Here is a 121,773-nt window from a genome sequence, read left to right on the forward strand (position 1 = left end):
ATCTGTCTACTAATGAGCATTTTCCATGAATGCCCATTTCCCTCATAAATGTGGGCATCTACTATCTGGAAGAGAGATGCACAAATTTCATTGTTAACCCGTATTACACCCGGCCAGTGTGGAATCTGTGTCTCTCTACCTTCAATTCCATTGGAAACGAATAAAGAAACACAAACCAAAAATACAGACAGGGCAAAGAAACATCCAAGCTTGCACAGTTCTTCCTTTACAATCTTCTGCAAGTGGGCGGAGCTAAAGATGGTACAAGAGTGACTTCTCTCCACTCATCAGTGAAACAGTTAATTTTTTCATATTCTAATGTCTCTATTTTCCTTTTAAGGTTGGTTGGGGTCCTATTGGTATCTTTGATCTACAGAGGAACTCAAAAACACAAAGGCGTGTTCCCATTCTTGAAGCTTGCTGATCAGCCATGTTTTGCTATGTAAAAGTTTGACCTGAAGACTTTGGGGTATGTGTAGCCTTGTGGGCACAAATTTTCACCAGTGTTGCGCACTCTACTGTAGCGGGAGCTGGTACATCGAAGACAGCGAGAGTGGCTGTCTGTATATGCAGAAGTTGCTGCTATTTCTATAGTGACCTCCATTCACAGTTGTAGCAGTGTGCATCCCTGAGTCCTGTATCTCAATCCTGAGCACTGCAGACCTGGCCGAGTCCAGTAAACATGACTGGTCAGAAATAGTATCTGCAAACAGTGTAATTCAGTGCTGGAGATGTTCCCACAGAGGCAGAGATTTGCACCAGATTTATGCTACCCTGGATCACAACACTTCATCGCATAGGCTGAATGGATGTCAATTTTTTAAATACTCTACATGTATGACCAAGAGTGCTACGGGCTAGAGCTAATTGATAAAACAATGCATGTGTAATTAGGCATAAGTAAATACCTCCACTGCCAGAGTAATATCTCTTGTTTTTTTTCCATATCAGGCTAACAAACCAATTCTGATTAGTTTATTGCAATATGCACCGAATGAGATTCATAGCTCACATGAAGCTCAACCAGTGAACAATATACATGGTAATGGTAAATAGAATGATGAGAATATAAACAGTAAAATGGTGCAAATGTTGTTGTGCAATATGAAGTCGTGCAAAAAGAAATGTTAAAGTGACAAGAGCAAAATAACTGAGGGAGTTAGAGTTCAGAGTGCCCCCAGGACGGGGATGTGAAAGAGGTGATGGGTTAAGAACTATGGCCGCAGGTGACGACTGTAGAAGAAGGAACAGAGGGAGATGGACAAAAGTAAAGGGAGCAAAGGAAAGAAAAGAAAGCAATAGGAGGAAAGAGAAAGGGAACGAGTGTGAATGAAGATGAGGGAGGGAGAGAGGATGTAGCATAGGAGTGAAGATGGAAGGATAAAGGGCAGAGGAAAGAGAAAGGAAAGATGAATCGGTTAAGAACAGTCTTAGCTGAACAGGATCTTATTTCCCTTTCCTCCATTACCCAATTTAAATGATAAATGGGCTGCTTTTCAGGCATCATAATGGGTGCACATTTCTAAATAACGTTTCTAACCTGTGCCCCGTGTTATACAATGATCAAACACAATCTGTGTCATAATGGGGGACGTTGGGAACAGACCCAAATGCAAGACACAGATACTGAAGTACTAGGAACAGGACCAGACAAAGCTAAAGAACGGGACAGGTCGCAGACTAGGAGTAGGGACAGGAACACAGACTAGGCTAGGGGAGCAGGACCAGGATGAGGGACTGGGAACAAGGAGCCTGGGCATGGACTCTGAGCCAGAGACTGGACGAGGACCCAGAACCTGGGTCTTGACTCGGGCTCAGACACCAAAACCAGGCGAGGATGTGACGAGGCTTGGGTTCCTGCAGGCTCGCATTCTTGGAGGTTAGACAAGGACATGAGTGTGAAATGTGCGGAGGATGTTGAGATAATGCAGGATGACTTGGACAGGTTGGGTGAGTGGGCAGATGCATAGCAGTTGCAGTTTAATGTGGATAAATATGAGGTTATCCACTTTGGTGGCAAGAACAGGAAGGCAGATGACTATTTGAATGGTGTCAAGTTAGGAAAAGGGGAAGTACAACGAGATCTAGGTGTTCTTGTTCATCAGTCACTGAAAGTAAGCATGTAGGTACAGCAGGCAGTGAAGAAAGCTAATGGCACATTGGCCTTCATAACAAGGGGAGTTGAGTATAGGAGCAAAGAGGTCCTTCTGCAGTTGTACAGGGCCCTGGTGAGACCACACCTGGAGTACAGTGTACAGTTTTGGTCTCCAAATTTGAGGAAGGACATTCTTGCTTTTGAGGGAGTGCAGCAGAGATTCACAAGGTTAATTCCCCAGGATGGCAGAACTGTCATATGTTGAAAGATTGGAGCAACTGGGCTTGTATACACTGGAATTTAGAAGGATGAGAGGGGATCGGATTGAAATGTATAAGATTATTAAGGGATTGGATATGCTAGAGGCAGGAAACATGTTCCCAATGTTGGAGAGTCCAGAACCAGAGGCCACAATTTGAGAATAAGGGGTAGGCCATTTAGAAAGGAGTTGAGGAAAAACTTTTTCACCCAGAGAGTTGTGGATCTGTGAAATGCTCTGCCTGAGAAGGCAGTGGAGGCCAATTCTCTGGATGCATTCAAGAAAGAGTTAGATAGAGCCCTTAATGATAGTGGAGTCAAGGGATATGGGGAGAAGGCAGGAACAGGGTACTGATTATGGATGATCAGCCATGATCACAGTGAATGGCGGTGCTGGCTCAAAGGGCCAAATGGCCTACCCCTGCACCTATTGTCTATGAAGGGGCAAGGGTACTATGAGGCAACTCCTGGGCAGGACACAGGACTACCCCTGCAGAGGCAAGGATGCTGGGGGTGGGGGGGGAGAACAGAACCAATCACAGGGTAATGGCAAATGTCCTAGCTTACCCAACAGAGGCAAGGGACAGAACCAAGCACAGGGTAACAGCAAACAGCTTGGCTTACCCCATGGAGGCAAGGGACAGAACCAACAGCAAGGTAATGATAATTGGCCTGGTTTACCCAACAGAGGCAAGGGACAGGAAGGGAGCTAGGTCCAGGGTGGCTCCAAGATTCAAGGCAGCTAGTAACCTCCACAGTCTATGGAACAGCCAAATCCATATCACAATGACTACAGTAACCTTTCACCAGTGGGTGCTCTAAGGGGAGACTACCAAGCCAACCCAGCAACTACAGTCAATCCTAGGGCCACTTATATTCCCAGCCCCAAGATGAGCAACAGGTGCTTATGGTTAAGTCCAATTGAAACCAGGGACAGCTGGAAGACCCGGAGTCTGGAGTACGGGGACTGGACCGTGAACTGGAATGCAGAGTTAGGACCGGACCATGACATTCTGGGTCCCGAACTGAATGACTTCTTGCTTCTGTTTGTCCTGGGGATGGGCAAGTACCCCTACTGAAGGAGTTTCTGCTGTGGGCACCTCACATCCACAATATTTTGTGTTATTGCAGCCAGCAGTCTTGAAGCATCTGCTTTTATATTCATTCTTTACCAATTCAAATATTGCATTCCAGTGTCATTAGCTGTAGGTCATGTGCCTGATCTTTAACACATTTTTATTGGTTGTGTTCCAAGCCAGCATCCATATATTGCCCATCACAGCAAGTGACAATTGGTAATTTATTGCTCTTTGTTCTCAATCAGCAACCAGCTTCAACCATGCATAATAGATGCAGACTCCAACATCCATGATGGTGAGGACAATATGAGTGAGGTTGGTGTTATGGGGTATGTTGATATTAAGGGAGAGGAGGTATTGGAGTTGTTAAAATACATTAGGACGGTTAAGTCCCCGGGGCCTGACGGAATATTCCCCGGGCTGCTCCATGAGGTGAGAGAAGAGATTGCTGAGCCTCTGGCTAGGATCTTTATGTCCTCATTATCTATGGGAATGGTACCGGAGGATTGGAGGGAGGAAAATATTGTCCCCTTGTTCAAAAAAGGTAGTAGGGATAGTCTGGGTAATTATAGACCAGTGAGTCTTACATCTGCGGTGGGAAAGCTGTTGGAAAAGATTCTTAGAGATAGGATCTCTGGGCATTTAGAGAATCATAGTCTGATCAGGGACAGTCAGCATAGCTTTGTGAAGGGCAGATCATGTCTAACAAGCCTGATAGAGTTCTTTGAAGGGGTGACCAGGCGTATAGATGAGGGTAGTGCCGTGGATGTGACCTACATGGATTTCAGTAAGGCATTTGACAAGGTTCCACATGGTAGGCTTATTCAGAAAGTCAGAAAGCATGGGATCCAGGGAAGTTTGGCCAGGTGGATTCAGAATTGGCTTGCCTGCAGAAAGCAGAGGGTCATGCTTGAGGGAGTACATTTGGACTGGAGGGTTGTGACTAGTGATGTCCCACAAGGATCGGTTCTGGGACCTCTACTTATCGTGATTTATACTAATGAAGTAGATGTCGGGGTAGAAAGGTGGGTTAGCATGTTTGCAGACGACACAAAGGTTGGTGATGTTGTAGATAGCGTAGAGGATTGTTGAAGATTGCAGAGAGACATTGATAGGGTGCAGAAGTGGGCTGAGAAGTGGCAAATGGAGTTCAACCCAGAGAAGTGTGAGGTGGTACACTTGGGAAGGACAAACTCCGAGTCAGAATACAAAGTAAATGGCAAGATACTTGGAAGTGTGGAGGAGCAGAGGGATCTGGGGGTACATGTCCACTGAAAGTTGCTTTACATGTAGATAGGGTAGTTAAGAAAGCTTATGGAGTGTTAGCTTTCATAAGCCGAGGGATAGAGTTTAAGAGTTGCGGGGTAATGAGGCAGCCCTATAAAACTCTGGTTAGGCCACACTTGGAGTACTGTGTCCAGTTCTGGTCACCTCACTATAGGAAGGATAAGGGAGCATTGGAAAGGGTACAGAGGAGATTTACCAGGATGCTGCCTAGTTTAGAGAGTATGCATTATGATCAGAGATTAAGGGAGCTAGGGCTTTACTCTCTGGAGAGAAGGAGGATGAGAGGAGACATGATAGAGGTATTCAAGATATTAAGAGGAATAGATAGAGTGGACAGCCAGTGCCTCTTCCCCAGGGCACCACTGCTCAATACAAGAGGACATGGCTTTAAAGTAAGGAGTGGGAAGTTCAAGGGGGATATTAGAGGAAGGTTTTTTACTCAGAAAGTGGTTAGTGTGTGGAATGCACTGCCTGAGTCAGTGGTGGAGGCAGATACACTAGTGAAATTCAAGAGACTACTAGACAGGTATATGGAGGAATTTAAGGTGGGGGGTTATATGGGAGGCAGGGTTTAAGGGTCAACACAACATTGTGGGCTGAAGGGCCTGTACTGTGCTGTACTATTCTATGTTCTATGTAAGGTATGTCTAACAAGACAACACCTCAGAAATAACTTCTTATTTGGAACTGATCCTTTGTCCAGCAGATTACCTGAGGCATCATTGTGTCTACTTTAAAACACTGATCAAGCCAAGTAAAAGTTCACAGAATGGAGGATATAAAACTGTTCCACAAACTGGCAGCCTCCATTCCCAAGCACATGGCAAGAACAAAGACAATTGGTCTGTCTACTTCCACTGCCCTTGATTCATCTGAATTCACTGACTGTAGTTCTTACTTTCTGGCCAACATCTCCCTCCTCTTGATCCACAGTTATTTATCTAAGGATCACTGTCCTCCTCGACTCTGTTGACTACTCATAGGACTGCTATAAACCCCCGGGTAGGTGTGTGACACTGGCACTGATGGAGATAAAGGTACCATTTACTTATTGAATTCATGCACTCTGTATACAGACAATCGTCTTCTCCGAATTACAAAACCATCTGTTTACCTGATTTCAGCCTTCCACCTTCAAGGAAGATACACATTAACAACACCATTATCAGCATACACAACGTTGATATTACAGCAGCATCTGATACTATCCTCAGATACGGATGTATCTGAACATTTGATCCCCAACTCCAAAACTCTTTGGTGTAACTCATTGTTGCTGATGCATGTCAGTCCCATCAATGCATATTGCATATACGACTCATTTACAGGCAGAATAGACCACAAACAATTCCAATAAGTACTGAAACCACAATCTAGAAGTTTCTGTCTTGTCATCTCTTCTGGGCAAGCCCTGTGTTCTCCTTTTTGATGACATCTTGATAAACCTATCCCATTCCCAGTACCATTCCGAACAATAGCATGTGTTGGTGGGTTACTTAAGAATATCACAAAATTTGCTATCATTATGAACAATTTTCAAAGTGTATGTTATATTTCCAGAATGGGGAATATGAAATACCACACTAACATAAAACTTTCCTTTACCGTAATCACTGTATCCAGTACCCTGTCAGCTAGTGTCAGAGTTCTAGTATGACACAAGGATACTTTTCCCCATCCCACTGTCTTAGTTCTTCATCTGATACCAAATTTTGTACTGGATGTGCATCAAGTTGCAATAAATTCTGACCAATCACAGCAAGCAAGCCTCTAGTATATGTAGCACAGATCTCAGGTTTACACATTTCCTTAGACATGAGGTCAATAATAAGATTTATTTTGTATCTTGAAGGGGCTTCAGAAATTTAAATGAATTGAGAGTTACCTGTCATGCACTCCGAACAATTTGATTAGTCTGTATCTGATCCCGATAATTTACTCCATTAAATTCCACATTTTCTGTTGAAGGGTCTATATCTAGTTTCCTCATTCTGCTATCTAAAGTATTGACCATTGCAATCCTTGATGCATAACATGCTGGCCTTACGAATGAGTTTGTTGATTCTGTTGGTGTCTGCTACCCTCAGCCTGCTGCCCCAGCACACAACAGCAAACATGATAGCACTGGCCACCACAGACTCATAGAATATCCTCAGCGTCGTCTGGCAGATGTTAAGGGACCTCAGTCTCCTCAGGAAATAGAGACGGCTCTGACCCGTCTTGTAGACAGCCTCAGTGTTCTTTGACCAGTCCAATTTATGGTCAATTCGTATCCCCAGGTATTTGTAATCCTCCACCATGTCCGCACTGACTCCCTGGTTGGAAATGGGGTCAACGGTACCTCAGCGCTCCTCAGGTCTACCACCAGCTCCTTAGTCTTTTTCACATTAAGCTGCGGATAATTCTGCTCACACCATGCGACAAAGTTTCCTACCGTAGCCCTGTACTCAGCCTCATCTCCCTTGCTGATGCATCCAACTATGGCAGAGTCATCAGAAAACTTCTGAAGATGACAAGACTCTGTGCAGTAGTTGAAGTCCAAGGTGTAAAGGGTGAAGAGAAAGGGAGACAAGACAGTCCCCTGTGGAGCCCCATCGCTGCTGATCACTCTGTCGGATATACAGTGTAGCAAGCACATGTACTGTGGTCTGCCAGTCAGGTAATCAAGAATCCATGACTCCAGAAAAGCATCCACCTGCATCGCTGTCAGCTTCTCCCCCAGCAGAGCAGGGCGGATGGTGTTGGACGTACTGGAGAAGTCAAAAAACATGACCCTCACAGTGCTCGCTGGCTTGTCCAGGTGGGTGTAGACATGGATCAGCAGGTAGACGATGGCATCCTCAACTCCTAGTCGGGGCTGGTAGGCGAACTGGAGGGGATCTAAGTGTGGCCTGACCATAGGCCAGACCAGCTCCAGAACAAGTCTCTCCAGAGTCTTCATGATGTGGGAGAAAATAAGCAAATAGCTGTCTTAGAACATAGATCATAGAATAGTACAGCATAGTACAGGCCCTTCGGTCCTCAATGTTGTGCCGACCCTCAAACCCTGCCTCCCATATAAGCCTTCACCTTAAATTCCTCCATATACCTGTCTAGTAGAATCTTAAACTTCACGAGTGTATCTGCCTCCACCACTGACTCAGGAAGTGCATTCCATGCACCAACCACTCTCTAAGTAAAAAACCTTCCTCTAATATCCCCCTTAAACTTCCCACCCCTTACCTTAAAGCCATGTCCTCTTGTACTGAGCAGTGGTGCCCTGTGGAAGAGGTGCTGGCTTTCCACTCTATCTATTCCTCTTATTATCTTGTACACCTGTATCATGTCTCCTCTCATCCTCCTTCTCTCCAAAGAGTAAAGCCCTAGCTCTCTTAATCTCTGATCATAATGCATACTCTCTAAACCAAACACATCCTGGTAAATCTCCTCTGTACCCTTTCCAATGCTTCCACATCCTTCCTATAGTGAGGCGACCAGAACTGGGCACAGTACTCCAAGTGTGGCCTAACCAGGCTTTTATAGAGCTGCATCATTACATCGCGACTCTTAAACTCTATCCCTCGACTTATGTAACACCCCATAAGCTTTCTCAATTACCCTATCCACCTGTGAGGCAACTTTCAGGGATCTGTGGACATGTACCCCCAGATCCCTCTGCTCCTCCACACTTCCAAGTATCCTGCCATTTACTTTGTACTCTGCCTTGGAGTTTGTCCTTCCAAAGTGTACCACCTCACACTTCTCCGGGTTGAACTCCATCTGCCATTTCTCAGCCCACTTCTGCATCCTATCAATGTCTCTCTGCAATCTTTGACAATCCCCTACACTATCTACAACACCACCAACCTTTGTGTCGTATGCAAACTTGCCAACCCACCCTTCTACCCCCACATCCAGGTCGTTAATAAAAATCATGAAAAATAGAGGTCCCAGAACAGATCCTTGTGGGACACCACTAGTCACAATCCTCCAATCTGAATGTACTCCCTCCACCATGACCCTCTGCCTTCTGCAGGCAAGCCAATTCTGAATCCACCTGGCCAAACTTCCCTGGATCTCATGCCTTCTGACTTTCTGAATAAGCCTACCATGTGGAACCTTGTCAAATGCCTTACTAAAATCCATATAGATCACATCCACTGCACTACTCTCATCTATATGCCTGCTCACCTCTTCAAAGAACTCTATCAGGCTTGTTAGACACGATTTGCCCTTCACAAAGCCATGCTGACTGTCCCTGATCAGACCATGATTCTCTAAATGCCCATAGATCCTATCTTTAAGAATCTTTTCCAATAGCTTTCCCACCACAGACGTAAGGCTCACTGGTCTATAATTACCCGGACTATCCCTACTACCTTTTTTGAACAAGGGGACAACATTTGCCTCCCTCCAATCCTCCGGTACCATTCCCGTGGACAACGAGGATATAAAGATCCTAGCCAGAGGCTCGGCAATCTCTTCCCTCGCCTCATGGAGCAGCCTGGGGAATATTCTGTCAGGCCCCGGGGACTTATCCGTCCTAATGTATTTTAACAACTCCAACACCTCGTCTTCCTTAATATCAACATGCTTCAGAGCATCAACCTCACTCATATTATCCTCACCATCATCAAGTTCCCTCTCATTGGTGAATACCGAAGAGAAGTATTCATTGAGGACCTCGCTCACTTCCACAGCCTCCAGGCACATCTTCCCACCTTTATCTCTAATCGGTCCTACCTTCACTCCTGTCATCCTGTTTTTCTTCACATAATTGAAGAATGCCTTGGGGTTTTCCTTTACCCTACTTGCCAAGGCCTTCTCATGCCCTCTTCTTGCTCTTCTCAGCCCCTTCTTAAGCTCCTTTCTTGCTTCCCTATATTCCTCAATAGACCCATCTGATCCTTGCTTCCTAAACCTCATGTATGCTGCCTTCTTCCATCAGACTAGATTTTCCACCTCACTTCTCCCCATGGTTCGCCTTGTTGTAGACAAGCACCATTCAAGGACCATTACCTCAGTTTGATTACTAATTACCTGCACTTGCTGGTACCCTGGTATGATAGTGACAGACTCCACACCTGGCCATACAGTATATTCAAATATTAATTCTGCCCCCTTTGAGTTATGCTCAATCTCACTACATTTAAACTCTGCTGTGGCTCCTGCTACTTGAATTTGTGGGCTAGTCAATTTTACTAAATTCTCGTCGTATCGAATTAAATCTGCAACACACAAGTCGAAGTTTTATTCTTATTCCCAGGTTCAGTTGTAAATTATTTGAAGTCCATATTTATTATCTGTTTTTCTAGCTCATCCAGTCCTGGCTCCCAATTTTCTGCGTGGTCCTGTGGACATGAACTCTCACCACTGTTGTGCAGCGTAGCATAGCAGCTGCTGGAACATCAAAGACAGTGAGAGTGGCTGTTGGAGAGCTCTGCACATGATAACTGATTTGCCAATTCTCATGTTGGGAAATGCAAAATTAAAAAGCAACGGTTCAGACTGACTGTAACATTGAAATAGTGACTGTTCTCTCCCTGTCACTCTGGAAGGAGTGATATCTGTCTCTCCCTTGTTCATGAGAGAGAGAGAGAGAGAGAGAGAGAGCCAAAGAGATATTGAAATGTTGGAGCTTTTGACGGATTCTGGTCCATGATCTCTCTTTGGGGCTTTGCTATTGTTTGCATGGTGGTTGCTGGGAATGCTGTTGCTTTATGTTTGAATAATACGGGGGAGGCGAAGAGGGGAGGGTTGATGCTGCTGGCTGCTGCTTGTGCATAGGAGGGGGAAGGGTGTTTCGGGGTTCTTTTTTCTGTCATTCAGCCTTTGGGTTTTCTGCTGTCTTGAGGATGTCTGCAGAGAGTATGGATTTCAAGTTGTATATTGTATACATCCTCAGATATTAATGGAACTACTGAATGTTGAACTATGAACTGCATAACTTAAAATGAACAGTTGATTGTCTCCATGAATAGCTTTCACACATTTTTCAAAGAACCAAGGAAGAAAGGCAAAAAAACTGCTGGGTGGGGACCCTGAAATATTAACAAACTGATGCAACATCTTAAAGGCACAGTTTCTTAAAACAGCTCTCTCTCTCCTCCCTCCCAACTCTCTCTCCCACACAGACAGACAGGTATTCTCCTTCTCAAATGTGGCCAGACTTTACACACTTGAAACATACAAACCATTTACACTTTAAACTGTTTCAGAAAATCACTTCAACACACTCAAAATGCTGGAGGAACTCAGCAGGTGAAGTGTCGCCTCACCTGGAAGGACTGTTTAGAGCCCTGAATAGTAGTGAGGGAGGAGGTGTAGAACTTGTTCTGCTTGCAAGGATAAGTGCCAGGAGGGAGATCAGTGGGAAGGGATGATTTGACAAAGGAATTGCATTGGGAGTGATCCCTGCAGAAAGGTGAAAGTGGGTGGAATGGAAAGATGTGCTTGGTGGTGAGATCCCGTTGGAGATGGTGAAAGTTTTGGAGAATCATATGGGGGATGCGGAAGGAGTGAGGATGGAATAGGAGGTTGAATGTCCCCCACCCTCCCATCTCCTTCACCATTTCTCATCCCTGTTTCCCTCTCTCACCTTATCTCCTTGCCTGCCCATCGCCTCCCTCTGGTGCTCCTCCCCCCTTTTCTTTCTTCCATGGCCTTCTGACCCTTTTACCAATTTACTTCCCAGCTCTTTACTTCATCCCTCCGCATCCAGGTTTCACCTATCACCTTATGTTTCTCTCTCTCCTCCGCCCACCTTTCAAATCTACTCCTCAGCATTTTTTTTCCAGTCTTGCCGAAGAGTTTTGGCCCAAAACATTGAATGTACTCATTTCCGAGATGCTGCCTGGCCTGCTGAGTTCCTCCAGTATTTTGTGTGTGTTTCTTGGATTTCCAGTATCTGCAGATTTTCTCGTTTGTGATCAGAAAATCACTTGTTCCTCAGGATTAAACCCTTATCAAAATATTCAGTTACAACTCGATGACATTGATGAAATGTGCAATTCTAGGCCTTTAAAACAAAGAAATGTTGGAGGTTATTCATCATGCACAAGTAAACAACATTCAACAAGTTTAAAGCATGAAATCCCCACATTATCCAAAATTCCAACATATTCTGACCCTTCTGTAATTCCAATTTCTGTCTTTTGCAAGGATTTAAATTACGTGAACTGTTTGCTGTACAATTCCAGGGATAATGACCCACATTACCACAGCTGAAGCTGCAGATTTGAGCACTGTACTGTCCCCGACAACAGTTTCCGTGACTGGGTGAATGTGCACTCCAGTTCTGTGTTGCTTCCCTTCTAAAATCTCTCTGCCGGCTTTTGCCCCGGCCTGCATTTCCCCACACAATATCCCATCTATTTCCCCGTGTAGCTGCCTCTGGAATATTCCGAAAGTTAAAATTTAATTCTCACACTTCCTCCTCCCATGCTCTAACCATTGTTCCAATTACCCATGCCTCTGTGTGTGTTGGGTCACTGAGATCAAACAGTTCCAACATTTTTCTTTCTCTACATTTGGTGTTATGAGATACTAATGTTCTTAACCATCTATTTGTGGGTTCGAGCTCTAAAGGATCACGATATAATGTTGATCCATACACCCCCCTTGGAACACCATCCACAGACAGGACGCAAATGCAGTGGGGAGTTCTCCTTTCCTCTGGTAACGTTTACGTAACTCATCTATTGGGTGCCCTCTGTTATTACCCATAACAGTTAGTATTGCATCCTTTAACTCCTCATTTGTTCCCCCAGTGTTGTGCTGTGTTTCTGGCAGAGTGTATGTTTGGATGCAAGCACCTTATAATCAATCCTCTTAGTTTGGCTTCATCTAGACCGTGTATTGCTTTCTGTGAACTAATTGTTGGAACAGTTCCATAGGATCATCCCTGGGAATATACAGTATGTTCTGATAGCCTTTGCAATATTACTAAGCCGATGTACCCCGAATGATGCAGTCTATGTTGTATTCTTGTTTTGATTTCTTGCCCCGGCACCTCCCTCTCTGATAGTAACTAGGGAGGTAATTTGTGCTGTCAGTAGCACAGGCTGTTTTTGATTGAACGTGGATGAGGGTGTTCTTGGATGAGTGCTCCTCATCGTGACCGTATCAGGTGGCTTTATCTGCTAAATCATAAGACCATAAGGCATAGGAACAGAATTAAGCCATTTGGCTCAAAGAGAATGCCCATTTGGTCTGCTCCAACATTTCATCATGGCTGATCCGTTTTCCCTCAGCCCCAATCTCCTGCCTTCTCCCCATATTCTTTCATGCCCTGACCAATCAAGAACTATGAACAAAGCGGATAAGCTTATAGCATGGATCAGTACTTGGAGCTATGAAGTTGTGGCTATTACAGAGACTGGGCGGGAATGGTTACTTCAAGTGCCAGGCTTTAGATGTTCTAAAAGGACAGGGAGGGAGGCAAAACAGGTGGGGATGTGGCATTGTTGATCAGAGATAGTGTCATGGCTGCAGAAAAGGAGGAAGTCATGGAGGGATTGTCTACTGAGTCTCTGTGGGTGGAAGTTAGAAACAGGAAGGAGTCAATAACTCTACTGGGTGTTTATTATAGACCACCCAATAGTAACAGGGACATCAAGGAGCAGATAGGGAGACAGATTATGGAAAGATGTAATGATAACAGGGTTGTCATGCTGGGAGATCTTAATTTCCCAAATATCCAATGACATTTCCCTAGAGCAAGGTGTTTAGATGGGGTGGAGTTTGTTAGGTGTGTTCAGGAAGGTTTCTTAACACAATATGTAGATAAGCCTACAAGAGGAGAGGCTGTACTTAATCTGGTATTGGGAAATGAACCTGGTCAGGTGTCAGGTGTCTCAGTGGGAGAGCATTTTGGAGATAGTGATCACAATTCTATCTCCTTTACCACAGCATTGAAGAGGGATAGGAACAAACAAGTTAGGAAAGCATTTAATTGGAGTAGGGGGAAATATGAGGCTATCAGGCAGGAACATGGAAGCATAAATTGGGAACAGATATTCTCAGGGAAATGTATGGAAGAAATGTGGCAAATGTTCAAGGGTTATTTGCATGGGGTTCTGCATAGGTACGTTCCAATAAGACAGGGAAAGGATGGTAGGTACAGGAACCATGGTGTATAAAGACTGTTGAAAATCGAGTCAAGAAGAAAAGAAAAGCTTATGGAAGGGTCAAAATAATTAGGTAATGATAGAGTCAAGAAGATTATAAGGCTAGCAGGAAGAAGCTTAAGAATGAAATTAGGAGAGCCAAGAGGGGCCATGAGAAGGCCTTGGCAGAGAGGATTAAGGAAAACCCCAAGGCATTCAACAAGTATGTGAAGAGCAAGAGGATAAGCTGCAAGAGAATAGGACCAATCAAATATGACAGTGGAAAAGTGCGTCTGGAACTGGAGGAGTTAGCAGAGGTACATAATGAGTACTTTGCTTCAGTATTCACTACGGAAAAGGATCTTGGTGATTGTAGGGATGACTTACAGTGAAATGAAAAGCTTGAACATGTAGATATTAAGAAAGAGGATGTGCTGGAGCTTTTGGAAAGCATCAAGTTGGATAAGTCACCGGGACTGGACGAGATGTACCCTAGGCTACTGTGGGAGTCGAGTGAGGAGATTGCTGAGCTTCTGACAATGATCTTTGCATCATCAATGAGGATGGGAGAGGTTCCAGAGGATTGGAGGGTTGCGGATGTTGTTCCCTTATTCAAGAAAGGGAGTAGAGATAGCCCAGGAAATTATAGACTAGCGAGTCTAACTTCAGTGATTGGTAAGTTGATGAAGAAGATCCTGAGATTCAGGATTTATGAACATTGGAGAAGCATAATATGATTAGGAATAGTCAGCAAGGCTTTGTCAAAGGCAGGTCATGCCTTACGAGCCTGATTGTATTCTTTGAAGATGTGACTAAACACATTGATGAAGATAGAGCAGTAGATGTAGCGTATATGGATTTCAGCAAGGCGTTTGATAAGGTACTCCATGCAAGGCTTATTGAGAAGATAAGAAGACATGGGATCCAAGGGGATATTATTTGTGGATCCAGAACTGGCTTGCCCACAGAAGGCGAAGAGTGGTTATAGACAGGTCATATTCTACATGGAGGCTGGTTATCAGTGGTGTACCTCAGGGATCTGTTCTGGGACCCCTTCTCTTCATGATTTTTATAAATGACTTGGATGAGGAAGTGGAGGGATGGGTTCGTAAATTTGCTGATAACACAAAGGATGGGGGTGTTGTGGATAGTGTGGAAGGCTGTCAGAGGTTTCAGCGGGAAATTGATAGGATACAAAACTGGGCTGAGAAGTGGCAGCTGGAGTTCAACCCAGATAACTGTGAAGTGGTTCATTTTGGTAGGTCGAATATGATGGCAGAATATAGTATTAATGGTGAGACTCATGGCAGTGTGGAGGATCAGAGGGATCTTGGGCTCCGAGTCTATAGGACGCTCAAAGCAGCTGCTGCGCAGGTTGATTCTGTGGTTAAAAGGCATACGGTGTATTGGCCTTCATTAATCGTGGAATTGAATATAGGAGCTGAGAGGTAATGTTACAGCTATATAGGGCCCTGTTCAGACCCCATTTGGAGTACTGTGCTAATTTCTGGTCGCCTCACTATAGGAAGGATGTGGAAACCATAGAAAGGGTGCAGAGGAGATTTACAAGGATGTCGCCTGGATTGAGGAGCATGCCTTATGAGAATAGGTTGAGTGAACTTGACCTTTTCTCCTTGGAGCGACAGAGGAGGAGAGGTGACCTGATAGAGGTGCATATAGGTTGAGTGAATTCAGCCTTTTCTCCTTGGAGCGACAGAGGAAGAGAGGTGACCTGATAGAGGTGCATAAGGTGATGAGAGGCATTGATTTTGTGGATAGTCAGAGGCTTTTTCCCAGGGCTGAAATGGCTAGCATGAGAGGGCACAGTTTTAAGGAGCTTGGAAGTCGGTACAGTGGGGATGTCAGGGGTAAGTTTTTTTTACGCAGAGAGTGGTGAGTGCGTGGAATGGGCCGCTGGCGATGGTGGTGGAGGTGGATATGATAGGATCTTTTAAGAGACTCCTGGATAGGTATATGGAGCTTAGAAAAATAGAGGGCTATGGGTAACCCTTACCGACAAGTACCTCTATAGTCTCAAAGGAAGAACACGTGAAAGTACACAACTAAATACCTGTGTTCATACCTACTAAGTTTCCCTGATCTTCCATGAATAGTCAAAGAATAGAAAATATAATACCAGTTAAAAAGGACTTTCTGCTGCTGGCCTCATCTTTCTTGTAGTCCCATTTCAAATCTCTGTGTCTGTAGGGCACTTCTGTTGGTCCAGAGATAGTGGGTCTCTGGAGAGTTATCACTGCCAGCACACTTGAAGTGCCTGGTTTTCTATTCATTTCTTACCAATTCAGGGATGTACTACTTGAGTCAGGAAAATTTAAAGGATAATGTCAGGAACACATGGATAGGTTGATCCAGCATCTGGGATGAACTTACTTATTGTTAGTCAAAGAGAAGTAGTAGTAATTGAATGCCCCTAAATAAACAGAAGTACATAAAAATTACAGTAATGGTCGAGTAACATTGCCTAATATTTGAACCCTACAGGACGCTGTAGTGGAGAAGGAACCAGTTGCACTGGTTAAGGATTCAACTGTCAATAAATTAAAGGGATTGAAGAAACAGTGCATTGCTATGAATGTGATACAGAAATCAGTACATGAAAAAATGTAACACAGGAGATCATACAAAGTGCTTAAAGCAGATACAAAAGCTGCAGTAGAATGTGACTGGTTAGCATCTTGTATTTGTTTGAAGTGTGGCCATGTGCGGGTTCACTTGAGAGAGGGGGAGGGGGGAGAGAAGGGGAGAGAAGTGGAGAGAGGGAGGGAAAAGGCTCTTCAGTGTTTGCTCAATTTTATATTTTAAAATGTGTTACCGTGTCGGGACCCCATGGAGCTGTTTTTCCTTCCTCCTTGGTTCTTTGTAAAATGTGTGAAAGCTTTTCATGGTGGGAATTAACTGTCTATTTTAAGTTTTGCAGATACTTGAGAAGGTTCTGAAGGAGGAAAAGTATAAGCGTGGATTTTTGTTCTGTCTTGTCTGTAGTTTTTTGGTTTTTCTTTCCTTATTTGTTTTCCATGTAATTAATTTTAGAGAAACCCAAATTCCACACTAGTCATGTGAAATCCAGGTTAAGAAAGCTGGAAATCTGTGGATCTATATTGTGGATAAGAGATGCCCACCTTTCAGAGGGAAATGGGCATTTGGGGAAATTGCTTATTGGTGGTCAGTTAAATTAGAAATCTAAAATTAACAGTTTTGGAGAAATTGGAATATGTTTGAGAGTAATTCTGAGAGTTGCTTTTCTAGCAACACTGCTTTCTTTTATGGAACAGGAAAGTTATTGCTCAGGACTTTTGACATATGATTATGAGTCTGAGATTTCTTGGGAAATAGTTTTGGTGCAATCAGTGTTTTGTCAGGTAAATGAAAAATAGAAGTTAAGGAAATTCCCCGAAACTCTACTCTAATACAGTACATAGATGATCTTTTGTTGACCTCCCCATGCAGTGAAGCTTGTCGGCAGGACCCTCTGTACTTTTTACATAAACTACCTAAGAAAGGTGATAAAGTATCAAAGCAGAAACTACAGTTTGTACAACCAGAAGTTATCTGTCTGGGACGTATCCTACCCCAGGATACAAGGCAATTGATTAAGACTTGGATTGAAGCAATAGTTAAAGTCCCACAGCCAACAACTCATAGAGAAATAAAGCATTTACTGGGAGTGACTGGATTTTGTAGAAACACTCACAAAACGCCGGAGGAACTCAGCAGGTTGGGCAGCATCCCTGGAAACGATCAGTCAACGTTTTGGGCCGGAACCCTTCGTCAGGACTGTAGAGGGAAGGGGCAGAGGCCCTATAAAGAAGGTGGGGGGGAAGGTGGGAAGGAGAAGGCTGGTGGGTTCCAGGTGAAAAACCAGTAAGGGGAAAGATAAAAGGTTGGGGGAGGGGAAGCAGGGAGGTGATAGGCAGGAAAGGAGAAGAAGGAATAGGGGAAAACACAATGGGTAGTAGAAGGAGGTGGAACCATGAGGGAGATGATAGGCAGCTGGGGGAGGGGGCAGATTGACATAGGGATAGAGGAAGGGAGGGGGAGGGAATTACCGGAAGTTGGAGAATTCCATGGCAGACGGTGGAGAGCGCGGCCCGGAGTGGTGGCAGAGAGAGGGACAGGGCCCGTAGGTATCTTCACATGGCAGCGAGCGTGGCGCGGAGAATCCGGCGGGAGCAGCGGTCAATGAAACGGAGGTACCTGGGATCCATGCCCCACATTTACTAGAGTCATTTCTGTCTCACTGCACTATGCAACAGCTGCCACACTGCAGTAAAACTGGTACACAAGAAGTGATGACCTTTCTGACACTCCTATTGCTAATGCCGATTTAATTTTCTTTGTTGGCGGCTTGGCTTTATGTACGCAGGATATGGATGAGGTCTCTAAGGGTAATAACATGGCAGAATGTACTGCAAAAGAAGCAGCAATAAGGCCCACCATTGTTGTGCTGGAAGCAAGTATCCCACGCAGCTGGCCCCAAGACACCTCCCACTTTGGAGGACGTAGGAGTGTACCAGTCCGCTCTTCCATCAGCCGAAAAGGCAAAGTGGGAAAAGCTGGGTTGCAAGCAACCTGATAGTATGTTGCCTCACCCCAATGGATGCATTGTGGACCCAGGTTGTCATGGTCCGGTCCCTGAAGTCTGTATTCCAGTTCACAGTCTGGTCCGTGGACTAAGGACTCCGGGTCTTCCAGCTGTCCCTTGATTAAGTTAATCATAGGCACCTGATTCCCATCTTAGGGCTTGGAATATAAGTAGCTTTGGGGTTGAGTGTGGGCTGCTGGTTTGTCTTGTCAGTCACCCTTAGAGCAACCTGCTGATGGAAGGCTAATAAAGCCCTTCTTGATCTCTAGGCCTGGTTGGAGGACCACCACTTCATGGAGCCTTGTTGCACTTGTTGGAGTAGTCTTTGCGGTATGGATTTGGCTGTTTCCTGGGCCTGCTGAGTGGCCGTCAGCTACTCTGAGCTAGGTAGGGATCTGGCTGTTTCTGTAGCAAGCGGAGGTTGCTGGCTGTAACTGTGACTTGGAGCAACCCGAAGCAGAGATGGAACTGTCTGTTGTTCTTTAGTGTTTGTCTCTTCTTGTCCTTGCCTCTGTGGGGTAAGTCAGGCTGTTTTGCCATTGCCCTGCGGGGGATCTGTCTTGTCTTGTCTTTGCTTCTGTGGGGTAAGTCAGGCTGTTCTGCCATTGCCCTGCGGGGGGTCATGTCTTGTCTTGTCTTGTTTTGTCCTTGCCTCCATGGGGTAAGTCAGGTGGTTCTGCTGTTGCCCTGTGGGGGGGTCATGTCTTGTCCTCGCCTCCGTGGGGTAAGTCAGGCTGTTTTGCTGTTGCCTTGTGGGGACATGTCTGGTCTTGTTTTTGCCTCTGTTGGGTAAGTCCGGCCATCCTGCCATTACCCAACAAGTGGACCTGTCCCATCTTGGTGTGGAGAGATTGAGTCCCGGCTTGTCTAAGTATAAGTCCCAGCTCTATGTCTATGTACTGTCCTGTCTCATGTTGGAGTTGTGTTAACAATGAGTCTCAGCTTTTCAATGGGTAAGTTCCGGCTCTATGTTAATGTTCAGTTCCCAGTCGGTCTCTCAGCTCCAGCCTCCGAGTTATCACCCTCTGCATTTTAAGATGAAGATCCCCCAGCCGAGCTCCCAGAGCCCAAGCCTCGAGGATCCCCCAGCCGAGCTCCCAGAGCCCAAGCCTCGAGGATCCCCCAGCCGAGCTCCCAGAGCCCAAGCCTCGAGGATCCCCCAGCTGAGCTCCCAGAGCCCAAGCCTCGAGGATCCCCCAGCTGAGCTCAAGACCCAAGATCCTGGTATCAAGCCTCAAGAGCAAAGACCCCAGCCTGTCTCCAAGCTCAGGCCTCTAGACCCCAGCCATGTCCTGTCCAGAAGCCATGTCATGTCCTTGCCTGGTTCTGGGGTCCAAGCCCGAGGCAAGACCCAGGTTCTGGGTCCTTGTCCAGTCTCAGGCTCTGAGTCCAAGCCTTGTCTCCTAGTCCGTGGTTTCTAGTCCTGGTCCTGCTTTCCCTAGCCCTAGTCTGCGTTCTTGTCCCTGCTCCTGGTCTGAATACTGTCATGTCCCTACTCTAGTCAAGTCCTATTCCTTGTACTTCAGTGTCTGTGTCTTGCATTTGGGTCTGTTCCCAGCACCCCACTGTGACACAGGTATATTGTACTGTGGATTGCCCAATGCGTTCACAAGTCCACACAAGTGGGCAAGAGTGGAATAATTGATCAAATAAACCAAACTTGGTATGCTCCTGGAATATCTCAAGTTGCAGAACAAATCTGTACACAATGCATGATGTGCCTTACAGAGTCCAGGAAAACTGGTACAGCTAACAGGGTCTCGTACCCTATCGTGAGATAGCGTTTTGTACATTTGCAGATGGATTTTATTAAATTGCTTCAATGTGACAGATATAAGTATGTATTAGTCATTATTGATGTGTTCCCACAATGGGTTGCAGTATTTCCAAGTAGAAAGGATGATGCAGTTACAGTAGTAAAATATTTGATAAAGGAAATAATCCCACAATTTGGGATCTCCTGGAAACTATCTAGTGACAACCATAAGATATGGGATAATAATTAGGCCTTCAGGCTCATGGAGTCTGCTCCATCATTTCATCATGGCCGATCCAATTTTCCTCTCAGCCCTAATCTCCTGCCTTCTCCCTGTATCCCTTTATGCCCTGACCAATCAAGAATCTATCAACTGCTGCCTTAAATATACATAAAGACTTGACCTCCACAGCTGTGCAAAGAATTCCACAGATTCACTACTCTCTAGCTAAAGATATTCCCCCTCATCTCTGTTCTAAAAGGATGCCCCATTTTTCTGAGGCTGTGTCCTTCGGTCTTAGACTCTCCCACCAGAGGAAGCATGCTCTCTGCATCCACTCTGTCAAGGCCTTTCACCATTTGATAGGTTTCAATGAGGAAACTTATTCTTCTGAATTCCAGGGAATGCAGGCCCAGAGCATCAAATGCTTTTCATACGACAAGCTGTTTAAATCCAGAATTATTTTCGTGAATCTCCTTTGAACCCTCTCCAGATTCAACACATACTTTCTAATATAAAGGGGCCTGAAATTGCTCACAATACTCCATAAGGCTTCACTAGTGCTTTATAAAATCTGGACTAATAGAGCTATTGGCCTGACCACACCTAAAAACATAATGGGATGGCCCCTGTGCCAGCCACCTGATACACCACAAGGAATTAAAGAAATGGAGGTACACAACCTGGATGAGAGCATGTTGGAATATTTATTGCCTTGACAAAAAGAATTACTAAATATAACCAACAGGTAAAGGAAGCTCTGCAACTAGTAGCAAACCTTAAATGCCACATTTGAAGTACCATTTCAGTTATTACCGGTCACTAATACAGCCATCAAGGGAAGAGAAAAACCGTTGTGGATTTACATGTTTCAGTATAAGCCAGTGCCTAACTACATTAAAAAAAATTAAAATACAGGTTTCCCCCGCCATCTGCAGGTACAGCGTTCCTATGAAATGGTTTGTAAGCCGAAATGTTGTAAAGCGAAGGAGCAATTACCATTTATTTATATGGGAAAATTTTTGTGAGTGTTCGCGGACCCAAAAATAACCTACCAAATCATGCCAAATAACACATAAAACCTAATATAACAGTAACATATAGTAAAAGCAGGAATGATATGATAAATAGATAGCCTATATAAAGTAGAAATACCTTTCCACAATCATTGCTGGCACAGATCTCTGTAGCGAAAATCTCATGCAAGCGCTATTGGCAAAAACACGGCACAAGCACTCTCCAGTAACCTTTAAACTATGAAGCTGCCAAATCATACCAAATAACATGTAAAAATACACAGCCGATATAAAGTAGAAATAATGTATGCAGGGAGGGGTCCAGCGGTAGCTGGGACGCACCCAGCACATCTTTAAGAAAAAAAGCCAAAATAAACATGCTAATTAATTATGTACTGCCCGACACGTAACTGTCGGCCCAGATCAGTGCTGATTGTCAATTGTGATTTTTAACGCGTGCTGATTTTCTTACCGCGCTGAATTTTTTATCGTGTGCTGAATTTTTTTTGTAACAGTGAAAACACCTTCTGAAAGCGAAAACAGTGTACTAATGTAGGTCTTTCGTAACAGTGAGGTTTCGTAAAGCGAAGTTTCGAAAAGCGGGGGACACCTGTGAAACCAGTGGGAGCCCTCATGATGGCAGTTGGATTAGCTCTTGTCCTTTTCTGGACAGACGTGACTGTCATGAACACTCAAGCTGCTGGGTTTCTATGGCTATTCCAGCACATGTAGAAATGGGTGTGTCCCTTTTACTCAGAAGCATAGACCCCCATCCTCTCTTTATCAGTAAAGCCAGAATGTCATTGGGGGAAGATGGGGATACAGAGTCATGGAAAAGTACATCTCAGAAACAGTCCCATTGGCCTTTCTAGTCCATGCTGTAAGCATTTAAACTGCCTACTCCCATTGACCTGCACCTGGAATATAGCCCACCACACTTGTACTATCCTTGTACCTATCCAAACTTTGCTTAAATGTTGCAATCGAGCTTGCACACACCAGTTGTGCTGGCAACTTATTCTGCACTCTCAGGACCCTCTGAATAATGAAGTTTCTTATGTTTCCCCTCATGAAACGTTTCACCTTTCACCCTTAACCTATGACCTCTGGTTGTAGTCCCACCCAGCCTCAGTGGAAAAAGCCAGCTTGCATTTATCCTATGCATGCTCTTCATAATTTTGTACATGTCTATCAAGTTTCTCAGTCATTACGTTCCAAGGAATAAAGTCCTAACCTTGCAATTCTTGTACTCCAGAAGCTCGATATTTCTTTCTAGCTGCCTATGCTTGCTATACACCTCTTTTTTTGTTTTAACCAGGGCCTCAATATCTCTTGAAAACCAATGTTTCGGACACGTTATCTTTACCTTTTGTTCTGACAGGTACATACACGATTTGTACTCACGAAATTTTACTCTTGAAGGCCTCTCACTTCCCAGGTACACATTTGCAAGAAAACAGCTGTCCCAATCCACACTTGCCAGTTCATTTTTGATACCATCAAAATAGTCCTTTCTCCAATTTAGAATCTCAACTGGTGGACCAGACCCGTCTTTTTGCATACTTACTTTAAAACTAATGGCATTGTGGTCACTAGGTGCAAAGTTTTCCCCTACACAAGCTTCTGTCACCTGCTCTGTCTCATTTCCTAATCTCAGGTCCAGTTACGTATACCTTCTTCTATGTGCTGATTCAGGAAGCTTTCTTGAACACACTTGGCAAACTCTATCAGATCAAGTCCCTTGACAGTATGGGAGTCCCAGTCAATATATGGAAATTTAAAATCACCTACTATAACAATCTTATGTTTCTTGCAACAATCTCTCGACAAATTTGTTGTTTGAAATCCCTTGGACTGTTGAGTGGTCTGTAATATAGCCATTAATATGGTCATATCTTTCTTATTTCTCAGTTCCCCCTATAATGCCTCACTAGACGAGTTCTCAAGCTTGTCCTGGTGGAGCATTGTCATGATATTTTCCCTGAGTAGTAACACCACCCCTCCTTCTTTAATCCCTCCCACCCTGTCCCATCTAAAATAACAGAACCCTGGAATATTGAGCTGCCAATCCTGCCCCTTCTGCAACTGAGTCTCACTAATGGCTACAATATCATAATTCCAGGTGTTGATTCTTGCCCTGAGCTCATCCGCCTTTTCAACAATACTTCTTGCATTGAAATATACACAACTCAGGACACTAGTTGCACCATGTTCAATCTTTGATTTGTAACTTTATCTGAGGTCTTACCAACATCTGCCTCCACAACCTCTCCACTCACTGTTCTGACACTCTAGTTTCCATCCTGTAACTCTAGTTTAAATCCCACCATGCGGCACTGACAAACCTTCCCACTAAAATAATAGTCCCCATCCAGCTAAGGTGCAAATTGTCTTTTTTGTACATGTCCCGCCCTCCCTGGAAGAGAGCCAAATGATCCAAAAATCAATCTTATGCCCTCCCTCCTACACCAACTCATTAGCCACGTGTTAAACTGTATAACCTTCCTTTTTCTGCCCTCACTATCACGTGCCTCGGGTCGCAATCCAGAAATCACAACCCTGAACGTCCTGCCCGTTAACTTAGCACCCAACTCCCTGAACTCCCTATGCAGAATCTCATCACTTGTCCTACCCATGTCATTGGGACCTACATGGATCCTGACCGCTGGCTGTTCACCTCCCACTTGAGAATGCTGAGGACTCAATCCGAGACATCCTGTTCCCTGGCACTTGGGAAGGCAACATACCATCTGGGAATCTCATTCTCATCCACAGAACTTCCGTTCTGTTCCCCTAACTAACAAATCCCCTTTCACCACAGCTCACCACTAGATAGATTCTTGATTGGACAGGGCATGAAGGGATACTGAGAGAAGGCAGGAGATAGGGTCTGAGAGGAAAATTGGATCACTCATGATGAAATGGTGGAGCAAACTCGATGGACTAAATGGCCTAATTCTGCTTCTATATTATGGTCTTCTCCCCCCTTCCCATAGGAGTGGTTAGTAGCACTTGATAGGGTCCCTTCCAACTAAGAGAGAGAGAATACAATTGGGTATGAGATAATTGCATATACAATAGTGTCTTTTAAGAGCCACTGAGTACATGGAGCTTGGAGGGCTATGTGGTAGGAAAATTCTAGGCAGTTTCTAGAGTAGCTTACAATGTTGGCACAACAATGTGGGCCGAAAGGCCTGTAATTTGCTGTAGATTTCAATGCTTCCATGTTTAATCCTTTTCAGGTGATTTGATATATACACAATCACCTGGTTTAAAAGGATGTGTATTTCCTTTCCCAGGTGTGGACAGGGCTGCGGTCACTCTTTCTTGATTCCTTGTAATAGCCTCACCAAGGGCCCTTACTATCTCGAAGGTTTTCTCATCAGTCCATATCAGCGCTGCCTGAGCACTTCTTGTGGGGGTGGGGGGTGGGACTGGAACTCATGAGGTTTTCCCATCAATTCTTCAGAAGGGTTCAATTTAACTATCCTGTGAACATGATTACTCCAGGTATACAGAGTAATCGGGAGTGCCTCTGGCCACTTCAGTCCCACCTCTTGGCTACTTTGGTCAGTGTGTCTTCTAATACTCCATTCATTCTTTCCACTAAGCCTGAATATTATGGCTGATAGGGTACAGGTCATTCCCAGGTGAATCCTAGAGCTTGTCCCAATACTTTAGTTGGTCTCCCTGTGAAATGGGTTCCTCTGGCACTATTACAGTGCTTATAAAAAGTATTCAACCCCCCCCCCCCAAAAAGTTTTCCTGTTTCATTGTTTTACCAGATTGAATCACGGTGGATTTAATTTGGCTTTTTTGACAATGATCAACAGAAGACTTTCATGTCAAAGTGAAAATGGATTTCTACAAGTTGGTCTAAATTTATTACAATTATTAAACACAAAATAATTCATTGCATAATTACTCACCCCCATTGAAGTCAGTATTTAATAGATACACCTTTGGCAGCAATTACAGTCTTGAATCTGTGTGGATCGATCTCCATCAGCCTTACATAGCTGAACACTGTAATTTTTCCTTCTTCACAAAACTGCTCAAGCTCTGTTAGATTGCATGGAGATCGTGAGTGAACGGCCCTTTTCAAGTCCAGCCACAAATTCTCAATTGAATTGAGGTTTGGACTCTGACTTGGCCACTCCAGGACAGTAACTTTGTTGTTTTTATACCATTACTGTATAGCTTTGGCTTTATGCTTGGTGTCATTGTCTGCTGGAAAACAAAACCCTAAAGTCACAGTTCTCTTGCAGGCTGCATCAGGTTTTGATCCAGGGTTTTCCTGCATTTTGCTGCGTTTCTTTTACACTCTACCTACACGAGTCTACCAGGGCCTGCTGCAGCAAAGCACCCTCACAGCGGGATGCAGCTACCACCATGCTTCATGGTAGGGATGGTGTGTTTTTGATGATGTGCACCAAACATAGAGTTTAGTGTGATGGCCAAAAAGCTCAGTTTTGGTTTCACCCCATAGAACTTCTTCCAGCTGACTTCAGAGTCCATCAGCCACAAGGCATAGGAGCAGATTAGGCCATTCAGCCCATTGAGTCTGCTCCACCATTCTGTCAAGGCTGATCCTGGATTCCATTCAACCTGATAAACCTGACTTCTCGCCATATCCTTTGATGCCCTGACTAATCAGGAGATGATAGCTTCCATCTTAAATATCAGAATCAGGTTTATTATCACAGGCATGTGACGTGAAATTTGTTAACTTCGCAGCAGCAAATTTCACACAGACGTGGCTTCAGCCATAGTGTGTGGCAGAACATTCCACATATTTACTATTCTCTGGCAAAAAACATCCTCCTTACCTCTGTTCTAAAGTGTCACCCTTCAATGTTGAGGCTGTGCCCTCTATTTCTGGATACTCCCACCTCAGGAAACATCCTCTCCACATCCACCCTATCTAGTCCTTCCAACATTCCGTAGGTGTCAATGAGATTCCCCCGCTTTCTTCTAAATTCCTGCGAGTACAGGTCCAAAGCTGCCAAATGCTTCTCATATATTAACCCTCTCATTCTTGGAATCATCCTCGTAAACCTCCTCTGGACTCTCTCCAATGACAAGACATCCTTTCTGAGGTATGGGCCCCAAAACAGTTGACGATACTCTAAGTGCGGCCTGACTATTGTCTTATAGAGGCTCAGTATTACCCAGTCTCCCACATGCCTTCTGGCAAACTCTAGCCAAGATTTTATGTGAGTTGTTTTTCAACAGTGGCTTTCTCTTCACCACTTTCAGGCTGGTGAAGCACCCGTGCAACAGCTAATGTATGCACAGTCTCTCCCATCTCAGCCATTGTAACTCCTCCAGAGTTGTCATAAGCCTCTTGGTGCCCTCCCTCACTAGACCCTTCTTGTATGGTCACTCTGCTTGAGGATAGTCTACTCTAGGCAGATTAACAGCTGTGCCATATTCTTTCTAATCTTGATGATTAACCTAACTGTACTCCAAGGGGTATTCAGTGACGTGGAAAATTTCTCATATCCGTCTCCTGACATGTGCTCGCTCCTGTGCCTGTATAAATTCCTTCCTTGCTAATGATAAGTCTACCTCAACTTCCATTTCACTACGCCACCACTTCTCACTTTCTAACCCCTCCTGGTACAAGGCTGGTAAAAACGTCTCAGCTAAATCTGTATTTGCTTCGGCAGCCTTTCTGGACATGCACCAAGTCACTGTGCAAACGGGATAACCTTGTGAGTCCATGGGCGGGGCTTCAATGCTTGTCAGTTTTACTGCTGGGTACACCTCTCCGCCAGCGAGGTCATTACCGAGTAAGACCTCCATGTCATCCATCGGTAGTTCGGGCCTCACCCCGATCGTGACCGGTCTGGAGACCAAGTCACTTTTTAGGTGTATCTGGTGCAAAGGTATTGCTTCAGTCCCTTTCCCAATGCCTTTTATGACCCTGACTTTCCCAGTCTGGGTCTCTGAACTAAAGTCTAACACATTCTTTAAGATCAATGACTGACAAGCTTCAGTGTCTCTCCAGATCCGTACTGGAACCAGATTTAACCCCTTCTTCACCGACACCAATCTGGCCGAGTTAAACTTCTCGTGCCCTTCCTGAACTTTATCAGACCTCTTCTCCCCTAGCGGTTTGTTTGCCAGCTTAATACAGCCAGTCGGAACCGTCATTTTTCCTTTCTCCATCTCCTTCTTTGGGGCAACGCTCCTGGACGCAAAGTGATCGGCTTTCCCACAATTATAGCATACGACCCCAGGAGACTTCCTACCAAACTGCTCCCGGTCTTCCTTATCCTTCTCACTAGTGCCTGGCTTACTTTCTGGCTTTTCCAGCGAACTCTCTCCACCCTCTTGACTACCCTTGTGGTAGTTTTTACTCGGGGTAAACTTTGCTTTGCGCGTTAACATGTATTCATCCGCTAACTTAGCAGTTGCAGCTAAGGTTTCTGCCTCTTTCTCATCTAGATAGGGCCTCATACCTTCAGGGACACAACTTTTAAACTGCTCAATCAGTATTAGCTGTAGAAGTCTGTCATAATCCCCATTGACCCCTTTCAAGGTGCACCAACGCTCACAATACATCTGCATCTCACGGGCAAACTCTAAATACGTGCGGCCCCACTGCTTCCTCACATTCCAGAACCTCTGCCGGTATGCCTCCGGGACCAACTCATAAATCCTGACTATCGCCTCTTTCACCACATCATACCTCTGGGCATCTGCTGCGGACAATGCCGAGTAAGCTTGCTGGGCTTTTCCTTTAAGTACGCTCTGAAACAAAACAGCCCACTTATCCCTCTGCCAGTCCTGACTTGCAGCGACTTTTTCAAAATGTAGAAAGTACCGATCAACATCGGACTCCTCAAATGAGGGAACCAGCCTCACTTCCTGGGTTGCCCTGAACCCTCCACCTTGGTTCGGCATGGGCCCCTGCACTAGCCTCATCCTTAACTTCTCCAGCTCAAATTCCCTTTCCCCCTCTTGTCGTACTAACTGCCTATCTTCTTGTTCTAGCTGTCTTATTCTCTCTTCTCATTCTAACTGCCTGTCCCTCTCTTCTTGTTCCAGCTGTTTTACCCGGAACTCATGCTCGAGTCTCAATTTTTCCATCTGCAGCTGTACTGCTTCTCCACCAGGTTTGCCCATAGATACCACCTCCAGCTCCCCTTGGAGAAACACACCTTTAGATACATAATGCTCAATGATAGCTCTGTGCATCTCTGCTCTCCTCATTGTGGACTTCCCCTTAAAAAGATTCAACCGTTTGGCCACAGTTGCCAATTCTGATTTCCTGGCATCCTCTAATGCCTCCAAGGTTGGTGCCTTTAGAAATTCCTCAATCTCCATTTCTGCTGTTTTCCCTTTCTTTCTTTCGGGAATTTCAACCCAATCAATTTACCCAGTCCCAACTTTAGCGTTCAAAATCCTAGACGAGATCCCCACTTATGTTATGTACCCCATAACTGGGTTGCCAAACCAGCAGAAATGGACCACGTGTTGGAGTCTGGTTTAACAGAAACTAATAAAGTTTTATTAAAGAAATAAGTAACACAGTACTCTAATCGTAAGGATATAAATGCAACAGGTTAGCAATGATAAAACACACATGTACACAGAACTAGGGTAATAGGAATCAACCAAGCTCTACCGCAGTCTAGGGGTAAAATGATCACTCTCAAGTGACGCAGAGTTCAGTTCAGCTTAGTACAGTTTGCAGTAATCGCTGTTGTGCCGTTGGAGAGAGAGAGAGAACGCAAATTTTGATTCAAACAGACCTTTGATGTTCTTTGCAGTTAGCTTTCAGGTGAACCCTTTTATGTCTTCTGTGGTCACCGACTGTGACCACTCCGTTCCGGATACGACCGTTCTTCCGCGGTGAACCCAGCACCCAGGCAAGGGCGGATACACACACCAGGTTCCCGCCAATCATCCCTTTTCACCCTGTCAGTCTATGGTCGGTTCCCTCGAACCAGACCTCCAACTCCCACCAACTTGTGGGGGCACACCGCTCTTCCAGGGTCTCATTATCTCGTGATCCCGTGGTGTGTGTCGTGCCTTAGCAAACCTGTTCTTTTTATCCTCCTGCTAGGGTATCGCCTGTCCATCAAACTTCAAACAGTTCAGGTTCAAAGCAATCGATCTGTCAATATCTGAAATGTGTTTCTTTCTCGTTAATCTCTCTCTTCTCTCTTATTAGCATTTTGAATGTTTCTCCATTGTCTCCCTTATCTATCTCTTATTAGCATCAATCTTCTGATAACTTGGTTTTTCGTCACAATACATATACTGAATAGATTTAAAATCATGCAAAAACAGAAATAATATATTTTAAAAAAAGTGAGGTAGGGTTCATGGGTTCAATGTCCATTTAGGAATCAGATGGCAGAGGGGAAGAAGCTGTTCCTGAATCACTGTGTGTGTGCTTTCAGGCTTCTGTACCTCCTACCTGATGGTAACAGAGAGAAAAGGGCATGTCCTGGGTGCTGGAGGTCCTTAATAATGGATGCTGCCTTTCTGAGACACCGCTCCCTGAAGACGTCCTAGGTACTTTGTAGACTAGTGCCCAAGATGGAGCTAACTAGATTTACAACCCTCTGCAGCTTCTTTCGGTCGTGTGTAGTAGCCCCCCCCCCCCCCCCACTCCACACCAGACAGTGATGTAGCCTGTCAGAATGCTCTCCATGGTACATCTATAGAAGTTTTTGAGTGTATTTATTGATATACCAAATCTCTTCAAACTACTAATGAAGTATAGTTGCTGTCTCGCCTTCTTTATAGCTGCATCAATATGTTGGGATCAGGTTAGGTCCTCAGAGATCTTGACACCCAGGAACTTGAAACTGTTCACTCTCTCCACTTTTGATCCCTCTATGAAGATTGGTATGTGTTCCTTTGTCTTGCCCTTCTTGAAGTCCATAATCAGCTCTTTCATCTTACTGAGGTTGAGTGCTAGGTTGTTGCTGTGACACCATTCCAATAGCTGCCATATCTCACTCTTGTACGCCCTCTCGTCTCCATCTGAGATTCTACCAACAATTGTATCATCAGCAAATTTACAGATGGTATTTGAGCTGTACCTAGCCACACAGTCATGGGTATAGAGAGAGTAGAGCAGCGGGCTATGCACACACCCCTAAGGCGCACCAGTTAGCGAGGGGAGATATGACTAATTCGCACAGGTTGTGGTCTTCCGGTTAGGAAGTCGAGGATCCAATTGCAGAGGGCCAACTTCTATAACTTCTTAATCAGGATTGTGGGAATGATGGTATTAAATGCTGAGCTATAGTCGATGAACAGCATCCTGACATAGGTGTTTGTGTTGTTCAGCTGGCCTTAAGCCCTGTGAAGAGGCATTGAAATTGCATCTGCCATTGACCTATTGTAGTGATAGGCAAATTGCAATGTGTCCAGGTGTTTACTTAGGTAGGAATTCAGTCTAATCATGACCAACCTCTCAAAGAATTTCATCACTGCCGATGTGAGTGCTACCGGGGATAGACATTAAGGCAGCTCACGTTATTCTTAGGCACTGGTATAATTGTTGTCTTCTTGAAGCAAGTGGGAACTTCCACCTGCAGCAGTGAGAGGTTGAAAATGTCCTTGAATACTCCTGCCAGTTGGTTGGCACAGGTATTCAGAGCCTTACCAGGTACTCCATCCGGACCTTCTGCCTTGCAAAGGTTCACCCTCTTTAAAGGCAGTCTAACATCGGCCTCTGAGACAGAGATCACAGGGTCATCAGGGGCAGCAGGGATCTTCACAGCTGTAGCTATATTCTCCCCTTCAAAGCGGGCTTAGAAGATGTTGAGTTCATCTGGTAGTGAAGCATTCATGCTATTAGGTTTCACTTTGTAGGAAGTAATGTCTTGTAAACCCTGCCAGAATTGTCGTACATCCAATGTCGCCTCTAACCTCATTTGAAATTGTTTTTTCTCCCTTGAAATAGCCTTCCGCATATCATACCTGGTTCTCTGGTACAGAGCTGGGCCGCCAGATTTGAATGCCATGGATCTAGTCTTCAGCAGACGATGTACCCCCTGGTTCATCCATGACTTTTGGTTTGGGAATGTATAGTAAGTCTTTGTAGACACACACTCATCCACACTACTTTTGATGAAGTCAGTAACAACTGCAGCATACTCATCCAGATTTGAAGATGAATCCCTGAATACAGTCCAGTCCACCGATTCAAAGCAGTCCTGTATGCTCCTGAGCTTCCCTTGTCTATATCTTCTTGGTCCTCGCTACTGGTGCCACAGTCTTCATTCTCTGCCTATACCCATCATAACAACCTTGTTATTGCACTGTTCTAGAACCTGCCTCCCTATTGATGTCTCAGTTAATACTGGGGGGGGGGGGGGGGTCTATAAAAACACCCAGTAGAGTTATTGCCTCCTTCCTGTTTCTGTCTTCCACCCACAATAACTCATTAGACAATCCCTCCATGACTTCCTCCTTTTCTGCAGCAGTGAATCTATCCCTGATTAGCAGTGCCACATCCCCACCTCTTTTGCCTCCCTTCCTGTCCTTTTTGAAACATTTGAAGCCCAGCACATGTAGCAGCCATTCCTGCCCCCGAGACATTCATCTCTGTAATCACCACAACATCATAGTTCCACGTATTGATCCATGTTCTAAGTGCATCTGTCTTGCTTATGATACTCATTGCATTAAAATAGACACATCTCAAACCATCTGTCTGAGTGCTTCTTTGCTCTATTGTCTGCCTATCCTTCCTCATAAACTGTCTCTACTTGTGCGCCAATCACCCCATCCTCTGCCTCTTCACTTTGGTTCCCAACGCCCAGCAAATCTAGTTTAAATCCTCCCAAAAGCATTAGCAAACCTCCCTCCCAGGATATTGGTTCCCCTCCAGTTCAGGTGCAACCCGTCCCACTTGTACAAGTCACCCCTTCCCCAGAAAAGTTTCCAATGATCCAAGAACTTGAAACCCTGCCCTCTGCACCATCTCCTCAGCCACTCATTCATCTGCACTATCTTCCTGTTCTGACCTTCACTACCTCATGGCATTGGGAGTAATCCAGAGACTACCAGCTTGGAGACCCTGCTCTTCAGCTTCCTTCCTAACTCCCTATACTTACTGCACAAGGCCTCTACTCCTCTCCTGCCTATGTCATTGGTATCAATATGTACCACGACCTCCGGCTGCTCACCCTCCCCTTCAAGAATATTCTGCAACCGCTCAGAGAGCTCCTGGACCCTAGCACTCTAACACACTATCCTGGCGTCTCTTTTGCTGCTGCAGAATCTCCTCTCTCCCCCTGACCATCAAGTCCCCTATTTTTTTCCTCAAAAAATTGCAATAGGTTTGTCAGGCAGGATTTTCCTTTAAGGAAACCATGCTGAGTTCTGCATATCTTGTCATATGCCTCCAGGTACTCTGTAACCTCATCCTTGACAATCGACTCCATCAACTTCCCAACCACTGATGTCAAACCAACAGGTCTATAATTTCGTTTTTGTTTCCTTGCCCCCTTCTTAAATAGCGGAATGACATTTGCAATCTTCCAGTCCTCCGGAACCATGCCAGAATCTATTGACTTTTGAAAGATCATCGCTAATTCCTCTGCAATCTCCACAGCTACTTCCTTCAGAACACGGGAGTGCATTCCATTTGGTCTGGGATATTTATTCAGCTTCCTGAGTACTTTCTCTGTTGTAATTGTCACTGCGCACACTTCTTTTCCCTGCCACCCTTGAGTGTCCGGTATACTGCTGATGTCTTCCTCAGTGAAGACTGATGCAAAATACTTGTTCAGTTCCTCTGTCATCATCTTATCTCCCATTACAATTTCTCCAGCATCATTTCTGTCAGTCCTATATCTACTCTCACCTTTATATACTTGAAAAAGCTTTCAGTATCCTCTTTAATATTATTTGCTAGCTTCCTTTCATAATTCATCTTTTCTCTCTTAATGACCTTCTTAGTTTCCTTTTGTAAGCTTTTAAAAACTTCCCAATCCTCTGTCTTCCAACTAATTTTTGCTTCCTTGTATGCCCTCTCCTTTGCTTTGACTTTGGCTTTGACTTCTCTTGTCAACCACGGTTGCATCCTTTTTCCGTTCGGAAAATTTCTTCTTTTTTGGAATATACCTGTCTTGCACCTTCCTCACTTCTCGCATAAGCTCCAGCCACTGCTGCTCTGCTGTCCTTCCTGCTAGTGTCCCTTTCCAGTCAACTAGCCAGTTTATCTGTCATTCCTCTGTAATTTCCTTTACTCCACTGAAATACCGACACATCAGATTTCGGCTTCTCTTTCTCAAATTTCACAGTGTTAATCATGTTATGACCACTGCCTCCTAAGGGTTCCCTCACCTCAATTTCTCTAATCACCTTTGGTTCATTACACAATACCCAATCCAGTACAGCCGATCCCCTAGTGGGCTCAACAAGTCCAAGTCGAGAGCCAAGTTTTTAGAACAAGCTGTTCTAAAAAGCCATCTCGCAGACATTCAAAAAATTCTCTCTGGAGATCCAGTGCCGACCTGATTTTCTCAATCCACTCATGTTAAAATCCCCCACAATTATCATAACACTTCCCTTCTGACAAGGCTTTTCTATTTCCTGTTGTAATTTGTCTTCCACATCACTGCAGCTGTTTGGAGGCCTGTATATAACTGCCATCAGGGTCCTTTTACCCCTGCGATTTCTTAGCTCAACCCATAAAGATTCTGCACCTTTCGATCCTATGTCACCTCCTTCTGATGATTTAGTATCATTTCTTACCAATAAAACCATGTCACACACTCTGTCTAGGAACTAGGACTTAGATTGGACTGGACACGGGCTTGGCTTCCACTGGGAACTTGGCTCTTGACTTGGACTGGGAACTTGGTTCTCGACTTGGACTAGGCTCAGACTTGACTTAGGCCCAGGACACAGACCACTGAGCCGGGGCTCCTCCTAGTACACAGGACATAGAGGTTTCCCCCACCATCCGAAGGCAGAGCGTTCCTATGAAATGGTTTGTATGCCGGAATGTCCTAAAGCAAAGAAGCAATTACCATTTATTTATATGGGAAAAGTTTGTGAGCGTTCGCAGACCCAAAAATAACCTACCAAATCACGCCAAATTACACATAAAACCTAAAATAACAGTAACATATAGTAAAATCAGGAAAGATATGATGAATTCCCAGCCTATATAAAGTAGAAATACTTTTCCACAATCACTGCCTGCACTATTCTGCATAGCGAAAATCTCACGCAAGCGTCGTCGGCAAAAACACGGCGCAAGTGCTCTCCAGTAACCTTTAAACTATGAAGCTGCCAAATCATACCAAATAACACGTAAAAATACACAGCCGATATAAAGTAGAAATAATGTATGTACAGTGTAGTATCACTTACTGGAATTGGGAAGACAGCGCCAAGCACACTGATGATGGTGTGTTAGACTAAGTCGTTGCAGGTTGGGGTGGTTCAGTGGCCCCCACCCTCCGGGCAGTGACCCGATACTGATCCGCGAAGCATGCAGGGGTACAGCTGTAGCTGGGATGCACCCAACACATCATTAAGAAAAAAGGCAAAATAAACAAGCTAATTAATTAGGTGCTGCCCGGCACGTAATGGTTGGCCCAGATCAGAGGTGATTGCTGATTGCGTCACCTCTGATCTGGGCCAACATTTACGTGCCAGGCGGCACCTAATTAATTAGCATGTTTATTTCGGCGGCTTTCTTAAAGACGTGCTGGGTGCCTCCCGGCTACCACTACATTCTCCGCAAATCGGTATCTGTCTGCGGCCCGGGGGTTGGGATGGTGGGACACTGGGATGTCATCTCATCATCGTCTGTTTCCATTAGGGCAGGCTGCTCATCTCCTAAGACTGCTCACCTCGATGTTGAAGGTCGAGGTTCGTCACCTGCTGTGGCTGATGTGGAAAGCTTAAAAAAAAGATTGTATGCTTGACTGCTGAGCCTTGCGCATTTTTCTATCATACAGTTCTTTGTAAGTACTCAAACCATCTTGCAAATATCCCCTAAACCAACGTACCCTTTCAAAATTAAAGTTGTACTTTATCATTGCAGCGAAAATCTCACGCAGTTGCTTCACGTTCAGTTCCTGAACAACTTCACTTTCGCTACTGCATTCAGTTTTGATTGTTATCCTTTCCTCTTCCAATTGCATCATCTATCAGTTGTTGGTCATGGGATGCCAAAACCTCTTCAACATCATCTTCGTCAACTTCCACAAGCCAAACTCACTTTGTCCTTACTTCGTTCACCACAATCGAAATGCTTAATTATGTCTAGTTTTACACTAAGTGTAACACCCTTACGAGGTCTTTCAGGCTTTTCCGATACCTTAGAACTCATCTTGCTAACGGCTGCTCACAGGCATGTGTCAGAGCAATGCCAGCAAGAATGCCGTTCCGAATCCGGGGGAGGGAGGCTGCTCCGGGCGAGTGCTGCCTTTTTTTTACGCGCTGCTTTTTTTTCGTAGCAGTGAAAACACCTTCTGTTAGTGAAAACAGGGAACTAATATAGGTCTTTCATAACAGTGAGGTTTCGTAAAGCGAATGTTCGAAAAGCGGGGGACACCTGTAGATCCGGGACTCTTCTTAGACACAGGACACGGAACATTGAGCCAGGGCTCCTCCTTGGACACAGGACATGAAAAGACAGTTCTCAACTCAGAGTAGTGGCAAACAGCCGGACCTACTCAGCAGAGACGAGAATGCAAAGAGACAATTCCCCACTCAGGGTAGTGGCAAAACGGCTGGACCTACCCAGCGGAGATGAGGTTACTGGGGAGGTTACTGACAAGGATACTGCCGAGGATGGTCCAACAAGGAATCACTGGGCCCCAGAGTTATTTATGTTGCCAGCCTGTAACGAGAATCAGGTGCCTCAATTAAGACACCCAATGGAACTGGAATAACTGGAGTATGGAATCCACGGACCGGACCATGAACAGGAATATAGACTTCACGGACTGGACCATGACAGTACATGCCCCCGCCCCTGCCCCCACCATGGGAGTCTCCTGGCGATCCAATCGGCTTGCCCAGATTATTGGTGATCCAGGTGGGTGGGGGAGGGGGGGTTTCAACAAGAGGGGACTCTGGATGGTGAGAGTTTAACGAAAGTGTCTGTGTCACTGGGTCTATGTCTGACTGGGCCGTTCTGTCAAAAGGGAGCGTTAGTGGCAGGCCCAAATGCCAGACACAGACACTGAAGTACTAGAAACTGGACTAAGTTTATTAAGGTTGCTAGGGAAGCCAAGGAACGAGGACAAAATAACATGAAAGAAGATGAAGAGTGACAAACCTGAAAACTTGGACTTGGGACTAGAACTTGACAGGGAACACAGGTCATGACTCGGAACTCGGGTCTTGGCTGGGTCTCTGCACCATGGTCTTGTCATGGTCCGGATAGGGGTCCCTTTAAATTTACTTTGTTTATGTTATGATCCAGACCATTGACTCCCTGTTTCCCTTTGGTTCCCTGTTTTCCTGTATCCCTCGGGCTTGGTGATTGGAGGCAATTTACTCTCGGCTGAACTGGCAGTTTATAGTCTCCTGCTTTCAGCTGTTTGGTGCGAGAGCGTTTGCGAAGTCACCAAAGGTACTGCGAGCCAATGCCATCTGGCTGGAGCTAGCCTAGTCTCCTCCTGGAGCAAGTGCCTGCAAGCCGCCTTCCCTTGTCAGTTTGGGTCAGTCTACGTTAACCAGCCGTGGTGAGACAAGAGCTTGCTGCGGCTTGGAGCGTACTTGAGCCCAGTTATAGTTCTGTCCATTGTTGTGTAGTCTCCGTATCCATGTCGTGTGTCTAAAAGGGGTCCCAGCCCTGTACCCTGAAAGGGTCCTGGCCCTGTGTCAAGAAGGGTCCCGATTCAATCCTGTGTCTTAGGAGGATTCCCGGCTCTATGTTTTAAGTCCTGTGTCTGTGTCTGTCCCGTAAATAAGAAGAGCTCCTGGCCCCGGCGGCATCCAAGTACCACATCCTGGCCCTGGCGGACGGTGATTCCAAGTCCTAGCCCAGACCCTTAGTCCCAGCCTAGTCCAAGGCCTGAATCCTTGTCCAGTACGCTATTCCTGCTTCTGCTTTGCTCTCTTTGTATCGAGCAATAATCTTAATGTGTTTTGCATTTGGGTGCACCCTTGCTCCCAATGCCCCCCATTGTGACAGGTCTAGACTTGGCTCTTGGCTGGAACTATTACTTGGCTTGGACTGGGAACTTGGCTCTCGACTTGGATTAGGTTCAGACTTTACTTAGACACAGAACACTGAGCCGGGGTTCCTCCTTGGACACAGGACATAGATCTGGGAACCTTCTCAGACTCATGTCACATACCCTGTGATGGAAATAAAGAACCAGCAGAGATGGAAAACATTTTGGAGTCCAGTATTGCTATTAAATAATAATATTTATTAGTAACTACGCAAATACAGTAACATAAATGGAGATAAATCAAACAGGTTAGCAATGATTATTTTATATATGTGCGTGTATGCGTACGTACGTGTGTACGTGTGTGTGTACATGTGTGTTTGTGTATACGTGTGTACATGTGTGTGTCTACGTGTATGCGCGAGTGTACGTGTATGCGCGAGTGTACGTGTATACGTGTGTGTGTACGCGTGTGTGTGTACGTGTGTGTGTACGGGTGTGTGTGTATCCGTGTGTACGCGTGTGTACGCATATACGTGTGTGTGTACATACGTGTGTGTGTACGCGCGTGTGTACGTGTGTATAACATGTATACGTGCGCGCGTGTGCGAGCGCGTGTGCGCGTATACGTGTGTGTGTGCGCGTGTGTGTGTATACGTGTGTGTACGCGTGTGTGTGTATACGTGTGTTTACACGTGTGTGTGTATACGCGTATGTACGTGTGTGTGTACGTGTGTGTGTGTATACGTGTGGTGTACGTGTGTGTGTGTGTATACGTGTATACGTACGTGTGTGTGTCTATACGTGTGTGTGTATACGTGTGTGTGTATACGTGTCTGTGTATACGTATCTGTGTGTACGTGTGTGTGTGTGTACGTGTGTGTGGGTGTATACGTGCGTATACGTGTGTGTGTATACGTGCGTATACGTGTGTGTGTGCGTATACGTGCGTGCGTATACGTGAGCGTGTACACGTGTATACGTGTGTGTGTGTACGTGTGTGTGTATACGTGTGTGTATATATATGTGTGTCTGTGTGTGTGTATATGTGTGTATGTGTGTGTGTATGTGTGTGTATATGTGTGTGTGTGTGTATGTGTATGTATTTATATGTGTGTGTGTATGTATATGTATTTATATGTGTGTGTGTATGTGTGTGTATATGTGTGTGTATGTATGTATATGTGTGTATATGTATGTGTGTGTGTATATATGTATGTGTGTGTATATATGTGTGTGTGTGTGTCTATATATATATATGTATATATGTATATATATAATATGTGTATATATATATATATATGTGTGTATGTATATTAGTAAGTGTGGAAATATATGTATGAAAAACCAAGCTTCTTGATTTTTCACCTCATTATCAAATTCCTCAGCCCCGCCTGTTTTTGCAATTGTACTTACTGTTACTGTCTCAGAATCATGATTAGGTTTCAATTGGGTCATTTTCCTTCTGTCTGGAGTTTTGATAACATAATTCAAAGAATCAATTTTCTTAATTATGCGGTATACTCCATGGACTTTTGCTAGGAGGGGGTTGGTCACAAGAGGGAACAGCACCAGCACTTTATTACCAACCTCAAACACTTGCTCCCACGCTCTCTTATCAAACCAATGTTTCATTTTAATTTGGGAGTTTTGCAGATTCTTCTTGGCAAGGTCACAAGCCTTGCTAAGGCTTTCACGGAATGTTGAAACATAGTCTAACACACTGACACACACTTTTGGGTTAGACCATTTCTCCCTGAGCAGAGTCAAAGGTCCTCTGGGTCTATGGCCAAAAATGAGCTCAAAACGGGGTGAACCCCAAGGACACTTGAATGGTGTCTCTCACGGCAGAAAGTAATAAGTGTATCCCCTCATCCCAGTCCTTGTCATTCTCATAAAAGTAGGTTTTAATCAGGGTTTTTAAAGTGGAATGAAATTGCTCCAAAGCCCCTTGAGACTCTGGGTGGTAGGCAGATGACACAATTTGTTGAGCTCCCAGCTCAGAAACTATTTGCTGGAATATACTTGAAGTAAAGTTGCTACCCTGATCAGATTGAATTTCTTTTGGTAGATCTTCCAGTGTGACAAACTTGCTGAGTGCTTTTACCACAGTCTTGTCCTGGATGTTTCTGAGAGGCACAGCTTCAGGGAACCTAGATGCAGCACACATAATTGTTAACAAGTACTGATGACCAGCTGCAGTCTTTGGCAATGGGCCTACACAATCCACTAGGATCCTGGAACAAAGTTTACCAAAAGCAGGTATTGGCCAAGGTGGTGCTTTTGGAATGGCCTGGTTAGGTTTTCCCTTCATCCTGCATGTATGACACCCTCTATAGTAATTGACAATATCGTTTCTCACGTTAGGCCAATAGAATTCCCTCATAATCCTGTGCGCTGTCTTCTTTACTCCAAAATGTCCCCCTAAAGGCATCTTATGGGCCAGATTTACAACTTCAGCCCAGTAAACCTTCGGAACTACCACCTGGTGCACAATAGCCCAATCCTCACTTGCAGGCACAGTGGCTGGCCTCCACTTCCTCAACAACACCCCATCTTTAAGGTAATACCCCACTGTCTCCTTCTGAATTTCATCCTCAGAGAGAGCTGTCTCTTTTAAAGCCACAATTTCAGGATCTTTGTTCTGTTTATCTATAAATTCCTTCCTTGATAAGGACAAATCTTTCCTTTCCTCCTTGCTCTCCTCAGCCTCACTACCCTCTAATTCCTGTTGGTATAGGGATTGTAGGAAGGTCTTGGATAAATCAACATTAGCATCTGCAGCCTTTCTGGACATGCTACTGATTACTGCACAGGCAGGATACATATCAGCACCTATGGGCGGGTCCTCAGCAGCAGCAGGCTTACTTGTGAGCTGAACTGCTGGATGAACATCCCCACCTGCAAGGTCGTTACCGAGTAAGACATCAACATGGTCTATCGGTAGTGCAGATCGTACCCCTATTGTGACTGGTCTGGATGCCAAGTCACATTTCAAAATTATCTTATGCAAAGGCACGGCCTCAGTTCCCTGTCCAATGCCCTTGATAATATTTACCTCCGTCTCAGCACCAAATTCCAAAACACTCTTTAATATCAGTGACTGAAAAGCTCCAGTATCTCTCCAGGTTCTCACTGGAACTGGGGTTGACCCCTCCTTCACAGACACAAACCTTTTTGAAATAAACCTCTCGAGTCCCTCTTGAACTCGGTCATACCCCTCCTTCTTCAGTGGTGTTTTAACCGTCTGAACGCAGGCATTTGGGGTTTTCTCTTTCTCTTTTCCTTTTACCCTTTTCATAGCAAAAGAATTGGACACCACATGACCAGGTTTCCCGCAAAAATAATACTTGAAACTGGAAAATTTTGCCCCGCCTGTTTTCCATCCTCCATTCTTTTGTCACTAGTTCCGGTTTACTCTCTGGTTTAGCCGGTGGATTATCTCTATTCCCCTGTTGGTAATTCCTTGTGGGGAAAAAACTTAGCTTTATGAGTTACGGCATACTCATCTGCTAACTTAGCCGACTTTGACAGTGTCGCTGCCCCTTTCCCATCTAAGTGCGTCCTTATTTCAGCTGAGACGCATGTTTTAAACTGTTCAATCAATATCAACTCTTTCAAGTTGTCAGTATCCTCATTCGCCTCTTTTGAAGCACACCACGGATCAAAGTACACACGTTTCTCATGGGCAAACTCCACATACGTTTGGTTCCAAGGCTTCTTCAAACTTAGAAACCTTTGTCTGTACATCTCCGGGACTAGTTCATAACCCTTAAGCACAGCATCTTTCACTGCATCATAATCATTTGCGTCTTCAAGAGACAAGGCCGCATGAGCATGCTGAGTCTTCCCCTTAATCACACTCTGTAGTAGCACTGCCCACTGATCCCTCGGCCAATTCTGATTACGGGCCACTTACTCGAAATGTGGGAAATACCTATCAATTTCTGCTTCATCAAATGGAGGCACTAATTTAATTTCTCGACTGACACTAAACCCCTCACTATGGTTTACCACCTGATCGTGACGTTGCCATTTCTCCCTCTCAAATACTCTCTGTTTGTCTGGAGGCGGGAGCAGTGTGCGCAGCTGTCCGGTGAAATGATATCCTATCTGTTAAATGGGGGCCATGGACAATTCTGATTTGATGAAGACAGACGTGAGAAGCAGAGGAACATCTGAATCATCTGGAGAAATTTCTGAAATGCCCAGTTCGCTGCTGTTGTTACTGTGCGATCGAGAACATATCCCAGACGAGCCCCCAATTTTTTCACGTACCCCGTGATGAGAATAAAGAACCAGCAGAGATGGAAAACACTCTGGGGTCCAGTATTGCTATTAACTAGTAATATTTATTAGTAACTGCGCAATACAGTAATATAAATGTCAATAAATCAAACAGGTTAGCAATGATTATATATATATATATATATTTATATATATATATATATATATATATATATATATATAATGTAAGTATATCAGAAAGTGTGGAAATATATGTATGAAAAACCAAGCTTCTTTAAGTCTAGGGGTAAAAAGTTACAGTCTTAAGCTGATGAGTAAAGTTCAGTTCGTGATGTTAAGTTGAGTAGTGATGGAGAGAGAGGGAGAGATTTGAGTCTTCAAGTGAGCTGATGCCGTCAATCTTCTTGTTGTCCTCCAAAATCCTGTAAAAGTCACCGACTGTGACTTTAACAATGGGGACCGGTTTTCTGTGGTGGAGCTATCACCCAGGCGAGGGTGGACACATGAACAACTCCCCACCAGTCAACCACTTTCCTCTTTTCACTGCAAGAGCGATGGATCGATCGGACTGATCGATCCTCCAAAAACCCACTTTTTCTGCGGGCACAACCAAGCTCATTCAGTGTCTAAAACATGTGCCTGAGTCTATATCATCTGACCTCCTATTTATCTCATCGTACTGGATACCAGCTGTCATTCAAATACCTCCTCCTTCCTCTCTCTGTGTGAGAAATACACTTGCATGCCATGTCCTTGAAGAAAGTATAAACAACTTGTGAGTAGTCTTCAACTCTCTCTCTCTTTTAAAAACAAGTTGTTGGTGTTAAATAACTCTCTCTCCCTTTCCAAAAGCACAGTTAATACGGGTAAACGAGCGCAGTTCATAGGGAAATTCAGGACCCTGTCACACACAGGACAAGGAACACTGAGTCGGGGCACCTCCTTGGACACAGGACATGAACAGAAAGTTCTCAACTCAGAGTAGCGGCAAAAAGGCTGGATGAGGAGACTTGGACTGGGAGCTTGGCTCTCGACTTGGACTAGGCTCAGACTTTACTTAGACACAGGATGTGAAACACTGAGCCGGGGCTCCTCCTTGGACACAGGACATAGATCCGGGACTCTTCTTCGACACAGGGCACCGAACATGGAGCCGGGGCACCTCCTTGGATACAGGAGAAGAACAGACAGTTCCCAACTCAGAGTAGCGGCAAAACGGCCGGACGAGGAGACTGCCGAGGACGGTCCAGCAAGGAATTACTGGACCCCAGAGGTATTTATGTTGCCAGTCCGAAATGAGAATCAGGTGCCTCAATTAAGGCACCCAACGGAACAAAAGAAAAACAGAATAACCCGACTACGGAATCCACGGATCGGACCGTGAACGGGAATGCGGACTTTATGGACCCGACTGTGACAGATCTATGAATTGTATGTTTTGACAAACTCCTTGGAGAGCTTTGACTTGTTATCGATATTCATCATTACTATCATGAAGCCGAAGGTCTGCGACGTAATTTTGGTCTCAATTTACAAGTTGCAACTCATTCTATCAAAAAGTTCCTGTCTGGTTACATTTACAATTAAGGCTTGTCATGTCGCTTTCCGGGGGAATTCCCCTCTATCTCCCAAATATATAGGGCGGGCGCTTCGTTTCGAGCCTCAACTTGCTGCAACATTGCGTGAAGCTGAGTAACTTTGGTTCCGACATGAGGGATGCAATGAATCTCGCATTTAAGTTGCTTTTTGACCTAACGCATTGACGGGTGAGTTTTGAGCCAACCCAAATGACTCTTCTACGGTGCGTTCTCCCAGTTTAACATTCACAGGGATAAGAGTACTATCATGGGGATTACCGCTATCCCCAGTCTCTTTTCTCTCCTTTTGGTAAGTCCACGGATGGAGTTACAGACGATAAGGTAGCATCGGGATCGATCAGAACTTCACCCACCTCTAGTCTACTTGTATTTCGGCTACATTTCAAGGAGCGTAGTAGAAAGTCTTATCTTTGCTGCCTGAATCGCCCAGCTTTTGCCCTCCGAATATTGCTGATTCTGGGAAAAGGTGTGAATGGGGTATCTGTCTGTCTGTCTGTCTCTCTCTCTCTCTCTCTCTCTCTCTCTCTCTCTCTCTCTCTCTCTCTCTCTGTCTCTCTCTCTCTCTTTCTTCTTCTTCTTCTTTGCGGTTTCCCTGTCTTCATTCCCCTCCAAACGGGCACGACACTCGCATGTCCAGTATCCTTTTCTTCCACATTGTCTACATACATCCTGACTTTTATCCCTCTATTTTCCCCTCTACCCTTATCGCCGCCCTTTCAAAAGCTTCCCACATCAGCCCTTCCTCTAGCCTGAGTAGCCCTTGCTTCTCCAGTGCGTTTGAACAATCCATGACGTTCCATATTTACGAGGGCAGCTGTTATTTGATCCCATGTCCGATTCTGCCACTGCAGGTTAGCAGGTTTGAATGAGTGCGCCACCCCGGTCGCGGACAATTTAGAAATGTTTGCACAGCTGAAGGTCCATTTTGTTTCAGTCTTGTCCCAGCACAACTTTCCCACGCATCTCTTAACCGGGAAATGAAATCTGTTCTGGGCTCACCCCTTTCTGTTGGTATCTAGTGACCTCCCCAGAATCACTTTGTTGTTTGGCTGCCGCTATGATGATCTCTTTTGTCTGTTCTAATCGTGTCGGCCTGCCCAAGTTGCCCATTGCGTTTGGGGTCCAATCGCTATCTGTTCTCCGGGGTACAGAGAATATTTGTTTGACGGTTGACCAGGCGCTGCCTTAGGCGGCTCGGAAGAGAGCCTGTACGTCTTCTGGCAAAGGGTTAAATATCTCACAGGTCCGTACCAGCCATCGGTGGAAAGCTATGGGCTTCTTAATCGGCTCCAGGGCTTGAGAATTGGGAGGCTTCTTACCATTAAGGGACAGACAGGAGATTCTGTGGCAGCAAAGGAGACGCCAGGATAGCGTATTGTCTTCTGGGTGCGAGGATCCGGGTTGTCTCTGAGCGGTTGCAGAATATTCTTGAAGGAGAGGGTGAGCAGCCAGAGGCTGTGGTACATGTTGGTACCAATGACATAGGCAGGAGAGGGGTTGGGGTCCTGCGCAGTAAGTTTAGGGAGTTGGGAAAGAGGCCGAAGAGTAGGACCTCCAAGGTGGTAATCTCCAGAATACTCCCGGTGCCACGAGCTAGTGAAGGTCTGAACAGGAAGATAGCGCAGATGAATGCCTAGCTGAGGAGATGGTGCTGGGGGCAGGGTTTCAAGTTCTTCGATCATTGGAACCTTTTCTGAGTGTAACAGCCTTTGCCCCAACTGACTCCCGTTGCCTAGGGTGAATAGCCGTCGACCCCGCCAAACTGTGCAAATGCTTTGTTGCGGATACGGTGTGAGGAGATGATCAGCCACGACACAAATATCAAACAATATACCAAGTGCGAGTAACGAATTATACTTTATAGCAAGTTTTGGTGATGGGTTAGTAGCAAGAACTAAAAGTAAAGGCGCCACATAGTAACTTATCAGTCTTGTGCGCATAATATTTTAATACGTTGGAGCTCATGCCTCCGATTCCATCCACAACGTCCTTCCAAGACGCCGGCCACCATTCAAACCTCCGAGGTCCTGTATCTGCTGCCCTGGAACCGCTATCCGTTCCCCACACGTCCGTCTTCTCTATGTCACAATGTGGGGGATTGATGGCGGACCCAAATACAAGACACAGACACTGAAGTACCAGGAGCAGGACTTGACTAGAGCAGGGATGTGACAGGATACAGACGAGGAGCAGGGACAAGAACGCAGACTTGGGCTAGGACATGGACTAGACAGGGAACCCGGACAAGGAACTAAGAACTAGGAGCCTGGGCTAGGGAAAGTGGGACCAGAACTAGAAACCATGGACTAGGAGCCAAGGCTTGGACTCTGAGCCAGAGACTGGACAAGGACCCAGAACCTGGGTCTTGCCTCGGGCTTGGACCCCAGAACCAGGCAAGGACATGATATGGCTTCGGGACAGGACGTAGCTGGGGACTAGAGGCTTCAGCTTGGAGACAGGCTGGGGTCTTGAGGCTTGAGCTTGGAGACCGGCTGTGTCATGGTCCAGTCCGTGAAGTCCACATTCCGGTTCACGGTCCGGTCCATGGACTCAGGACTCTGTGTCTTCCAGCTGTCCCTTGTTTTGATTGAGTTAATCATAGGCACCTGATTCCCATCTTGAGGCTTGGAATATAAGTAGTCTTGGGGCTGAGTGTGGGCTGCTGGTTTGTCTTGTCAAGATCCCCTGGCAGCAACCTGCCGGTGGAAGGCTAGTGTGGCCACTTGCTGCCTTTAGGCTGTGTTGGAGAACCATCGCCTCATGGAGTCTCGCTGTCAGTAGTCAGAGCATCTTTGCGGTATGGATTCGGCTGTTTCCCAGGGCTGCTGAGCGGCCGTCAGCCACTCTGAGCTACGTAGGGATCTGGCTGCTTCTGTAGCCAGCAGAGGTTGCTGGCTGTAACTGCGACTTGGAGCAACTCTGAAGCAGAGATGGAACTGTCTGTTGTTCTTTGGTGTTTGTCTCTTCTTGTCCTTGCCTCTGTGGGTAAGTCAGGCCATTCTGCCATTGCCCTGCAGGGGTCCTGTCTTGTCTTGTCTTGTCCTCGCCTCTGTGGGGTAAGTCAGGCTGTTCTGCCATTGCCCTGTGGGGGACCCATCTTGTCTTGTCTTTGCCTCTGTTGGGTAAGCCCGGCCGTTCTGCCGTTACCCAACGGATGGACCTGTCCCACCTTGGTGTGGAGATAAAGTTGAGTCCTGGCTTTGATAAGTCCCGGCTCTATGTTAATGTTCAGTTCCCAGTCTGTCTCTGAGCTCCGAGTTATCAGTCTCCAAGCTCAAGAGCCAAGACCCCAGCCTCAAGCCTCAAGAGCCAAGACCCCAGCCTGTCTCCAAGCTCAGGCCTCTAGACCCCAGCCATGTCCTGCCCTGAAGCCATGTCACGTCCTTGCCTGGTTCTGGGGTCCGAGCCCGAGGCAAGACCCAGGATCTGGGTCCTTGTCCAGTCTCTGGCTTGGAGTCCAAGCCTTGTCTCCTAGTCCATGGTTTCTAGTCCTGGTCCCGCTTTCCCTAGCCCAGGCTCCTAGTTCTTAGTTCCTTGTCTGGGTTCCCTGTCTAGTCCATGTCCTAGCCCTAATCTGCGTTCTTGTCCCTGCTCCTTGCCTGTTTCCTGTCACGTCCCTACTCTAGTCAAATCCTGTTCTTAGTAGTTCAGTGTCCGTGTCTTGCATTTGGGTCCATTCCCAATGTCCCCACTGTGACAGGCTGGGGTCTTGGGTCTTGAGATGCGGAGGCTGGAACTTGGAGACAGACTGGGAACTGAACATCAAACATAGAGCCGGGACTTATCCTACGAAAAGCCAGGACTCCTCTTTAACACAACACCAAGGTGGGACAGGTCCATCTGTTGGGTAACGGCAGAATGGTCAGACTTACCCAACAGAGGCAAAGACAAGACAGGACAGGACCCCCCACAGGGCAATGGCAGAATAGCCTGACTTACCCCACGGATGCGAGGACAAGACAAGACAGACCCCCCCCCCCCACCCCCCGCAGCCCACAGTCATTCCCAAGGCTACTTGTATTCTAAGCCCCAAGATGGGAATCAGGTGCCTATGATTAACTCAACCCAAACAAGGGACAAGCTGGAAGACCCAGAGTTCTGAGTCCACGGACCGGACCATGAACCGGAATACGGACCTCACAGACAGGACCATGACACTCTGCTCGCCTCCCGATAAAGCCCACGCTCCTCAACTCAGCACAGATATACAAGATAACATAACATGACTTCCATTGGCTAGCAAATGAATACACTCCTCACTATCAGTAACATAACCCAAACAAGCTGCTAGAGAAAGAAATTTCTTAGTAGTTAACATACGAGAAGCCATTTTGGTAATAAGTGATTAACAGTTAACAATCCAGCTAATATTACTGAGAACCCTACATGGGGAAGGAGTGACTTGTACAAGTGGGACGGGTTGCACCTGAACTGGAAGGGAACCAATATCCTGGGAGAGAGGTTTGCTAATGCTATAGGGGAGAATTTAATCTAGATTTGCTGGGGGCTGGGAACGGAAGTGAAGAGGTAGAGGATGGGGCAGTGGTGCTCAAGTATAGACAGCTTTTAGGGAGTTTGTGAAGAAGGATAAGCAGATGATAGTGCAAAGATTCACTCAGCTAGATGGTTTGAGATGTATCTATTTTAATGCAAGGAGTATCATAATAGACAATAGACAATAGGTGCAGGAGTAGGCCATTCAGCCCTTCGAGCCAGCACCGCCATTCACTGTGATCATGGCTGATCATCCACTATCAGTATCCAGTTCCTGCCCTATCCCCATAACCTTTGATTCCGCTATCTTTAAGAGCTCTATCCATCTCTTTTTTGAAAGCATCCAGACAGTTAGCCTCCACAGCCTTCTGGGGCAGAGCATTCCACATATCCACAACTCTCTGGGTGAAAAAGCTTTTCCTCAACTCCGTTCTAAATGGCCTACCCCTAATTCTTAAACTGTGGCCTCTGGTTCTGGACTCACCCATCAGCGGGAACATGCTTCCTGCCTCCAGCATGTCCAATCCCTTAATAATCTTATATGTTTCAATCAGATCCACTCTCATCCTTCTAAATTCCAGTGTATACAAGCCCAGTCGCTCCAATCTTTCGACATTTGACAGTCCCGCCATCCTGGGAATTAACCTTGAGAACCTGCGCTGCACTCCCTCAATAGCAAGAATGTCCTTCCTCAAATTTGGAGACCAAAACTGCACACAGTACTCCAGGTGTGGTCTCACCAGGGCCCTGTACAGCTGCAGAAGGACCTCTTTGCTCTTATACTCAATTCCCTTTGTTAGGAAGGCCAGCATGCCATTAGCTTTCTTCACTGCCTGCTGTACTTGCATGTTTGTTTTCAGTGATTGATGTAAAAGAACACCTAGATCTCATTGTGCTTCCCCTTTTCCTAACTTGACTCCATTTAGATAATAATCTGCCTTCCTGTTCTTACCACCAAAGTGGATAACCTCACATTTATCCATATTAAACTGCAGCTGCCATGCATCTGCCCACTCACCCAGCCTGTCCAAGTCACCCTGCATTCTCATAACATCCTCCTCACATTTCACACTGCCACCCAGCGTTGTGTCATCAGCAAATTTGCTAATGTGCTTTCTCCGCTTCTCTTATCTCCCTTTCCAGTCTTCCCTTTTCCCCTTCAAGGATCTCCTCTTCTATCCCCTGTCTACACTCTCTTATACCCTCACACTCATTACTTGACTCTTGCTATTCTGATAAATCATCTTCTCTTCTAGCCTGTTCAGTGTCGCGTTCCTGTAACAAGAATTCCTCCTGACTTTTCCTCAGTCTCAATTCCCGCAACTCTTTGATACGTTCTCTTATTATCTTACTTTCTCGTTCTACTTTTTTCTTGTCTTCCTGCATCTCCTTCCACAGTGCCTCTCTCTCCTCATATTTTCTTCTTTCCTCCTCGGTCTCCCAGATTTTAAACTTTCCCTCCAGTTCTAGTTCTCCTGATAATACAGGGCACTGTTTAAGAGTCTCCTTCACGTAATAAGGGGGAGGGGTTTCTACATTTCTCAGGTCTGGGTATAGAGTCGACTCCTTATTCTGTTTCTCCTGTGGTTTACCAGACTGCTTTTCTTGTTTCTCAGTGTCTTCTTTACTTGCCACTGGTAATCTTCCTTTCTTTCTCAATCTTTCTCCCTCCATCCTAAAGAGTTTTAACACTTCTATCTCCTGTTTTCTTTTTTTCTCTCTTTTCTTGGATTTATCTCTTGGTTTGTGATTTTTAATCAGCACCTCCATTTCCTCACATAAACTTACATCAAATGTTCCTTCTTTCGGCCACTTCGTGACCAAATTTTTGGTTCTTTTTTTCCCATTTTTCTGAAATTTCCGCGATCTTACCTTGACACACTGGGAATATTTTACTCAGTATTTCTACTGCTGTTCCTTTCCCTGTCATATTGTTCTTCCCCTTTTTAAGGTATTCTTAACACCTCACACCTTGGTAATACTATTTTCTGTAACCTATTTCTCTATCTAGCTTTAAGGTTTCTTCTCACCCGAGTCTAAATTATCTACTTAAGCTGTCCTCATCTTCTATTCTGTTCTGCCCGTGCAGACCCCCTTCTCGGGCGGTATCCGCAGAACCTTCTTTTTGCACCTCATCTATTCAGACCCTTACTTTTCTTAAGGCGATATTCACGAGGATTTTTCCCTTCTTTCTTTCCCTGCCCATTCAGACCTTCATCTCGTACAAAGCGTTATCCACAGGGACTTACCAACACCACGTAGAATTTTTCTTACTTAACTTCTTGTTACCTTATTCATACTCACCCCCACTGCAGTGTTCTTGATTAATCCTCCGAGCCTCCTTTTAATCCTTAATTCTGCCAGATTCTTTGAATCAGAAAGACCCTTCGGCAGTTGTTTCACACTTCTGAGTCCCCGAGATCTCCCGAAAAACCAACAGAGTTCTTTGTCCAAGTTGTCGCTAAAAAGTGCTTACCTTTCTTTGGGTGCACTATGAATTCTGTTAGCTCTGTGGAGGTCCCCCAGGGACCGGGAAGCGCCCTCAATCTGCCTTTTCCTTCTTCCACGGGTCTTTTGCTGATCCTGCCCAACTACGCCAGTTTTGTTGTGGTTTTACAAATGACAAAGGAGATGCCGAAGATTCTCCAAGAAATTTTTAACTTTAATTTGCAAACCAAAGCTGAGACAGTCAGTGGGCTAGCCTCTGAATGCCTGCCTGTTTTTTCACACAGCATTCTTTATAGCCCCGCTTCTCGCATTAGCATACCGCTGTAAATTTCACTCTAGCTGATAAATCAATTACTCTTATCTCACTTACTTGGCTACATTTCTTTCTCATGGGGTTAAAAGTACACAGGTTTCATTCTAACTAATGAATCAATGGTTACATAGTAATCCCTACACACTCAATAACAGACACTTAATGCATAGTAAACACCTGAATAAACACTTGATGCACAAGAAAAGCACACTAAAATAAACACTTAGAAAACAGAGTGTTACAATATTTCCCAATATGATCAAAATTCTGTTAGTTTCAAGATAATTGTGGAGAAAGATAGGACTGGTCCTCCAGTTCATATTCTAGATTGAAGAAAGGGTCGTTTCGATGGCATGAGAAATGACTGGCAGATGTGTAGTGGGACAGGTTGCTTTCTAGCAAAGAGGTGTTTGGTAAGTTGTGTGGGGGGGGGCAAGTGATCATAATTTGATCGAATTCACCCTGAATTTTGAGAAGGGAAAGCTAAAGTCAGATGTATCAGTATTACAGTGGAGTAAAGGGAATTATAGAGGCATGAGGGCAGAGTTGGCCAGAATTGACTGGAAAAGAACACTAGCAGAGATGATGGCAGAACAGTAATGGCTGAACTTTCTGGAAGCAATTCAGAAGGCACAGTATGTATACATCACAAAGAGTGAAAAGGTATTCTAAAGGCAAGAAGACACAACTGCAGCTAACAAAAGAATTCAAAGCCAACATTAAAACTAAAGAGAGGGCATAAAATAGAGCAAAAATGAGTGGAAAGTCAGAGGATTGGGAAGCATTCAAGTACCAATAAAAAGCAACTGAAATTTATTAAGAAGGTAAAGATGGCACCTGTGTACAACACTCCTTTGTTCAACATCTTCTGGATAGATCATGAAACCACCTTTTTCACTCTTTTTATATCTTGAGAGCTTGGATACATACATGGAATTATGATGTAGTGGCCATTACAGATACTTGGCTGGCACCAAGGCAGGAATGGATTCTCAATTTTCCTGGATTTCAGTGCTTTTAGAAGGGATAGAGAGGGCATAAAAAGGGGAGGAGGGTTGGTATTACTGGTCAGGGATACTATTACCGTGACAGAAAGGGTGGGTAATGTAGCAGGATCCTCTTTTGAGTCAATATGGGTGGAAGTCAGGAACAGGAAGGGAACAGTTACTCTATTAGGGGTATTCTATAGGCCTCCTGGTAGCAGCAGAGATACAGAGGAGCAGATTGGGAGGCAGATTTTGGAAAGGTGCAAAGATAACAGGGTTGTTATCATGGGTGACTTTAACTTCCCTAATATTGATTGGCACCTGATTAGTTCCAAGGGTTAAGATGGGGCAGAGTTTGTTAAGTGTGTCCAGGACGGATTCCTGTCACAGTATGTGGACAGGCCGACTGGGGGAATGCCATACTAGATCTAGTACTAGGTAATGAACCGGGTCAGGTCACAGATCTCTCAGTGGGTGAGCATCTGCGGGACAGTTACCACTGCTCCCTGGCCTTTAGCATTATCATAGAAAAGGATAGAATCAGAGAGGACAGGAACATTTTTAATTGGGGAAAGGCAATTTCTGAGGCTATAAGGCTAGAACTTGCGGGTGTGAATTGGGATGATGTTTTACTATGGACATGTGGTCGATGTTTAGAGATCTCTTGCGGGATGTTAGGGATAAATTTGTCCCGTGAGGAAGATAAAGAATGGTAGGGTGAAGGACCCATGGGTGACAAGTGAGGTGGAAAATCTAGTCAGGTGGAAGAAGGCAGCATACATGAGGTTTAGGAAGCAAGGATCAGATGGGTCTATTGAGGAATATAGGGAAGCAAGAAAGAAGCTTAAGAAGGGGCTGAGAAGAGCAAGAAGGAAGCATGAGAAGGCCTTGGCGAGTAGGGTAAAGGAAAACCCCAAGGCATTCTTCAATTATGTGAAGAAAAAAAGGATGACAGGAGTGAAGTTAGGTCTGATTAGAGATAAAGGTGGGAAGATGTGCCTGGAGGCTGTGGAAGTGAGAGAGGTCCTCAATGAATACTTCTCTTCAGTATTCAGCAATGAGAGGGAACTTGATGATGGTGAGGACAATATGAGTGAGGTTGATGTTCTGGAGCATGTTGATATTAAGGGAGAGGAGGTGTTGAAGTTGTTAAAATACATTAGGACAGATAAGTCCCCGAGGCCTCACGGAATATTCCCTAGGCTGCTTCACGAGGTGAGAGAAAAGATTGCTGAGCCTCTGGCTAGGATCTTTATGTCCTCATTGTCGACGGGAATGGTACCGGAGGATTGAAGGGAGGCGAATGTTGTCCCCCTGTTCAAAAAAGGTAGCAGGGATAGTCCGGGTAATTATAGACCAGTGAGCCTTACGTCTGTGGTGGGAAAGCTGTTGGAAAAGATTCTTAGAGATAGGATATCTGGGAATTTAGAGAATCATGGTCTGATCAGGGACAGTCAGCATGGCTTTGTGAAGGGCAGATCGTGTCTAACAAGCCTGATAGAGTTCTTTGAGGAGGTGACCAGGCATTATAGATGAGGGTAGTGCAGTGGATGTGATCTATATGGATTTTAGTAAGGCATTTGACAAGGTTCCACACTACCGGTAGGCTTATTCAGAAAGTTAGAAGGCATGGGACCCAGGGAAGTTTGGCCAGGTGGATTCAGAATTGGCTTGCCTGCAGAAGGCAGAGGGTGGTGGTGGAGGGAGTACATTCAGATTGGAGGATTGTGACTAGTGGTGTCCCACAAGGATCTGTTCTGGGACCTCTACTTATCGTGATTTTAATTAACGACCTGGATGTGGGGGTAAAAGAGTGGGTTGGCATGTTTGCAGATGACACAAATGTTGGTAGTGTTGTAGATAGTGCAGAGGATTGTCAAAGATTGCAGAGGGACATTGATAGGATGCAGAAGTGGGCTGAGAAGTGGCAGATGGAGTTCAACCTGGAGAAGTGTGAGGTGGTACACTTTGGAAGGACAAACTCCAAGGCAGAGTACAAAGTAAATGGTAGGATACTTGGTAGTGTGGAGGAGCAGAGGGATCTGGGGGTACATGTCCACAGATCCCTGAAAGTTGCCTCACAGGTGGATAGGGTAATTGAGAAAGCTTATGGGGTGTTAGCTTTCATAAGTCGAGGGATAGAGTTTAAGAGTCGCGATGTAATGATGCAGCTCTATAAAACTCTGGTTAGGACACACTTGGAGTATTGTGTCCAGTTCTGGTCACCTCACTATAGGAAAGATGTGGAAGCATTGGAAAGGGTACAGAGGAGATTTACCAGGATGCTGCCTGGTTTAGAAAATATGCATTATGATCAGAGATTAAGGGAGCTAGGGCTTTACTCTTTGGAGAGAAGGAGGATGAGAGGAGACATGACAGAGGTGTACAAGGTAATAACAGGAACAGATAGAGTGGACAGATAGAGTGGATAGCCAGCGCCTCTTCCCCAGGGCACCACTACTCAATACAAGAGGACATGGCTTTAAGGTAAGGGGTGGGAAGTTCAAGGGGGATATTAGAGGAAGGTTTTTTACTCAGAGAGTGGTTGATGCATGGAATGCACTGCCTGAGTCAATGGTGGAGGCAGATACACTAGTGAAGTTTAAGAGACTACTGGACAGGTATATGGAGGAATTTAAGGTGGGGGCTTATATAGGAGGCAGGGTTTGAGAGTCAGCACAACATTGTGGGCCGAAGGGCCTGTACTATGCTGTACTATTCTACGTTTAACTTTTGTTTCTCATCTTGAATGTGATTTGGAGGAGAAGCCAAAGAGTAGTAGTAGATGTTTCCCCCCCTGACTGGAGGCCAGTGTCTAGTGGTGTGCCACAGTGAATTGGTGCTGGGTGCGTTGTGATTTATCATTTATGTCTAATTATGACCTGGATGATAATGAGGTTAACTGGATCTGCAAATTTGTGGATTACACCAAATCTACTGGCACAATGGACAATGAGGAAGGTTATCAAAGCTTGCAGTGGGATCTGGACCAGTTGGAAAGATGGAGTGAAAAATGGCAGATGGAATTTAATGCAGACAAGTGTGAGGTGTTGCACTTTGGGAAAACAAGCCAGGGTTCTACTTACACAGTGAATGGTAGGCACTGAGGAGTGTGGTAGAAAAAAGGGATCTGGGAATACAAATCCATAATTCCTTGAAAGTCATGCCACAAGTCGAAAGGATTATAAAGAGAACTTTTGGCACATGGATGTACATAAATTAGAGTATTGAGTATAAGAGTTGGAACACTGTGTTTACGTTGTGTAAGACTTACGAGAGGCTGAACTTAGAGTATTGTGTGCAGTTCTGTTTGCCTTTCTACAAGAGAGATATTAATAAGATTGAAAGGGTGGAGGGAAAATTTATGAGGATGTTTCCAGGACTTGAAGAACTGAGTTACAGAGAAAGGTTGAATAGTTATGGTTTTATTTGTTGGAGTCCAGGAGGATAAGAGGACACTTGATAGAGATGTGCAAAATTGTAAGGGGTATAGATAGGGCAAATGCAGGCAGGCTTTTTCCACTTAGGTTGCGTGAGATTAGATTGAGAGATCATAGGCTAAGGGTGAAAGGTGAAATATATAAGGGGAACCTTAGGTGGAACTTCTTCTTTCAGAGGGTAGTGTGAAATGATGTGCTAGCAGAAATGGTGGATGCAGGTACAATTTCAATTTTTAAGAGAAATTTAGATAAGCACATGGATGTGAGGGGTATGGAGGGTAATGGTCCAAGGTTGATAGGACTAAATGGAATTAACAGTTTGATATGGACTAGATGGGCTGAAAGGCCAGTTTCTGCGCAGGGGTTCTCTGTAACTCCATGTCTATGACAAATACCTGCTTGGTCCATTTAAAATTTAAGCAGGGGCAGGGCATTAGGGCTTTTTGCCCTGCTCCATTAGGCCATGACTGATCTTTTACATCAGTGCCAATTTCTTCAACTAACTCCATATCACTGAATGTTTGACTCCTTATTTTAAAACCATGACCCCCTAGTTTTAGGCACTCCAGTTAGAAAAACACAATTCTGGCACTGAACCTGTATAGTTCCATTTGAGTTTAATGTATTCTACTGTAATTATTTCTCTTTCTGCTAAATCCTGGAGAATATAAATCATGTCCGGTTAATGTCACCTTATGCAACAAACCCAGCTTTCCCAGAATCTTCACCGTACTTTCTATAACACAAGCATGACCTTCATTAGGTAAGGAGACCAGAGTAATACACAATCTTGGAGATGCAATCTCAGCGGGACCATATGTAATTCAGCATATCACAAACACACGAGATCCCGCAGATACTTGAAATCCAGAACAACAAACACAATGCTGGAAGAACTCAGACGATCAGCAGTTAAGAAGTGATAGGTGAAACCAAATGAGGGGGAAGGTAAATGGGTGAAGGAGGTGGGATGAAGTGAAAATGTGTGAGGTGATAGGTGGAAGAGGTAGGAGAGGAGAGTGGACTGTATAAGAAAGAGAAGGAGGTGATGGGCAGGTGAGGAGAGGAGAAAGGGTAAGAGGAAAGCCAAAATGGGAATAGAAAAAGTAAGAAGGGTAGGAGTAAATGGGAATGGGAAATGGAATTAAAATGGGTGACCACTGGGAACGTTTGCCTAATGTTAGATTAGATTAGATTATGAGGACACACAGTCCTCTTTTATTGTCATTTAGTAATGCATGCATTAAGAAATGATACAATATTCCTCCGGTGTGATATAACAAAACACAGGACAGACCAAGACTGAAAAAACTAACAAAACCACATAATTATAACATATAGTTACAACAGTGCAACAATACCATAACTTGATGAAGAACAGTCCATGGCACAGTAAAAGAGTTCAGAGGTTCTCGGAAGTCCCACATCTCACACAGACAGGAGAAAGAAGAAAACTCTCCCAGCCATGCCTGACCACAGTCCGATTCTGAGTCATCCGAAAACTTCAAGCCTCCGATCAGCCCTCCTATACCGAGTACCGAGCACCATCTCTATCCGAACGATTCGACCTCAATCTCGGTCGCCAGCAGCAGGCAAAGCTGGGGATTTTAAGGCCTTCCCTCTGAAAGATTCTCGATCGCGCAGTAACAGCGGCAGCGAACCGGCGTTCCAGAAATTTCTCCAGATGTTCCTCTGTGCTTTCACGTCTGTCTCCATCAAATCAGAATTGTCCACGACCCCTATTTAACGGATACGATATCATTTTCACCGGAGAGCTGCGTGCGCTCGGCGTGCTGCTATCGCCTCCTCCCATAACGTGGTGTACAGAGTGCAGATGCTCAACAAAGCAGACCTCCCAATCTATGGTGGGTCTCACAGAGGAACACTGGATATAGTTAATGACTCTGTCAGACTTGCAGGTTAACTGTTACTTCATCTAGAAATGGAGCATATGTGCTCCATTTCTGGAAAAGAGACCCAACCAGATCCGGTGGAGAGTTTTTTGTTTGTTTGTAATCCAGACAGATCATTCCATATCTATGTACTTCGAGATGTTCAGAATGAAAATAAAATCCAGATATAGTGTTACAGGTATTGAAAAACTGTGGACAAATAAAGTGGAAGAGTAGTTGCAACAAGTTACATTGGGAGATGAAGAGTCATGTTTTGTGTGTGAAAGGCCATCATACTGGTTTGCATTGTTAATCACCTGCTTTGCCTGCAGTTTCATAATCAGTGATTTGTGCAGAAAGGCACCCAGTTTTCAATGAATACCAATAACTTTTGATCTCCCATTTTTTAAAAATTAAACTGCCAATATGGATAACTTCACATTTTTCCGCATTCTATTCAAACCTTACATGTCTTTGGTCATTGACTGAACCTGAGTATATTCTTCTGAAACTTCCCAGCATCCTTTGCACAGCCTACACTGGCATTTATTCTGCAGGATCAGCAAATGTCAATATATTGCAATTAATCCTCTTATCTGAACTGATCGCTGTGATATCTTAAACCGCAGTTATTCAACCCAAAAATGACCGGTTCATTTTCGCTTTCCTTCATCATGATTAACCAAGTCAGTATAACCAATATTTTGCTTTTTATTTTCTAAATTTTATTTAATCAACATCTCTATCTCAACAGGTTTGCCCTAATTTATTTCAAATATTGTAGAAAATTTGTCAAACGTGAGTTTCCTTTCATAAATTGACCAATTATCCACTTGGCCCAATGAACCACAAATGCTGGTCTTCAGCCATGCCCATTCTTGGCATTTCAAAGAATGCTTTTGTTAGAGCAGACAGGAAGGCCTCTGGTTCCCTGCAATCTCCCATAGAAAGAGTGCAAAGCAGATTTAAAAGGATATTGCCTGGAGTGGGGAGCATGCCTTATGAAAACAGGTTGAGTTGACTGGCCTTTTCTCCTTGGAGTTTCGGAGGATGAGAGGTGACCTGATAGAGGTGTTTAAGATGATGAGAGGCATTGCTCGTGTTGATAGTCAGAGGCTTTCTTCCCAGGGCTGAAATGGTTGCTACAAGAGGACACAGGTTTAAGGTGCTGGGGAGTATGTACAGAGGAGATGTCAGGGGTAAGTTTTTTACCCAGAGAGTGGTGAGTGCGTGGAATGGGCTGCCGGCAATGTTGGTGGAGGGGGATACGATAGGGTCTTTTAAGAAACTTTTGGATAAGTACATGGAGCTTAGTAAAATAGAGGGCTATGTGTAAGCCTAGCAATTTCGAAGGTAGGGACATGTTCGGCACAACTTTGTGGGCCGAAGGGCCTGTATTGTGCTGTAGGTTTTCTATGTTTCTATGTTTCTAAATAAAAAGCAGGATAGACAAAGGAGAGTCAGTGGATGTTGTGTACTTGGATTTTCAGTAAGCCTTTGACAAGATGCCACTCATGTGGCTGCATAACAATTTGCAAGTCCATGGTGTTACAGGAAAGATTCTAGCATGGATAAAGCAGTGGTAGATTGTTAGGAAGTGATGTGTTGGAATAAAGGGAGCCCATTCTGATTGGCTGCCGGTGACTAGTGGTGTTCCACAGGGGTCTGTGTTGGGACCGATTCTTTTTACATTATACGTTAATGATTTGGATGATGGAATTCATGGTTTTGTTGCAAAGTTTGTAGAGGAAACAAAGTTAGGTGGAGAAGCAAGTATTTTTGAGGAAGTAAAGAGGTCACAGAAGGACTTAGACAGATTAGGAGAACGGTCAAAGAAGTGTCAAATGGAATACAGTGCCAGGAAGTGTATGGTCATGCACTTTGTTAGAAGAAATTAAAGGGTGGACTATTTTATAAATGGGGAAAATATACATAAAGCTGAGACGCAAAGCAACTTGGAAGTCCTTGTGCAGGATTCCTTAAAGGTTAGTTTGCAGGTTGAGTCTGTGGTGAGGAAGGGAAATGTGAGCAGTTACAAAGTACTGGTGAGAACTCATTTGGAATATTGTGGGTAGTTTTAGGCCCCTTATCTTTGAAAGGATGTGTTGAAATTGGACAGAGTTCAAAGGATTTTCACAAAAAAATTCCAAGATTGAACCTTTTGCCATATGAAGAACATTTGATGGATCTGGGCCTGTATTCTCTAGAATTCAGAAGAATGAGGGTTGACCTAATTGAAACCTATCAAATGGCCAAAAGCCTTGATAGAGTGGACGTGGAGAGGGTGTTCTTAATGGAATGAGAGTCTAAGACCAGAGGACACAGCCTCTGAATAGAGGGGTGTACTTTAGAAAGGAGATAAGGAGGAACTTTTTTAGATAGAGTATGGTGAATCTGTAGAATTTGTTACCACAGCCAGCTGTGGAGACCAAATCTTTATGTATATTTAAGGCAGTGCTTGATAGATTCTTGATTGGTCAGAGCAAGAAGGAATAAGGTGAAAAGGCATGAGATTGGGGCTGAGAGGGAAAAGGGATCAGCCATGTTGAAATCGTGGAGCAGACTCATGGGTGAAATGGTCTAATTCTGCTCCTACATCTTATGGACTTACGGAGTTATCTTTTCTCCAGTAGAATATCTTATTTGGATATCTTCAATTTAATATCTTTCAAATGCCATTCAAACGCATTTTGAAGAATGACTGAAACAGCTGAACCAGTGTCAAATTTCATTTTAATTAATATATCATTCACTTCTGGTGTAAGCCATATTGTTTGTCTATTGTTAGTTTTAACATTGAAAGTCTCAAGTCTGGAGACGGGGCATGGGCCCAAGATTGACTCCATCGAAGTGGAGAAACTGAGCAGTTTCAAGTTCCTGGGTGTCAAGATCTCTGAGGATCTAACCTGGTCCCAACATATCGATGTAGTCATAAAAAAGGCAAGACAGTGGCTATACTTTATTAGGAGTTTGAAGCAATTTAGCATGTCAACAAATACACTCAAAAACTTCTACAGTTGTACTGACAGGCTGACAGGCTGCATCACTGTCTGGTATGGAGGGGCAACTGCACAGGACCAAAAGAAGTTGTGGAAGGTTGTAAATCTAGTCAGCTCCATCTTGGGCACTAACCTACAAAGTACCCAGGACATCTTTAGGGAGCGGTGTCTCAGAAAAGCAGCATCCATTATTAAGGACCTCCAGCACTCAGGGCATGCCCTTTTCTCACTGCTACCATCAGGTAGGAGGTACAAAAGCCTGAAGGCACACACTCAGCGATTCAGGAACAGCTTCTTCCCCTCTGCCATCTGATTCCTAATTGGACATTGAAGCTTTGGACACTACCTCACTTTTTTAATATACAGCATTTCTGTTTTTGCACATTAAAAAAATCTATTCAATATACATAATCGATTTACTTGTTTATTTATTATTATGTTTTGTTTTATTTATTATTATTACTACTTTTTTTATCTCTCTCTGCTAGATTATGTATTGCATTGACTGCAGCTGCTAAGTTAACAAATTTCATGTCACATGCCGGTGATAATAAACCTGATTCTGATTTTGATTCCTGCTGATTAAAGCCCCGAGGAAGACTGGCACCATCGAGGTGGGTGCAGAAGGTTAACAACTATTCAGCACCGTCTACCAATCTCTTGCTCACTGATGCCAGAGAAAGTGTTTGCGTATGGCGGTCTCTCACTCCCTGCTCCCAACTGCAGGTCCTTGCTTTCGAATGATCTCTCTGTCCCTTGATCCTGTCAGCGGTTGGGCCCAGAGCAAGGTATAGTCAACAGGGATCGTATATTTGGACTCAAATTCAGGTTTATGATGTGTTCTAGTTTCTAGTTTTATTTCTGGTCACTCTTTTTTGTTACTACTTTTTGGCAATTTTTGAATCAGGGCCGCCTGCAGATAATGAACACTGAGCTGAACTGCATTGAAGTACGTCGTTTGATTTTCTGTTTCATATTCTGTGTCTTCACTCATTATTTTGTTGCAATTTCTCTGATCTGCATGTGGTGTGTGAGAGGGGAGCTTGAAGTTAGATGTTTTCCTTCGAATGAGATGGTTCCATTGTTCTTTGTTTCATGACTGTCTGTGGTGAAGACAACTCTCAAGGCTGTATACTGCACACATCGATAATAAATGTACTTTGAATATTTGAATTATCAGATTTTTCATTAACAACAGGCAGTTTCTTTCTGAAACTGCAACTTGGTGCTTTATCTTTTTCTCTTCTCTGTGCAGTCCATTTATTTTTGTCTGTCTGGCATGCCCTTTGCCTGTGTCCTACTGTGAAAATTTACTGAAAATTCCACTTCTAAACCTGCATTAGTCTGTGTATGTGAGCCCCTGCCACAGTGGCAACAGAACTTGTTCAGCCAGGCGGGTTTCTGTTTCAATGCTCTAATCTTGTTCACGCTCGTTTTCATTCCTGATCGCAACTCAAATGCGTTTTTGTCTGCTGTTTTCATTGATACAGCAATTTCAACTGCTCTTTAGAGTGTAAACTGTGCTTCAACAAGGAGCTATTTTTGAATGCTTTCTTGTAAGATTCCACAAAACAGAACGATCTCCCAATGCATCACTAGGCCCATCACTTAACTGACAATGCTCTGACAATCCCTTCAATGCAGACACGAATGCTGAAATGGACTCCCCTCCTTTTGATTCCACTTATGAAACCTAAAGCATTTGGTTCTAAATGTTCCTGCATTACTTTCATGGTATCAGCAAAGCTCACTTCAGCTGGTTTGGTTGGAGCTGGTTTCTAAGAAAGCTGTATGCCTTTAATCCAATGCACTCAGCAAAATTGACACTCTTCTCATCGGCTATTTCAGTTGCTTTAAAAAACTGTCCAATTCACTCCATATACAATATCCAGTTACCTGTGTGTAATCAAAGGAAGATGGCTGGTATATAGCCTGCCATTTCTGCTCTTTTAAAAATAATTATTATCGCTAGTTATTCTGAATTCTTCCATTCTTTGCCATTTTTGAGTGTCAGTCTCCTTTTCTGAAGAGCACGGGCTGTGCAGGTAGTCATCCTGGGTTCATTTTAAGAATACATCACCACTGTTATGTTTTGTAAGTCCAGGACCTAAAAACTAATTGAAAGGAAAACAAGAGAGCTGGGAATGCAAGTCCAACCTTCTTTTTACTTGAACTGAGATGTGCATGTAACACATGGTGGCGTGATGACATATGCCATTTGCTTACTTTTACAGGTGACCAGCAATGCATTGTGTAAATGTGGGATCTGGTGACTTCTTGATGAACAGCTTCTTTTAGGAGTTTAAAAATAAGTGAAAACTTGTTGATTTGTGATTGTTTGTTTGAAGTTTGAACAAAGGAACAGATACAGAGCATACAGAATTGAAACTGAGGAAAAGATAAAGACAAGATGGAGATTTTTTTGCAGAGACTGACACTTTTGTACTGAGTTAAGGCAAATTCCTCAGATGAGCAAAGGGCCAATTAAAAGATACAGAGTCATAGCACGTGTGTCATTTGTGAACATTTAGCCAATGGAAAATGAAACCATTCTGTAAATGTTATACTTCATTGGCACCAGTAGTTGGAGTCAAACACTACATAATGTGACAAATACCAGTTTAAAATGTTAGTAAAGACTACAATTTTTTCTTTCATTAATTCAACTAGTACCTTATTAAAAGATATCACAAGGAACTGATTCCAAAATAAGCAACAAAGAATTTTTAATCAAATAATATGTTTTCAATATAACATATATTACTGAAATGAAATATTAAATACACATCCCTTTGCTTATTATACTAATGTTGCCTTCAAGTTACAACATTGTTCAAAGGTTCAAAGGTTCCATTTAATGTCAGAGAAATGTATACAATTTACATCCTGAAATTCATTTTCTTCATTTTCTTCGCAAACAGCCACAGAAACAGAGGAGTGCCCCAGAGAATGAACGACAGTTAAACGTAAGAACCCCGAAGTCCCCTGAGCTAGGTTAATATGCAGGATAGTAGGCGAAGTTAATTAGGTTAATTGGTCATTGTAGGTTGTCCTGTGATGAGGCGAGGGTTAATTGGTGGGTCGTGGGTGGTGTGGCTCAGTGGACTGGAAGGGCCTGTTCCACATTGTATCTCGAAAAAAATAAAAAAAAAATAATAATCTTAATCCACAGATGCACATGATCATTCAGTCCCCAAATCCTCACCTTTTTCACCAACTCTATCTTTTGAGAATATCATCTCCTTCGGTGCCATTCTTCCAAATTGTTGTTGTGTTCTCAAAGCATTCATGAACCACCTTCCCACCTTCCTTCTGCAGAGCTCTCTAATCTACATGGAGGTGTGGAGTTTGTGACATCTCAGTCCTGGTGAATCTCCTCAAAGTCCTACCTGAATCATTCTGCTGTACAGTAAAATTTCCTGCCACTGGTATTGTCAATTCCTTGTATCCCACTGTGATGGGCCTCCTGAGGCCCCGAATTACCTCATTCCTGGTCATTCTTATGACACCATTTCGCTGATGTGATAATGTGGCACTTTCCCTGTGATAGAGCAACAATCATAGCCCTGGTGCTAATCTTTAATTCATCAGATTGTATTTGTTATAATGCATAAACCCTCTACTAGGTTTAATCACATTTATTATCTCCTCTGAGCAGGCCCAGAGGTTCCCTCCCTGATGACATCTGTTTGACCTCATACCCTTTGGTTCTTCAATGATTATTATTATTGATGTTAGAAGGGTCTTCCTGAAGATAAATCTAAGGAAGGTGACGGGCCCAGATGGCGTCCCAGGACAGTTTCTCCGGGCTGTGCAAGCGAGCTAGCTGGAGTGTTTGCTGACATCTTCAACTGTTCCTTGCTTCAGTCTAAGATCCCCTCGTGTTTTAAGAAGGCAACGATAATCCCAGTGCCAAAAAAGAGCAAGGTGGTATGCCTGAATGACTATTGACCTGTGGCTCTGACATCAATTGCTATGAAGTGCTTCGAGAGATTGGTTATGGCACACATCAACCACAGCCTACTGATCAACCTCGACACTTTGCAATTCGCCTACCGGAGCAACAGGTCAACGGCAGATGCCATCTCTCTGGCCCTATATTCCTCCTTAGAACACCTGGAGAATAAAGACGCCTACGTAAGGTTCCTTTTCATTGACTACAGCTCTGCCTTTAATACCATCATTCCAAATAAACTGATTGCTAAGCTCCAGGACCTGGGCCTTAGCACTCAGATCTGCAGCTGGATCTTCAACTTCCTCACAGACAGGACCCAGGCTGTAAAAATAGGGGACAAGCTCTCATCTACAATCACTCTGAGCACTGGTGCCCCACAAGGCTGTGTACTCAGCCCCCTGCTGTACTCATTGTACACCCATGATTGTGTAGCGAAGTTTTCATCAAACTCAATATGTAAGTTTGCTGATGACACAACAATTGTAGCCCGTATCTTGGGTAATGATGAGTTTGAGTACAGAGAGGAAATTAAGAACCTGGTGGCATGGAGCGAAGACAATAACCTATCCCTCAACGTCAGCAAGACGAAGGAATTGGTTGTTGACTTCAGAAGGAGTTGCGGACCGCACGACCCAATTTACATCAGTGGTGCGCAAGTGGAACAGGTCAAAAGCTTTAAGTTCCTCGGGGTCAATATCACAAATGACCTGACTTGGTCCAACCAAGCAGAGTTCACTGCCAAGAAGGCCCACCAGCGCCTTTACTTCCTGAGAAAACTAAAGAAATTTGGCCTGTCCCCTAAAACCCTCACTAATTTTTATAGATGCACCGTAGAAAGCATTCTTCTAGGGTGCATCACAACCTGGTAAAGGAAGTTGTCCTGTCCAAGACCGGAAGAAGCTGCAGAAGATTGTGAACACGGCGCAGCACATCACACAAACCAATCTTCTGTCCTTGGACTCACTTTACACTGCACGCTGTTGGAGCAGTGCTGTCAGGATAATCAAGGATACGACCCACCCAGCCAACACGCTTTTCATCCCTCTTCCCTCCAGGTCAAGTCTCAGGAGCCTGGAGACTCGTACGGCCAGATTTGGGAACAGCTTCTTTCCAACTGTGATAAGACTGCCGGACGGATCCTGACCCGGATCTGGGCCGTACCCTCCAAATATCCGGACCTGCCTCTCGGTTTTTTTGCACTATCTTACTTTTCATTTTTCTATTTTCTATTTAAATTTTTAATATTTACTAATTTTTACTATTTTTAATATTTAATATTTGTAATCCAGGGAGCGGGAAGCGCAGAATCAAATATCGCTGTGATAATTGTATGTTCTAGTATCAATTGTTTGGCGATAATAAGGTATAAAGTATTATAGCTTGGTTTGGATATTGTGAAGCACTATCAAAACTCCCTGTTTCTATTGTCTATTATCATGCACTTTACGTAGGGCATGTCCTGGCTGATGGGTGTCCTTAATGATGGATTCCGCCTTTTCGAGGTGTCACTCCTTGAAGATGTCCTGGATACTATGGAGGTTATTGCCCATATTGGAGCTGACGTTGTTTACAACTCTCTCACCGTATTTTGATCCTGTGCTGCAGAACCGTACCACCCCCCCCCGCCCCTATGGGCAGTCAGTTAGAACGCTGTCCATGGTACATGTGTGGAAACTTGTGAGTTTCTTTGGTGACTTATCAAATCTCCTCAAACTCCTGAAGAAGTATAGCCATTGTCTTTGTAGCTGCATCAATATGTTGAGCCCAGGACAGATCCTCAAAAATGTTGACATCTAGGATCATGAAATTGTTCACTCTTTCCACTTCCGATTCCTCAATGAGGACTGGTATGTGTTTCCTCATCTGACCCTTTCTGAAGTCCACAATTAGCTCTTCGGTCTTAGTGATGTTGAATGCAAGGTAGTTGCTGCAACACAACTCAACTAGTTGATATATCTTGCTCCTGTACGCCCGCTGAGCAGAAGGACTGCTGCTGTTCAAACTTGTCACCATCTGCTCAAGGACAATTATGGACAGGCATTGAATGCAAGTTTTGCCAGCAAGGCTCCAAACAGCAAGAGAAGTGAAGAAATGATTTTTAAAAATGTATACATCACATGTAATTCTCTCATATTTTGGGAGTTTGTTTAACTACTTTTGCCATTTGAGGACAGTGCAGCCAGTCTGTGAACTTGAGTTGTCATGATTTAGCTGCTCTTCAGTTGTATATCTTTTTGGAAGGGGAGACAAAAAAGATAGTGACGGATCAAAGATTGTGTTTGACTGACCATACTTAAACACAAAAAGCTTATTTTGGTGAGTGGATTCAGACTAAATTTTTACCTTAACTGTATTTAATATTAATATTATAATTAACTTAATAATAATCCTTAACAGTGATAGGGTTCCTCTTCTCCTTATTTTCCACAACTTCCGCAATCTCCAAAGAGACCCTACCACCAAACACATATTTACCTCCCCCCACTATCCAATTTCTTCATGGATCCCTCCCTCGGTGATTTCCTTTCCAATTTGTCACACCCCACTGATCTCCTTCCTGGCACTTATCCCTGCAAGCAGCAGGTGTGCTACACCTGTCCATTCACCTCCTTCCTCACCTCCATTCAGGTCTCCAGGCAGTCCTTCCAGGTGAGGCAACGTTTCACCTGTGAATCTGTTGGGGTCGTCTTTTGTACCCGGAGCACCTGATGCAGCTTCCTCTACATTGGTGAGACCCGATGCAGATTGGGGAGCTGTTTTGTCAAGTACCTCAGCTCCATCCACAAAAGTAAAATTTCCTGGTGGCCAACCATTTCAATTCTTACCCACATTCCTATTCTGACATGATGGTCCATTGCCTCCTCTTTTGCCACGATGAGGCCACTCTCAGGTTGGAGGAGAAACACCTCATATTCCATCTAGGTAGCCTCCAACCACGAACATCAATTTCTCCAACTTCTAGTCATTCTTTTCCTTTACCTCTTGCCCCTTATTTCCCCACTCTGTCCTTTTACCTCTTCTCCTCACATGCCTATCACCTCCCCCTGATGGCCCTCCTCCTTCCCTTTCTCCCATGATCTCCTCTCCTCTCCTATCAGATTCCATTTTCTCCAGCCCTTTGCCTTTTCCCCATCACCTCCCAACTTCTTACTTCATCCTCTCTCCCCCCATCCTTCTAGCTCCACTTTTATGTGTATTTCTCTAAATAATAACCTCCCTACATAATACATGCCATAGGTTGCTACGGCAATAATTCAAGTATTAATCACTGCATATTATCCATCCAGAGTCTACTGAACAAACAGCTGGGAAGCTTCCAGAGGGGACCACCTCACGACTTACCACTCCTTGGTTTCATGCCTTGGAGAATTGGTATGTCAGCAAAGACATTTGAAAATTTCTACAGAATGCTCGTGGAGCGCATTCTATCTGACTGCATTACCGCCTGATATGGGGAGGCCTTCAAAATGTTTGAAGTGGTTTCCCCCACCCACACTTGACCCTTAAATCCCCATCCCACATGAGGCAGACACAGAAGCATAATATCTTTTAACTGTTGCATTAAGTCATTTGGTTTTGCCCTATCGGAGATATTGCCCCCATTCTACCCATCCCTCCTCCATCTTCTCTGCCACTGAAAAATAACTTGCTTTCTCTTTTTTCCAATTCTGATAAACTGCCTGTTCCTCTTTCCAAGGGTGCTGTCTAAGCTGCTGAGTGTCTCAATATTTTCTGGTTTTATGTCAGATTTCCATCGTCTACAGTTTTTTCTTTGATTTTCATATTTACTTTTAATCTTTGCCCATTTAGTGGTCTACTATTTTCAATGAGCTCAGCATCTTTAGCACTGATGTTAAGTAGTGCAGAACTAGCATTTAGCAGTGCTGGGAAGTCATGATACTATGCTGCCTGCTGGAGCCTGCACCTTACTAACAGCCCATGATTTCTGATTACTATCAGCGCAAGTAAATTACAACACTGTGTTGACAGTACAAACACCTGTATTGTCATGGGTTACTCATAGATCGCAATCTTTGTACAGATATTAGGCAATGTAACACAGATAATGTAATCAATATCAGTCAATGAGGTGTAAATCCAGATACTTAGGATCATGGAGGAGGAAGAGTGGACGTGCAAAATGGATGGGTGTTGACTGGTCAAATCTGGAGGAGTGACATCTTGATTCAAAGGATATCTGAAATTGTAAGAAGGTAAATAAACAAGTATTACAGGTCTTGAAAATTTGGATTGAAATTTTTATGACATCATCTGCATCAGAAATAATCTTATTAACTTTTAGTATTACCTCTATATAGGCCCCTCACTATATTCCATCTACACTCTCAATCATCCCTCTATACTTTCAGTCCTGATGCACGGTCTCAACCTGAAACACTGACCATTCTTTTTGACTTGACTGATATGATCTGAGCCACTCAGTTCAGCCACGTGGTTTAGTTTGTGCTCCAGATTCCAGTGTTTTGGAGTCCCTTGTGTCTCCACCTTCCTATTGAGTCTGCTATTGTTGTATATCATCCGGCCGTGTTACATAAATTATTAAGTTAATTGAAATATTGCGGAATATTGGTTAATCTTCCACAAAGAAATTGCAGCAACACACACAAAATGCTGGAGGAACTCAGCAGGCCTGGTAGCATCTATAGAAAAAGTACGGTTGATATTTCGGGCCGAAACCCTTCAGCATGACTGACTTACTGCACTCTTTTCCATAGATGATGCCTGGCCTGCTGCGTTCTCCCAGCAATTTGTGTGTATTGCTTGGATTTCCAGCCTCTGCAGATTTTCTCTTGTTTGTGAGAAAGAAATTGTTGTGTCTTGTAAACTCAATGAGGTTAGAAAAGGGGAAATGTGCCCGGTGATTTCTTAGAATAAGTTAAGGAGTATATTTTCACCAAAGCTCTCAATGGCACTGGGATTCTTTGTTTCAGATTTGGAATGGGAATGGATTTTGGAGAGGCTAAGATTGGGAAAGAGAGGAGAGCTTTTGGACAGGTAAATGGTCTTAACTCAAAACACTCACTGCCCAATTATCTCCACAGATGCTGTCTGACCTGTGAACTCCTCCAGTAGTTTGGTTTTTGGTCCTGATTCCAACATCTGTGGTCTCGTGTGTCTCTTGGTTTCTATCATTTGAGTTATTGTGGTCTACAATGTTTATTCCACATAATTTTAAAGTATATCGACTGCATATAACAATGCTTGAAGTAAACAAGGTGAGGAAGCTTATACTACTGGGGAAAATCATACTCCTCTACTTTTTAGGCTAGCTCATAATATATTCCCAAAGCTTTGAAAGAAACAGAGAATTATTGCAACCACAGCTTGAAAGCTGGTGAGAGGAATACAATTTATTCTCTTTTTTATATATTCATTCAATTGGTATGACCTTTGGAGGCAGAGGAGCATTTAATTGCCCTAGTTGCACTTGAGAACGGGATCATGAGTTGTCTTTTTGAAATGCTGAGGTCCTTGAGGTGTGAGCAGACCCAAAATGCCATCACAGAGAGAATTCCAAGATATATTTCAAAGTTAGGGTGATATTTGACTTAGAGGGCAGCTTCCAGTGATGGTTCTACAGGCTTATGCTGACCTGTCTTTCTAGCTGGAAGAGGTCATGGGTCTGGAAGGAGTAAGTTGTACAAACTGCTACCAATGTATATTTTGTTGGTAGAATATCTGTACTTGCTTCCACCAGACCTGCACTCATGGAGGCAAAGACTAAATGCTCTGAGGCTGTGTTGCTAGAGCATGACTTTAGACAGGTGGAAGACCCAAGCCCTCGCACACTTTATCACCAATTTTGAAGACCTGAAAGAGCTGACGTTCTACTCTGGAGTGACCAAGAACCTACACCAAAAAGTTGAGAGACATGATCTATATAATCAAAAAAATTGGGCTTGACTACATCAAAAACTCTAATGATGCAGCACCCTCAAATATTTGGTGATTATAGAGTGGTAGATTAACTGCAGACAGAACGTAAGTGTTCCACAGGCCACAGATTCATCATACATTCATCCCCACTGAGGTTCATATGGAAGAGTAGCTTCCTGAATGATTTTGGATGCACCGTCCTGATGGGATCTTTTCTCTGTTTCCTCCTTTGGCTGGTAGATTGCCAGCCTTGTGCACCATTTCTGCATTCTCTTGTTCCTTCTGCACTCTTGGGAAAATGTCAGCAAAGCTTCCATGTTTGGAACCCTGGAGTTCTGCTGAAGATTTTAGTGAATGCATGTAATTCCATAACCTGTACATATCAGGCACGGCCAAAGTGTGTAGCAAAAGACTAAATTCAAAGTACATTCCAAGAATACAAAAATCCTGCAAACATGTATTTGAATGCTGCTACATTTGTTGCTTTATGAAGATCTCTATCACAGTGATTAGTAGGTTTATTTTTCTATATTAAATCCATTTTTGAGTAGTAGCCAGTCAGCAAACCGAACTTAAGAAGATGTAGCTCACTCAGGTTTGCAGACTGAGTATAGAAGGCATTGATTCATTGGCAAAGGCAAATTAAGATATGGCAGGAGCAAGCGGAGCAACCTGGAGCTGGAAATGAATGAGCTGTTGATCATTTGGAAGGCTGAGGTGGTGATAGCTAGGACACATAGAGAGGTAGATGCACACAAGGTGCAGGGCACAGGAGACTGGGTGATAGTCAGGAATGGGAAAGGGGTTAAACAGCCTGTGAAGAGTACCAATGTGGCCATCTCCCCCAACAACAGGTATACCACTTAGGGTACTGTTGCAGGGGGAGAGGGGATATCCTAGCAGAGGGAAGTCACAGCCTTCAGATCTCTGGCCCTGAGTCTGGCTCTGTGACTAAGAAAGGAAGAGGGAAGAAGGGGTGAGCTGTGGTGACAAGGGATTCATTACTTAGGGTAACAGTAAGGAGGTTCTGTAGATGAGACCAAGATTCTTGGATGGCATGTTGCCTCTCAGGTGCCAGGTAGGAAGGGTGAGGAGGTTCTGCAAAGTGAGTTCAGGGAGTTAGATGCTAAGTAAAAGGGCATGATCTCCTGGGTTGTGATCTCACGATTGCTACCTGTGGCACGTACTAGTCAGGCCAGAAATAGGAAGATCCTACAGTTTAACACATGACTAAGGAGTTGATGTAGTGGGTGGGGGGGGAGGGTCAGATTTTTGGATCATGGGGCTCTCTTTCAGGGAAGGTGGGACCTGCACAGAAGAGATTGTTTGCACCTGAACTGATGGGAAGGTTTGCTCGTGCTGCAGGCGGGGTGGGGAGGACAGATTAAACGAGGGTTGAGGGTGTATGGAAGCAGAGTGCCTGAACAGTTAATGGAAACATTGTAGAGACTGATGTTGTTAGGACCTCAAACAAAATCAGGAATCAAAAGGTTGAGCATGGTGCAACTAATACCCTGAGCTGTGTCTATTTCAATACAAGAAGTATTGCAGGGAAGGCAGGATCATCACATGGAACTATGATATTGTAGCCATTAGTGAGACTTGTTTGCAGGATGGGCAGGACTGGCAGCTCATTTCCAGCATCTGCAGAATTCCTCGTGGTTGCGATTCTAGAGTTCCGTTGTTTTAGAAGAGACAGAGCAGGAGGGATTAAAGGGGGAGGGGTGGCATTACTAGTCAGGGAAAGTATCAAGGCAGTGCTCAGACTGGAGAACCCTTCTAGTGAGGCTTTATACTCCATAAGCATCTCATTTGTTACCACTAGTTCATACCTGCTATGCAGCTCCTTTTTTTCCTTAACGAGGGCCTCACTATCTGTTTAAAAACAAAGTTCCCTGCTCTTGTTATCTTTACATTTTATCCTGACAGACACATACAAGCTTTGTACTCTCAAAATTTTATTTATGAAGGCCTCCCACTTTCCAAGTAAACCTTTGCCAGAAAACAGCCTGTTCCAATCCACACTTGCCAGGTCATTTCTGATACCATCAAAACTAGCCTTTCTCCAATTTAGAATCTCACCCCGTAGACCAGATCTATTTGCATATTAACATTGAAACTAATGGTATTGTGATCACTAGAGCAAAGTGTTCATTTACATAAACTTCTGACACCTAGCCAGTCTCAGTCTCAAATAGCAGATCAAGTATCTCATTGGCACTTCTACATACTGATTATGGAAAAATCAGTAGATACATATTGATTACTGATTAAATAAAGGAAATTCTGCGACCAATTCACTGTTACATGGCTTCTGACAATTAGCAAAAGTCATAATTTTGTAAACTGCGAGTTTTAGTTGAAAACCACTTTTTATGGGGTTCTGATGAGAGATCTTTACTTAACACATTAATTCCACTTATTATTCCATAGATTCTACTTCACCCGCCTAGTATTTTGATAGTTTTCTGTTTTTGATTTACTGCAATATTTTCAATTCTTTCTTGGACTTTGTGACAGTATGAAGTTCACTGACTGGCTTTAGTAGCATGATTTTATAACTGGAATTAAGGTATCAATTAATTATTAAACTAAATTGACAATAATCCCAACCACTTCCTTGGCTGATATGTTATAATATCTTTTCCGTCTTCTTGTCAAATAACACATGAAGCTCTACGGGTTTCATTCGAGGCTCTCAATATGAACTGCAGAAAGCAGAGCTGGAATGAAATATATGGTAAGAACCATAATTTCTGATTGAATTTGCTATCAGTAGAGTTATTATTTTAAATTTGGAATTAGTGTGGTCCTAGTTTCCATAAGTTAATTTTCATACTTTTATTATGAAGGCATTTTATTTCTGAACTATTCAATTATTAAAAATCTCTAAATTATAGAGTTGTGATGAATGAAAGGAATATGTTTCCACCTTTACCAATTGAATACTAATCTATCAAAGCATATTTTAATAAAATACTCAATTTCCTGTACACTGATTCAATAGACTAAGAATTGGCAGGCTTTACAATGGACAATCCTGTCATACATTATTGCCTATCTTGTAAAGAGCAAAAAGTAAATTTAGTGTATTTTGACCTTTGATTTGGCCAATGATTTATCTTCATAGCTTATTTGTTTTAAATTTTCATAATTCAGAATTCTTTTCCTCGTATCAGCTGCCTAAACCATCATGTCAGTTTAGCACGAAGTTTTACAATTTAAGGGAGAGGAGGTGTTGGAGTTGTTAAAATACATTAGGACAGATAAGTCCCCGGGGCCTGACGGAATATTCCCCAGGCTGCTCCACGAGGCGAGGGAAGAGATTGCTGAGCCACTGGCTAGGATCTTTATGTCCTTGTTGTCTACAGGAATGGTACCAGAGGATTGGAGGGAGGCGAATGTTGTCCCCTTGTTCAAAAAAGGTAGTAGGGATAGTCTGGGTAATTATAGACCAGTGAGCCTTACGTCAGTGGTAGGAGAGCTGTTGGAAAAGATTCTTGGGGAGGATCTATGGACATTTAGAGAATCATGGTCTGATCAGGGACAGTCAGCATGGCTTTGTGAAGGGCAGATCGTGTCTAACAAGCCTGAAAGAGTTCTTTGAGGAGGTGACCAGGCATATAGATGAGGGTAGTGCAGTGGATATGATCTACATGGATTTTAGTAAGGCATTTGACATGGTTCCACATGGTAGGCTTATTCAGAAAGTCAGAAGGCATGGGATCCAGGGATGTTTGGCCAGGTGGAATCAGAATTGGCTTGCCTGCAGAAGGCAGAGGGTCGTGGTGGAGGGAGTACATTCAGATTGGAGGATTGTGACTAGTGGTGTCCCACAAGGATCTGTTCTGGGACCTCTCCTCTTTGTGATTTTTATTAACGAGCTGGATGTTGGGGTAGCAGGGCGGGTTGGCAAGTTTGCAGATGACACAAATGTTGGTGGTGTTGTAGATAGTGTAGAGGATTGTCGAAGATTGCAGAGAGACATTGATAGGATGCAGAAGTGAGCTTAGAAGTGGCAGATGGACTTCAACCCGGAGAAGTGTGAGGTGGTACACTTTGGAAGGATAAACTCCAAGGCAGGCCACAAGATAAATGGCAGGATACTTGGTAGTGTGGAGGAGCAGAGGGATCTGGGGGTACATGTCCACAGATCACTAAAAGTTGCCTCACAGGTAGATAGGGTAGTTAAGAAAGCTTATGGGGTGTTAGCTTTCATAAGTCGAGGGATAGAGTTTAAGAGTCGTGATGTAATGATGCAGCTCTATAAACCTCTGGTTAAGCCACACTTGGAGTACTGCGTCCAGTTCTGGTCGCCTCACTATAGGAGGGATGTGGAAGCATTGGAAGGGGTACAGCGGAGATTTACCAGGATGCTGCCTGGTTTAGAGAGTATGGATTATGATCAGAGATTAAGGGAGCTAGGGCTTTACTCTTTGGAGAGAAGGAGGATAAGAGGAGACATGGTAGAGGTGTACAAGATATTAAGAATAATAGATAGAGTGGATAGCCAGTCCCTCTTCCCCAGGGCACCACTGGTCAATATAAGAGGACATGGCTTTAAGGTAAGGGATGGGAAGTTCAAGGGGGGATACTAGAGGAAGGTTTTTTACTCAGAGAGTGGTTGGTGCGTGGAATGCCCTGCCTGAGTCAGTGGTGGAGGCAGATACACTAGTGGAGTTTAAGAGACTACTAGACAGGTATATGGAGGAATTTAAGGTGGGGGGTTATATGAGAGGCAGGGTTTGAGGGTCAGCACAATATTGTGGGCCGAAGGGCCTGTAATGTGCTGTACTATTCTTTGTTCTATGTTCTACGTTTAAAAGTGAATGATGTTGAGTGAGACCTAAGTATTCGAGATTTTCAAATGTTATCTTTGAACAAAAAAGCAAAGTGGCAAATTTCAGTAAATTAGTGCGTCTTTTCCAAACCTGAGTGTTAAAGCTATTTTGACTTTTTTATCCATTGCGCATAGTGAATTAAAATCATGTATTTCTTGTGGCTGGAAATGTAAGTCACCTTAATTTAAAATAGCTTGATATCTATCAATTCATGACAGTTTTAATTTTGTCATTTCCTGTAAAAATTATAATTTATGTTTACATTTTCTCGTGTCTGCTGCATATCTAATGCAATGTTCCTCTGATGTTGTTGTAGTTAAGGTTTTCCTTGCGCCTCGGCATATACACATTTTTGCTTATGACAATAAATACAATTTTGACTTCGACTTTAAACTCAGGTGTTAAACCTCCTGCACATTCAGGCACATTTACACCAATCGGATAAGGTTATTGTGATTTTTGGCTGTAAGCAACCTTGCAATATTTTGTAGCGGTTTTAAAAATTAATCCAAATGATGAATTAAACCATTCCATTGTTCCCTGTTGATAACAGGAAAAAGTGATTTAATTCAATGTAAAATGATTTACTTTCTCATAAATTGATTAATTTCTAATGTTATGAGGGAAATCCCCAAAATTTTCTCAAAATGAATGAGAGAAACAATAGATAGAAATGAGGTAAGTAACAATTCTCACTTGAAAGTAAAACATTTCTTATTTTATTATTTGAAAATATTTCCAACAAAAGTTTCTGTAAAGATTGCCTCATCAAATTTATATTAAGTAATTTTGAAAGAACTTGTTTGAGGTTATTGGTGACTGAATGCTTGAATTTTCAGCTTTGTCAGATGAGCAATGATCTGCCTGACTGGTTTGTCCAAGGGCCTTTCTCGTGAGTGCAGAGTAAATAAAATAACTTCATTTTCGTAACTTCAAATAAAAGTTGTATTAATTTTAATGATTTTATAACCAACAAATAATGATGGTTTAAACCTAGATGTTGAATCACCAACCAAGAAAATTCCATAAATTCCAGTGCATTTATACCAACCTGCTTAGGTTATTGTGACTTTTGGCTCAAAACAGCTTGCACTATTTTATAGCTGACAGGGTATGAATTACAGTGAATCCTTTACTGGAAGTGTGAATTGTTTTATACGTTGAGCTACATGATGAATTAAACCATTGTTGATCAGGTTCAGTTGTCACAGATCCTGTTGAACAGTGGCTTCTGGATTCTAAAAATTAGTTGGCTTCTGCAATTGGCTGTTACTCCAGATTATTGTCAAGTGAAGAAAAAAAAATAATATTTCATATCTAATTCCGTATATTCTTTAGTCTGACCAAGTGACTTTACATAAAGGGCGTCTTTTGCTTTTAAAAATGACCAATAAAAACCAGTATTTATTTGAGGCAATTCTTGACTTATAAATTGTTTCCATTTTCTTGTAAGCAACACAATTTTGAAGCTAATACCCGTTGTTTTAATTAATAAATTGTAAACACTTCACATGTACACAATAGGAAATGCACTAATTTTGTTTATTTTTTCCATATGAATAGAAATTAAGAATTTAATATTTTTTAATTTATCTCGGTCTTTCAAATACTTTCCATTTTAGATGTCTATTGGTCATATAAATAATAATTGCTTATGACACAAATATAAAAATGTTAAATGATTGATTTCCAGTGACAAAAGAACTGGCTGGGATTTTTATCTGAAATCATTACAAAAGGACAGAAGATTTTTTTCTCTCATCATTAGTGGAGCAGTCAACAGATTTTTGACATAACCAGGTAGTGTATAAACAATCATTTGCATTTATAATTCTGACTTTGGTAGACTAATGATTAAAAAAAAAGATATGTTGTCTCTCTGACAATGTTATTTGTTTCCAAAAAAACTAAGAGCAGTATCTGAATCTGATAAACAAATATGAAATAATTATCATTTTGTTTCATTCTTATTTTAATAACAGGCTTGAATGCTAAAAATGGGAAACAACGGTGAAGATATAGCTATTGTTGGAATAGGATGTAACTTTCCCGGAGGTAAGACCAATAAAGATTGAAAACTAAACTTTCAGCAAAAAGTCTGTACAAGATTGACAAATAAGGTTAACCTTCCTCTTTATTATGTTTGAAAATAAAAGATTTGTCCACTCACAGAAAACTGTAAAGAAAACTCAAATATAAATTATATATCGACAATGGGACGTCTATTTACTGTCGCTTTAGTTTATTGCTCCGCCCATCGCCCCAGCTATATCCAAGCCTGGGCCTCTCTATATGTTGAAAATAAGATAGGCACCACAATGTTCAAATATTTCCTCACATAGAAGGAGGCCATTTGGCCTGTCAAATCCATATTGGTTCATAGACCAGACCCTTTCCTCCATTATTCCATATTCTCCAACTTACGCTAGGGGCAATTTATAATAGCTAATGAACTGACCACCCCACACGTTTAGGACAAAACTTCTGTAGGGTAATGAACAAATTTAGACATGGAGGGGAGGTTGTTTTTCATGATCTACTGAGCTGTGTCCACAACTCTCTTGTGTCCGTGGGCAGAGCAGTTACCATATCGATCCCCGCTTTCATCGGAAAACTCTTGGTTGGGCTATTATTAATAAAGGTGGTTGTTTGCTATTTTCACATGAACGCATGTCAAAGCAATTTTCATTCTTTTATTCATGAGGTCATGGACAGCTGGGTTTTTAAATCATAATGCATTGTGGCAAGTAGCAGCACCTCCATATTCATATGCAAGATCCATATTTTGTCACACATAACCTGTACGTTCAGGAGCTCAAGAAATTCTGTAGATACTGGAAATCCAAAGCAACAAACACAAAATGCTGGAGAAACTCAGCAGGTCAGACAGCATTTATGGAAAAGAGTAAACAGTTAACTTTTCAGACTGAGACTCTTCATCAGTACTCGACTCTTTACTCTTTTCCATTGATGCTGCCTGGCCTGCTGAGTTCCTCCAGCATTTTGTGTATGTTGCTGCACTATCAGGAAGTGGATTTGCTTCCAAGAAGTGGAGGTTGATTGCGTTCACAACAGGATCTTCAAGGAAGCACAGGTGTTTTTTAAAGAAAATGAAGATTTGCAGCCAATGAAATACATTTGGAAATAAAGTAACTTTTGTAATGTAGGGAATAGAGTAATAAAGTTGTACACAATATACTCACAACCAGCAGGACGAAATGATCAAATCATCTGTATATAGGGTAATGTTAAGGGAGGGCACGGGATAATTACACTATTCTTAAATTACATGACATTTTGTGGCTGATTGAGAGAGCAAATGGGGCCTAAATTTAGCATCATATCCCAAAACAATATTCCCAATGCCGTGATATTTCCTGGAACTGTTCGCTGAGACTTTCGTCCTCAATCAGCTGAAGTGAAACCAGAAACTGAAATCGTCAGGCAAAGACCAGAGCACTATGAATGAACACCCTGCTTCCATTTCAATTTACAAAGTTCAAAGAAAATTTATTATTATGTACAGATTATCATATATTACCTTGAGATTAACTTCCTTGCATGCATTAACAGGGGAAAACAAAGACTGACAAAGAACCAATGTGCAAAAGAAGACAAACTGTGCAAATATAAACTAATACTGCGAACATGAGCTGTAAAGAGTTTTGAAAATGAGAGTTGTGGTGATTGAAGTTATCCATGCCAGTTCATGAGCCTGATGCTTGTAGGGTAATAACTGTTGATGTGGGCCCTAAGGCTTCTGTATATCCAGCTTGACGGTAGCAGTGAGAAGAGGGCATGGACTGGATGGTGGGGGTCTTCAATGATCTTCACTGTGTTCTTAGGACAGTGTTCTTTGTAAATGTATTCATTTCTAGGGTGGGCTTTGTCTGTGATGGACCGGGCTGTGACGGCCACTTTCTGCTGTCTTTTCTGTTCCATAACAGGCCATGATGCGACCAGTCAGGATACTGTCTTCTGTGCATCTATAGAAGTTTTTAAATGTTTAGATGACGTTCTGAATCTGCACAAACTTCTAAAATAGTAGAGGCATTTCCGTGCCTTCTTTGTGAAAACAATTCAATGTCGATTCCAAGACTGATCCTCTGATATATTAATGCCAAGAAATTTATAGCTACTGCACCTCTCCGAGGGAACTCCGATTCCCTAATGAGGACTGGTTCATGGACCTCTGGCTTCTTCCTCCTGTGGTCAATAATCCGCTGTATGGTTTTGCTGACTTTAACTTAGAGGTTAAGTGACACATTTGACCCCTTACCACCCTGAGATGCCTCTGGTCCTGTAAAAATGAATATTCCTATTTCATTGTTGCCTTGCTGTTATGTCAAAGTGAATGAGGCAGAGCTTACTGCCAGCAACAAGACATACGTGTCAAGTACTTGATTCACGTGTTTGGATTTGCTCCCGTAATTCAGAATGGATCTGCACGTGGGCAGGGATCTGTGCAGTACGGGCTGCACGTGGGCAGGCCCAGAAAACTACCCACAATTCTCAGCTGCCTGCATTATACCTGCACTTGGCTGTCCAAGTTGACAAGGTTTAGAAAGCTTGCTCACAGAAGGTTTCACATTAACTAGCGTTCATTGTTGAGAAACTCATGGAAGTTTAGAGAGCTGAGAGTGCATTAGGTTTAAACATAAGAAATACAGAAATGTCATGGAATTTTGAGTCCAAGTGTGATAAATTAATAATGAAAGGGTTCTCAGTGTTTATTGCCCAGACACATAAATGTAGAATAATAGTACTGACTATTCTCTCCCTGACAGAATTGTAAGACCATAGGATGTAGGAACAGAATGAGGCCATTCAGCCCATCAAGTCTGCTCCACCATTTCATCATGGGCATCCCTCTATCCTGAGGCTGTGGCCTCTGGTCCTAGACTCTTCCACTATTGAAACATCCTCTCCATATCCACTCTATCTGGGCCTTTCAATATTCAATAGGTTTCAACGACATCCCACCTCATTCTTCTGAATTCCAGAGAGTATAGACACTGTCTGTCTGTCTGTCTAGGTACCATATCTGATGCAGACTTTGGTGACCATGGTTTTACATATAGATCTAGCCCTCGTTTTTTGGATGACTTCCATTTCCTCGATGTGTAGCCACCTAGCTTTGTTTTTGATGTACATAAGCTGAGGTCTTCCTCTAGGTTTGCTCCCCTCAATCCTTCCAGAGAGTATGTGTTTTTCTAGTTCATCTTTCTGCATGATGTGTCCTAGGGATCTGAGTTGTCTTTCTCTTATTGTTGGTATGAGTGATTGAACTGCTTGGGCTCTGTATAGACACAGAGCCATCAAGTATTCCTCATAAGTTAACCATTTTATTTCCAGATTCTTTCTTACGGACTTCCTCTGGCCAGCTCATCTTTTCTCCGATAAGGGGCCCAAAACTGCTCATAATACAAGTGTGACCTAACCAATGCTTGACAAATACTCAGCATTACATCCTTGGTCTTATATTCCAGTTCTCTCAAAATTATTTCTCAAAATGAATAATGCATTTGCCTTCCTAACCGCCAACTCAACCTACAAGTTAACCTTTAGGGAATCCTGCACAAGGACTCCCAGGTCCCTTTGCACATCTAAATTCTCGATTTTCTCTCTGTTTAGAAAAGAGCCTACACCTTTATTCCTTCTACCAAAGTGCACAACCATGCACTTCCATTCACTATATTCCAGTTACCATTTATTTGCCCATTCTCCCAATCTTTCTAAGTCCTTCTGCAGACTCCCTGCTTCCTACATATAGTTACAAAGCCATCAATTCCATCATCCAAATCATCAACATACAATGCGAATAGAAATGGTCCCATTACCGACTCCTGCGGAACACCTCTAGTCACTGGCAGTAGATCAGAAAAGGCCCCTTTATTCCTACCCTGTACATGCTACCACTCAGTCAATACTCTACCCATGCTAGTATCTTTCCTATAATACTATGGGCTCTTATCTTGTTAATCAGCCTCACATGCGGCACTTTGTCACAGACCTTCTGAAAATCAAAGTAAACAACATCCATTGACTCCTATTTGACTATACTGCCTGCCTGTTATTTCCTCAGAGAATTCCAACAGATTTGTTAGGCAAGACTTCCGCTCAGGGTAACCATGCTGATTCTGACCTATTTTATCTTGTGCCTCAAAGTTCCCTGAAACCTTATCCTTAATAATTTTCCCAACCACTGAAGTCAGGCTAACTGGCATATAATTTTTTTTGTTCTGCCTCCCTCTTTCTTAAAGAGTGGAGTGATATTCAGAATTTTTCAGTACTCCAAAACCATACCAGTATCCAGTAATTCTTGAAAGATCATTACTAATGCCTCCACAGTTTCTTTAGCTATGTTGTTCAGAACCATGGGGTATCGTCCATCTGTACCTGGTGACCTTTCTACTTTCAGACCTAACCAGACTCACTTCTGCCCTGGACACTCTCAAATTTCTGATATACTGCTAGGGTCTTCCACAGTAAAGTTGGCTACAAAATTCTTATTACATTTGTCTGCTGTTTTCTGTTCCCTCTTAGTACCTCTACAGTATCATTTTCCAGCAGTCCAGTATCCACTCTAGTCTCTTTCTTACTCTTTATATATCTGAAAATACTTTTGGTATCCTCATTTATATTATTGGCTAGCTTACCTTCATATTTCAACTTTTTTTCTCCTTATGGCTTTTTAGCTGCTTTCTGTTGGTTTTTAAAAGCTTCCCAAACCTCTAACTTCCTACTACTTTTTGCTATCTTGTATGCCCTGTCTTTGGCTTTTATACTGCTTTTGACTGTCCTTGTCAGTCATGGTTGCCTCATCCTCCCTCTAGAATACTTCTTCATCTTTGGGATGTACCTATTGTGCACCTTCCTAATTGAACCCAGAAACTCCTGTCATTACTGTTCTGTCTTTATTCCTGATAGTGTCCCTTTCAAATTAATATTGGCCATTTCCTCTCCCAAGCCCTCTGTAATTCCCTGTAATTTGGATACATCTGACTTTATCTTCTCCCCCTCAACCTGTGGGGTGAATTCTATCATATTAAGGTCACTGACTCCTGAGGGTTCTTTTGCCTTAGGCTCCCCAATTAAATCTGGGTCAGTACGCAACAGCCAATCCAGAATTGCCTCTTGCCAAGTGGGCTCAACCATAAGCTGCTCTACAAAGCCATCTTGTCAGCATTCTACAAGCTCCCTCTCTTGGAAACCAGCAGCAACTTCATTTTCCTAGTCTATCTGCATATTAGAATCCCCCATGACTATCATAACACTTCTCTTTTTAACAACACAGATGAAATACTGAAGGAACTCAGCTGGTCAGGCAGCATTGGTGGAAATGAATAAACAGTTGACTTTTCAGTCTGAGACCCTTCTTCAGGACTGAAAAGAAAGGGGAAAATATCAGAATAAAAAACTGGTGATGTGGATGTGAGTCAAACTAGAAGGTGATAGGTGAAGCCAAGCGTCTGAGAAAGGTAAAGGGCAGGAGAAGGAATCTGAGAGGAGCCAAATGTAGACCATGGGAGAAAGGGAGAAAGGAGAGGTACCAATGGGAAATGATAGGTAGGTGAGGAGAAGAGTTAAGAAGCCAGAATGGAATACAGAAGAATGGAACGGAGAAGTGGAATGGGAAAAGAATTTCTGAAAGGAGAAATCAATAATCATACCATCAGGTTGTAGACTACCCAGGCTGAATATGAGAGGAGCCTAAGCATGGCAGAGGAGAAGGCCATGGACTGACATGTTGGAACAGGAAAGGGGATAGGAATTAAAATGGTTCACCACTGGGAAATCCTGCTTTAGGTTCATGGAGCTTGCCAAAGAGGTTTCTCAATTTACCTCAGGTCTCACCAATATAGAGGAGGCCTTTTTAGAAGCTTTTTCTGTCTCCCATTGTAACTTGTATCCCACATCCTGGATACTGTTCAGAGGCTTGTATGTAACACCTATACAACACCTGTTACTTTTGCTGTTTCTTAAATCAACCCACATAGATTCTACATCTTCCAATCTTATGTCACCTCTTTTTGCAGAATTTGATTTTATTTTTAACCAACAGAGCCACCGCAGCCCCCCTGCCTACCTGTCTGTCCTTTTGATACAATGTGTATCCTTAGATGTTAAGCTCTCAGCTATGATTTTGTTACAGCCACAACTCAGTGATGTTCACATCCTTATTCCATCAATTTGTAAATGCACTAGAATATCATCCACCTTATTCTGCATACTGCATGCATTCAAATATAACACCTGTACTGTATTCCTCACCCTTTCCTATTTTGCCTCCATGTTACTCATCAACACTCCTACTAACTTCAATTCTACCCTATCATCTGTCTGTCCTGCTTAACAGCATCATTACCTACTGCTTCTAATTGTATGGCAACTGCCCCATCCTCAAACCGTTATTCCAGTTCCTATCCCCTGCCGAATTAGATAAACCCTCCCCAACAGTTCTTGCAAACCTGACCGAATGGTCCTGAGAACATCCAGCTCTAGCTCTATTTTATTAACCTTGTCAGTCAGGAGCTGAAGTTGGAAGTACTTCCTGCAGATGTAGAAATCAGGAGACCATTGGGTAAAACAACAGGAATTCTGCAGATGCTGGAAATTCAAGCAACACACATCAAAGTTGCTGGTGAACGCAGCAGGCCAGGCAGCATCTGTAGGAAGAGGTGCAGTCGACGTTTCAGGCCGAGACCCTTCGTTAGGACTAACTGAAGGAAGAGTGAGTAAGGGATTTGAAAGTTGGAGGGGGAGGGGGAGATCCAAAATGATAGGAGAAGACAGGAGGGGGAGGGATAGAGCCAAGAGCTGGACAGGTGATAGGCAAAAGGGGATACGAGAGGATCATGGGACAAGAGGTCTGGGAAGAAAGACAAGGGGGGGGACCCAGAGGATGGGCAAGAGGTATATTCAGAGGGACAGAGGGAGAAAAAGGAGAGTGAGAGAAAGAATGTGTGCATAAAAATGAGTAACAGATGGGATATGAGGCGGAGGTGGGGCCTTAGCGGAAGTTAGAGAAGTTGATGTTCATGCCATCAGGTTGGAGGCTACCCAGACGGAATATAAGGTGTTGTTCCTCCAACCTGAGTGTGGCCTCATCTTTACAGTAGACCATTGGGTACCCTGTAATCTCACATCATACAGAAAGAGCTATCCACTGACTTAACTACCATCCTGCCTACAATTGTTATACACTGACTCTAATTCCTTAAGCTTAAATTCTGCAATCAACCCAATAACTCCAAAAGATTAGGACCATAAGACAAAGAAGCAGAAGTCGGCCATTTGGCCCATCAAGTCTGCTCCGCCATTTCATCATGAGCTGATCCATTCTCCCATTTAGTCCCACTCCCCCGCCTTCTCACCATAACCTTTGATGCCCTGGCTACTCAGACACCTATCAATCTCTGCCTTAAATACACCCAATGACTTGGCCTCCACTGCTGCCCGTGGCAACAAATTCCATAGATTCACCACCCTCGGGCTAAAAAAATTTCTTCGTTCTGAATGGACACCCTTCAATCCTTAAGTCATGCCTTCTCGTACTAGACTCCCCCATCATGGGAAACAACTTTGTCACATCTACTCTGTCCATGTCTTTCAACATTCGAAATGTTTCTATGAGGGGTCACAGTTTGAGGATAAAGGGGAAGCCTTTTAGGACCGAGATTAGGAAAAACTTCTTCACACAGAGAGTGGTGAATCTGTGGAATTCTCTGCCACAGGAAACAGTTGAGGCCAGTTCATTGGCTATATTTAAGAGGGAGTTAGATATGGCCCTTGTGGCTAAAGGGATCAGTGGGTATGGAGGGAAGGCTGGTACAGGGTTCTGAGTTGGATGATCAGCCATGATCATACTGAATGGCGGTGCAGGCTCGAAAGGCTGAATGGCCTACTCCTGCACCTATTTTCTATGTCTCCCCTCATTCTCCTAAACTCCAAGGAATACAGTCCAAGAGCGGACAAACGTTCCTCATATGTCAATCCTCTCATTCCCGGAATCATTCTAGTGAATCTTCTCTGTACCCTCCCCAACGTCAGCACATCCTTTCTTAAAAAAAGGAGACCAAAACCGCCCACAGTACTCCAAGTGAGGTCTCACCAGCGCCTTATAGAGCCTCAACATCACATCCCTGCTCCTATACTCTATTCCTCTAGAAATGAATGCCAACATTGCATTCGCCTTCTTCATTACCGACTCAACCTGGAGGTTAACCTTAAGGGTATCCTGTACGAGGACTCCAAAGTCCCACTGCATCTCAGAACTTTGAATTCTTTCCCCATTTAAATAATAGTCTGCCCGTTTATTTCTTCTGCCAAAGTGCATAACCATACACTTTCCAACATTGTATTTCATTTGCCACTTCTTTGCCCATTCTTCCAATCTATCCAAGTCTCTCTGCAGACTCTCCGTTTCCTCAGCACTACTGGCACCTCCACCTATCTTCGTATCATCAGCAAACTTAGCCACAAAGCCATCTATTCCATAATCCAAATCGTTGATGTACAATGTAAAAAGAAGCGGCCCCAACACGGACCCCTGCGGAACACCACTGGTAACCAGCAGCCAATCAGAATAGGATCCCTTTATTCCCACTCTCTGTTTCCTGCCAATCAGCCAACACTCTATCCACATATGTAACTTTCCCATAATTCCATGGGCTCTTATCTTGTTAAGTAGCCTCATGTGTGGCACCTTGTCAAAGGCCTTCTGAAAATCCAAATATACAACATCCACTGCATCTCCCTTGTCTAGCCTACTGGTAATTTCCTCAAAAAATTGTAATAGGTTTGTCAGGCAGAATTTTCCTTTAAGGAATCCATGCTGAGTTCTGCCTATCTTGTCATATGCCTCCAGGTACTCTGTAACCTCATCCATTACAATCGACTCCAACAACTTCCCAACCACCAATATCAAGCTAACAGGTCTATAATTTCCTTTTTGCTTCCTTGCCCCCTTCTTAAATAGCAGAGTGACATTTGCAGTTTTCCAGTCCTGCAGAACCATGCCAGACTCTATCAACTTTTGAAAGATCATCGCTAATGCCTCTGCAATCTCCACAGCTACTTTCTTCAGAACACATGGGTGCATTCCAAATGGTCCAGGAGATTTATCTACCTTTAGACTATTCAGCTTCCTGAGTACTTTCTCTGTCCTAATTGTGACTGCGCACACTTCTCTTTCCTGTCACCGTTGAGTGTCTGGTATACTGCTGATGTCTTCCTCAGTGAAGACTGATGCAAAATACTCGTACAGTTCCTCTGCCATCTCCTTATCTCCCATTACAATTTCTCCAGCATCATTTTCTATCAGTCCTATATCTACTCTCATCTGTCTTTTACTCTTTATATACCTGAAAGAGCTTTTAGTATCCTCTTTGATATTATTTGCTAGCTTCCTTTCATAGTTAATCTTCTCCCCCTTAATGACCTTCTTAATTTCCTTTTGTAAGGTTTTAAAAACTTCCCAGTCCTCTGTCTTCCCACTAATTTTTGCTTCCTTGTATGCCCTCTCTTGCTTTAACTTTGGCTTTGACTTCTCTTGTCAACCACAGTTGCATCCTTTTTCCATTTGAAAATTTCTTCTTTTTTGGAATATACCTGTCTTGCACCTTCCTCACTTCTCGCATAAACTCCAGCCACTGCTGCTCTGCCGTCTTTCCAGCCCGTGTCCCTTTCCAGTCAATCTTGGCCAGTTCCTCTCTCATACCACTGTAATTTCCTTTACTCCACTGAAATACCGACACATTAGATTTCGGCTTCTCTTTTTCAAATTTCACAGTGAACTCAATCATGTTATGATCACTGCCTCCTAAGGGTTCCTTCACCTCAATCTCTCTAATCAGCTCCAGTTCATTACACAATACCCAATCCAGTACAGCTGATCCCCTAGTGGGCTCAACAACAAGCTGTTCTAAAAAAGCCATCTTGCAGACATTCTACAAATTCTTTCTCTTGAGATCCAGTGCCGACCTAATTTTCCCAATCCACTCGCATGTTAAAATCCCCCACAATTATCATAACACTGCCCTTCTGACAAGCCTTTTCTATTTCCTGTTGTAATTTGTAGTCCACATCACTGGAGCTGTTTGGAGGCCTATAAATAACTGCCATCAGGGTCCTTTTACCCCTGCGATTTCTTAGCTCAACCCATAAAGATTCTACACCTTCCGATCCTATATCACCTCTTTCTAATGATTTAATACCATTTCTTACCAATAAAGCCACGCCTCCCCCTCTGCCTACCTTCCTATCCTTCCGATACAGCGTGTATCCTTGGACGTTCAGCTCCCAGAGACATGCATCCTTTAGCCAGGTCTCAGTGATGGCCACAATATCATACCTGCCAATCTGTAGCTGTAGGACAAGATCATCTACCTTATTCCTTATGCTGCGTGCATTTAAGTATAACACCTTAAGACCAGTATTTGGTACTTTTTGCTTTGATTTCACTGCAACTTTATTGCACTGCAACTCATCCCAATGGCTACAAATTTGCCCCATCACCTGCCTGTCTTTCCTGACATCCTTACTGCTCATTATCTTAGATTTATTTCTGTTTTCCCCTTCCTCCGCTCTGTCATTCCGGTTCCCATCCCCCTGCCGAATTAGTTTAAACCCTCCCTAACAGCTCTATTAAACTTTCCTGCCTGGATATTGGTCCCGTTTGGGTTCAGGTGTAACCTGTCTTTTTTGAACAGGTCATACTTCCCCCAGAAGAGATCCCAATTATCCAAGAATCTGAAGCCCTGCCCCCAGCACCAGTCTCTCAGCCACGCATTCATCTGCCTGATTCTACTATTCTTTCCCTCGCTAGCGCGTGGCACAGGTAGCAATCCCGAGATTACTACCTTGGAGGTCCTGCTTCTCATCTTCCTTCCTAACTCCTGGAAATCTCTCTTCAGGACCTCCTCCTTTGTCCTATCTATGTCTTTGCTACCAACATGTACTAAGACAACTGTCTGCTCACACTCCTCCTTCAGAATATTCAGGACCCGATCCGAGACATCCTGTACCCTGGCACCTGGGAGGCAACACACCATGCGGTTATCTCTATCAGGCTCACAGAAACTCTTGTCCATTTCCCTGACTATGGAATCCCCTATGACTACCGCATTCCTCTTCTCCCTCCTTCTCTCCTGCACAACAGCACCAGGCTCAGTGCCAGAGACCCGGTCACCGTGGGCATCCCCTGTCAGGTCATCCTCCTCAACAGCATCCAGAACAAGGTATTTTTTGCTGAGGGGGACAGCCATAGGTGTGCTCTCCACTATCTGGGCATTTCCCTTCCCTCTCTTGACAGTGACCCAGTTTTCTGACCCCTGTAGCCTAGGGATGACTACCTCCCTGTAGCTCCTGTCTATCACCTCTTCACTTCCCCTGATAAGCAGTAGGTCATCAAGCTGCAGTTCCAGATCTCTAACTCGGTCTCTGAGGAGCTGCATCTCGGTGCACCTGGCGCAGATGTGGCCATCAGGGAGGCTGGAAGTCTCCCAGGATTCCCACATCTGACACCCTGAACAAAGCACTAACCCTGCAGGCATGCTATCTAATTCTACAGGAATGAAACATGAAAAATAAGTCTACTCACCCACTGACCTCGCCAAACAAACAAACTTTTTAAACCGTTAGCTCGTACTGTTAGCTGTGAGAGTCCTGCTGTTCCTGTCTGTTGGGGCTGATTCGCGAAGGGGGGGGGGGGGCGAGAAAAAAAGAGTTGGTGCTTCGCTCTGGCCTCTTCCCGTTTACCGCCGAAGCCCGTTGAAGACAAAGCCCTACATTCTGCTACCGCTCACTCCGCTGTCCACTGTATAGGGTGGTCTCCCTTTTGAACTCTCCGCACTGTCCTGTTGACGTTACACGCCTGTGCAGTCTCGTCCTTCTTGCACTCAAAGAAGTTTTTAAAAAAACTGCCTTCCTTCAGAATTCAGCTCCCACGACGCTCTGTAGTCCCGATGCAAAAGACCTAAAGCACCTTTAAACTACACCCTTTCTCGCCAAAGCCTGACCAGTTTATATGCTTGCTTAGCCTGCAAGGTCCAGATCTCTAGAATGATTATAAATGAAGAGTCACGTGATAGTGTTACCTTCCTCAGGGATGAATGGCAGAATTACAAAGTGGTTATTATCTAAAAGTTTTTTCTTTATATTCCAGGAGAAGGTATTGATAATTTCTGGAATGTCCTCCTTGAGGGAAGAATCTGTGTGGATGATATTCCAGCAAATCGTTTCGATACAAAGTTCTGGCATGACACTGATGACAACAAAGCAGGAAAAATGATCACAAAACGAGCAAGTTTAATTGAAGGGTAATGAAGTATAAAGCAATTCATAAAATGTCAAACTGAATGATCAAAGTATTAATAATTATAAATCAATTTAGAGTAATAGATAATCTTGAGGTCTATTTGAATTCATAAATAAATCACCATCACAATGCTATTTAAAGATTTAAAAGTGAATCAGAGGAGAAAGTCATCAGTGCTGATAAGTAATCAGCACTTATTACCAGTGCTACAGGTAAGAAAGTGGATGACACAATTGGTTAAGCTTGGTTAAATCAGCACAGTTAGAGAATCAACTGTATTGGAAACAAATTTAAGTTATTTTCAGCCTGACTATAAATGGCACTGAAATCAAATACCTCTGATCTGGCATTTGCCTTCAAATTATGCCAGACTTAGTTTATTGCTTCTCATTGATCAAACTTCTAAAAGAATGCATGACTTTACACTTCCCTATTAAAATAATTTTCAAGCGGATTAATTATTGTTGAATGAAAGTGACACTTCTCTAGAATATCCACATTAGCACGAGAAAGAGAATTACTGTGGCAAATTACTTTTTAAGTGAACTGAATGATTTTGTTTTGTTTAGAAATCGTCAGATGCATTTACAGTACGTCAGCAGGTGAGCACCTCAGAATATCACTGGCCTGCAGTTAACACAGACTTTTTATTTACCTAATAGGTTTAACGAATTTGATCACAAGCTCTTTAACATAAGTCAAACAGAGGCCAATAGTATGGACCCACAGCAGAAACTTCTGTTGGAGTGCACATACAAAGTGTTTGAGAATGCAGGGATGCCCATGGAAAACATCAGTGGGAGTAAAACAGGTGTTTTCATTGGTGAGTAGACATTGCCAGACCATGTGAACCAGTATAAGATGTTTCCACCCTCAAACTTGTTTCGTCATTTGTATATCAGCTACAGTAAGAATATTCTGTATATAAAATTACAAAAAGTGCAAAAAGTGAGCAAAAATAGTGAAGTAGTGTTCATGGTTCATGGACCTCTCTGAGGTCGCCCTTTTGCAGCAGGGAGAGTCATCTCTAGCAACTCAGGCTCTCTAATTTGAGGCAACGTTCCTGTGAATTCTTTTCACAGTCACTCTAGATGAATCATATCCTTCCTATAGTGTGGTGACCAGATTGCCCACTGGTGTAACCTGACCAATGTTTACAGCAACTGTAACATGATGTCCCAACTCCTCTCCTCAGTGCTACAGCTGGGGAAGCTTTTGTCATCACCTGTCTACCCATGTTGCCAGTTTTAAGGGACACCATACTGGTACCATAGGGTCTCTCCGTCAATAGGACTTTCCAGGATCCAGCCATTCACAGTGCTTATTTTGGCCTGGTTTAACTTCCTGAACTGCATCACTTTGCACTTATCTGTTTCAATTCCATCATCATTCTATTGACCATTTTCTCAGTTGGTCTATAAACTTCTGTAATCTTGGATAATATGCTAGCAATCTTGGTGTCATGTACAATCAAACTGAACATGCCACTTGCATAAATTGCTGAATGATGAGCAAGGAAGGACTACACTCTGATACCTGTGGCACAGCACTGATGCAGGTCTCTGATCTGGACAACGATTCTCCACTGCCATCCTCTGCCTGTACTACCAAACAAATTCTGTGTCCAATGCAGAACCTCTGTCGAAGACTTTGCTAAACTCCATGAAGACAGCATCCACTGCCCTGCCCTCATCAATCCTCTTAGATACCTCCACAAAATTTTGGTTACAGAAATGTTATGTGGTAATCAGTATGATTTATTAATGCATTAAGTGGGTATTTACATTGGTGAAGATGGAGCCTAACTATGTCTGGAAGGTTTCGTTTGTATACATCATGGATTTGAATGTGAAGTGTTTAGATTTTATGTATCTTTTGGAGAACAGCTGCTTTATTTACATACCTAACTGTGTGCATGCAGTCACAGGAAATTGTTGTGTTAATTACACATTAAAACTGTGAACTCCACTAATGTTTCAACAGTAAAACTTATTTAATAAAGTATAAATGTTTGAGAGTGAATGATGGTAGATAGGAATTATAAATTTTATTATAAGTGACTTTAAAGTGAAGTTGTCAGGGATAACTTGTGTTATCACAAGTTAATAAAAATAAGTGTTGGGCATGTGGCCAAGTTAAGGTGTTTGTCTAGTGATCTGAAGGTCGCTAGTTCGAGCCTCAGCTGTGGCAGCGTGTTTGTGTCCTTGATCACTTGGCACTTAATCACACATTGCTCTAGTGTCTGTGCAAGGAGTGACGCCCCACACAGACTTCCAATCTGCACCTTGTAAGGCATGAAAGTACCCGTCACAGGCCTCTCATGGTCTGACTTGACATTCCCTCCCTATCAGGGATAAAGACAAAAGGAAGTAGAGCTGGAAGAGAAAGGATTGTAGAAGTAACTTTATTAATGATTGCCAATGAGTATTGGAATTTCTACACAGTGTGATACATTGCATAACCTCTGCAAACGCATATACAATTGTCATTTGACATTTCATCATTGTTTTCTCTTTAGGACTCATGAATCGTGATTTTGAGGGGATTTCAAATAGTGTCGCCAACAAAATCACCCATTATAATGGGACGGGGTCAGCAATGAGTATTGCGGCAAATAGGATTTCTTTTGCTTTCAACCTTACTGGACCGTCATTGGCTATTGATACAGCATGCTCTTCATCGCTTGTTGCTTTACATTATGCTGCTCAGGCTATCAAGCAAGGTACAAGGATTTTTTTTATTCAGTTACTTTTACTCTTGTTACTATAATGCATGAAATAAATTTGATTGTTCATACTGTAGCTTCACTGACCTCTATCTGAAGAAAGTTGAATGGAGTCTTACGAAACTGCTTCAGTCAATTGTCTCCAGGTCATTGTCTCCCACACCATCACTGAGCTCATTAGCTCTGGGAATCTCCCATCTATTGCCACAAACCTCAAGTCGCTTTGCACCTTAGCTTTTTGTATTTTCTCTCCATTTAGAGATGGAAAGGGACTTGGGAGTCCCTGAAGGTTAATTTGTAGATTGAGTCTGTGGTGAGGAAGGCAAATGCAATGTTAGAATTCATTTCAAGAGGACTAGGATATAAATGCATGGATGTAATGTTGATCTTTATAAAGCACTGGTGGGGCCTTACTTAGAGTATTGTGAGCAGGTCTGGGCTCCTTATCTTAGAAAGGATGTGCTGTAACTGGAGAGGGTTCAAAGGAGCTTCGCAAAAAAAGATTCCAGGATTGAATGGCTTGTCATATGAAGAGTGCTTGATGGCTCTGGGCTTGTATTCACTAGAATTCAGAAGAATGAGGGTTGACCTCATTGGAACCTATTGAATGGTGTAAGGTCCTGATTGAATGGACATGGAGAGGGTATTTCCTATGCTGGGAGAATCTCTAATGCATGAACTAAATTTGATTGTTCAAACTGTAGCTTGACTTAGCTCCATCTGAAGAAAGTTGAATGGAGTCTTATGAAACTGCTTCAGTCCATTGACACCTCACCTTTAGATACTCCTGTTATAATTCCTGGCCTGCTTTTCTACACTGCTAATTAATCACTATTAGTAACTTTGCAAGGAAATGGTGGGACAGGAGCAACACCACATGGATTCTTTTTCTAAGGATGAGATACTTCAGAGGAATATGTTGTACTCTGAAATGTAATTAGTTAGCTTAGCAAATCTCTGATCTTTAGTTGTAATTTAATGCCACACAAGAAAGTAACAAAACTGAGCCACAACATTCTATCTTCCTTCAAGCTACACCTAGAGCTTAGAACATAGAACAGTACAGCATAGCACAGCACGGGAACAGGCCCTACAATAGTGTGTCAAACCAGTGAAAATGTACATCAAAACCCCCCCAAAAATTAATATCTCCTACCTCAACAATGCCCATATCCCTCAATCTTTCTCATTTACACATGCCTGTCCAAAACATCTCTTAAAAGCCTCGAATGTATTTGCCTCTGCAGCTGTACCAGGCAGTGCATTCAGGCACCCACTGCTCTCTGAGTAAAAACCTTGCCACACACATCCCCATTGAGCCTACCCCTTCTCACCTTCAGTGCAAGCCGTCTGATATTAGACACGTCAACAGCAGGAAACACACACTCCCTGTCTACTATATCTATGCTTCTCATAATCTTATAAAACCTCACCCTTTGGCACTTCAGAGCAAACAACCAGGCAGCATCCCAGTTAACCTCTCCAAAGCCTCAACATCCTTCCTACAGTCAACCAGAACTGTATGCAATACACCAGATGTGGATTAACAAGAGTTATACTTGCAACATAACCTCTTGGCTTTTGAACTCAATGTCTCAACTGATAAAAGCAAGCATTCCATTAGTCTTCTTGACCCACCCTATCGATCTGTGTTGCCACTTTCAAGGAGATATGAACTTGGATCCCATGATCTCTATGCTCAGCAACACTGTTAAGGGTCTGAACTGTTTCAACAATTTTTTTGTATCACGAATTATTTTATTCAAACCTTTCCTTGTACATTTGTATTCACGTAGACTCTGATTCCCACTTGTGTCCCTCAGGTGATTGTGAGATGGCAGTTTGTGGGGGTGTGAGCTGCATTATTGAGCCAAGAATCAATGTAGCACTCAGCAAAGCAAAAATGATATCTCCAGATGGAATGAGCAAACCATTTTCCAACAAAGCCAATGGATACGGAAGAGGTGAAGGTTGTGGCATTTTGCTGTTAAAGCCACTAGCAAAGGTAACACATTTTATCAGATTCTTTTTATGTCGACAAAGTGTATTTAAATATTGGTGCTTATTGGAAAACTATTCTTTTAATATTAACATACTCATTAACCCTACCAACAGGCTCAGAAGGACCACGACCATATTTGGGGTGTAATAGTCTGTAGTGCAATCAATCAGGATGGCAGAACAGTCACACCTATCACCAGACCCTCCCAAAAGCAGCAAGAAGAATTACTGAGGAGCATTTACCCCAGAAGTGTTGACTCTTCACAGATTCAGTACATGGAGGCTCATGGAACCGGAACACCAGCTGGTGATCCGACTGAAGCAGCCAGCATATCAACTGTGATTGCACAATCCAGACATACAGATTTTCCTCCACTTACAATGGGGTCAGTCAAAGGAAACATTGGTCACACTGAATCAGCTGCAGGTGCTGCAGGTTTAATTAAAGTTCTCCTCATGATGCATCATGGAAAAATTGTACCATCACTCCACTACTCCAAGGAGAATTCGAGCATCAATGCAAAAGCTTTGAACCTACAGATTCCAACTACTGTGATGAACTGGGAAGGAAATGGGGAGAAAGGGAAGATGGCAGGGATCAACTCATTTGGATTTGGAGGGACAAATGCTCATGTAGTTGTCAGGCATTTCGAGCAAGATTCTGGTCAAAACTCTGTACAAAAACCACTTGAAATATTTGTGCTTTCCGCTGTCTCCCAGAATTCAGTTAGAATGATGATAAAGGATACAAGTAACCAAATAAGGGAAAGTGAAGACATAATTCTTCACAACCTGGCGTACACATCTGCATGTAGGAGAAGCCATAAGAATTACAGATACAGGAAAGCATTTATTGCTTCTTCCCTTGAGCATCTCCAACAGCAGCTTAGATCAGCTGTAGATAGTGAAGTGGCTCAGACCAAAGCTGATGTTAAATTGATATTTGTGTTTTGTGGCAATGGTGTTTTATATCAAGGTATGTGCAAACAACTTCTACAAATAGAACCAAGGTTCAGGGCACAGATCAATGAGATAGACAGAATACTCCAACAATACACAGACATCGACTTAATGGAGTTAATAGAGAATGACTGTGATGACTTCACAAAACCAGATGTAGCACAGCCGATACTTTTTGGCATCCAAGTTGCTATAGTGACTCTTCTGAAGTTTTGGGGAATTGAGCCTGACATTATCATTGGACACTCAGTTGGAGAAGTAGCTGCAGTATATTGTGCCGGAATACTTTCATTACAAGATGCTGTAAAGGTGCTTTACCACAGAAGTGCTTTACAATCAACAGTAACAGGAGGGAAAATGTTGGTGGTTAGTAATTTGCCTGTGAAGAAAGTGTCAGATAAGCTTGATTCTTATTCAGGAAGACTCTGCATTGCTGCATTCAATAGTCCCTCATCATGCACAGTGTCAGGAGATGCCGATGCAATAGACAGATTGTATACAGATTTGCACAGTTCATTTGGTGACAAAAATGTATTCCTTCACCTTCTGGATGTCCCTGCAGCATATCACAGTCATCTAATGGAACCAATTTTAAACCAAGTGGAAGAGAGTATCACCAATTTACAGAAACATGAAACGAAAGTTAAAATAATTTCCACTGTTACTGGAAAGTTGGTTGCAGGAAATGACTGTGTGACAGGAAAGTATTGGTCCAGAAATATAGAAAAACCTGTTCTTTTTGAACAAGCCATTAGAGCTGCTGTTGCAGAGGTAAATGATGCTGTGTTTATCGAAATAGGACCTAGAAGGGCCTTACAAAGGTACATTAAAGAAATTGTAGGAAATGGGGCTCAGGTTTTCCCTGCATTGCAGCCACAAAGAGATTATGAAACCCTGCTTTCAGTTTTGTCAGGGCTTTTCCAAATGGGATACAATCCTAATTGGCAAAATTTCTTTGAGGAATGTGAGATAGTTCCAACATTGTATCCATGTTATAAGTTTGATCGCACTAAGCTTAGCATTGATTTTGAAGATTTCAGGCATGGTGACAAAAATGTGTCATCTATAACTCATCCACTTCTCAGTAGTTCAAGCAGAGATGGCAAAGAGTACAGCTACAATCTCACACTAACAAAAGCACCGTACTTGTTGGAGCACAAAAACAATGGAGTGCCAATATTACCTGGCTCCATGCACGTTGAGCTTGCATTAGCATCGACCTTGGAAAGTATTAAGCCAAAGATACCCCTCAGGTTGTGCCAATTGAGTATTTCTTTCTTGAAACCCTGTATTGTGCAACCAAACTCAACAGAGCTCAAAGTCCAACTTAACAGGAAAGACAAAGTGACTGAATTTACTGTTATGGCATCAGCTGTTTCTTATGCAAAAGGAGAAGTTCACCAAAACATGGAGAACATGGTTGAAGAAAATATTCTTTCAGTTGAGCATATTTTGCAAAGAGACAATGTTAGAATAAGGGCAGAAAATATCTATGATAATATCTCGAATTTAGGCTTCCAATATAGTTCAGTCTTCAGAAACCTTGGAGATGTGTTCTGCTCAGATGAACTACAGGAAGCTATAACATATGTTATGGTACCAGATGAACTTGTCCCACAGATGCACGAGTTATGCATTCATCCAGTTATTTTAGATTACTACATGCAAATGGTTGGTATTCTGGCAATGCAAATATCAAACCTGAGAGCAGGGTTCCCAACTTCCATTGGCAGTTTGGTGGTATGTCAACCAATGCAACAGGAAATGATAATATACATGAGAACCTGTAAAACTACTGCAGAATTTTTTGAAGTTTCTGGGGCATTTACAGATAGAAAGGGCACAGTAATTGCTGAATTAAAAAATGTCAGAATTACGTTCCTTGGGCAAGGCAATTCCACCGTTTTTAATAACATTTCCTATGAAAATATTTGGAAGGAAACTGATCACCTTGCCAAAGAAGTAGATAGTCGTTCTACACCCAAATCATTAGTATTTGCCGATAACATTGGGATTGCTAAAGGTCTGCAAAAGCACTTGCATAGGCAATCCTTTTATATACCTTACCAGGATCCAGAGACCTTGATGGATAGAGAAGTCACACACATTTTGCGACAGTACAATGTGACTGATTTGAACAGCTTTGATGAAGTGTTGTTCTTGTGGGGCATGAAAAACATTACTAACCAGAACAGCAAAGCAGTAGTGGACCATGTCAGCAGCTGCTGTGAGGTTTATCGGCAAATCCTTCAACTGGTCCAAGGACAAAAATCCTCAAAGTCTGTTAGAACAATCACCTACAGGACATCTGAAAATGCAGTGGATCAAATCACTGCAGGTTTTGCCTTATGGGGCATGACCAGATCATGCCTTGTCGAACTTCAGGAGATTGCTTTTCAGCTGATAGACATATGCTCTACTAATGAGGCCGATATTGCAGTTTTAGCTAACGTAATCAGCCTGCCTCATACTTACCCTGAAGTAATGATTCGACTAGGAAAGGTACATGTTTCTTGTATCAAACGAGCAGCTACTATAAATTCCAGCAATATTTTCAGCATTGTACCTTATTCTGGTTATGAAAATGTAGTTTTCCAGACAATGAATCCTTACAAAGTTGTAGATTTTCACGCAAAGCCACAAGAATGGAAAATGATTGAGCCTGTAAAACAAACAGCTTATGTTAAAATTGATGCAATGTGCATTCATTCTTCAGATTATTTTCCAGTCAGTCTCTCTGTTATGAACTTTGGACAGACATTGTACTGGAACACAACTGTAACTAAAGGATATGAGCTAATTGCTCTGGACTTCAGTGGTACAGTCACAGCAGTCAGCAAAGATGTAAAGTCCTGCAAAGTAGGAGATCATGTTGTTATATGCTACCCCGTTGCTGCATTTTCAACAGTAAGTGTTCCTGCAACCGTTTGTTTCCAAAGCAGCAAAATTCCATTTCTGAAGCAGACACCCTGTGTCTCATACTTCATACTTGCCTGGGAAATACTCCATAACATCTTACCTCCTCTTAAGCATCAGAAGTGCTTGTCAATTCTCTCCTCCAGCCCAGAATCTTGTCTCACTAAGGTGCTGTCTCTGACAGCTGAGTCATTGGGCTGGAAAGTACAGGTTCAAACAGAACCTGGTGACTTTTCACAAGCATATCCTCATTCCGATGCTTTGCTTTTCCTGCCACCTGTTAACGCAGCTCTGGTCACAAGGGTTGTTAGCAACTTTTCCGCTGGGTATGTTGTTGTTCTCTTTGACAACAACCAGGCATTTGAAGCTTGTGAGAACATTCTTGGTTATGAAAAGGAAAATGTTCAAATTCATTTCTTGAAGGTAACTAACATACTGAAAAAATGGTATCTGAAAAAATCTGCTGATGATGTTTATAAGTGGATGAGATCGTTGCGGTTACAGAGCAAACAGCTTGACTTTCCAAGGATTAGTTTTCACTCAGTGACCTGTGATGTAGGTGAATGTGGGGAAGACTCCTACTTCACCTGCAAAGCTGTCTCAGTTGTGGATCTGAATACAAATGCATTAAATGATAAGATTTCAGAGATACCTGTGTACCACAGTCACAAACAACTTTTTCATAGAGATGCAGCATATATCGTGACAGGGGGGCTTTCGGGGCTTGGCTTTGAGACAGTAAATTTTATTGCTAAACATGGGGGAGGATATGTCATTATTTTGTCACGAAGCATTCCAACTACTGAGAAGCAAGAAGAATTTAAAGAACTCTGGAAACAATTTGGGACAACTGTGCTTAGCATTACCTGTGATATCTCAAACTTGTCAAATGTTGAGTTAGCCATCAGTCGTTTCCTTCATTCCTTCCCAAAGATCCCAATTAAAGGAGTGTTTCACAGTGCTGTTGTCTTACACGATGCCCTCATGCAAGCTCTAAATAAATCATTGTTCGATAAAGTTTTGGGTCCAAAGATTGCAGGAGTACTGAATCTTCACAGTACAACAAAATCCTTCCCACTGGATTACTTTGTCTGCTACTCATCAGTTGCATCATTCATTGGGAATTCTGCCCAGGCAAACTATTCTGCAGCAAACTCTTTTCTTGACATTTTTGCGCATTACAGGAGAACTCAGGGACTAGTAGGGCAGTCTATCAACTGGGGTGCACTGAACCTTGGCCTATTACTCAATAAGGATGGCATGCGAAGATTTCTGGAATCAAAGGGGATAATGATTTTGGAAATTTCAGAAATTAACCAATGCCTTGAACAGTCCCTCGTACTAAACAATCCACAGCTTGCTATCTGTAAATTTAATTTCTCCAGTTTGAATGCTAATGTTGTTTCTCAAAATCCAGCAATCAAAGCACGATTTTATTCCCTTATGAAGGATGAAATCAGTAAATCACAGGTCAATTCAATGGCAGAATTACCCAATAATTCACAGAAGACCCCTGAGGAGTATGTAATTGAATTGTTGAGTAAAGTGAGCAATGCTGACCCTAAAAAGTTCACAAAAGAAACTTACCTTTCCAGCTTTGGTCTTGATTCCATGCTGAGCATAACAGTGCAAAATCGTATCTATCAGGAAAAAAATATATATTTGCCATTAGTGTCATTTCTTGATCCAAATACAACAGTAGGTACTGTCGTGACTCTGCTTGAAAAGCACAGTTTTGGCTAGTCTCAGTGTGTAGAAACAAATCTGATATGCATAAACCTTAAAGTGTTAAGCCTGATGAAATCACCATGTATTAAGACAATTATAAATGTTTGCACTGATAACCGAAATGATAAATTTCCACCTGAGTCTAAAATAGTATCTTTTTTTGGCATTGCCACTGACTATGTTTTCTATGATGTCCAAATAAACTTTAAGTGTTTCTAATGTTACAACAGCTTCGTGATTCTGAAAATTTTAAGTTTATGTTTAAGTTTATTAATGGTCAGACTCTCAGAATATAATATTAATGGTTAGAGTCTGACAGCGTGGAGGATCTGAGAGATCTTGGGGTCCGTGTCCATAGAACACTCAAAGCTGCTGCGCAGGTTTAAAGTTAAAAATTTAAAGTTTTTTTTTCTCTCTCTATGAATTGATAAGAGGAGAATTAGCTGCCTTTTTTTTATTATATACTACATATTAGCTTAATACTATATATGATTTTGATAATGTCTATTTCACTTCCTGTTTGTATTGTTACTGATATATATTTGAGATAATTCTCCTATTGTTTGTATGTATGCTATTTTTAAATCAATAAAAAGATTAATAAAGAAAGAAAGAAAGAACCATGGAATTGAGTTCAAAAGCCGTGATGTAATGTTATAGCTATATAAGACCTTGGCCAGACCCCACTTGGAGTACTGTGTTAATTTCTGGTCAACTCACTACAGGAAGGACGTGGATACTATAGAGAGAGTGCAGAGGAGATTTACAAAGATGTTACCTTTTCTCCTTGGAGCGATGGAGGTTGAGAGGTGACCTGATAGAGGTGTATAAGATGATGAAAGGCATTGATCGTGTTGATAGCCAGAGGCTTTTTCCCAGGGCTGAAATGGCTAACACAAGGGGACATATTTTTAAGGTATTTGGAAATAGGTACCGAGGGGATGTCAGGGATAAGTTTTTCACACAGAGAGTGGTGGGTGTGTGAAATGCACTGCTGGTGACGGTGGTGGAAGCAGATACAATAGTATCTTTTAAGAGCCTCTTAGATAGGTACATGGAGCTTAGAAAAATAGAGGATTTTTTTTTCCCTCTAGAGAAATTCTAGGCAGTTTCTAGAGTGGGTTGCATGGTCGGCACAACAGTGCAGGCCGAATGGCCTGTATGGTGCTGTAGATTTCTATGTTCTATATTCTATTTAATAGTGGAAAATAATAAATATGTTGTTCTTGATTAACTTTAAACACTGTCAATTCTTGTGGCATCCATTTTACAAAATGAATTGCACTTTAAGAACCAAGTAAGCTATTCTGAATCTTAGATATTGAAATGGTACATCAAGAGTGTTAATTCTCTAGCATTGAATGCTTTTCCATTTCTATCTATTTATAGTACAGATATTTTAAAATCATGCAGTGCCATTTTGAATTATGAATGGATTTCTTGTACATGTAATTTGCAAGGCAGTCACAACTTACTTCCCGTGGTTCCAGTGTGGCCTCCTCTATATCGGAGAGACCGAAGGTAGATTGAGGAACAACTACATCAAGCACATCGTTCCATCCATAATAGGGAGGATTTCCTGGTGGTCAACTATTTCAATTCCACTGTCCATTCCCATTCTGATATGTCAGTCCGTGGCAACCTTTACTGCCACATGAGGCCACTGTCAGGTTGGAGGAACAACACTATCCAGCTTCTCATTCAACTGTAATGCCCCAACTGTCCCTACATAACATCTGATAAATGGTTTTACCTGCTCTTCTTGTTCTGGTGATAACTATTTAGTCTGTTTATTTGTTCGTATTTATTTAAATTTGTTTATTGACCTTTGCACTAATTGTTGATTATGTTGTCTGTTATGGTATTGTCCTGTGTTTTATGTTTGGCACCAAACCTCAATCAATTCTGGTATGTTTCACGTACTGGCAATGAAGTGATTCTGATTCTGATTCCGTCTGAGTAGCCTCCAACCTGACCAATGAACATCAATTTCTCTGACTTCTGGTAATTTCTCCTCGTTCCCTTTCTCTCATTTTCCATTCCCTATTCTGGCTCCCCTCTTAACCCTTCTCATCAGCTTCGAATCATTGCCCTCCGATGTTCCTTCTCGTTCCCTTTTTCCATGGTCCATTCTCCATAAGTTATAGGAGCAGAATTAGGCCATCTGGCCTATCAAGTCTGCTCCACCATTCAATCATGGCTGATACCTTTTTTTTAATATCCTCCTCAACCCCAGTTCCCTGCCTCCTCCCCGTAACCTTTGATGCCATGTCCAGTCAAGAACCTATCAACCTCTGCTTTAAATACACCTAACGCCTGGCCTTCACAGATGCATGTGGGAACTAATTCCACTAATTCACCACCCTTTGGCTAAAGAAATTTCTCCTCACACCTGTTTTGAGGCTGAGCTTTCTTGTCCTAAGCTCTCCTACCATGGGAAACATCCTTTCCACATCTACTCTGTCTAGGCCTTCCAACATTCAAAAGGTTTTAATCAGATCCCCCTCAACCTTCTGAATTCCAGCGAGTACAGACCCAAAGCCATCAAACGTTCCTTGTATGATAACCCTTTCATTCCCGGAATCATCCTTGTGAACTTCCTCTCGGCCCTCTCCAAAGCCAGCACACCCTTACTAAGATGAAGGCCAAAAACTGTTCACAATACTCAAGGTGAGGCCTCACCAGTGCCTTATAAAGCCTCAGCATCACCTCCTTGCTCTTGTATTCTAGACCTCTTGAAATGAATGCTAACATGGCATTTACCTTCTTCACTACTGTCTCAACCTGCAAGTTAACCTTCACTGTGTTCGGCACAAAGTCTCCCAAGTCCCTCTGCATCCCAGACCATGGATTTTCTCCTCATTTAGAAAATAGTCCATATATTTATTTCTACTACCAAAGTGCATGACCATGCATTTTCCAACATTGTATTTCATTTGCCACTTTCTTGCCCATTCTCCTAATCTGTTTGTCCCCTCCCCCCTTTTCACTTCATCACCCCTCTCCTATTCACCTAACTTCCCCCTCATCTGGCTTCACTTTTCACCTTCCAGCTCGTACTCCTTCCCCTCCCCACACCTTCTTATTCTACAAACATTTGTAGCTCCTTTCCCCCTTTCTGTCCAGTCCTGATAAAGGGTATCAGCCTGAAGCGTCAACTCTTTATTGCTCTCCATAGATGCTATCTGACTTGCTTAGTTCCTCAATTTTGTGTGTGTTGCTCTGAATTTTGAGAATCTGCAGAATCTTTGTGTTGGTAATTTTCTTTCTTGTATGTAGGCACGATCACACGATGAGATGCCATTCAGATATTTCTGTTATTACTATCCATTCTGTACATAACACAATATTACAAAATGCCTTAAATAGTATTCATCACCTAATATTTTACCAAATGTCACACTCTGGTTGAAACATTGCTCTGAAATTATTGATAAACATTTTACAAAAGTAGTTTTCTTAACTATAAAGTAAACCCAAAATGTTTAAGTACATATACATTTGTGAATGTTTCTATCAGTCTAAAATATAATTTAAAAATCTTACTAATTCTGAATGAACTTCAAGAAATTGCTGTATACTGAAAATCCATGCCCCGATCATCATCATTCCAGTAACCTCAAGCACTGATATTCCTCATTCGGGTCATAATGATGGAGATAGACAATTGTAATAATGCAATAATTAGGCCATCTTCCCCATTGAGACTACTTCACCATTTCAACATGGCTGTTTTACTATCCCTCTCAACCCCATTTTCCTGCCTTTTCCCTGTAACATTTAACACCCTTACTAATCAAGAACCTATTAACCTCTGCTTTAAATATGCTGAATGATTGTGGCAATAAATTCCACAGATTCACTGTCCTCTGGCTGAAGAAATTTCTCCTCATCTCTCTTATAAAAGGATGTCACTCTATTCTAAGGCTGTGCACTCTGGTCTCAGATACACCTACTATAGAAAACATCCTCTCCTTGTCCAGACAACTTAGACTTTTTAATATTCAATAGGTTCAATGATAATCCCTCTTCCCTCCACTCCTCCCCACCATTCTTCTTAACTCCAGTGAGTACAGGCCTGAGCCATCAAATGCTCCTCAAAGTATTCCCTTTAATTCCTGGAATCCTTTTCGTGAACCTCCTATGTACCCTCTCCAATGCCAGCACATCTTTCTTTTCAGATAAAGGGCCCAAAACTGCTCACAATGCTCCAAGTGCGGTCTGACTAATCCCTTATAAAGGATTTTTACTTTTATATTCTGGTCCTCTTAAAATGAATGTTAATATTGCATTTACCTTCCTTACCACAGACTCAATCTGCAAGTTAATCTTTAGGGAATCCAGTACAAGGACTCCTGAGTCCCTTTGCATCTCTGATTTCTGAATTTGCTCACTACGTAGAAAATAGCCTATGCCTTTATTCCTTCTACTAAAGCGCATGACCATTCACTTATCCTACACTGCATCCATCTGCCACTTTCTTGCCTAATCTTCTAATCTGTCTGAATCCTTCTGCAGACTCTCTGCTTCATCAACACTACCTGCCTCACCACCTGTCTTTGTACCATCAGCAAACTTGGCCATAAAGCCATTAATTCCATCATTCAAATCATTGACATATAATGTGAAAAGAAGCAGTCCTAACGCTGGCTCCTATGGAACACCACTATCATCAGCAGCCAACAAGAAAAGGCGCTCTTTATACCCATTCGCCTCCTGCTAGTTAGTCAATCTTTTATCTATTCTAGTGTCTTTTCTGTAATATTATAGGCACCTTATTACATGTGGCACCTTATTAAACATCTTCTGAAAATCCAAATAAACAACATCCACTAACTCACTTTTACCTGTTCTGCCTGTTATTTCCTCAAAGAATTACAACAGGTTTGTCAGGAAAGATGTACCCTTAAAGAAACCATGCTGACTTCAGCCTATTTTAACATGTGCCTCCAAGTACCCCATACCTCATCCTTAATAATGGACTTCAACATCTTACTAATCACTGAAGTTAGGTTAACTGGCCTACGGTATAATTTCCAGTCTTTTTCCTCCCTCCCTTCTTAAAGTGTGGAGTAATATTTGCAATTCTCTGGTCCTCCAGAACCATTTCAGAATCTAGTATTTATTGAAAGATCACTACTAATGCCTCCATAATCTCTTTAGATACCTCTTTCAGAACGCTGGGGTGTAGCCCATCTACTTTCAGACTTTCAGTTTCTCAAGAACCTTCTCCTTTGTAACTGATTATGATCACTTGAGTCGAGTGAGATATCTTCCTGTGGAGTTGTCTATATTGGTGGGTCCTCAGGTAGCTGTTGTGGCTGATCTGGGATCCACATATTCTGGTGCAGTGTGGGCAAGAGTAAATGGCAGCTGTGGTTAGTGGGTGGGTCTTTTGGTTGTTTGGTCTCTCCTTTCACAGCTGCCTCTAGTTCTAGTCTCACCCAGCCTCAATGGAAAAAACCTCCTTGCATTTCCCCTATCTATACCCCTCATAGTTTTGTATACCTCGGTCAAATCTCCCTTCAATCTTCTACATTTTAGGGAATAAAGTCCTAACCTGTTCAACCTTTCCTTATAACTCAGGTTCTCTAGTCCTGGCAACATTCCTGCAAATTTTCTCTGCACTCTTTCAACATTATTGACATCTGACCTGTTGGTAGGTGACCAGGACTGCAGACAGTACTCCAAATTGGGCCTCACCCACATCTGATATAACTTCAATATACTGACAGCTACTGTATTCAATGCTTTGATTTGTGAAGGCCAATTTTCCAAAAGTATTTTGTATGACTCTATCTACTTGAGACACCACTATCAACCAAGGATGCCACAGTTGTAGGCTCGGGGGTAATTACAATGGTCCTGTACAAGTGGGAAGTGTTGTATCCACCTGCACTGAAGGGGAACTAATATCGTGGAGGGGAGATCTGCTAGTACTACTTGGAAGGGTTTAATGTAGTCTGGGGGAAAGTGGAGGGCATGGATATGGAAAACTGTGGCAAATGGGAAAATTGTAGCAAAGATATTCCTTGCAAGTTCAGTAGCCAGAACAGGCAGGAAACAGTAGCTAGAACAGGCAGGAAATGAGGAAGACCTGATAGACTAACCTGCATTTATTTTAATGCAAGAAGCCCAAAGGTAAGACAGATGAACTCAGAGCATGGATATTACAATTATTACAGAAACATGACTAAGGGGTAGGCATGATTGGCAACTCAGTGTTCTGGGGTACCGATGGGTAGAACGTAGAACTATGAAAGGAGTATTCCCTCTTGATTGGTCCACATTATAGGGCCTTCACTATGCAAATGACCCAGATGATGTTAATTTAGGCAAATTGGCAGCTGAATAATTTGAAAGGCTTATCATATGAGGAGTGTTTTATGGATTTAGGTCTCTACTCACTGGAATTCAGAAGAATAAGAGGTATCTCATTGAAATCTATTGAATGTTTAAACACCTTGATGGAGTGAATGTAGAAAGGATGTTTCCTATAGTGGAGGAGTCTAGAAGACACAACCTCAGAAGAGAGGGATGTCCATTTAGAACAGAGATGGGAGGAGTTTCTTTAGCGGTTTCTTTCACAGTGGTGAATCTGTGAAGGTCAAGTCATTGGGTATATTTAAGGCACAGAGGTTATGAACATATCTTATGGTATGGTCTAAAGGTTACTGAGAGAAGGCAGGAGAATGGGTTGAAAAAGTATCAGATGTGACTGAATGGCGAATTTCTGCTCCTACAGTTTACGGTTTATGGAGACCACTTCTGTGCACAATTTGAATGCAGCCTTTGACCATGAATTGCTGGTTGCAGTGGAAACTGTTTCTAATCTATTCTGTTGGAGTCAGTTTGGCCTTTCCTTTTGTTATGCCAGTAGAATTAAGTCATTGTCTATGACTCCTCTTTGAGTATTTGTGAATGAGAAAAGTGATGTGCAAGTTTCACCATGGTATTAGGGATTCGGGAACAATACCAGAATATGATATTATTCAAATTAAATATTAAGCACTGAATTATCACTTCTCGGTAACAAGTTGTGATTCAATGTCACTAATTTAGTTCATTAATTAAACCCTTGCACTTGAAAGAAAAAGAAAACTAGCTACAGTGAAAAGTGAAGAAGAAAATCATCAAAGGATGAAAGGCCTCCTGGTAAAACTAGTTTACAAAGTTCATTAATGGAAAGGAAACAGGGAAAATAAAGAAAATGAACAAATATTCCAAAGTAATTTGGTAACCATTCCACAGAAATATTCAGGTAGGATGGCAGTGCGTTTGGACACAGCAGCCTCTTGGGGGCCAACCAAAGGAGCTTTTTCTCTTTGTTATATATACATTTTACAATCGCAAGATGGTGCCGGGCACCAAGAGCTACAGGTGCTACGGGTCTACCTCATCAGTCAGCTGCTCATTGATTGGACGAGTCAGCCAGGCTGTGGGAGAAGCCAGCTGGCAAGTCAGCAGAACCGGACTGGATTCGGAGGAGCGGGCCTGGGTGCAGATCGTGTTGCTGCCTGCTAATCAAAAGCATCGGAGTTGGTACATGAAGGTGCCGTGCAGTTTAATGGTGGGTGATTGCCTTACACGCTTCTCTTGCAACCACAAGACCAAGTCATTGATAATGTTAACACGAGGAATTCTGCAGATGCTGGAAATTCAAGCAAGACACATCAAAGTTGCTGGTGAACGCAGCAGGCCAGGCAGCATCTCTAGGAAGAGGTACAGTCGACGTTTCGGGCCGAGACCCTTCGTCAGGACTAACTGAAGGAAGAGCTAGTAAGAGATTTGAAAGTGGGAGGGGGAGGGAGAGATCCAAAATGATAGGAGAGGATAGGAGGGGGAGGGATGGAGCCAAGAGCTGGACAGGTGATTGGCAAAAGGGATATGAGAGAATCCTGGGACAGGAGGCCCAGGGAGAAGGAAAAGGGGGAGGGGGGGAAAAAACCCAGAGGATGGGCAAGGGGTATAGTCAGAGGGACTGAGGGAGAAAAAGGAGAGAGAGAGAAAGAATGTGTGTATATAAATAAATAACAGATGGGGTACGAGGGGGAGGTGGGGCATTAGCGGAAAATAAAATGTGAGTATCTGGGATCCTCAGAAGGTTCGAATTGAGAGGCTCGAAAATGAATCCTAAAGCCAACTGGAGTAAGTTGGCGACGGAGGCACGAAGAAAGGGACTTCCCTTCCTCCACCATCAACTCTGCTCTCAAACGCATCTCCCCCATTTCACACACAACTGCTCTCACTACATCCTCCCGCCACCCCACTAGGAATAGGGTTCCCCTGGTCCTCACCTACCACCCCACCGGCCTCCGGGTCAAACATATTATTCTCCGTAACTTCCGCCACCTCCAACTGGATCCCACCACTAAGCACATCTTTCCCTCCCCCCGCCACTTTCCGCAAGGATCGCTCCCTACGCGACTCCCTTGTCCATTCGTCCCCCCCATCCATCCCCATTGATCTCTCTCCTGGCACTTATCCTTGTAAGCGGAACAAGTGCTACACATGCCCTTACACTTCCTCCCTTACCACCATTCAGGGCCCCAGACAGTCCTTCCAGGTGAGGCGACACTTCACCTGTGAGTCGGCTGGGGTGATATACTGCGCCTGGTGCTCCCGATGTGGCCTTCTATATATTGGCGAGACCCGACGCAGACTGGGAGATCGCTCTGCTGAACACTTACGCTATGTCTGCCAGAGAAAGCAGGATCTCCCAGTGGCCACACATTTTAATTCCACATTCCATTCCCATTCTGATATGTCTATCCACGGCCTCCTCTACTGTAAAGATGAAGCCACACTCAGGTTGGAGGAACAACACCTTATATTCCGTCTGGGTAGCCTCCAACCTGATGGCATGGACATTGGCTTCTCTAACTTCCGCTAATGCCCCACCTCCCCTTCGTACCCCATCCGTTATTTATTTATATACACTCATTCATTCATATTCTCTCTCTCTCTCTCTCTCTCTCTCTCTCTCTCTCTCTCTCTCTCTCTCTCTCGCTCTCCTTTTTCTCCCCCTGTCCCTCTGAATATACCCCTTGCCCATCCTCTGGGCTTTTTCCCCCCCTTCCCCTTTTCCTTCTCCCTGGGCCTCCTGTCCCATGATCCTCTCATATCCCTTTTGCCAATCACCTGTCCAGCTCTTGGCTCCATCCCTCCCCCTCCTGTCTTCTCCTATCATTTTGGATCTCCCCCTCCCCCTCCCACTTTCAAATCTCTTACTAGCTGTTCCTTCAGTTAGTCCTGACGAAGGGTCTCGGCCTGAAACGTCGACTGTACCTCTTCCTAGAGATGCTGCCTGGCCTGCTGCGTTCACCAGCAACTTTGATGTGTGTTCATTGATAATGTTTCCCTGTTTGGTGGTATGACAGGTGGCATGGCAGCTACGTTGCTTCAGTTGTAGCAAGGACTAGGCCACAAGTCGTGGGTTTGCCTGCTGCTGCAATCCTGGAGAGGGAAGCCAGAGGTTGTGTCCGTGCTCGGTTGTGGGTTGGTCTCTCCCATTGGTAATGCCGTCCAGCGTACAATCGGTGGAAAGATAGGCTGGACTGTTGGGAATCTGTACAATCAGGGTCTTGGACAATATTTTTTTTTTGCGTGACTATGTTTCTTTTTGCTTGCTATTTTGACTGTGCCATGTTTGTTTGCACCTTGGCCTCAGAGGAACACTGTTTCATTTGGCTGTATCCATATATGGTTGAATGATAATTAAACTTGAATTTGATTTGATTTGAAATTAATAAATACCAACATTGAATAGAAGCATCATAAGTTTAACAAGTCTAGGTGGCCTCCTGCCATACAAAACGTAAATTTAGGAACTGTGAACCTAATTTGGAGGCATGTTAAAAATGATTAATTGTGAAGTTATCAGGGTGAAAATGTTGAAACAGAACTTGAGATGTGCAGTTTTAAAAACAAGAGAAAATCTGCAGATATTGGAAATCTAAGCAACACACACAAAATACTGGAGGCCAGACAGCATCAATGGAAAAGAGTACAGTCGATGTTTCAGGCCGAAACTTTGTGTTTGATGTGCAGTTTTATCTTCTTTGAAAAGTTAGCAATACCTGTAGAAGGATAAAAGGCGTGTGATTTGTTTGTTCAGGGAGGATACTAATATGGCTTATAAAAGGGGTTGCTGAGGTACTATGCTCATTCCCACTACCACTGAGTTTCCCACTTGTCCAATGAGCCTGACGCTGATTGATGCTACCCTTCGACCTTTGGTCACTATACTACAGGAAGGATGTGATTAAGCCAGAGAGAGTTCAGAAAAGATTCACAAGCAGCTTGCCAGGATCAGAGCTCTTCAGTTACAAGGAAAGACTGGATAGGCCAGAATTGTTTACCCTTGAGTGAAGGAGGCCGAGGGGCAAGTTTATTGAGGGTTATAAAATCATAAAGGAAATGAAAAAGATGGTTTGTCACTGTCATTATCCCAGGGTAACAGACGTAGTTAAGGAGAGATGGGACAAAAGATTTTTCACACAGAAGGTACAGTAAATGCATCCCATGCCAGAGGAAGTGGTAGAAGTGGGTGCAATTGGAACATTGAAAAAACATCTGGACAGGTACATTGATAGGAAAGGATTAGAGAGATAAGGGTCCAATGCAAGTATTTGAGACTAACTAGGGAAACACCTTTGGTTTGAATGGATGAGTTGGGCTGAAATGGCTGTAAACAGCACTATTAAATATTGCTTGACATGATATAATTAAACATGGACTTAGAAAGGTTTTGGGAAATGTATGGATGTTTTGAAACACATTGTAAACCTGAAAGAAGGCAGAAATCTATACTTAAATTGGTACTGTATATAAAGCTATGCAGCAATCACATACCATACGTCAAAAAAAAGTCTAATGAGATAAGGAAAAATGGTACAATTGATATAGAGTTATCATTATTATGCCAATTGGCTTTGGTTGTAAAAAATCTGTAATACAGCACTCAGAGCAAATAATGTGTGCGACCAATGTTTTACCTCAATTATTTTATGGGGAAAACAGTTTTCCTTCTTATTTCTGGAAGACTGCTGACACAGGTATTAACCAAAGCAGCACTTTTGACTTTCAATATGGCATTCAGAAAGCAAAGAAATTTAAACCTATCGAGAATACATGATTGGAATTATAAATTTGTGTTGCTCGCATTCTTTCCCTGAATAAATTCATGAAATATATTTAGAAACAAAATTCTACCCAATTTTCTTCACATTACCAGCTAAAGAATCCCCATTCACATCTTTGTACACATTAGTCTTTGTAGATTCTTCATTTACCAGGATAAGGTAGAAAGCAGTTTTCCTGATTTTCCTGTAGTTGGGCAGTTAAACTTGGTCTGGGTGATCATTGCCTCAATACTCCTGCAGTTGGTCTTTACAAGTAATTCAGTGTGAGGCACCGCTCATGCCAGGTAATTCCCAGCATGCGTTGGAGGCAGCTTATGTGGAAGCGCTCCAAGGACTTGATGTGACGGCTGTAGGTTACCCAAGCTTCACAGCTATAAAGGAGGGTAGTGACACAGACCGCTTGGTATATGGCGACCTTTGTGGAGGGATGAAGGCTCCTATTCTGAAAGACTCTACGCTGAAGTCTCCCAAAGGCAGCTGATGCCTGTTTAATGCGGCTCTGGATGTCGTTGTCAATGCTGCTATCCTCAGACAGAATGCTCCCCAGATATTTGAAAGATGGCACTACTGACAGCTTTTCATCACCAACAGTGAAGGCAGGTAGAGTGGGTGGGACACTGGTACTCCACTGGCAAACCACTTCTGTCTTGGTGGTATTGACAGTCAGCCCCATACTGCTGTATGCTTTCACCACCACAGCAAGGACAGTCTGAAGATCCTCCGGAGTATGGGCCATTAGAGCACAGTTGTCTGCATACTGCAGCTCCAGGATCCACTCTCTATGGAGTTCGGTGGTTGCATGGAGCCTCCTGATGTCAAAGAGGTTGCCATCTAATCTGACATCCGCTGCTGTCTTCGATATTGTTGTGGAGGAGCTTGATAACACACAAGAGGAAGATGTTAAGGAGCACTGGCACTAGTACACACTCCTTCCTCACCCCTATGCGTACAAGGAAGGGCTCGGACTCTTGTCCTCCTATGGTCACCCAAGCAGTCATCCCATCGTGGAACTGGCGAAGGATGCTAACAAATTTATTGGGACAACCAAACCTAAGGAGGACATCTCATATGAGCTCTCTTTGCACAGTGTCGAATGCTTTGGAGAGGTCAACAAAGGCTATAAACAGGTCCTGATGTTGTTCCCAGTACTTTTCCTGAAGCTGCCGGGCTGTAAAGATCATGTCGATCGTGCTCCTGTTCTTCCTAAATCCACAATGCGATTCAGGCAGCATTGACTCAGTGATGTTGCTTATGAGTTTCTGAAGCATCACCTTAGCCAGGACCTTTCCAGCAACAGAAAGGAGTGATATGCCCCTACTATTGCCTCAGATGGCCTTGACACCCTTGTTCTTATACATGACAATGATGTTTGCATTTCTCCATTGCTGTGGGATGTTCTCATCAGTCCAGGACTTGGTGATGTATTAGTAGAGGGTGCGCATACACATGTACCCTCCATTCTTTAGTAACTCAGCAGGGATATTGTCAGTGCCAGGGGACTTGCTGTTCTTAAGGGAATGGACAGCTGATAGAACCTCCTGGAAGGTTGGTGGTAGACTGAGGTCGTGGATAGGAGGAAGTTCAGGCAGTTCGTCCAGGATGGTGGGGTCTGTGTCAGGGCCTGATTAAGCAAGATGTTAAAATGCTCAGCCCAGCTCAGCAGAATGGTATTCTGATTCTTCAGAAATGTTAGACGATCTGCTGTTTTGAGGGGAGTAATGCTTCGATTTATTGGGCCATAGACGGTTTTGACAGCATTGTAAAAATTATGCATTCATTATTATCAGTAAAGGTCTGGATTTCATGTGCCTTTTCAGTCCACCACTCATTTTGTAAGGCCGATATTGCCTGTTGCACTTTCCTCCGAGCTGCCTGCCAATGCTGCCTGATGCTGATGGATGAAGGGTTATCTAAAGTTGTCCAGTGTGCTTTGTGCATGTCCTTACGCAAGTTGTGGATGGTGTCTGAGTTATCGTCAAACGAGTCTTGGTGGTTCCTGTTCTTATGGCCGATGGATGGGCTGCTGCCTCATAGAGCGCAGAGCTGATTTAGGTCCACTGTTGTTCCATGGTATTTTCTGAGCTCAGACAAGGTTGCAACTCCCTTAGTTTCTCAGCTAGGGAGAAACTAGCGTCGAAACTCACTCCTTGCTTCTGTGTTTCTCAGGCGTTTGTAACTCAGCTGCTTTTTATTGTTTTTTTGCAGTCGCAAGGGGGGACGCACTTTCATATGCAGCTTGGCCACAATCATACGGTGGTCAGTCCAGCAGTCTGCACCTCTCATGGTACGGGTGATAAGAACATCCTTGATGTCACTACGTCTCACAATGATGAAGTCAATCATGTGCCAATATTTAGAGCAAGGGTGCATCCACGAGGTCTCATATTCTGCCTTCTGCTGGAAGATGGTGTTGGTTATGGTAAGGTTATGCTCAGAACAAAGAGTAAGTAGCCTCATGACATTTGCATTCACCTTGCCAATACCATGCCTACCTAGCACTCCACTCCATGTCCTGTTGTTTTGTCCCATCTTAGCGTTGAAGTCCCCAAGCAAAAGGATCTTATCATTCTTAGGGATCCGGCAAAGAGCTTCATCCAATGTCTGATAAAAGCATTCCTTACAACACCTTACAGTACCTGTAACCTAGGTTCAATTCCCGGCATTGCCTGTAAACTCTCTGTAAAGAGTTTGTACGTTCTCCCCGTGACCGCATTGGTTTTTTCCCACTGTTCAAAGATGCACTGGTTGGTAGGTTAACTGATCATTGTAAAATGCCCCATGATCAGGCTAGAATTAAATCGGGGTATTGCTGGGTGGCGGGGCCTGAAAGGCTAGAAGGGCCTACTCCATGCTGTATCGTATTAAATAAATTAATTAAATTACAGAGGGGTTCAGGTTTGAGGACAAGAAGAATCCATCAGTTTTGGACTTTCGCTTTTTTTTTGGTCTATGCAAGATTAGATCATGGATATAAATTTACAACAGGCTTGTAAACATTCAGTCTCAGGGGCCAATCCAGAGCATCCATCGTAAAGGAACCCCACCAAACAGACCATGATCTCTTCTCACTGCTGCCATCAGGAAGAAGGTACAGGAGCCTCAGGACCTATACCACAAGGTTCAGGAAAAGACACAACCAACAGATTCTTGAACCAAGGGGAATGATTTCACTCACCCCATCAGTGAAGCTGTTCCCACAACCCTTAGATTCACTTTTAAGGATTCTTCATCTCATGTTTTTGATATTTATTGCTTATTAATATTATTGTATTTTTATTTTTTCTCAACTCAAGTTGGAAAAATTAAAGGTACAGACATAGCTAAGCACACTCATTTCTTAATTGCTAGGAACTTTAAGACTACTCTGGCGGTGCCTAGTATTGTGCTCTCTTGAGATTTACATAAATCTTGCTGAGTAGACATAATTGTTTAATGCTATCATGTAGTGACTTTGGGATGACATCAGTTGTTGATATTACTACTGGGACAATGTATATACCGGGTTTATGTTCCATAGTATTTCAATTTCCTCTTTTAATTCAGCATATTTCTGGTGTTCTTCACTTACTGACTTTTGTATGTTATATCTGTTTGGAATGGCTATATCTATTAAGTAATCTTTTTTTCCTTGCTAGCATGTAATGTTACATCTTGACAGTTATTATTGACAGTCCTATCTGTAATAATGGATCAGTTATAATATAACTTGTTGGACTCCAACTCTAAAACTGGATACCTTTATAATACGGTATCATGCCTTTTATGAGTTTGTATTTTAAAGCAAGATTTTGGTGAATGATGTCTGCCACTAGATTGTGCCTGTGTAAGTAATCAGATTGAGTTAAACTGCTGCAGGATCTTGAAATGTGTTGGATTGTTTCTGGTTTCCCTTGGCACTTTCTGTATCTACTGTCTTGAATTTGTTGGTCTTTGTTATGTATTTTTGATATTTTTTGTGTGTTAACCACCTGGTCCCTCTGTTTCTGGGAAGAGATCTTCAACTCTGAGCCAGGCGTTCGATGCTTCTTTGTTGACACCTAGTCTGCTCAGACTGTGGGGATGTCTTCCATGGAGGGTCATGCTCTTTGATTAGTTTACTGTTTTCTTCTACAGTGACAATTTCTTCATTTTTCTTGGTTGTGTTTTCATTTAAGATTACTGGTGTGTACTTCTTATTAGAATTGCATACGCTTGTGTGAAGTGCTGAATCCAGTTTTCATTGATGGAAGTATATCCTAAGAAGTTTTATCTGACTGTTGTGTAAATTCTTTATATCTGTTTTTCTCATCCTTCTTCTGATCTAGGTAATCCTAAGTGTGTTCGAGTGTCCATAGTGTTCTTTAAAAAATTTGTCATTTCAGATCTTATTTTTCTTTGTAAATTTTCCAGATTGGTTTCAGACCAAGATATTAAGCCAAAAGAATATGGGTACAGTGAATATGTTTATTGCCTTTGTTATATTTTTACTATTGAGATCTGTCTGGCAGATTTTCTTAAATTCTGTCAAAAGTTTTCCTTTTATTGCAGTGCAATCTATTTTCATTTGCTTGTTGATATACCAGATACTTAATTCATTTCAGATTCATCCATCAGTTGTACTGTATACTGCTGTTCTGTTTTGTATTCTGTTAGCTCTATTGCATCTACCTTCATGTTTAATATTCTGCATTTATCCAGTCCAAAGTTCATGCTTATATCTTTTGAAAATAGTTCTACTATTCGAATTAATTGCTTTAGCTTTGCTGAGGAAGGAGCATATAATTTCAAATCATCCATATTTAGAAAGTGTGCTAAGGTATATTCTGTTTGGTTGTTTCTGATGTGATACCCTATTTTAGTCCGATTCAGTAAATTAGAGGGTGTGTTTAAAGCAAGACAAAATCATAGTGGGCTTAGAGACTCACCCTGGAAAATGCCTTCCTTTATTTTGATAATGCTGTTTGTTCTTCCTTGGTTGTTAATAGATAGGGTGATTATAGTACGCCAATGCTTCATCAGATGTAGGAATCTCAAAAGTATTGTGTGTAGTTAATATATGTTAAGAACTTCTAATAACCATGTATGTGGGCAGAATCAAATGTTCCTGGTAGTCAATATAACATGACAGGTTTCTGCTTTTCTGCCGGGTTTGATTTAGAATTAGAGAATCTATAATCAGTTGCTTTTTACATGCTTTCATACCCTCACGGCATTCTTTCTGCTCTTCCGTAAGTACATTGTAGTTATCTAAATGAGTGGTGATTAGTTGCAAGATGTTACAATTTTATATATAGTTTGTAAACAAGTAATAAGACAATGTTTTGATTGGTCATTCATGTTTCTCCTTAAGGCAAGAGATATGTTTTACCTTCTGTCAAAAATTTGGGCATATTTTCAGGATTTTTAATATAATTGTTGATATGTATTAATAGATACAGTTGAAGGCAAATAACTTTTAAGACTTAAAATTATGAATATTGTCATTGCTGGTACTTCTTCAGTTGTAGGTACATTTTTTATAACTGCTTTTACAATATCCATTCTGTGAGTGGATCCAGGAGTGCCCCGATTAACTTTTGAACAGAGACAGAGAGAGACAGTTATCATTGATGGTTTGTTTGGAAAGGAGAGAGAGACGAAGATTGACAGTTGGACTGACACGGGGATCGTGACAAAATTGGGGCCTACATCCGCGATATGAACAAATTGGTCGGGAGGCTGGTTTGAATTGATTGGGGAAATTTCCTTGTGAATTGGCTGTGCGGAGTATCAGCAGAAATGGAGTTTGAAGTTAATAAGTTTATGGCAGGACCCACCCCGGAGGCGTTGGAGGATGCTAAGAAGGACTTGCTGTTCGGAATTGCTCAAAAGATAAAACTGAAGGTGAACACTAAAATGAGGAAAATTCAGATACAGATGTTAATAGCCCAGCATTATGTGGATAAGGGAACGTTTGAGATGGGGGTGATAGAGCTATTTGCTGAAGGTAAGGTACATACTGAGACTGAAGCTCAGTTGAAATTGAAATTGGAATTACTACAGCTCGAGGCTGAAGCCGCAGAAAAACGGAGGGTCCATGAGGCTAGAGAGGCAGATAGACAGAGAGAAGAGGCAGAGAAACAGAGAGAGTTTGAAAGGGAGAGATGGCAACAGAACACTCAGGGGGCGAACTGTGAGGAGGGGTTTAGTGTCAGTCGAGAAATTAGATTAGTACCTCCATTTGATGAAGCAGAAATTGATAGGTATTTCTTACATTTTGAGAAAGTGGCCTGTAATCGACAGTGGCCGCGGGAGCAGTGGGCGGTGTCATTACAGAGTGTGGCTAAGGGGAAGGCTAAGCAAGCATATGAAGCCCTGTCTCTTGAAGACACAAAGGATTATGATAAAGTTAAGGATGCTGTGTTTAAGGCTTATGAGTTAGTCCCAGAGGCATACAGACAAAGGTTTCGAGGTTCGAGAAAGTCCTGGAACCAAAAGTATGTGGAGTTTGCCCATGAGAAACGGGTATACTTTAATAGGTGGTGTGCTTCAAAAGAAGCGAATAAGAATATTGGCAACTTGAAAGAGTTAATGTTGATTGAAGAGTTTAAAAACTGCGTCTCGGCTGAGATAAGGACGCACTTAGAGGGAAAAGGGGCAGCGACACTGTCAGATGCTGCTAAGTTAGCAGACAAATATGCCCTAACTCATAAAGTTAAATTTTTCCCCACTAAGAGTAACCCACAAGGGAGCAGAGATAATCCACCGTTTAAACCGGAGAGTAAACCAGGGATTAGTGATAAAAATAAGGAGGAAGGGAAACAGTCGGGGGAAAAATTTCCCAGTTTTAAGTGTTACTCTTGTGGAAAACCTGGCCATGTGGCGTCAAATTGTTTTGCTATGAAAAAGGGAAAAGGAAAGGAGAAAGAGAAACCTCCAATGGGCTGTGTTCAGACAGCTAAAATACCGCTGAAGAAAAGGGGGGGCCGAACCGTGTTCAGGAAGGACTCGATGGATTTATTTCGCAAGGGTTTGTGTCTGTGAAGGAGGGGTCACACCCAATCCTGGTTAGAATATGGAGAGATACTGGAGCTTTCCAGTCACTGATATTAGTTAGTCCTGACGAAGGGTCTCGAACCGAAGCGTCGACTGTACCTCTTCCTAGAGATGCTGCCTGGCCTACTGCGTTCACCAGCAACTTTGATGTGTGTTGCTTGAATTTCCAGCATCTGCAGAATTCCACGTGCTTACACTGATATTAAAGAATGTTTTGGAATTTGGTGCGGAGACAGATGCTGGAGAAGTAAAAATCATTAAGGGCATTGGAAAGGGAACAGAGGCCGTGCCTTTGCACAAGATAATCTTGAAATGTGACTTGGTATCGAAACCAGTCATAAGAGGGGTCCGATCTGAGCTACCGATAGATCATGTTGATGTCTTACTCAGTAATGACCTTGCAGGTGGGAATGTTTACCCAGCGGTTCAGCTCACAAGTAAGCCTGTTGCTGAGGACCCGCCCATAGATGCTGATGGGTACCCCGCATGTGCAGTGACACGAAGCATATCCAGAAAGGCTGCTGCTGCTAATATTGATTTGTCTGAGACTTTCCTACTGTCCCTATACCAACAGGATTTAGGGTGTAGTAAGGCTGAGGAGAACAAGGAGGAGAGGAAAGACAATAGACAATAGGTGCAGAAGTAGACCATTCGGCCCTTCGAGCCTGCACCGCCATTCTGAGATCATGGCTGATCATCTACTATCAATATCCGGTTCCTGCCTTGTCCCCATAACCCTTGATTGCCCTATCCATAAGATACCTATCTAGCTCCTTCTTGAAAGCATCCAGAGAATTGGCCTCCACTGCCTTCTGAGGCAGCGCGTTCCACACCTCCACAACTCTCTGGGAGAAGAAGTTCCTCCTCAACTCTGTCCTAAATGACCTACCCCTTATTCTTAAACCATGCCCTCTGGTACTGGACTCTCCCAGCATCTGGAACATATTTCCTGCCACTATCTTGTCCAATCCCTTAATAATCTTATATGTCTCAATCAGATCCCCCCTCAATCTCCTTAATTCCAGCGTGTACAAGCCCAGTCTCTCTAACCTCTCTGCGTAAGACAGTCCGGACATCCCAGGAATTAACCTAGTGAACCTACACTGCACCTCCTCCACAGCCAGGATGTCCTTCCTTAACCCTGGAGACCAAAACTGCACACAATACTCCAGGTGTGGTCTCACCAGGGCCCTGTACAAATGCAAAAGGATTTCCTTGCTCTTGTACTCAATTCCCTTTGTAATAAAGGCCAACATTCCATTAGCCTTCTTCACTGCCTGCTGCACTTGCTCATTCACCTTCGGAGACTGATGAACAAGTACTCCTAGATCTCTTTGTATTTCTCCCTTACCTAACTCCACACCGTTCAGATAATAATCTGCCTTCCTGTTCTTGCTCCCAAAGTGAATAACCTCACACTTATTCACATTAAACGCCATCTGCCAAGTTTCTGCCCACTCATCCAGCCTATCCAAGTCACCTTGAATTCTCCTAACATCCTCATCACGTCACACTGCCACCCAGCTTAGTATCATCAGCAAACTTGCTAATGTTATTCACAATACCTTCATCTAAATCATTGACATAAATCGTAAACAGCTGTGGTCCCAATACCGAGCCCTGTGGCACCCACTAGTCACCACCTGCCATTCCAAGAAACACCCATTCACTGCTACCCTTTACTTTCTATCTGCCAACCAGTTTTTTATCCATGTCAATATCTTCCCCCCAATGCCATGAGCTCTGATTTTACCCACCAATCTCCTATGTGGTACCTTATCAAATGCCTTCTGAAAATCAAGGTACACCACATCCACTGGATCTCCCGCGTCTATCGTCCTGGTTACATCCTCGAAAAACTCCAATAGATTAGTCAAGCATGATTTGCCCTTGGTAAATCCATGCTGGCTCGGCACAATCCTATCACTGCTATCAAGATATGCCGCTATTTCATCTTTAATAATGGACTCTAGCATCTTCCCCACTACTGATGTTAGGCTAACAGGGTGATAGTTCTCTATTTTCTCCCTCCCTCCTTTCTTAAAAAGTGGGATAACATTAGCCATTCGCCAATCCTCAGGAACTGATCCTGAATCTAAGGAACATTGGAAAATGATCACCAATGCATCCACAATTTCCAGAGCCACCTCCTTTAGTACCCCAGGATGCAGACCATCTGGACCTGGGGATTTGTTAGCCTTCAGTCCCATCAGTCTACTCATCACCGTTTCCTTCCTAATGTCAATCTGTTTCAGTTCCTCTGTTACCCTACGTCCTTGGCCCATCCATACATCTGGGAGATTGCTTGTGTCTTCCCTAGTGAAGAGAGATCCAAAGTACTTATAAAATTCGTCTGCCATTTCTCTGCTTCCCATAACAATTTCTCCCAATTCATTCTTCAAGGGTCCAACATTGTTCTTAACTATCTTCCTTCTCTTCACATACCTAAAAAAACTTTTGCTATCCTCCTTTATATTCCTAGCTAGCTTGCGTTCATACCTCATTTTTTCTCCCCGTATTGCCTTTTTAGTTAAGTTCTGTTGCTCCTTAAAAATTTCCCAATCATCCGGCTTCCCACTCACCTTAGCTCTGTTATACTTCTTTTTCAATGCTATGCTATCTCTGACTTCCTTTGTCAACCACTGTGGCCACTTTCCCCCCTTTGAATCCTTCCTTCTCTGGGGGATGAACTGATTTTGCACCTTGTGCATTATTCCCAAGAATACCTGCCATTGCTGTTCCACTGTCTTTTCTGCTAGGATATCCGACCAGTCAACTTTGGCCAGCTCCTCCCTCATGGCTCCATAGTCTCCTTTGTTCAACTGCAATACTGACACTTCTGATCTGCCCTTATCCCTCTCAACTTGCAGACAAAAACTTATCATATTATGGTCACTACCTCCTAATGGCTCCTTTACTTCAAGATCACTTATCAAATCCTGTTCATTGCACAACACTAAATCCAGAATAGCCTTATCCCTGGTCGACTCTCGTACAAGCTGCTCCAAAAATGCATCCTGTAGGCACTCTACAAACTCCCTATCCTGAGGTCCAGTACCAACCTGATTTTCCCAGTTCACCTGCATGTTGAAATCCCCCATAACTACTGCGACATTTCCTTTGCCACATGCCATTGTTAACTCTCTATTCAACTTGCACCCAATATCCATGCTACTGTTTGGGGGCCTGTAGATAACACCTATTAGGGTCTTTTTGCTCTTACTGTTCCTCAGTTCTATCCACACTGACTCTACTTCTCCTGATTCTATGCCCTCCCTTGCAAGGGACTGAATCTCATTCCTCACCAACAGGGCCACCCCACCCCCTCTGCCCACCTTTCTGTCCTTTTGATAGCACGTATACCCTTGTACACTCATTTCCCAGGTCTGATCCCCCTGCAGCCATGTCTCCGTTATCCCAACAACATCATAGTTACCCATTCGCATCTGAGCTTCAAGCTCATCCGCCTTATTTCTGACACTTCGTGCATTCAGATATAGAGTTTTTAACCCATTTCTCCTCTCTCTGTTTAAATTGCTGCCTATTGTGCATAACCCAGCTCCCCGAACTCTAACCAGGCTATACGCCCCTTGAATTTTGTTGTCCTTCTTAAATTTACTTACTCTTTCTGCACATTTAACTCCATGCTCCGTCAGATCATCCCTCTGCACATGTATCCTCCTTATCACTTGTTCCGCCTTACCTTTCTCTACTTCACACTTAATATTCCGGAACCGTGTAGTCCCCACCTGTCCTTTGTACTTCATCTCGCTATCCTCTCTCACAGTCTGGATCCCTGCCCCCTGCAAATTTAGTTTAAACCTGTCCTTGTCAAGGAGGGAGTTTATAGAGGAGCAAAATAAAGATCTGGAAATTGTGGCTTTAAAAGAGACAGCTCTCTCTGAGGAGGAAAGAAAGAAAGAAACAGTGGGATATTATCTTAAGGATGGGGTGTTGATGAGGAAGTGGAGACCAGCCACTGTGCCTGCGAGTGAGGATTGGGCTATTGTGCACCAGGTGGTGGTTCCAAAGGTTTATAGGGTTGAAATTTTAAACCTGACCCATAGGATGCCTTTAGGGGGACATTTTGGAATAAAAAAGACAGTGCACAGGATCATGAGGAAGTTTTATTGGCCTAATGTGAGGAGAGATATTGTCAATTACTGTAGAGGGTGTCATACGTGTCAGGTGGTGGGAAAACCTAACCAGGCTATTCCAAAAGCACCACTTCGGCCAATACCTGCTTTTGGTGAACTTTTTTCCAGGGTCATAGTGGATTGTGTCGGCCCTTTACCAAAGACCGCAGCTGGTAATCAGTATTTGTTAACA

General features: G+C 43.1%; 1 protein-coding gene across 1 annotated transcript; it reads left to right on the forward strand.

Annotated features, from left to right (window-relative positions):
- The first annotated feature begins 17,960 nt into the window (after window positions 1-17,960).
- On the forward strand, window positions 17,961-106,004 carry LOC140195724 (uncharacterized). Its single transcript, XM_072254432.1, has 5 exons — window positions 17,961-18,016; window positions 89,619-89,779; window positions 93,505-93,686; window positions 97,916-99,265; window positions 105,957-106,004. The coding sequence occupies exons 1-5, from the start codon at window positions 17,961-17,963 to the stop codon at window positions 106,002-106,004; spliced, it is 1,797 nt and encodes a 598-aa protein (XP_072110533.1).
- Window positions 106,005-121,773: the final 15,769 nt, after the last annotated feature.

This window comes from Mobula birostris, chromosome 3 (assembly GCF_030028105.1).
Source record: "Mobula birostris isolate sMobBir1 chromosome 3, sMobBir1.hap1, whole genome shotgun sequence".
In the NCBI taxonomy this organism is placed as follows: Eukaryota; Metazoa; Chordata; class Chondrichthyes; order Myliobatiformes; family Myliobatidae; genus Mobula; species Mobula birostris.

What these genes read in the sequence shown, in the direction of transcription:
- LOC140195724 (XM_072254432.1), top strand. Translation starts at nt 17,961, where the DNA reads ATGGCAGCGAGCGTGGCGCGGAGAATCCGGCGGGAGCAGCGGTCAATG. An exon ending in CAGCGGTCAATGAAACGGAG is followed by an intron (nt 18,017 to 89,618) that starts GTACCTGGGATC and finishes TTTACCTAATAG; the next exon opens with GTTTAACGAATTTGATCACA. An exon ending in CAAATACAACAGTAGGTACT is followed by an intron (nt 99,266 to 105,956) that starts GTCGTGACTCTG and finishes TATGGTCTAAAG; the next exon opens with GTTACTGAGAGAAGGCAGGA.